Source organism: Ochotona curzoniae, unplaced genomic scaffold (genome assembly GCF_017591425.1).
Source record: "Ochotona curzoniae isolate NIBS_2020 unplaced genomic scaffold, NIBS_Ocur_1.0 scaffold_1852, whole genome shotgun sequence".
NCBI classification, from domain to species: Eukaryota; Metazoa; Chordata; class Mammalia; order Lagomorpha; family Ochotonidae; genus Ochotona; species Ochotona curzoniae.
Genome location: NW_024467087.1, coordinates 37,105,460 through 37,249,638, shown reverse-complemented (window position 1 = coordinate 37,249,638; position 144,179 = coordinate 37,105,460). Strand labels below are relative to the sequence as shown.

Sequence of the window (144,179 nt, the reverse complement as noted above, 5' to 3'; positions counted from 1 at the left end):
ATAGCCAGAGCTATGCCAGTCCAAAGCTGGGAGTATGGAGCTTCTTCCAGATCTTCTACATGGTTACAGGGTCCCAAGGGTTTGGGCCATCCCCTGACTCTTCCCCAGGAGATAAGCAGGGAGTTTGATTGGAAGTGGAGCAGTCAAGACTTGAACCAGCATCCACATGGGATAGAAGCACCTCATGCTGACTACTATGCCACAGTGCCAGCCCTCCAAATAAAGTAATCTTAAAAGAAAAGCTTTTTTGATGCCATAGGAAAGGCTCTGTAAAGCAAAAACTTTCTGGGGAATAAAATAAGAGTAGGGCCAGTGAAGTCAGAAGCTTGAAAACTGAATATTAAAACATATAAAGACATCTTCTATATTACAACTAATAACCATTAACAGATAAATATTGTAAAACTAAAATTCTCAATTCACTTGCACTTTAGCTGATCTCACCAGTTTAAATTGCAGGATGATCTTTGTGGGGCTTCATTGTTGTTGCTTGTTCTGTCTTGTTTGGATTGAGACAAAATTTTGTCTGAAATCTTAACTGTGAGTGTCTAAAACAAGCAGGCACTCACAACATGCATTTAAAAGAGAGAAAACAAATGTAAATCAGTCAAGGTTCCAGACGCTCAAATTCCAACGTACATGGCCCAGGGGGCACCCAGAAAATGATGGAGAGCCTTTCAGACTTTAAGTGAAGGGATAGTAAGGAAGGCTGCTGTATCAGTGAGCAGCCTTGCTCTTCGACCCAGGAGGAAGCAATCAGTTGTTAACACCCTCCAGGACACCTTCTGTATGCAAAGCACAGAGTGAGTTCACCAGCAGCCCTGGAATTAGAATTGTTATTCAGACCGAAGAACATATTGGTTTCCAGCATCCCATTATATCTCTCATCTTACTAATTTCTCTGCCAAACCCCACCCTGCGCTACTTTCTTTCTTTCAGAATGAAGAAATTACCACAACTTTCTTTGAACAGTCAGTGATTTGGGTCCCGGCAGAAAAGCCTATTGAAAACCGAGACTTTCTTAAAAACTCCAAAATTCTAGAGATCTGTGATAATGTGACCATGTATTGGATCAACCCCACTCTAATAGCAGGTATGTCATCCTCATCCTTATCTCCCGTCTCCTTCCAAAAATGATAACAGATTAATATTCCCAACATTCAGAGACTACATTTCCAGGAAAACAAATGATCAGCTTCTATCTTCTTGGAGGAGGCTGTATATGCTGACTGCCAGTCAGAAGTGAATTTTTCACAGCCAAGTTATAAATCAGATAAATTAATGTTGACAGGCTTTTAAATATCCCAGCAAAGGTAGCATCACCCTAATGTGACTAGTGATAGTGAAAAGCTAATCTGTCTTTCTTTGCACATCTGTATTCCGGATGGATCTCAGACTGTTGCTCAAACGGCTGTGGATCCAACCCAAGAATAGAGGGCAGATGAGCTCAAACAACGCTCTGTTGTCTTAAGGAAGATTCTCCATGTCAAATCGTGCCATTCTTCCAGAACATAGGGCAGAACAGATTTCTCTGTGGCAGTTTCAGGAATTGCGCCCCCCCCTAAAAAAAGGGGTGGCGTGGGGCAATGGAGAACTAGATATCCAGAGTAGAAGATTCCAGCCCTCAACTAACAGTCAGTCCATGGACACGGCACAGCATCTAGATAACACCGAGAGAGCCACTCTCATTCTGGACAATGTAGCTTACTATACGACCCAGAAGAATTTCCCACCCATGCAAACACCTGTTGGTAAATGTAATGTTGTACCCTGAAGTGGCTGCTACAACAGAAACGAAACATTAGTGCAAATACTGATGTAAATTGAGTTTAATAGTATGATTCCAAGTTAACTACTCAGTTCTGATCATTGCTGAGGGGAAACTGGGTGAAGAGTATCATGGAAAATTTGTGCTGTCCTTGTAACTACTCCAATACATCTAAATGATTTCGAAATAAAGTCTTTTTTAAAAATTCCGAGAAGAGAACGGAAAAGGAAAGAGGACAGGGGCTACCAAATCAGACAAACAGAAAACGTTTACTGAGCATTCATCACTGGTAAAATCAATGTGGGGGACACAGAAGTCCCTTGCCTTCAGTTTTTAATTTACTATTCAAATAAAACACAGCAACAGATATGTGAGGTCAAACAAGCCAAGAGGTCTGTTTGCAGAATTTCTGGAAAAAGACTTTTAAAATACCAGCTGAAGGAGCTTACAAAAGTGGTTCATTCCTAAATGATGCAAGTTAGAAGATAAGATAAAAAGCTCTGTCTGTATCCCAATATTTCCTTCAGAAATGTTGCAAGGCAGTTGCATCACAACCTTGTATTTGCTATCTTAGTTTCCGAGTTACAAGACCTTGAGGAGGATGGTGAGGATCTTCACTTTCCTACCAACGAGAAAAAAGGGATTGAACAAAATGAGCAGTGGGTGATCCCACAAGTGAAAGTGGAGAAGACCCGTCATGCCAGACAAGCGAGTGAAGAAGAACTTCCAATAAATGACTACGTGAGTTATGTTTATGTTAGCTCCTGAGATAAGAGAAGCCACGCCCTCACGTAACTTCCAACCCCTGAGATCACAATTCTTGGGAGGAGAATGTTTATGGTTTTACACAAAGTGGGTAAAATACATGGAACCTCCAGAAGGCTCATTCAAAATCTGTCTTGATTTCTATCTGTTACATCTTCATGATCAGGCCAGGGAATTGAAAATCTCTTCAGCACCCAGTTCATAGAGTCTTGTAGTTCCTCCCTGTTTGATGTGGCCTCTTCCTAGTGAACCTTCCGCCCTCCAACACTGGTTTCTTCTTATTTCAGACTGAAAATGGAATTGAGTTTGACCCCATGCTGGATGAAAGAGGTTATTGTTGCATTTACTGCCGTCGAGGCAACCGCTACTGCCGCCGCGTCTGTGAGCCTTTGCTAGGTTACTACCCATATCCATACTGCTACCAAGGAGGACGGGTCATCTGTCGGGTTATCATGCCTTGTAACTGGTGGGTGGCCCGCATGCTGGGGAGGGTCTAAAATGAAGTTTGAGCTCAAATGCTTCAACTTTTGGCAGCCAACATATCATAAATGCATGCTATTCAATAAATTTCTGCCCTATGGGGCATTTGACTCCTAATAACCAGTACTCTAAAATTACTTGTAAGTAATTCCTCTCTTCATGTTCTAATAAACTTCTACATCATCACCAATGGCCTGATTGATGCTGAACACACAGGGTTAATGTTTGCTGAGAACACTCCCAACAAATGAAATGGAGCAAACCTGTCCCAGTTGGATGACAAGGGCAGAAGTTTGAGAGTAGGAAAGTGAAAGCATAACGATTTTCAAATCTCATAATTTGCTATACAGAGAAACTAAAAATAAGTCCTAATGATAAAATGTTCTCATAACTGATGCATAAAAAGCATATCATTTTGTACAGAGCTCCTATGCTTAATTGTCTGAAATACATATTCTGAACTTGCTTAAGAATCTAACAGGACAGGAGGTAAGTCACAGCAGGCTTCCCCTAAAACATTCCAAGTGCACAAACTCAACAAAAGAGGATGCTAACTTAGCAAAAAGGGTCCCAGGCTCTCCTCCTGTGAATAGTAACCCAACTTCGGACAGGTTTCACATTTTATAACCTTCCAGTTGACTTTTCTTTAAATCGCTGTCTGGTTAAATTATGTACTCAGGTATAAAACAGGGTAATTAATAGTCAAGGAGCAGGTATCACAGGAAATGACTCTTCAGAGGTATCAAATGAGATTTTCCTTTCTAAACTATAGGGAACTCTCAGTATGCTACTTTCTCAAAGGAAGTTTATAGCCAAATTTCTAATCACCTCAGACCTTGCTTAGGAGAAGGGAAGAGGAGGGGAACTAAGCAGAGGAAGAAGAAAAACACCTTAATGTCCCAGCCAGCTTTAGTTTAAAACTGTACGCTCTACTAATCTGTCACCTCTTCCACTTTCATTTGAAAGTACCATTCTTTATGTATTGCTCAACTTTGAAGTTACTGTGTCATAAAAATATCTGTGTAGAACTTTCTGTCAGGAAAGTATTTTCAAATAAAATCTTGACCAACATGCCTACAGGCCAGGAGTCATTTCTCCACACATAAGAGTTGAGGAAACACCCAAGTCTGAGTTGAACTTAACCAGTCATTCATGAATAATTAGCATACATACCACACTTGGGTTATCAATTTTCACAGAATGAGAGCACAAAAAAATATATCTAAAAATGCACATCAGTAAAAATATGTTTTATTGATAACTTGGAAAATATCTGATCATTTGGAGGGTATTCTGCTTATCACAGCAGGCATTAATGTGCAGTTCAATGGAAAATTATAAAGGCTATGGAATTATTTTGAGATTGTATGGACTGCTATATTGTCTATCATTTAAAAAAACAAATGATTCATTTTTAATAGTTTTTTAAAATGTCAGTAACTAGCTTCTTGTAGCACTCAAATTCATGTAGTATTTAGTATCTTTTACATACTGTGTTCTGTGCAGGGATGCTAATGAATGAGAAGCTATTTCCAAAGAAAAGATAAAACTTCCAAAATATATAATCCCAAATATAGGCCCTTATACACATCTAACTATACTTGTACATGCTATATCCATTTGCTTGAACCACTCCCCTCCCCACACTCAAATACACATACATAGATTTAGCTAATTCCCTACCACATTTGCCAGCTCAGAGTTCCTAATCATGTTTTTCTAATTCAGGAAACATTTTTTTTTTGGTACAAGCTACATACCTCAATCTCCAATTCTTTTATGGAGACAGTGTGATTTTATTTGTAATAAGGCAGACCTTGAGTTCAAAGGTTATGCTTAAAGGCTCATTCAAGCCGTCTCATGCCTAGAGGAGACAGTAACAGAAACCAACAAACTGCAACACACTTACTTGTCACTTCAATTTGGACCCCAGATAGATTATAAAGGAGGAAAGTGTCTCTCTCCTGTCACAGTTTTTTTTTGCCCTGTGTTTCGATTCTGTGTGAAGATTCTTTATAGCATTCTTTGTACACTGTGAGCTCAACCCCCCAGGCTGTTACATCTCTTCCATCTGCTCTCTCCATCAATAAGGAGCTACACCAAAGTAACCATGATTTCCCAAACCAGAGAACTTGAAGTGATTTTAGTATATCTCTGTCATCTACTTTATTCTCTCCAAATCCAACTCTTCCTTTGAGTAATTCTTCAGCTGTGTTTATGGCCTGAGCCACAGGTTTGCTCTTAGCTCAGCTGCTCTTTGTTAAAGCTACCGAGCTGTAAACTGAAGCTAGCATAAATGCAATTTCACAAAGTTTATTTTTTGCTTATAGGTTTCATTATTGCCATTTCCTTTCCTGAGAGTCTCTAATAGCTACTTATTACATTAAGAACCCAGACTTACTTGCATTTAAAGAATTCTTACTGAGAATTACCTTAAACTTTCACTTCACACCCCTTTTCTCCTCTCACTGCCTTAACCAACCCTGGATTTTTGTTCAGTACCTTAGCTTCCAGCTTCACTAGTCTAGTCATTCCATGTCCTTCGAAGAGTTATCTTTCACTAATTTGAACAGATTTTTAATCCTGTTTTCTTCTCATTTAAATATAAATTTTAAATCCTCTTCACCTCATCTTACGCCTGTGTAACTTAATATCTTGATCAGTGCACATATCCTTTATGTATGATTTTAACATGCAAGTTATTAATTTCTTATTCTCTACTCATAGTCTCTCCTATTTTGCTTTGTATAGAAGCAAACAGTTGCTAAGGAACATGGGTGGTCTTTAAAGTTTTTCATAAATCATTTGTTTTCGCACTTTGTTTATAGTTATGTGAAATGCAGAGAGAGAAAAAAACCAGAAATATTTTCAATGTGCTGACTCACAGCAAGCAGGGTTAGACCAGGCTGAAGCTAGAAGCTTGGAATTCTATATAAGTCTTACACATGGGTGACAGAATCCCAGGTGCTTGAGCCATCACCTTCAACCTCCCACAGAGCACATAAGCAGGACGCTGGAATGGGAAACAAAGTTGGGACCCAGACATTCTGATATGGGAAGTAAGGACACTAAGTGGCATCTTATGTGTTACACAAATATTTACTTCTAAATCTCTTCTTGATTGAAGTTAGTGAGAAAGAAAAGGGGATTGAAGAAGAAGAAAAGAAGAAACTAGAAGAGTACAGCTACAGAGCCCTTCAGACAATTATCACAAAAAAAAAATTGTTCTTGAGAGGAAAATTTATCTTATTTAGATTCCTTTTCGTATTCCTCATCTTTTGACAATTTCTACAAGAATGAAGAACTCTTCTTAAGATAAGAATGATAAAAATCATCAATGATTGGACCCGGCGGCATGGCCCAGCGACTTAAGTCCTAGCCTTGAATGCCCAGGATCCCATATGGGCACCGGTTCTAATGCCAGCAGTTCCACTTCCCATCCAGCTCCCTGCTTGTGGCCTGGGAAAGCAGTCGAGGACGGCCCAAAGCTTTGGGACCCTGCATCAGTGTGGGATACCCGGCAGAAGTTCCTGGATCCTGGCTTTGGATCGGCATAGCATGGGCTGTTGTGCTCACTTGGGGAGTGAATCATCGGGCAGAAGATATTCCTCTCTGTCTCTCCTCCTCTCTGTATATCTGACGTTCCAATAAATAAATCTTTCAAAAAAATCATCAATGATTGTCCACAGCTTGTGGTGTACTTCCATTATATAATGTAGGCTGTTTGCATTTTCATCTCAATTTCCAATGTTTCTAAGTAGAAAAAAGAACAAAGGTAAAAGGTACATTTGCTGCGGAATCACAAGAACTATCATATTATCTTCCATATTCTTTGGGGATCTAAATTCCAAACAAATAATGCTAGGTGAGGCAAAGCCATCCATTGCTCCCACTCAGCATAAGAACACTCTGCATTAGTGTGCTCAGAGCCTTCCTGCACACCTAAAATGGCTCTTTGGCAGGACTGGGGGCAAAGGAAATCTATTTTGAGTCTTTATATATAAAGTTCATTGTCTGGCTGAGTCCAAAACTGTCATTTTGGCTCCTAATGCCTAATGCTGAAAGCTTACTGAGATAAATATGGACCTTCTCATTCAGGCTGTCAGGAAATGCATGGCTCTATTTTATTTATACCCTTAAAAATGATTTCATTTTGGCTTTCCTTTTCTGAAGGAGTTTCATTCGGGGGCTTAATTTTGCTGACAGCATGCTGTTCCTTAACAAGAAAGAAAAGTGGTTCCACATTAAAAATCAGGTATGAATGTACACATGAAAAATATTGTCTCTGGCATTCCAAAGGCCTGCTCCTAAGTCTCCCTGAGTATGTTAAATCAATTTGCACAAAAGCTACTTATCCAATAACTGCCTTGACAATTTATATCAATATTCAATTCTGGCATTTGTAGTCCAGTGAGTGAATAGTCACTTATCTACCTGCTGCTTTGACTCTATTTGCTTGTCTTTCTGTCTTTCTTTTATTCACATTCAGTCTTATTGTCCTTGCTAAAATGGCTCATAAACACAGAGGCATATTGAACCCAGGGATCAAGCTATAATAAATTTGTCAACCCAAACAAACAAGCAAACAGCAACAATGACAAAACACCCATCAAATACTTCAATACTTCAGAAAGGATCACTATCTGACAACGGTATTAACATATTGTTCGTACAAATCCTTCCCTGTTGATGCTATCATTTGTCCTGCTGACTTCTCCACTCATGATTGTATTTCTAGTATTACTTGCACTGATATTGGCTACTCAAATCCAATTCAGGCTCATACCCATATCATCACCAGTGAACCAAGAGTAAGACACCTACTAACGGCAGAGATTTGGATCAGCTTTCACCACAGCTGAGCTGCTGAAGTAGAGTAAAAAAAGCAGTGGTGTGACTCTCTAGAAACAGTACACAGGGACTTGAGCTGCTTTGCTTTAATAAGGATTCACATGGCATGCCTACTCACAAATTCACTGTATCCACAGATACCTTCTCTTCAAGGTAGAAAAGTGTCTCTCAAACAGCACTATTGCTCTAGTCTGTGTAGTTGGTGAACCACTATGTTATAAATGCCTTTTTTTCCCCAATAATAGCTTTTGCTGTTTTGGTTATGCTAAATCATATCGTGTTGAAATCAAAAAGGTTTGTGGTTGACCTTTTCCTCCAAATTACTTTTCTCTTTGAGAGTTTGTTCCTACCAGGGTCTGTCAATCTAGAGTAACTGTTAGATTAATACAATCAATAAGATAAGAAGAACCTAGCATTCTGGTAGACAGTGTGTTAAGGCAAACAAGACATAAGTTATATTATTTGCTGTCTAGTCATTCACATCTTGGTTGACATGATATCTTCTATACCCTCTAAAAAATTAAAGTATAAAACAGAATGTTTTCAGAGTCAATAGAACAATAGTTTACTGAACTTTTTAGGAAAATCCAACAGTGATGATTTTTCTTGGAATCAGCCAGGCAGTAATGCATAGATATCTGCAAAGACATGATTTCATAAACATATCTGTCTTACTTTAGTTTTAGGAACAAGTTCATTTGTATATAACAAAATCCCAAAATACGTAATTTAAACAAAGTAGAAGTAAGTAGTCTAGGTTGGCCAATCAACTCACCCTCATACCATCCATTCCAGCATTCTCAGTATGTGGTTTTTATCCTGAAGGTCATCTCATGATCTACAGTAGCTCTAGTTTAACCACCACATCCAGACAGCACAGAAGATGTACCCTGTCCTTCAGATAGAGTCCCACTTACATGTCATAGGCCTGAATCAGTCACATGGTCAAATCCAGACTGAGAGGAGATTAGCAATAGTCCTAGTTCTGGATACATTACCACCACAAATGAAATAAAAACTCTGTCTATAAGAAGGTCAGATGGCATATGGGACAAGGTAATTGGCAACTTTGTAGTCTAGAAACTTGTTAGAGGATCCAGCTCTCCTGTTAAAAGCCACCCTCACAGGGCTGGCACTGTTGCCCAGTGGGTTAAGCAACTACCTATAGCACCAGCATCCCATAAAGGCACTGGTGTGAGTCCTGACTGCTCTACTTCTGATCTAGCTCTCTGCTAATGTACCTGGGAAAGCATAAGAAGAATGCCCAAGTAGCAAATTTCTGGCTCCTGCCTCTGGGCTTCTCCAGTTCTGACAGTCCCAGCCATTTAAGAGAGTGAATCAGCAGATGCAATCTCTCTCTCTCTCAATCCCCCCTCCCTTTCTCTCAAGCAAAAAAAAATAATTCTTTAAAAATAAAGTCACGCTGTATACCATAAATGTACATAATTTCTTTTTCTGGTTGTAAACAAAATGTGTATAATTTCTATGTGTCAGTTAAGTGTATAAACAAATGAAAAGCTACCCCTTTTGTACTAAGTTGTTATCTTTCCAAAATTAAGGCCAATGCAAATCTACTACTGAAAAAGTAATAACAAATTAATAAACTAAGACCTCTATTAATACTATGAGCAATCAGTTTATTGTAATAATTATTTTCTCTGAAAAATGAGAGTTTAAGGAAAGAGAATTAAAAATACCCTGGTAAGAACTGCATGAATTCAAGGCAGTCATGGTCAAAGAAAAGCTGAGGAGAGAGAAGGCGTGAAAAGCAATTTTTCCTTACTTCATGATTTTGTTGCATACTGACCTCTTACAGCTTGGCTGATGAATTGATATGGACATTTTATAGACTGTAGATTATATTCAAAGCAATATCTCACAAGCCAGACAATTCCACTTACTACTCTCCTTCTACAAGGCTTTCATTTGTTTTTCAATTTTACCAGAAAAGGGAGAATATGGTACTAAGATACTTAGAATCACTTAGAAAAAGAAAACTTTTTTTTTTCAAATAATCACAGCTCTTGTTCTTGAGTGCAAACAGAGCACCGTTTTTAAGAAAAATCTGGAGACAGACTTTTCTTTCTCCAATTCCCAAATACTCTTTGGAGTCAGATCTTTATAAAATTATTCATTAACGAGCCCTTTTTGGCAGATTTAAATGGACTAGAGAAATCCCATATTCTACATTACAGGAAATCAAAATGTGTTCAGCAGAGCAAATTTTACTATACATCATACACAGGACAGATATGAGACTAAAGCCAGAAAAAAGCAAGTTCCATTTTACCATCACCCAGGGAAATTCCCCCTTTCTTTCAAGTAGCCAGTAATCCACTTATTTTTCTAAATCTTCATTTTTTCCCACCATTAGTAGATTCAGTCCACCATGCCAAGGAACACAGCCTTGGAAATGTAAATACTGTAACAAATTTATAGACCAATCCTAAGACTATAAACCTTTATATTCAGAAAAATTTTGACGACTATTTAAATCACCGAGGCGGGGGGGGGGGGAAGTAAAGAAAAAGTGTAAGCGTTTGAAACTTGTTCACAGTCTTCAGCTCAGCCAACACAAACTGATTCCCTACAGCACATTCATTGTGTACACTCAATAAACCATAACCAACATCCCCGAGTGTTCCGACCCAGGTTTACATTTAGATATCTTGAGAATGATGCCCACTTCAAGGACAGAGAAAATGCTTCACAGAAAGTCTACTTGGTTTGATACTCAGTCCGTGTTTTTTAGAATCTGTTTTCCCAGCGTCTACATTTTATTAATGAGCTAACCCTTCTCTTCAAGTTTATGAAAAGTGGTACAGAAAACACTGAGAAATATTTTCATATTCATGGTATTACTGCTGTGGTCTCAGATATTTTGAGCAGTAGGAGAAAGGCAAGGGAAAACTGATGTATGTTTTATTCTCCAAAGATCCCAAATCCTTGTCCTTCCAGCTTCTTTTCGGATTCCAATCAAGTGATCTGCTGGAGCTGAGAAAGAAACTATCTCATACCTGCAGAAAATTGAAGCTTATCTTTCATCAGGTATTCAAGCATTTCCCTCCAGGTGTCGAATTCTACATGCCAAAGCACACTGTTTTCAAAATAAAGCAATTCAACATCACACAATTTTTCCGATAACATTTTTTCCTGCTTTTCACACCCCATTCCAAAATGCTCAATTGGAGTGCAGATTACTCTGGAAAGAAAGACCCTGTTTCATTTCATAGAGTGCTATGTCCAGGGGACCACATTTTTCAGATAAAAAGGTTGAGCTGGGTTTCCTTCACCATCTTTGAAAAATGAGCGATCCCACCCTGCAGATCACATCCCTACCCCTAACGGAAGAGACAAGTGGCTCTTGTCTCTCGTTCTCCAACTAAGAGGATAAGATTTCCATACTCAAAGAAAGGACCATCTCACACTTGTTCGTTGTAAGCTTAAGATCAATAGACTGACTGTGCTCTCTGCTGGTAAAATCAAGAGCTACAGCCAGCATCAAAAATGAACTCAACAAAGGTCTTACAGAAATAGAAATTAAAAATGTGTTTACTCTGCCCAGAAACAGGATCCTGTGTTGTCTGATTCTAGAAATTACAATGTAAGAATGCTCATTAGCATCAAAACAGAAGCATACGAAAGCAGTAGAGCTTCAGGCCCAAACTGAATATTACTCATTCAATGTTATTACCAGGGTTACAGGCTGTGCTTACTGTGTTCTGGCCAAACCATAGGTAAATATACCTTGGTCCAGGGGGTTGTAAGCTTTAGTCTCCATCAGAAGCTCCTGGTAAGCCTGCTAAAAACAGTCTCAATTCCAAGGTCCAGAAATTCTGATTCTGCACATTTGGGATTAAGCTCAGGAGTTAGCATTTTATCAATTCTTCTCTCCCCTGTTGATTCTATTGCAAGTGGTCCAAGGAATACAAGTTGCATGATATTGATAACATTTTATAAAACATCATGATACTATGATCAGAGCAATTATTATTATTTCAGCAACAACATGAATAAAACTCTGCTGTCCCTTGTGGGACTGGAGGAGATCCTCTTGTGGCTATTGATGTACTTGTTCTCCTAACAGCCCACTCCACTTGTCTTACCGACTTCTGTTCAGTGTTTGGGTAAAAGGAGAGCACCTGAAATGAATAACAAAGGCTAACATTTATTTTGTGCACACCATTTGCCCAGTACTTTTCTTATATTAACTAATTTGATCATTACAGCACTCTTGAGGATAAGGTAGGAACTATTGCTATTCTCATTTTGTGAATGAAAAATGGAGACATTGCCAAGGTCACAAACCCTGGTAAGTGGCAAAACCAGGCTATGAAGGCTGGTCCTCTGGCTCCAGAACACACTTAGCCAATAGCTACTATCTGTACTTCAAAGAGAATACATTTGTTCCTTTTTTCCCCTCAGTGATTATATAGTTTTTACTTCATTCACCAATGCATAAAATTATTGGGATAAGGGAAAATAATTTAAAAGTTATAGCCCTTTACCAGTGGCTTACTTACTCAAGTTGTTTCCCTAAAGAGTGTGAGATCACAGTAAGACCCACTGTAATGCTTTTATAATGACTGCTGTGTTCCCAGCTAATTCATTGCCTTGCTTTAGAAATTAGAAACTGAGACATTTAAGCAACTTTTCCAGATTCAACAATGCAGCCATGGCAGCTGAATAATAAGATCTCTGCTCATCCTCAAAGCTGTGCCAGCGCCCCCGTCTCTATGTCTCCACCCACTCCCTTTACATATTGGCCTGCTCTGAGTAGAATAATATCTGCAGCCTGTTAGTGACCATGTTTAGAGGACAGAAAAGAACAGAGTGTAATGACAATTTGGCCTAGCTTTTGGAAACCATGCTGGTACCCAGGAGACAATAAACATAATTGAAGACATCAGCCTAGACAAGGGAGGTGTTTTCTTAAAAGTTGACATAATAAATCTCTCTGAATTTTATCTGGCATTTAGGTATATCAGGTCTTCAACTACAGACATTTAAGTTTGTCCCTGTCTTTCTAAACGTCCCTTAGAACATCACTGTTTTCTTCACTCATGAAATACTTCTAAAGCATCTCAGACACAATAGTATTTTTCTCATACCTTGTAACAATACATAAGCCCAGAGCATCATGTACAAGACTTTTAGGTGCACCTGTGAAAAAAGAACACCTGTAGCTTGCTAAAATATGAGAGGCAAACATTGTGGCATGGTGAGCAAAGCAGGTAGCTACAGTACCAGCATCCCATGCAAGCGCCAGTCCAAGACCTGGCTGTTCCACTCTTGATTCAGCTCCCTGTTTATATGCCTAGAAAGTTAGCAGATGGTAGCCCAAGTGCTTGGATTCCCTCCTAACCATGTGAGAGATCTGGCTTCAGCTTGACCTTTTGTGGATGGACCATTTGGGAAAAACTGGGAGAGTAAACCAATGGATGAAAGCTCCTCTAACTTTCCTTTTCTATGCAATTCTGCCTTTCAAATAAATAAATACATAAATAAGTGTTTAAAAAACTGTTATGAGGTAAACAGTCTTACACCAAGGTACATAGTAAGCTGAGGGAATGAGGCACCACTTTTTCTGAACTATTAATTTAGCAACAATTAAGATTCTCTTTGTTGGCAAGGTTATATTTTAAAAAGGCACTTGGATATACTACTAAGAGTAACTAATGCAATTATCTTGAGAAATTTAGCAGTACCAATCAAAATTAAAATTCCATATTTGCAATAGAAGTGAAAAATAATTCAAGAGCATGTATGATAGTCAAGACCAAAATAAACAAATGGAACTATATCAAACTAAGAAGCTTCTGCACAGCAAAGGAAACAGTCAACAAAGTAAAAAAGCAACCAACAGAGTGGGAGAAAATCTTTGCACACTACACACAGATAGGGAGTTAATATCCAGAATTTACAAAGAACACCAGAAAAATGGTAACAACAAAAAACAAGCAAACCAGTTAAGAAGTAGGTGAAGGAAATGTCCATCAGTTGCATTGGGAATCCATCCTTCATCTGGAAGTAGGGATGCATGTTCCAATATGCCCCCACAACTGTATATGATAGACCCCAGTACTCCACCAGTATACATTTCCATAATTGAGAAGCCATGAAATAAGGTCAACAACTGGTATGAGTCAGAACAACCACAACAACAACATCTGTAACAAATTACAACACCATAAAAAAACATGCCATTCAGTAACCAACACATGAGTGACAAAAAGGAAACACAAAAGTCTCTTGGGAAAAATGATGCCACCGTGTAATCCATGAACCAGTGATGAATTCAAGAGAAAAGTAATTACTTGGAATAAACAAAACTGAAATAAAAAGCATCAAAACACATAGGATACATTCAAAACAAGCAAACAACCAACGAAAAAACAGTATGGATTGGGTTGTTGAAGTTGTACTTTCCATGTTGGTTTCCTTATATGAGAACATACGGTATTTGTTCTTTTGTGATGGACTCATTTCACTGAGCATAATGGTCTCTAGTTGGAACCACCTGGTTGTAAATGGTATAATTTCATTCTGCTTAATAGCTGAATAATATTTCATGGAGTAGGTGCATCATAGTTTCTTTAACCACTCTTCTTTGGATGCACATCTGGATTGTTTCCATGTCTTTGCTATTGTAGATTGTGCTGCTGCAAATATAGGATTACAGATACCTTTTTCATATGCAGATTTCACTTCTATTGGGTGTATTCCTAGGAGCGGGATAGCTGGGTCATATGGCAGGTTTATTTACAATTCTCCAAGCACTCTCTATACTGATTTCCACAGTGGTTGTACTAGCCTACACTCCTACCAGCAGTGAAGGAGGGTGCCTTTCTCCTCACATCCAGTGCCAGCAGGTGTTGTTAGCTGAGTTCAGAATGTAGGCCAGTCTCACTGGAGTTAGGTTGCACCTCAACATGGTTTTCATTTGTATCTCTTTTATGGCTAGGGAGCCTAAGCATATTTTCATATGTCTGTTAGTCATTTGAATCTGTTATTTTGAAAAATGTCTGTTCATTTCCTTTTGCCCATTTTGTTACAGGGTTGTTTTTTGTTGCTGTCCCTGGGTTTCTGAAGCTCTTTGTAAATCCTGGATATTAGTCCCCTATCACTTGTGTAGTATGCAAAATGTTTCTCCCATTCTGTTGGTTGCTTCTTCACTTCGTTAATTATTTCCTTTGTTGTACAGAAGCTTTTTAATTTGATGTAGTCCCATTTGTTCATTTTGGCCTTGGTTGCCTTTGCTTTGGGCGTCTTTTCTAAGAAACCTTTCCCTGTTCCTATATCTTGGAATGTGTTTCCTGTGTTTTCCTTTAGTAGTCTGATGGTTTCTGGGTGTAGATTTAGGTCCTTGATCCATTTAGAGCTAATGCTCAAGCTCCCTGGCAATGAGGGAAAATCAAATAAAATGACACTGAGGTTCCACTTTAATAAGAATGGCCCACATGCAAAAAGCTACCAACAATACCTGATGGCAAGGATGTGAGGAAAAAGGAAACCTACTTTACTGGTAGCAGGATTGAGGGCTGCTGCAGACATTATGGAAGTATGGAGAATATTTAGGCAACTCAAAATTCACATACCACATGACCAAACAATCACACTCCTGGAAATATATCCAAAAGATCTGATGCATACATATGAGAAAGCAACCTGCACCACTGTATTCATTGCAGTATAATCAATAATCCAAAAACATGAAAACAGCTTAGATGCCCATTGTAAGAGGACTGTATACAGAAACTGTGATACATCTTCTCTATGGAATAATACTCAGTTATTTAAAAAGAATGAAATTCTATCATTTCCATCCAAAGGGATCCAACTGGAGAACATCATGTTAAGTGAAATAATCCAATCTCAAAAAGACAGATATCATATATTCACTATAATATAAGACAACTTCCCACAAAATTACAAAACAGAAAACCAAAGGATAATAAATACACACATGCAACTCCACAAATGAAGGATGTAATGGAGACCAGAGTACCAGGAATCAAGGAAAATCAAAAGAATGCATCTCTACTAAGAATTGGAGGTAGACTTTCAATGAAACTTCTAATTATACCTAGACAATGAAATATTTGAATCCCTACTAGTGTCTGTGCCAATAACGGCATGACCCACATAAAGAGCACCATTTCTCTTTCATCTCTGGTTTTAAGTAGTTATTCTCATGTGATGCTTGTTGTTAATATGACTGAGGATTTCTTTTGCTCATCTTCTTAGGGAATGGCTACTTCTTGCTTCAATTTGCAGTTTTTGGATTCTGATCTGACTATTTCTGTTGTAAATTTTGTCTTTTTGCACTTTCTATTTATTTGTGTATTGTTCAGTAAGTCATTGTGATTCATTAATAGATCATTCATATGAAACATTTTGATTGTTTTGTAAGCACCTGGTGTTATAAATGTCCCTTTCAACACTGTTTTTGTACATCGCGTGGGCATAGATATTCTTTTTATAGTAATTTCTTCAGAGCCACATGAGTCATGCAGTAGCATCAATTTCTACAAAAGGGGATTTTTTAATTTTATTTTTCATCATTTTAGTGATGTATTGGTAATTCTGTAACATGCTACTTAACTTTATATTGATGTAAATTTTCTAGTTTTCTCCCTGTTGCAGACTGTGTTTTCTGGCTCTGTATTTAAGAGAATGTATAACAGAAGTGTAGCAGAGACTGACACGTCCAGATGTGCAGACATAGTGCAGTATGCATCTTTGCATGCAGATCAAGGATGGACTCTCGATGAAACTGTTGAATACATCCTGATGGTATGGTGTTGGACTCTCTGACATTGTCTATGCCAATAGTGTCAGGAAACACTTTAATAGCTGAATGATGGACTTATGATTGTTCATGAAGGACTACTCATTGTAACAGTAGAGGGGATATCAATGGGGGGTGACGGGAAATCCCAGAGCCTATGGAACTATATCATATACTGCTACTACTACTAATAATAATAATAATTCTTGAAATAAGTCAAACAAAAGTCAAGTTAGAATTCTAAATATCACAAAAAAAGTCCTAAAACTGGAGTCAAAGAAATTTTCTAATGAAGAGAAGACTATGTTTTGCATTGATGGGGATAGGAAAAATGGAGGGAAAAAACTAAATGATCTAGCAATACAACATGACTAGATAAAGTCTGTTTCCTCGCTAAGCTGCAACACCACAGAGATTTGCATGACCTGGTATGGAAAAAATCTTCTAGGGACATTATTAACTGGGAAGAAAAACAATCTGGGAAATAGCTTGTATTATAAAATAGTAGCTAACCAGGTGGGATTTCTGAATTGGCAGAGTGAGAACCTTTGTAAATCCACTCCTCCATAAAAGCAATGAAAAAAAAAAACACAAAATTATAAAAATAAACTTTTTCAAGAATCTAGAATTTAAGTAAATGCCTGAAGCAATTTGAGGAGCAATTATTCAAGAAAAACTGTTGAACCTCCCAGTAAAAACATTGTAAGACATTTTTAACTTGGTCTACTGCCTTGTCCCTCTCAATAGTCACCTTGAAAATCAGCAAACTAAGAACCAGTAGCTACTTAAAAAAAAGCTATAAATAAAATAAATAATTTCAAATAACACTGCAACAGAAACAGCAGCCATGTAGCCACTAAAGAGAAGAAACTGGATTTGGAGCTGCTTAAAAAGTCCCATGTACAGAACACTTTTCATTATTTAATCTGTGTCATAGCTCCGGTTTACACTGCATTTTTATTATTTGATTAGACTCAGTATGCTCCATGAGAAAAAGTTCTTTCCACAGTGTGTTTGTCAAAAACAATCAACTGCAACAGTTTAACATCACAGCAACCTAGTTATTAGCTCAGTTTGGCCAAACAAGAGCCTAGCCAAAAGCTTAAAAGATTTACACAAAGAGTTGTCTACAGTAAGCCTTAAGGAACACTGACTTTTGCATGTGCAGGGTGCTGTATGTACCCAGGAAAGACTTGAGAGAATACTAGTCTCTCTTCTCTGGCTAACATTAAGGGTCTGGGCAAGCAGGGTAAAAGTTAAAGCATAGAAATGACAGTACAAGTGAATTTCTGATAACTTTTTCCTTATTTTTTTGAAAGTAAAATTGCATAAAGGATAATTATAAAATTGTGTTCATGAAATAATAATAAATAAATATGCAATTTCTATGACAATGCTATTGCAAAGGAAGGGGATGGAATGAAGCCATACTGAAGCAAATAGCCTGCATATAGAAATTAACTTAGCATTAATATTAACCAAGTTGCTTTATGATGGTAACTGTAATACAATAAATAAGGTAACTACTAAGAAAGTAAGTCAAAAGTCTACACTGCAAAACAAAACTAAAAAGCAATTAGAAAATATCTACCTATCACAAAAGAAGTTAGTAATGGCTGACTAGAAATATGAAAAAAAAAAGATACAGACATACAGGAAGCATAAAACAAAATTGCAGAAGCCAGTCCTTCCTCATCAATAATCACGGCAAATGTACGTAGAGTAAACTCTTCAAATTAAAAAAAAATAGCAGGAAGTATAAAAACAAGCATGGCTAAACTGTATTGTCAACAAGAGAAACACTTTATAAAGACTCAAATAAGTTGCAAGTCAAAGCATAGAGAAAGTCTTCAAATAGTACATGCAAAAGGACATACAAGGGGTAATCAAAAGAAGTCTGAGACACTGATATTAATGATGAACAAAATAAACTTGAAGATGAAAATTCTCATTAGAGTCAGAGGATATTTTATAATGGCAAAAGATTAACTCAGCAGAAATATATAGCTTTTAACAAGTACATACTTAACAAAGGAAGAATACATGAGGTTAAAACTAACATAATTAAAGGGAGAAATGGGAGCAGCAACAATATTTGCATACTTAATATCCCATATTTAGTTAAGGACGGAAAAAACTAGGTGGAAGATCATCAATGTTATAGAAAACACAAATGATGCTCTTTACCAAACTAATTCAACAAAAATCTACACAATACCCTACCCAACAGCAGTAAAATACATATTTTAAGTATACGTGGAAACTTCTCTACAGTAGACTTATGCTAGGCTTTCAAATAGGTATTAATCAATTTAAAAAGAGTGAAATCATATGAAGTTTGCTCTGTGACCAAAATTGTGTTAAATTGAAAACAAATGAGAGAAAACAGGGAAATCTATACATATGTAGAGATGAAACTGCAATATATTTCTAAAAACCACATGGGTTAAAGAAATTCAAAAAGGGGCCCGGCGCGGTGGTTCAGTGGTTAAGGTCCTCGCCTTGCATGCCCGGGATCCCATATGGGCACTGGTTCTAATCCTGGCAGCCCCGCTTCCCTTCCAGCTCCCTGCCTGTGGCCCAGGAAAGCAGTCAAGGACGGCCCAAAGCTTTGGGACCCTGCACCCGCGTGGGAGACCCGGAAGAGGCTCCTGGCTTCGGATCGGCATAGTATCGGCCGTTGCGCTCACTTGGGGAGTGAATCATCGGACGGAAGATCCTCCTCTCTGTCTCTCCTCTCTGTATATCTGCCTTTCCAATAAAAAATAATAAAAATAAATCTTAAAAAAAAAAGAAATTCAAAAAGGGAAATTAGTATTTTGGTTTAAATTAAAATATAAAGACATGAATGAAAATTATAGCTAAATTATGACTTAAAGGGAAGCTTGTACTTTAACTATCTATAGTAAAATGAAGAAATATTTTAAATCGATAATCTCAACCATCAAAAAACTATAACAAAAGAACATAAGGCAAGCAGAAGGATATAACAAAGATTAATTAGAGTTAATGGCCTCAGAGGATAGAAAAATGATAAAATCAATAAAAACAAAGTTGGCTTTTTTATCAGCAGAATTAGGAACTTTAACAAGATTGACCAGAAAAAAGAAGGCTCAAAGCATTAAAATCATGAATGAAAAGATACACATCACTACCAAGTTAGAAACATGAAAGCATTATAATGGAGTATTATGGAAAATTTTATGACACCAAATTAGATAATCTATATGAGATGAATAAATTCCCAGAACAATACAAACTACCAAAACCAAAAAAAAAAAAAAAAAGAAAAGAAAGAAAGAAAAATCTGTATAGGTTGTTAACAAGACATTGAACTGGAAATCAATAAACTATACATAGAAAAACTCAAGTTCAAAAGGATTTACTAGTTAATGACATCAAGTATTTGAAGAAGAACTAATAACAATTTTTTAAGAACTAAAAAAAATTTTTGAATGAGAAGGAACATTTCACATTCAATGAGGTCAATATTACTCTAATAGCAAAATAGACAATACAAGACAACTACAGAACAATATCCCTGGATTATTGACACAAAAAAACCCCAACAAAATACCTATAAACCGAATCTAGTAAAAATAAGGATCCATATACTATGACCAGTGGGATTTATCTCAAAAAAATCAAATTTATTCAAAATATGAAAATCAATGTAATGATGTACCTAAAATCATCAATGGAAATATTGCAAAAAGATTAAAACACATACTTTTGTAAGTAGAAATCTAAAATTTTTCTGACATAATGTAATTCTTTCATGATAAAACAATATGCAACAAGCTAAGAATGGAAGTAAATTTTCTCAACCGGATCAAATATCAGTTTTGAAAAACCTACAGATGACATCATACTTAATTATAAAGACAGAGCTTTCCTCTAAGATCAGGGACAAGGCAAAAATTATGTGTTCTCACTATTCTTATGCAACATTATATTACAGGTTCTATTCAGGGGACTTGGGTAATAAAAAGAAATAAAAGTTACCTATCGGAATATAGCACGATTTCACTTATTAAAAAAACCTTGAAGAACAAATGAAACAAAATAAAACACTAGGAGAAATGTATCAAGGTCACAGAATACAAGATAGATGGCCAAAAATCAGTTGTATTTCTGTACATAAGCAATGGATGACCCAAAAATCAAATTAAGAATGCAGTTTCATTTATAGTAGCATCAAAATACAAAAATACTTAAGAGTAATTTTGACAAAGATCAATAGTTGCACACTAACAATTGCAAAACTTTGTTTCAGGAACATAATTAAGATATAAATAAATGGAGAGGCAATCCTGTGCTCGCTTCTGCAGCACATATACTAAATAAATGGAGACTCAGTCCATTTATTGAGTTGAAAGGTTCTCAATATTGTCAAGATCATAATTCTGTCTAAATTGATGCATACATTGAACACAGTCTCCCAACAAAATTCCTGTGTAATTTAAAAAAAAAAAATTGTCAAGGAAATCGCAAAGTTCATATGGAAAGGTAAGGGATTCAGAATAACTTAGAACAATCCTAAAACAACAACAAAAAAAGCTGAAGAATCTTCATTTATTTCCAAATTATGAAAACTACCACAAATGTACAGTTGTCAAGGTAATGTAGTACTGGCCTAAGAACATATATTATGATCAATTAAGAAAACTGAATAAATGAAGTAAGAGCTCAGAAATACATTGTAATCCTCGAAGTCAATTACGCTTTACAGTATTTGTAAGTGAAGAGATAAAGGGAAAAGTATCTCCTATCTGCTAGTTCACTCCACAATCCTTCGACAGCAGATCTTGGCCATACTGAAGTCAGGAAGGAGCTAGGCATTGACTTCAATCCAAGTTTCCCATATGGATGGCAAGAATTCAATATTTAAACCACAACCCCTTGCCTCCTAGAGTCTGCATTGGCGAAGTTAGAATAAAAAGTCAGAGCAAGGAATCAAACCCAGGAACTGAAATATGGGACATGGGTATGGGTTATCAAGCACTAGGCCAGATAACCACCCATAAATTAGTTTTTGACAAAAGTACAAAAACAACTCATTAGGAAAAAGAATATTCAACAAACGATGCTAGAACAGCTGATATCACATACATTGTTACAGACTGAAATGTAAGAGCTTAAAACAATGGAACTTGTAGAAGAAAGCAGGAAGACACCTATCAGGTTTAGATTAGGTAGATTTCTTAGCTACAACACCAAAAGCTTATCAAGGAAAAATAATTGATAAACCAAACTTTATAAAAACTGCACTTCAAAAAGACATTATTAAGATAAGAAAAAGAAAAGCAACAGACTGGAAGAAAATATTTCTAAATATAAAGTAAAGGACTTGTATCCAAAATACATAGATACAGAGAAAATCAATTACCCATTTTTTTAAATGAACAAAAGCAATGAGCAGACATTTCAGGAAAAAGATAAATGGATGGCTAATAAACATATTTTAGAATGTTCAGCATCCTCAGTCATTAAGGAAATGCAAAGTAAAGCCACAATGAGACATATCTTGTCCGACTAGAATGGATATAGTAAGTATGACCACAAAGATGTTGCTGAGAATGCACAGAAATGGGAAAGCTCAGTCGTTGCAAACAGCTTGGCAATTCTTCAAAATGTTCATTCTCTATGACACATTTCCATTTTTAGGTATGTATTCATATTATCACAACAAGCATTCCCCAAAGGCACAAGTGTTAAAGGTTGCTCCCCAATATCATATGTGCTTTGTAAGTAGAGACCACATAGACAGAGACCCTAAGAAGCAGTGCCCTCTTGCTGTGCTTCTTGGTTCCCTGTCGTTGCCATCTTCCACCCTTACTAAACAGCCAAATCAATGAAGCCTACCCCTTCTCCAACTGTGAACCTCCAAAATCATGAGCCAAAATAAATGCCCTTCCTTCATGAATAACTTGTCTTGGGGATTTAGCTATAGCAACAAAAGTTTACTACTACAAGAAAAAACATAACATGCCCACAGAGAGCTTGAAACATCCATGTAGAATCATCCATAGTTAAAAAACTGTAAACAGTCTAAATATCTATCAACAGGTATAAGCAAATGTGGGTTATCCATATAAAGGAGCATCAATCAGAAATAAAACGATACAACATGCTACATGTTTCATGGATGAATCTCAGAAACATATTGTGAAGTAAAGTAATCCAAACACAAAAGATCACATGTTGTATGATGCCATTTATATGAAATGTTGAGAAAAGAGATTGAAAATAGATTAATGGTTGTCTAGATTTGGGGTAGTAATAGGAATTAACAAGGTGGAGAGATCATATTACAGGAGTAGTCGGGGTAAAAAGTTTCTAAAACTGAATTATAGTGACGATTGCACCACTCGGTATTGTTACTAAAAATATTTCAATTGTACACTTGAAATGGGTTGATTTTATAAGTAAAATTTCAAATTACAGTTTGCATTTATATAATATTTAGTTTGTACCAGTGTTTAAAATGCTTAGCTTAGAGCAACTCAGTCTTCATAACAGCCCGTTGAAATAGATCCTATTATTTATGTCCCTTGCACCTCAATTGTTGAAATGTCAATGGAGTAGTCACAGGATGTGGTTAAGAACTTGCATTATTTTTAATAGATTGTTTACTCAATACTATGCCAATTAATACCATAACATTGTATATTGTTGCTGATGTTATGTTGGGGCTTTTGAATGATCGGGTTTTTACTCTGTTGGCTCTACCTTCAGACCAGAGAAGGTCTCCCCAAAAAGCCGTTGAACTTATCTGGACAATAAGATGCTGGACTCTATGCTTGGTATATGCTTGCCATGAAGGAATCTCAATTGAACTTGAACTGTGGTCACGCAACAAGGCGGAGGAATCCACCATGGGGGGGAGGATTTTTGGAGGGGTAGTGGGAATCCCAGTGCCTATAAAACTGTGTCACATAATACAATGTTATTAAAAAAAAAAACTGAGGAACAATGAGTTAGGAATAAGTAGCTGTAGAGCACACATTCAGCACGTTAAAATGGATCTGAACCCAGTCAGTCCGGCAGTGCAATCTGTGACATCAGCCACGCTCCTATTGGTAGGAAAAACAAAAAGAATATACAAACGTGCTTGCAAATGGCAACGTGTGGAAGAAAGGCACTTTAATCAGTGGGCCCCTCTGTGGAGGGCGAAATGCCCATGGGCAGGAGAAGGCGCTATCTACATACTTCTCTATTCCTTCTCATTTTGTAGATATGAAACATTCATTTTAAAAGCAAGACATTTGCTATGTATGTTTTTAGATTACACATTTTTAAAATTTTCCCTGAACTATTTTTTATATGGTCAGAAGTCTTCAGGGTATATTTTGGGGCCAAACTCTCAAATAATCACCATGACATGTGTTTTGCTACATTTCATCCTGCCAATGTCAATGGCATAAGACCTGGCCTACACCAAGAAGGGCTGGGAGGGGGAGTGGAGAAAGACTTCATGAAAGAAAGCTCTGTTACTTGCCCAGCTTGTGGTCAGATTCAAGGCTGCAGTGAGCTTATACTGGCCCACTGGAGCACTGAAATCTCGGGATCCCCTGGGGACAGAGGGTCGTTGAGTGGGCAGTGCTGCTTTAGAAACCCCTGCTATCCTGCAGGGGGATAGAAACGTGCACGTGCGTGTGTGTGTGTGTGTACACGCACACAGCAACCCATTCAGTGAACACATGAATTTGAATGTGTTCCTTCAAGGGGAGAGTGATTCTGACGCCAGCATATTCGTGTCTTTGTAGTAGAAGTTTGCTTTTGCTGTTTTCTTTTTATTTTACTTATTATTTAAAAATATGTAAAAAAGAATGTTTCAAAAACAAGTATATGCTTCAGGACATCTTTGCTAATGCAGGAAATACAATCTTGAGGAAACATTAAATTGTGCAACAAGATGCTTAAAAGAAAATTGAAGTGGTTAATGTTTACACTGCAAGCCAGTCTTTGTAATCAATAACATTATGGATGCCAGGGAATAGTAATGATGTTTTTTTTAATATATAAGCTCACCCTTACTTTTCTAAAAAATATGAATGGTATACTTGGATTTCTATAGCAAGTATACAGATTTACATACTGTATACTAATCCCTTCAAGGATATAATGTGAAAAAATCAGATACTCTTTCATGAATGTTTTCTTTTTAAAGATTTCAATTTAACAGATTAAAAGATACTTCAAGAAGATATGTTTTTTTCTGTTGCTTTCTGCCAAGGATTAATATATCATCCCCTTCACTAGAAAGATACAGCAAAAATCCAATGAAGGAAGTGCGGGCTTCAGGGTCAAACTTAAGCTTTAATCCCAGATCTGCCACATAACAGCTATCTGATCCTGGGAGCAACATTTGACCTAATCATTCAGCTTTTTTGTTGTTCCTGCTTTTGTTTTTCTAGAAAAGAGGAAAGGCACTGCTTTCTACCACAAAGTGGCTGATTAAAGCAATGCTCAACCTGCTTACTAGTTTTCTAACTTCCCAGTGTAGGAGAAAAAAATGAGTATGAAAAAAGGACTTTGTGCAGGAGTCAGGGTTGTGGCTCAACAGCCTAAGCCTCTGGCTGCAGCACTGGCAACCCATATGGGTGCAAGTTCTAGTCCCAGGTGCTCTACTTCTGATCCAGTTCCCTGTTTCTGGCTTGGGAAAGCAGCAGAGGATAGCCCAAGTGCTTGGGATCCTGCACCCAAGTGGAAAACCTGGAAGATGTTTCTCGCTTCAATCAGCTCAGCTCCAGCCTTGTGGCCATTTGGGGAATGAACCAGCAGATGAAAGATCTCTATCTCTCCTCCCTGTAAATCTGTCTTTCAAATAAATAAATCTTTTTTTTTTAATGTCAGTGTGAGTTACCCTTCTTAGTATTCCTGTTAGAGAAGTGCATGACCTTTCTGAATACAATGCAGGTGTGTGTCTGCCATCACTTACTTCAGAATCTCTTATGCCACACTATAGTAGGTTGCCTAGTTTACACAGTATAGCTACTTGATCTTTTCCATAATGAGTAGTTGTATCATCTACTATGTGCATTGTATATACCTATGACTGTCCCTCAATTTTTTTTTTTGAAAATGGAATTTAAAGGTTTAGGGGCAAACGTTTGGTTTAGCACTTAGAATTCCACAAGGGGGTCCTGGTACAGTAGACTAGTGACTAAAGTCCTCACTTTGCTTGCACTGGGATCCCATATGGTGCCAGTTCATACCCCTGTTGCTCCATTTCCCATCCAGCTCCCTCTTGTGGCCTGGGAAAGCAGTAGAGGATGGCCCAAAGCCTTGGGACCCTGCACCAGCATGGGAGACTGAAAGAAGCTTAGCTCTGGCTATTGCAATCACTTGGGAAGTGAATCAGTGGACAAAAGATCTTTTTCTCTGTATCTCCTTCTCTCTGTAAATCTGCCTTTCCAATAAAAAATAAATAACTTAAAAAAAAAAAGCCACATGTGACACCCGCATCCCATATCACGGTGCCTGAGGCTGAATTCCAGAGCTGTTCCTGGTCCTAATTCCTACTGATGTTTACCCTGGGAAGCAACAGATGATAACTTAAGCATTTGAGTTCCTGCCATGCATCTGAGAGTTCCCAGCTCCTGGCTTCATCCTGACTCATCCCAGCATACTTCAAGCATTTGTGGAGGAAACCAGCAGATGGAACAGATCTCTCTCTCTCTCTCTCTCTCTCTGCCCCCCAGCTTTTTTTTTTTTTTAATTAAAGATTTGTTTATTGGAAAGTCAGATATACAGGGAGGAGGAGAAACAGAGAGGAAAAATCCTCCGTCCAACGATCCACTCCCCAAGTGAGCGCAACAGCCCATGCCATGACGATCTGAAGCTGGAAACCAGGAACTTCTTTCTAGGTATCCCACACGAGTGCAGTTTCCCAAAGCCCTGGTCCATCCTCGACTGCCCTCCCAGGCCACAAGCAGGGAGCTGGATGGGAAGTGGAGCTGCTGGGGGATTAGAACCGACGCCCATATGGGATCCCTGGCGCGTTCAAGGTGAGGACCTCAGCCGCCAGGCCACACCGCCACTCCCAACCCCCCCAGCTTTTGAATAATAAATATTTTGAAATAAAAGATGGTTACTGCAAAAAATTTGAAATTCATGCAGTGTTCTTTTCTCTTAACACACATTTTCCACAAGTGTTTCAAGACCCTTTGTATTTGTGAGCTGTCTCTAGCCAGGAAAGAGACCTGTCATTTTGATTGACTTTGAGAATGTTGCTACTAGATTTGTATTTTCCCAGAAAAGATAGTAAGAAACATCTGTTGGAATTGAGAAAAGCCTTTCCAAGGCACCACTTAAAAGTTATTGTTGTTTGTAATAAAAACTTTGAGATTGTGGTAATGAGAATAGTACTGTATCAAGTATGACAATCTTACCCCCAAGAATGCATGTTCACCTGATAAATGTGTGTTGCACATCAATGGCAGCACATTCTCAGGGAGGGTGATCCATTTTTTCCCCCAACTCCGACGGACCCTGTTACCCCTGGTGAAGGAATCTACTCATCCAAACATCACATGAATGTCTACGGTCCATACACACAGTCTCACAGGAAGAATAATTTAAATATTTTAAATGTTCAGAATGCTAAGGGTTTAGGTGTTGGAGGGGGAAGGAAATACAAGCAAGTTGCTATGATCCTACACAGCAGAGCTGCACCACCTCTGCATCTAGTTCCTAGACAACAAGGTCCGAATAGCCTAAGAACTGAAAGCCAAATAGAAGCCCTTGGGGCAGCCACATTTTGAAAGAGGGGCGGAAACTAGAAAACAGTAAGAGGGGAAAAAAATAAGGCTGGATATTACAAAATTAAAAAATAGGTGAAAAACCATTTTCAGCATCAAATGCAACCAAGAGTTCTGGAGAGAGAAGCAGCAGAAAGTGATTTGACCAGGAGGAAGTTAGCAGTGGTTGCTGAGGTTAAGTGGTTTCTGACTGGGCAGGTGATTATTATTACATAAACAGTAGCTTCAATGGAATAAGATGTTTTAGATCAAAATCTTCTTTCAAACAGAAGGTGGAGAGCTGTAATAATTACTCACCATTCATTCATATAGCCCATTGGCTAATAGTGTACTTTTACAAGTGACTAACTCTACCAGGTTCCATGAGGTAATAGCATCAAATAGAAAAGCCAAAATTAAATCATAATGCTCCTCTCTCACAAGCAATCTTGATGAAGGGTTTTTTTCTTTTGCTTTTGGGGTGGGACAAAGTTTTAAAATGATGATTTAAAAATTAAAATCTCCTTTCCCTGTAGCTGTTTCCTTCTATATCCTCTTCTGATCTATCATTATATTTTTGTTTTTCTTTTGTAATTAGTAAAGTGTAATTTACCTCATAAAGTGTTGACCTAGAAGGACAGCAAACTTTAAAAAACAATCAAATCTCAAAGTATCTTATTATGATGAGGAAAATGGCATTTTTATTGTGCCCTACCTTTTTCCCTCTAAAAATACATACAAAAGCCCATAAAAACCAGTCCAAAGGAACCACAGTTCCCTCAGGTACACACACACAAATATCTTACATTACCGTGCATGTCATGATTTAACAGGTTTGTTGGACCACGTTACTGGCAATGTATCACTGTGGATTTTGACAAGAGGTTAAAAACCTCACGTCTGAAAGAGTCATGTGTGGGTGCTGAGGAAAAACAGAGATGGTATTTATAAGTTGTGTTAGCTATTCATCTCTGCCAACAACATAAACCCAACAATCCACATGGAGTAGGCCATAGAAACATTTTTTAGTAAATATACACCTACAGGTTTCTCAGAATGGACTTCAAAGGTGCCTGCAGTGAGCAACGCGGAGCCTAGAAATTAGGCAAACTCCTGGGAACAGATGGTACATGGAGGAGGATGCACAGGCCTTTAACCTAGCTGCGGTAAGACACCAGCATCCCACATTGGAGTACCTAGGGTCAGAATCCCTGCCACTCACATGAGACACCCGGATGGGGCTCGCAATTGCTCCTTCCCACCAGGCCCAGGCCTGGCCATTGCAGGCAACTGACAAGTAAAGCAGCATATGGGAACTCTCTCTGCTTCTCAAATAATTTTGTTTTACATTTTTTTAAACACAGGGCAATTTTAAACTTAAACACGGACATATTGTGGAATAAAATACAGAATTCTCCAGATTTTTTTGTGAAACAAAACTTTGAGGTCCATACCACAGAGTCTTCCTCTCCAGACAAGCATGTGGCTAGAAGGCTTCAGGCCTGCTTCATCTGCAATGGGAACTGCTTAAGCTCCACTTGCTTGAGTAGATACTTCTCTGTGTAGACACGTGCACTTTTCACGTCACTGTTATAATCAGGTGAAACTACAGTTCTCATCACTTTCAAGAAGTAAGGTCTGGGGCTTGCATTGCCTCAAAGGCAATTAATCTACCACCTGCAAGGACATTATCTCCTTTCAGAGGTGTAGGTTCAACTCCCAGCTGCAATGCTTCCATTCCAGCTCCCTGCTAATGGACCAGGGAAAGCAGTGGAAGATGGCCTAAATACTTGGGTCCCTGCCACCCAAGTGGGAAATCTGCCTGGAGTTCTAGATTCCTGGCTTACACATGACCCAGTCCCTGTTGTGGCCATTTGCGGGATGAAGCAGCAGATGAAAGACCTCTCCCCCAACCTGACACATCCATCCTTTCTCTTCTAAAATGTTAAAAACTCAGCCTTAAAAAAACTTAAGATCTTTGGGCTCAACATTGTGGTACAGAGGGTAAATACATCATCTGCGACTCTGGCATACTATATGAGTGCCTTTGGAGTCTAGATTGTCCTATTTTTGATCCAGCTCCCTCCTAATGTGCCTGGAGAAGCAGCAGAAGATGACCCAAGTGCTTGGGCCCCTGCACTCACATTGAAGGCATGGATGAAACTCCTAGCTTCTGGCTCCTGGCTTTGGCCTGGTCCAACCTTTGTTTTGCAGCCATTTGGTTAGTGAACCAGTGAATAGGGGATCTCTTAACTCTGTTTTTCAAATAATATATATTTAAAAAACACAAGCATGGAACATACTACTGTTTTTTAAAAGACAGAATTAAGGTCAGCTGTAAGGGACTTTTGTACCTAGCTATCCAAAACAAGCTCACCATAAAAACAAACAAATCTTTCCCAGCTGTAAGCAGCTGCCTAGGTTGCCCTGTACCTAAGCAAGTGGTACAGTGCTGGGAGAAAAGCAGCCAATAGCTGGTGGGCATTCTGAGCCTAGTTAATGCCAAATTTTTGTAAACTAGTATGCCAGCATAGTTGCTTATTCTTTACCATTCAATCTACAAGAGCTTGACCTTTGTAGGAAGAGACCTTAAAATTCTGACTTTTGGTCCTAAGGCAGACCACTCTCACAGGTGTATAGCCAGGTTAGAAGCAGGTAGGCCAGGGGCCCCGCCCCAGGGGTCTAGGCAGTTGCTCCCACAGAGTACCACAGTGCTAGGCCAGAGCTGTGAGGCCAGCAGTGTAAGGCCAGGGTCCTGAGTGGGTGAGGTGTCACACTGATGGCCTTTAGCAGGCTAGAGACCTGACTGCTCCTAAGCAAGAGTGGCAGGACAGAGACCTGTTGCCATGTCCAATGGTGTGCAATCACACCAATCTTGAACTAGGCAGACTGGGGGCCTAATGGATCCTATACAGGTGGTACCCAGGTTAAGATTAGACAGAACAAGGGCGTTGTTGGTCCTGGGTAGGCTGCTCCTGTAGTATGCTATCACATCAGTCATGGAGCAGCCAGACCACGGGCCTCATGAGCTCTTGGTACAACACCAAGCTAGGTCAAGGTTTCTGAGACCAGGGTCCCAGTGTAGGGGGAGCACAGCAAGGAGAGGGGTACCCCAATGAAGACCTTTGGCAGGTCAGGAGCTCCATGTCAGGTTCTAGGTAGGCCATACCCATGGTATGCCACCACACTACACCAGCGCTGGGGTAGGGGTAGGGGAGCACTTGATGGCCTTTAGCAGCCTAGAGGCATGACAGCAGAGTCCAGGGCAGACTGCACCCACATCACAACACTGTGCCTGTATGGGAGCCAGAGGCCAGGAGCCTGATAAATTCTAGACTGTCACACCCACAGTGTGCCACCATGCAAAGTCAGGAGCCTGAAGCAGTGACCTTAGTGGGGGGCGGGGTACCCACTGATGACCTTTAGCAGGCTATGTGCCTGACAGGTCATAGTATCCATAGGACACATTCATGGCCTGATGTCTAGTTTGTCTCAGACTTAACAGAAACTCCTAGAGACCAGAGCCCAAGGTTGTATGTCTTGGCATTGGAATACACAGTGCATGTTGTGCTGCCTTCTATGCTAACTTCTAGGCAGGGGAGAGGATCATGCCCAGTTACACATGAAGGATGAATCATCCTGCTCCTATAAACTATTCAAGAACCTCAGATGCTACTTCAAACGACAAAGTCTAGAGACTTCATAGAGTGGCAATGATGATGCAGGGGATACAGCCATTGGCACCAGCTGGAATTTCTCCAGCTCCTGAGATGGACCCATTAGATAGATGAGTTTGACAGAAATATTTGAACCTGAGACATGGAAGGCCTACACTGCTAATCAGCCAGCAGGAAGCAGCCTCATTCTTCTGCAACCCCTAAGAATAAGAGGTAATGGTCTCTGAGTAGGAAATAAATTGGGTCAGGCAGGTAGCTAGCTTGGAGTCACATATTGGAAGTCATGCCTCCCCAACTCTATGAAATACTGCCTGCCTATCTGTTCTACTGATGGTGTTCTACTGATGGAAGTACAGAGAGACCCGAAGCCAAAGAAACCATTTCACCTTTTAAAATTTCAATAATTACTAACTTCTGTATTATGACTCAAATGTAGGTGACATTCTTCCCTATAGAAGGTTATAAGATAATCAAGTTTATATTCAGATTGAGGTTATGCATAAGGTATTTGTTTTGAGTACAGAATGTAATCCTTTCATTTAAAGAGCTTTTTAAACAGGGCCATTATCATTATTTTAGTGGCTCAAGGCTTCAATCTTATGTTTTCAATCTTAAAACCATACTCCAAGTAGAAAAGAGGCTTAGTTTCTTTGTGGAAAACAACCATTCCAGTACATTTTCTAAAGGTTAAACACAATTTTTTAAGACTGAAACAGTATTTATTGTGGGAAAGATGTATTTTATTAATCAAAGACACAAACCAAAACTATGATCGTTAACAATAGGCAAAGAAATATCAGTGAAAGTTAATGAAGATAAGTTCCATTAAATTCCTAAGGAAAATACAATTCCGACACCATTAAAGTTATAATTAGAACCTTTCAAACAACAGGGCAAATATAAACAGTATAAATGACTGAAATAATTGTGTGCTGAAACACGATGTATCATAGAACAGTGGTGATGTTTTTTAGTCTTGGGTGTTTAAACCATTACCACCACCTGGCAACTCTGACAATGGATGCCATGAGACTCTGCCCATCGGAACAGAGACTAATAAAGTATACAATCAAATCAGACAACCTTGGCTGGGAAGGGGTCACAATTCAGACAGGTCAACCATCTAGCACACTATAATCCATAGCAAATTCAGAGGGATCAAGTTCCATCTCATTAGTATTTAAAACAGCCATCTCACAACACCTGTCAAAGGCCCCATATTGAGAAAAATAAGTCAAAAGAAGCACAGTATTTCATTTAGATTTTACTAGCTCTTCCAGTGTTTCGGAGGAATAGAGGGTTTCAATGACCTAACAAAAAATGACACTAAAAGGCAGATTTAGACGATTGATTAGGTCTCTTGATGTAGTCTTTCAATCTACTGGTATGTAGTATTCGTCAGCGTTCCATTCAGGCATTTTTGTAGTTCACAGGGGGTAACCTAAGTGTCCTGAAATTTTAAAAGAAAAGTTAATTTGCTTGTCACCTAAATTCTGAGAATATTTTGATCTACCCTCCCAGTCTGCCCTTGACAAGTACCGGCACTTGCTTACTGCTTTGTCTACTTCACCTTTATCACTGTCCTAATTTACACTGGATGAGATGCTCTCTTGGTGAAAAGCTATTTCTAGTGGACTGCATACACTCATATGGCCTAATTTTGGAGGCAAGTTTTGATTCAATAGCTTCGACATCTGAATAGTAAAAACTGTTGGTGTCTGAATGCCTCCTAGAGCACACCTCTCATTTTAATGGAGCCACTCTAGATATAAATACGCCAGTGGATAAAACCTCACTGATAAACTTAGTCTATGTATCACACTAACAGAGCTAAGGATGAATATGAACGCACCTTAAAGTTGGAGAGGAGCAAGGCTCGCAGATATGTTGGTTACACTATCTCATACTGGTTATTTGTGATGGCACGAGAGAGGCAGTAGGCTAGAAAGATTCCTACCAGCTGGAAACAAAACACAAACAAAATTAAAACATTTTCTAGCTTACAAATACAACTACAAGAGGGAGAATACATCTCTTAAGGAACAACAAGGACTTACCTGGAAGCAAGCAACTCCAAATGAAATTCCTGCGACGACTCCCATTTCTGACTCAGTAATGGTCATTACCTTTATGAAGCATCCCTAATTTTGAGCATAAAAAACATTAGGTACAGTACAATCTGTGCTTTTCTTCTTGTAACAAATGCTTGGCGATTTAGCTACGATTTTACACAGTCATTTTAAGGGAATCTATTCAGTTTCACGTGCTCTAAAAGAGAACACACTGTTATCACCATTGTTTGGCTATGTACTTATATTTATCCAAATTTAATTTAAATCTTGCCTTAAAACTTCATTAAGTAAAAATCATATACTGAGTCAACTCTGTCCTCTAAAAGCCTTACTTCATTGTTGACTTTAGCTTCATCTCTCTGTGGAGAACAGTCTTCAACTCTACAACAACTCTTCGGAAATCCTTTTTCTAAGTAGTAATTTGTATCTTTCCAATCCTTATAATTTGTGACACCGCAGCAATGTAACTGAAAAATTCAAGAGAAATACTTAAAGTTCCTATTACAACTTTGTAGTCAAATATCTGAAAAGCCACCGCTTGGAGAAGGTACCACCTGGAACTACTTACCGTACTTTGAATCTTATCTACTGCATCACTTCTATAATCTCCGGTAGAGTTGTATTGCTTCAATGCTTTCTCATAATTGTTCTTAAAGCTGTTCTTAATCTATGGGAAATAAATACAATGTCAGTAACCAAATATTCTTTTCTAGGTATGAATGAGAAAATTTTGCATCTAATCAATGATGGTAGCTTTAGCGGGGTAATATGTACAGTAACATGTTAAGTCTCAGGGTTCAACTTCGTATTCTAAGGAACAATTGAGAGAACCTGACAACACACTTCTGTGGGTACATGTAACCATGTACTGCTGTAATGCTATGCTCCCTACCCTTATCTTTCTCTTCTGTACAAATCTGATGAACATGGGATTTTTAAGCTATAAAATGTTACTTTGGGAGACCTGCACTGGCACTTTATAAACATTCTCATTGAGGAGCCATTCCTACTCACTGAATCACTTTCCAACAGCCATTGGCTTGCCTGACTTCTAATTCAATATTACTCTTTTGATTTGTATTATATTTACCCAATTTCTTTTAAAAAAAAAACGGGATGGTCTCAGCAGAAACGTTTGCATTGCCAATTTTGTGTTTTAGATGTAAATTGTACTAGTTCCACTCTAATTGGTAGTTAGATACAGAAAAATAAGTTGAAATACATGCAACTTAAGTAGAAATAGATGTAATGATACGAACCTTTCATTTTCTCTTGTAACTGTCAGCCTACAATTTTCTAAAATTTCTTTTATATTAAAAAAGAGCCAGCTTTTTCTTATAAGAAAGCTATTATTGTCAGCAATAGGCCCACAAAAAGCTTTTAACACAATTTTTAAATGATTTTAAGTTGTCTACTTCTGCCACCTAAATCAATCCATTTTTACTGCTTAGAAGACAAATTTTATCACAGCAAGGTTCTCTATTGCAGGCCTACCTCATGTCTGAAAACAAATCCTACGATGGCAGCGACCAGTTCGACCAAAAAAATGAGAGTCAGAAACATTGCATACTGTGGAATAAAAAGAAAGCCCTAGTCAGCATAAAGAAGATCCAGCACAGCTGCAACAGAAGACAGAGCAAAGGGGGCGGGGGAGTCCGCTTAGTCGATTCGGTGTGTTTGTATTGAAAAGGGCAGGGAAAGCCAGAGCAAAATGTCTATTTTGAAAATGGAAATTGGCAGCTTGGCTGTTACTTGGAAAGTTTCATAAGGAACAGGAAATACTATAAAGGGCCGCGGGCAGTTCCAAGGAACAAAGCCTACTAAATAGGAAAACAGGGACTCACCAGTTTCAGCATCCATGCAGAAGCTCGGCAAGTAGCAAAACAGCCGAAGGTGCCCAAAAGAATAATGACAGTGCCCGTGCCAATGAGCACAAAGGGGATATTGGTGGCCTTCTCATTTAAAAGGGAAAAATAATTCTCCAGGCTCACCTTACCCCAAATGCCAACGGCAAGAAGGATAACACCAGTAATCTAGGTGGAAAATCAGAGAACACAAAAAGTTATACAAGGTAGAGCCAGCCAGCATCTTCAAATCACAAAGACACAATAGATGCGGGAATTGAATAAGCAGTCTGGCCGCCACACACAGCAGTGGGATATGGCAGACAGAGGGGAGGGTAGAGGGGGAGGGAGAAGGGAGGGCATTCGCACACAATGGTAAGCCGTGGACATTTTCATGAAAAATTCTTAACTTATCTGAGTATTCATGCGTCAGAGAGAACACAAGGTCTGGGGACAAAACTTTCATAACTGGTTTACTCCCGCCGTAGGAAGAAAAGTTTCATGGAAGCGGGGGAAGGGAAGCTTTTCTGTGAGTTCCAGAAACGTCTCCCACTCCCATCCTAATACCCTCCCCCACCCCCCCATTCAGGGATGAGCGCAGGATACAAAGGGATAGTACACAAAAGCAAACCTATGGCTAGATTGGCACAGGACGGTCATACAATACTTACCTGCGAAATACTCCACTCTTAGGAAGCAATGAAAAGAAAAAACGCTACTTTGCAAGTGAGCCCCCACAAAAGGCGCCGCGCAAGCCTTGCTTCTCCAAAGGTCTAAGGACTTTAAGTCCTGGGATTTTAAGTCCCTTCCTTGCCTCCTGCTTAGAACTCGGACACCTGGCACGTCAGGGTCCATGCTCAATCTGGTGGCTGCTTTTGTCCCGCTCAAGCTCTGAACCCAGGTCCCTCAAGGGCGGCTACTCCCATCCCACCCCATTCCTGCCTGAGCTCCCTCCGGTTACAGTCACACCCCTCCCCGCCGCAACCCGGGATCCCTGCGTTCCTGGGAGCCGCAGTCTCTTACCCAGAAAATGAACGTGTAGATCAGGAGCACGCTCTTGAAACAAGTAATGACGGGTTTAGTCTGCAGTCTCCGAGATGGGGACGCCATGACTTTGCCCGGGACCCTGCACCCACCGGAGTTGAGTGTACGAGACTTGCGGTTGCCGAGTCTCGCCGGAACCTGCCGAACACTTACGAGCGTCTACAAGAAGAGCCGGAAACACTGTACAATTTTCTAAAGGGTAAAGTCCCGGAGGCAGTCCGGAAAGTGGTGACTACTTCCGAGCGCCCCCTGCCGAAGGTTACTGAAAACTATATACAAAGGTTCTAGTGTCGGAAATTTCATAGGTCTTCAAGTGGAGCTTTTCTTCATGCTTGTGTCTTCCAGAGAATCTTTCCCGCCCCCCTCCCTCCCCCTCCCCTATTTCTTCATCACATTATTTTATCACCAGCAGCGCCAGCAGCGCCCTGACTTTCGGCCTCGTTGGCCCCTGGTACCCTGGAAGGAAGAAAAATGAAGAGCTTAGAAGTGAACAAATGATAAGACACCGGGGGTGAGAGGGGTACATATACCCACAAGAACTAACCTTTCAAACAGAAACAAAAAAGCACATCGCAAAGCAATACGGAGTCACATGAGATTAGATCAAGACAAAGGACACATGGAATTTACCTGAGTGGTGGAATTAGGCTGATTTCTTTGCCCTCAACTGAGGGGTGTCATTCACTGACACAAACTTATTTTCACAAGGGGTCATTTACTGTATTGCCATTGCAAAAGTCCTACTTCAGTAGAGGAGAGGCAAGTGTCCAAACTTTTCTGCCTGAAATCTTGCTTTAAACATATACCACAGAACCAAAACATGGGAAAGTTCCATTGACGTGGTCATACAGAGCTTCCCTGTGCTTCAAATATTGATCTAGGACTACTTCTTGTAACATCCTGCCAGACGTTTAGGGTCCAAAGCAAAAACTACTGTAGAATGAATTAGTGCACTGGTAGGCTCTACACAACTTTGCTCCTAAAACTGGAAAGTGCTAACACAAAAATACATGAAAGAGAACAGATAAATGATACATCTATACACACGATATAAACCTACAAAAACTTTTAGACAAAATCAACAGAATATGTAGCACACAGTCAACTTGTAAATACAGCACATATGCCAATCCAGGAGGTGGGGGATTGCTCTAAATTCATTTCCCTCTACTAAATGACCCTATGAAAGATCCTGGTAGCAACACAAATGGCAAATAATGACTTGTTATCTTAAATAAGTTCTTTTTAAAGCTTAGTTTACACCAGTATGTGAGAAGGGATTTTCATTATGCATCAACATCAAAGAAATGTTTCTGGGGCTAAAGACAAACCAAAACAGTTAAAGCAAAAGTCCCATCTTATTTGCAAGAATGTGTTGACTTTCCTCTCCCTTCCTGTGCCACACACAACATTGCTTTGTTTGAACAACAGTCAGTGCCAAATAAAACCAAAAATTGACATGGAAATTAATATGCCTATGCCCGCAACACCTTGCACCACTGCCACCTAGCCTGTTTAACCACTCCCATCCTCACCCCTACCCTCTTACCCCCAACACCACTGCCATGCCACCAAACCCAGAGATCAGTTTAATTCAAACCTAGACCTAGGTCTCAGTTCAAGCCCAGAATAAAGGGGTATCAAATCCCATGTAAAGCAGTTGAAGTGCTTCCCAAGCCAAAAGACAAACTTGTTCCTTAAAATATTAATAATCACTACTGTAGTAGTAGCTATGTATCAACTGCTGTCACTAAGGGCTTGATACATGTTAGCTCATGGACATATCACAAAGGTCCTAATGTGAGGTGGATACTACTACTGGTCTCATTTCACAGATGAAAAAGTTCAGAGTGGCTAAATAGCTTGCTTAGGACCAAGCTTGCCCTACTTTCCTTTCCTGAAGTAGAAATAGCCCATTCTGAGAGGAAACATGGCTATTGTACAAACAGCTGTCTCAGCTCAGAATAATCTGAGCAAAGACTACTATTGCGCAGATTTTTGCCACCAACAAGGGCTCTTTGCAGCTTGCTCTTAGGTTTTTGACTGAGTTTAATTTTTGCATTGACTCTAAAAGCCCAATCACCTAGGAAATACCCCTGCCTGTCCCAGAGTGATAAGGTAGAAAGTTCAATACTGGTTTACTCCTAATTGTGTATTTACCATTTTTAAAATCAGGCTTACTCTTGTATTTCCTCTTTGTGATCACAAAAGCATATTTAACATTGAAAATATAGGAGATGACTTTAAGTATTCCGGCTGCTATTTAACATTTACTAGGGATTGTGTCCTTTCCTAATTTCCTGTATCCTTTGTCATTGGGTTTAAATTTCTTTGGCAGACATTGGGCAAAGGAAATGACATAAACAAGAGCACATTGTTAAGTCACGTCAGACCTCCCCTGGGCCAACACTGCCCCCCTCAAGCAGCCATCCCCCATATCATCTTCACATATGAGGGCATATGTCAAACAATTCATGGAAGATGCTGAGTAGAGATTGTAATTTCAAGTGAGGTTGGAGAGCGGAGCGGGTATAGGAAACAGCCCTGGCTTCTTAGGGAAATAATCATACTGGTCGGTGTGGAGCAGAAAAGTCATATTGGAAAAGCAGATAGGAAATATGAGGGTACCCTGCAAACCATCCATGGCAGATGGAATGAAAAGATAAAGTTTATTTTGGTACCAAAACCATTCATCTATCATGACATACCATTTTCCATCAACTATGAATAGTTTTCAAAAGTTTTGGTCATGATAGATGAATGGTTTTGGTACCAAAATAAACTTTATCTTTTCATTCCATCTGCCATGGATGGTTTGCAGGGTACCCTCATATTTCCTATCTGCTTTTCCAATATGACTTTTCTGCTCCACACCGACCAGTATGATTATTTCCCTAAGAAGCCAGGGCTGTTTCCTATACCCGCTCCGCTCTCCAACCTCACTTGAAATTACAATCTCAACATCCAGTGCAACCCTAGATGAGGGCATCCCCAACCTTCCACTCCATTTCAACATCAGTGTTATGTCTAAACACATTCACATTAACCCAAACCTTAAGCCAATACCTATCCACCTGCTTTGCAGTTATACTTACCTATGCTACATCATGCTGACTAACAGAAACTGTGGAAGAGCTAGTTTGGCAGGGCTCCTGTGCTGCCTTTTATACTCTCCCCAGCACCCTAGAACATAATGTTAAATTGATGAGCTCATTTGGTGCTCAGTCAATCCCTGTCAAGCTCACCGCTCTGAGGTCATAATTGATACCCAAGGGCCACTGCAACAGCAGTTTTCATGATTGGCTTAACTAAAAACCTAAATTTCTAAGCTATTCCAGTTTTACACTGTCTTTAAATAGACAAATGAGGGCCTAGTGCAGTAGCTTAGTGGCTAAAGTCCTTGCCTTACATGTGCCAGAATCCCATATGGGTGTCAGTTCTAATCCTGATGGCCCACTTTCCATCCAGCTTCTTGCTTGTGGCCTGGAAAACAGTTAAGAATGGCCCAAAGCCTTGGGACTCTGCAACCACGTGGGAGACCCAGAAGAGGCTCTGGGCTCCTGGCTTCAGATCAGCTCAGTTCCAGCCGTTGTAGCCACTTGGGGAGTGAATCAATGGATGGAAGATCTTCCTCTCTGTCTCTCCTCCTCTCTGTATATCTGACTTTGCAATAAAAAATAAATAGAAAAATGAAGTTGATCTGCTAGTTAGTGGCAATGAGGGCTTAGGCAAGATACTCCCCCTGACATGGGACAAGCTCTGTTTAGGGTACTAGAGATGCAAAGAACACTCTAACACAGGGTTCTTGCCCTGTGGACTCCCAGAGTTTAGAAGGGTTCAGAGACCAGAATAATGACAATAATTGGGTAAATCAAATGTGCTGTGAAAAGAGAGCAAGGTAAGGAAAATCATCTCTGTCTGGAGTAGCTTGGTAGAAGGTACCAAAGATAGGGATGGACAGAGTTTTGAAACACAAAAGAAGAATGATGAAACAGAGCAGAGAAACTTGACCTAAGCAACAGACATGGAAGAAACATAATTACAAAGAATGGAGAATGGACAGACTAGGACTGAATATTTAAACCTGGCTGAAGAGATAAGTAAAGAGGGATTGTGACAGGTATACTTATCATTCTATAGATCTTAGAATGTACTTCACTCAAAAAAGGAGACAGTAAAGCAAAATATTAACACTAAACAAGCATAGGTAGATATGATACATTCTATGATAATCCCCCCCTTTCAGTGTCACTCTCAGAAAAACATACAGAGTATTATATAAGGTGTTCACCTTGAAAAGGATATTGTAGATCATTTGGCCTTACTCTATTAAAATTCATTTGCTATCACTCCCTTCAACCATCTCTGGCAGGTGCCATGCCCTCTGTCTAAGACCTGGACAGACCCGCCTCTTCCAGGGGCGTCCCTATTCTCAGTTCCTGCTAGAATCCTAGGTGTCACATGGCTGTATTTAACTATCTTGACTTAGGTTGCTGTATGGGTTTGTTATTGTGTTCTCCTAAACTCCATAATAAACACAAAGCCTTTAGACACTAAAACCTAAGCTCTCTATGTCCCAGCAAGCACATAGATTGATGCAGGGTAGAGTAATATGGTATAAAGACACCAAGGCTTGGAAAAATTTAAAGAATATCAGTATGTAAAGTGTAAAGGCTAGCATAGAAATACATAATGAAGGCTGAGAACATAGTGTGGTTGGCTTGTGACAGGTGTGGGATGTCATTGGATGGAATTTAGACTGTATTATAGAATAATAAGGAATCAGAGTGCCAGGCTGAAACAAATCTAAGCAGCCCAATGTGACTCTTTTGCTGTCCGTACCTATTTCTCTCTTGATATCAACCCCCTACTCTCTCTCACTTCCTCTCTCTCTCACCCAAATATAAACATTCACATTCACACACATATATACACAGACACAAAATGCTATTTAATCTATTCACCACTTCTTTACCACATTTTAAAGAATAATCTGCTATATCTGCTACTTTTGCCTCACTCCGTTCACCTTCATTTCCTATCCCTCCCCACAGCCATCTTGCCCAGCTAGCCACTCCCAGCTCTGACCTCACAGTCAGCCAGCTCTGGCAGGTGTCATGGCCTCAGCCTGAAACCTAGCCAAACCCACCTCTCCCAACAGTGTCCCTACATTGACTCTGTGTTAGAGTCCTAATATTCGGATCATGGCCTTTTTAAATATCCAGCCTTAGCTTACTGACTTGGTTGGTGCTTATGTTCCTTTTCCCTCCCTTATTTACATCAACATGTCTTTGGGAGCTCAACACTAACACCCATGTGTCACAGCAAGCACATAGGGCACTGCAGGGTACAGTAACCTGGTGTAAAGGCACCAAGGCTTGGAGAAATAAAAAGAAGTTCAGTATGGAAATTGTAGAGGCTAGGGTGGGAATACTTAATGAAGGCTGAGGACGAAGAGTGGTTGGCTTGTGGGATGTGACTGAATGGAATTTAGACTGTAATTTACAATAATATGGACCCAGTGCAATAGACTGGAAGAAATCACAACATCCTTGGGTGATAGATACTGTTGCTTTATATACCTATTTTCCTCTAGTTATTTCTCTCTCTCTCTCTCTCTCTCTCTCTCTCTCTCTTTCTTTCATTAGCTTATTATAATGCATAATCCCATAAAGACAGTCACATAAAAATATATACTGACGCAGACTGGCATGTAATATATTCATTTCTTGAACATATATTTTACATTAGTCTACTGTTTCTGATCCTTTGGCCCTACTTTATTCACCTTCATTTCCTATCCCTCCTCACAGCCATCTTGCCCAACTAGCCACACCCAGCTCTGACCTCACAGTCAGCCAGCTCTGGCAGGTGTCATGCTCTCTGCCTGAGGACTGGCCAAGCCTGTCTCTCCCAAGGGATTCCTCTCTCCCCATCACTCCTGCTAGAATCCTAGGTGTAACATCATAGCTGTTTTTAACTATTCTGACCTAGGTTGCTGTATAGGTTTGTTACTGTACTCTCATGTGCTCCACTATAAACGTAAAGCATTTGGGAAATAAATGCTAAGCTCTGTATGTCCCAGCAAGCACATAGGGCAATCCAGGATACATTAACCTGGTATAAAAGCACCGAAGTGTGGATAAATAGAAACAAGCTCAGTGTGTCCAGAGTGTGGAGGCAAGGGCTGGATATTTACTGCAGGTGGAGACATAAAGGCGAATGCTTCTTTCATGTACGGGATATCAGTGTATGGAATTCAGGGTGAACTTCAGGTCACATAGTGGCTAAGGGAGAAGACTGTTGGACTCCAATCACCCATGAGGGATCTTTATCTCTCTTTACCTATTTTGGCTGTCTATCTCCTCTCCTCTCTCTCTCTCTCTGTGTCTCTCTCACATGCTCCCGAATCACACACACTTACAAACATGAAATAACATTTAATATAGTCACTGTTTTGTTAACAACACAGTTTTGAATACACTTCTTCTGTATCTGATCTTTTTTCCCTACTCTATTCACCTTTATTTCCTATCCCTCCCCACAGCCATCTTGCCCAGCTAGCCACTCCCAGCTCTGACCTCACAGTCAGCCAGCTCTGGCAGGTGTCATGGCCTCTGCCTGAGACATGGCCAAACACAGTTCTCCCAGCAGTGTCCATACACTGACTCTGTGCTAGAGTCCTAAGATTCAGATCATGGCACTTTTTACATAACCAGCCTTAGCTTACTGCCTTGTTAAGTACTTATGTTCCCTTTCTCTCTCTTATTAACATTAACATGTCTTTAAGAGCTAGACACTAAGATCCATTTGTCACAGCAAGTATGTATGGCAATGCAGGATACTGTAACCTTATGTAAAGGCACAAAGACTTGGAGAAATTGAAAGAAGCTCAGTTTATAGAGTGTGAGGCTAGTATGGGAAGACTTAATAAAAGCTGAGGCCATTGTGTGGTTGCTTTGTTATAAGTCTGGGATGTCACTGGATGGAATTAGGCTCTTCTTAAGATAATGTAGCGCTACTGGACCAGACTGGTAGTAATCTCATCATCCCTGGGTGATACTGTTGGTTTACGTATCTATTTTCCTCTAGTTATTCCTCTCCCTGTTTCTCCTCCCCCTTTCCTTCTTTAGCTTATCATAACTCATATTCCCATAAACCCATACACACACACACACAGTGGCTTGTAATATATTCATTTCTTTAACAAATTTATTCACATTAATCTACTCTATCTAATCCTTTGGCCCTACTCTATTCACCTTCATTTCCTATACCTCCCCACAGCCATCTTGCCCAGCCAGACACTCCCAGCTCTAACTTCACAGTCAGCTAGCTCAAGCAGCTGTCATTGTCTCCACCTCAGACCTGGTCAAACCCTCCTCTCCAAGGGGTGGTCGTTGTCTCAGTTCCTCCGAGAATCCTTGGTGACACATCATGGCTGCTTTTAAATATTCTGATATAGGTTGCTGTATGGGTTTGTTATTTTGTGTTCCTAAACTCCACTATAAACATAAATCTTTTGGGAACTAAAAACTAAGTTCCTTATGCCCCAGCAAGCACATAGGGTGATGCAGGGAACCATAATCTGGTGTAAAGGCACAAATGCTTGGAGAAATAGAAAGATCAGTGTGTCCAGAGTGTGGAGGCAAGGGCTGAATATTTACTGTAAGCTGAGGACATAAAGGCGAATGCTTCTATTATATATAGGATATAAGTGTATAGAACTCAGAGCAATCCTCAGGTCACATAGTGGCCAATGCAGGAGGCTGTTGGGCTCTGATTACCCATGAGGGATCTATATATCTTTCTGTTTATTTCTATCTCTTTTCTCTCTCTCTCTTTCTCTCTAAGTCTTTATCTAACTGCCTCTTCCTCACATACAGATACAAAGTCACATTTAATATAGCCACTATTTCATTAACACATGAGTTTAGAATAATTTACTGTATCTGACCCTTTTTCCCTACTCTATTCACCTTCATTTCCTATACTTTCCAAGCAGCCATCTTGCCCAGCTAGCCACTCCCAGCCCTGACCTCACAATCAGCCATCTCTGGCCAGTGTCATAGCCTCTGCCTTAGACCTGGCCTTATCTCCCTCTCCGCGCATGTCCCCCTTCTACGTTCCTCCTAAACTCCTAGGTCTCTCAGCATGGCTTTTTTTTTTTTTTTTTTTTTTTTGCCTTTCAATGTTTGTTGTGCCCCTTTGTAGTTGCATTCCCCTTAATCAACTATGATCATAGAGCATTTTCAAGCAGCAAACGTAGCTCCATCACACCTAGCATCATATATTTTTTTCTTAGCCTTGAAAGCCTATTGGTTTTCTTTTAGAAAATGGCCAATCAAGGTTCCCAAATACATGTACTTGTAACTTAGAAAGCTTCTATTTTTTTTGTTGTTGTTGTTCACTAAGTTTCAAGTATGAAGCGCAAAATGTGGAACATAAAATCTTCAACATATACAGCCCTAATAGCAGGAATTTTTTTCCTGTTCACTACTACTTTATGGCCCATCCTGACACTGCAGTTTCTAGTTAAGCCATTGAAACCGTGTTTCTGAGGTCATTGCTTCTGCTTATCACAGTTTGAAACACAGAGTAGATACTCAATACCTTTTTGTGAACGGTGAATTAGAAATGGTGCTGATGCAGTTCTGCTACTGAACTTTGTTTTCTGTGATGGCTAAGCAAATGTTACCAGTTTACTTGCACACACAGGGCTAAAGTCTTTGTACAACTTCTACAAACATTTTCTGCTCCTAACTACTCATGTTTCAAGAGATAGAAATGTCAAGTGTAAACAGAGGAAAGATGAAACAGCTGGCTTGGTAAACACTCTGGTAGGATAATCCCATTTCCCTACACTAAAAAGACGAATGCGTGCTTAGTGAAGTCAAATGTGGACCCCCTCCCCCTCTAGAGACAACAGGGCTGTGCCTCCTCAGCCGCCCACCAAAGTCTCTCTAGGCACTCTTTCTTCCCATTCCTAGGGCCAGGGCTCAGTCTTGACTCTCCCGATAGGAAGCACAGGGCTCTTTAGGTGAACAACAGAACTTTACCAACAACTGAAACCCAGAGATATCGGATCATCATTGTGAGGGTTTCAAACTATGGCAAAGCTAGCAGGAGTTGGGAAACACTAAAGAAACACACACGGACTCTCTAGGGAACAGCAGAGTCAGCTACAGTCTTCCCTTCACCTTGGAGCTCAATTGGTTCCTTCTCATTCAGACCCGATGTCATCCTGAGTCACTAAAAGAAACACTCCTCAGTGTGGCACATCTCTGGAGGCTAACTTTAGCCAGCATCTGTTAGTCATCACTAGACTCACAGGCTTAAGGCCAGTACCATTCACACTTCTCTCTGTCCTGCAGCAGACGGACGCAGTTCCTCCAGTCTCTCTACTCTTCCCCCTCCCCCTCACAAAACCCCTCTCTGAGGGAGGAAGAGCTATAGCTTTGGGGATGATATAGCTTTAAGGAAACTTTTGGCAGATGCAGGCGTCCTAACATCTGGGCAGTGTTAACAGAATCCCAGAGGCTGGGACAGCTCAGGAACTACTCGTAAGAATGTTAAAGTAGAAGTGATATTTTTTTTCTCTGACTGATGAGAGGAGCAGAGGAAGAAAAAAAAAGAGGAAGAGAAAGAAAAAAGAACTCACGGAAACATAAAAACGGTAAGAGCTGTAATTACCTCCTTCATGCTATAGCACCCCATTTGCTGGATACGGAGGGGATAAGACACCTGGGATTTTGGCAACATCTCTGGAGGTAGGATGGGGAGAAATTCTTTGTTGAAATGGAATGATATGCTGCTTGTCTGTGCCGTAACCTGGCTGCAGAGGGTACAGTTTGAGAGCAGAGGGAACTCCAACTCCAGCAATTCCAGTTTCCAGGTTGAGAGGAGGGAAGAGGTGGCTGGTAGGAGGTCACCGACCCTCGGTGTCACATCAGAAAAGGGCAGACCCCTGCACAGGACACCACAGCAACTGGAGCAGGGCCAGAGGCAGGAGGGGCCAGCCTTTAGTGCCATAGCTCTTCATTTGCCTACATATCCCTATAAACCCCTTTTTCCTTTCTTTTGTTGCCTCTTTCTGTTTTTTTCTATTTCATTCCTTCTACAGTGTCATATTCTCTTTTCTTTCTAGCATCCTTGCAACATCTTTCCACTTTCCTTGACTCCCTCACTTCCTTTTACTTCACTACTCTGCTTGCTTGCTCTCTACATAGAATCTGGAGCCAAGTAACAATGAATTGCAGGATAAATTTTTGCCTTTCTTGAACTTTACATGTCCCTTAGGGATTGGCCAGAATTTGTCACCTTTGTGTTCCTCCATTTCTGGGACAACGATCTATTCCAAGTATGGTATTTAGTTGAAAACACATACATAAATAAGTGATGGCTGAAACACCCTGGGGCAGGTCTATGCCAATAGGCATCAAGTTGTAGCACTGTACTTACTTTGTGAATTATTCGCCCACTGAGAACCGCAGAACTCTCATAGAGTGGGGACAGGGAAGGAAGTGAGATGGGAACCAGGGCCTGTTCACTCTCTCCTCATGGACCTCAGTGGGCACTCCCTAACCTCACTGACTTCCTGCTGGCTCAGCAGGGTAAAACTAGAAAGTTAGACTAAACCTGAATACCACAAGCCACCACCACAGCACTAAGTCTCAAATCTGAAAGCTAAGAATAGACTAGAGTTTACTGTCTGGGACACTAGGGAAAGGAAATATCCAGTCCTTTCCATTGTAAAGTTGGTGGTAACAATGTCCAGTATATGGTGATAGCTAGATACATTGTTTCCCTGTGGGCCAAGCAATGATCGATTGTGTAAGATATATATTTCTATTATTCACATTTCATACATGAAGAAATTGAGACTCAAAGAAATTATGGAATTTAACCAAGGTCTGGTAGCTAATGGGTGACAAAATTGGAATCACATCCAGAGCTATGTAACTTTAGAGATTAAGCTTTCAGACCATATGCTCTAATACTTCTCCTTATAAGTGCTTAGGGAATATAATTGATTGGACAAAGCCATGCATTGGCATCTTTTGATTTCCAGGTTCTCTCTTAAGTCTATGTGACTTTATATTGGTATTTTCCTAGTTCGGGTACCCCATTGTCCCTGTCTGTAACTTGAACTATTAGACATTCGCATCTGATTCCCAGTTGAAACAGCTGAAGATTGCTTCATGTCTTCTTTCTTTTTCCTTGGTGGAAAAGACACTACTGTAGAAAATGTTTCTAGGGGCAGTTTGAGATATAACATTATCAAACCTTTCTTCTCCCTCCTCACAGATCCAATAAGTGTGCTCCATATCACTTTTGGAAGGTCACTCATGGTTGACTTCTGAAAGTCACCTTCTTGGTACTGCCCTGGTCCCCAGCACAAGCCTATCTTCCCTTCTCCCCCAACTCCACTTTTCAAGGATGACTGGTCAATTAACACAGAGAGGAGCTCTCTGTCTGCTGCTCTTCCTAACTCCAGCAGTGATGCCAACATGGCATGCAGGTAAGTTCCAGCATTTGCTGTCCTTCCTTCTAGAGAGGGCAATCCTAGATCAAGACTTAGAGGGTGGAAGGTTTAGACCACAAGGAGAGATGTTATTGTAGATACAATCATTAATGGACAACTTGGGTGGCTAAACATTGCAAGAGGCTACTGAGAAAAGCTTTTGAGTCCCTCCTACCTAGAGCTATCTGAAAATATGTTACACTAGCACAAATGTGCAGAAGTTAGTTTTGAGGCTCCTATGTGCTTTTGCATCTAGCTTTCGAAAACAAATTTTTTAAAATATTAACTACTTCATGAGTCAATCATTATTAATGCTAAGTTTTTTCTGAGTTATATACTCTTGTGAAGACTCCAAAAATAGGACTTAAACCACATATCTTAATTGAAAAAAAGGAAGGAGAACAGGCCAGGCAATCTATTCTAAGAAGTCAAGAATCAATGAAACCTCCCTTTCTCTCTCCTCTCCATTTCAGATCTTGTTTATAACAGGAAATTCTCATAATCCCTTTTTGCCAAGGCTGTTAATGCTAATACAGATGACATTCACTTTATAAGGAATTCCCTAGTTTCTTTGGGTTTGCTTCTCACTTCAGAAGAAATGGAGGTTTCTGGATTCCTGAACATTTCACCCTTCACCCCTGGAGATAGGGAGCCGAAAAGAACAGACGCAATGAGAGGAGGTGAGAGGAGGCAGAATGAGGGAAGGATAATGAACTGACGTAAAGAGGTTTCTTTGATGAGACCCAGCTGGCATTCCAACTGCTAAGAATATTCTGTGGCCTGTAGTGTCTGCCTTCCCAGGGGCTTCAGGGAGTGGGGAAATGAGACAGAGCCGACCAATGGGGTTAGGAAAATATCCAGGGATGAGTAAATAACAAAGTGCTCACATCACAGCCGCAGTCACTTCAGCTAAAATTTTCCACATGCCCTTAGCTCTTGGTAGAGGCCTTTGGCAGTAGTGGTGTTTGTCTGTAACAGCTGCATCAAGTATGCAAACTTATCCCCTCTTTGGCTTAATCTGGCTTTGTAGGGGGTGAGGCACAAGGGCAGACATTGAGATGAAGGAATTCAAGTCAAACCTTTGGCAGAGTAAAAATTGCTTGGGGTCAATGAAGCCCCAAGTCTCCAAGAGACAAATATGCAGCTGTCCTACCCAACCCCTGACTAACTGCAGTGTGAGGATGGAAGCCTAAAATCCAGCCAAAGACCACAGGGCTAAAGGAGTAGGGATTAGATGGCTCAAAGCCCAATCTGAGCACCTGTGCAAAACCTCCTGGCATGCAAAAGCCTTTGCCTTTCCCCAGGTGGAAGCCTGGGCTTTTGGGAGTCCTGAAGACAGGACTGTTTTGTAAAGCTTAGGTTCGCTTGAAGCTCTCAAAGGGCTGTTTGCAAAACTTGCCCTCCCCATTTTCACATGCATCTCCTGGAACATCACTCTTTCTGATAAAGTCATATTGGGGAGGTCTCTGATAGTCCTGCAAATGCAGCCATTCTGGCTTCTTGTAGTCGGTAGGAAGCTATGTGGTGAGACTTGGAGTCCTATAATCCTCCTCTACATTGCTAACTCAGCCGCTGGGCTTGCCTCCACTTATTCATTCATCTGTTCATTGCACATATATTTACTAAGCACTCTTTATGCATTTAGGACTGTTTTGTTCACTTTTTTTTTAACTTTGTCATCAGTGGGTGTGGTACAAGGAAAAAAGCCAAGTGTGAATTCAGAGTGAAGGGATCTGGGAATAATCAGCAGGGGCTAGGAAAACTGAAGAATGTAAACAAAGCAGAGAGTGGGGTGAGAGTGTGTGTTAGCGTATCTGCACAGTTCAGGAAGTCAAATTTGGCATTCCTCAATGTAAACCAAGCATTAATATCTTCCATTATCGATTCCATTTCCATCTATACCTCAATGAAAGACCATGCTTAGAGGGTTTGTAGGCACTACAGAAGTTGGAGGAACCCATTGACCACCCACAGAGTAGCTAATTGGTCCAAAGGAGCTAAGACAAGCTACTCAAGCCCCTCCATACTAGAACTGAACAGAGACAAACTGATAAAACAATATAGTGAGTGCTCTCTCTCCTTGCTTCATTCTTAGGCTCCATCTAGTATCCCAACATGTGCAAAAAAATACTCCAAGGCAGGCTGGAGTGGGTGATGGAAAGGTTTATCATGTTGAGGTGGCCCAAGGCCATTCCCAGCTCAGAACAAACTTGGCACTGGTCTGGCTTCCTCCACTCTAGTGGAGACTGTAATTATGTCATTGAGTCTTCGTCTCAGTTTTCCCACATCCCCTGTAATTCTGGAATGACATAAAATGCATGGGGGCCTTCAATCCCCCCACCACACACACGCTACAAAAAAGCTGGATTTCAAGCGAGATTTTGGTTTTGATCTCTGCTGGACATCGTCAAAAATGCTCTTTAGCTTCAATCATTTGTAGGGTGTCTGGGTTCGGTATCTCAGGGTCTGATAGATCTGGACCAGGAGACCTCCGGCAACTCCCTCCATTGCTCTGGGGCTGCCTTTTCCTGTATACGCTGACTGCTACCAGGCTGGGCCAGGAAAGTACTTGTACTATGCTTAACAGAGTAGTAGCTAAGGGATGTTGGTAGTCATTGTTATAGGTGTTAAAGTTACTCAGCCCTGTTTCCCTGACACTCCTGTTTTCTCTTTCTGGCAAAAGGTTGTTCGCTGCCTGCTGAGCATTTCTTCACAAGCTAGACCTGTAACAAATGTGTGTGTGTTGGGGTTGCGGGGAGGTAATCCTCCAGGGAATCACACATGCCTGGCCTCCTGTTTCCAGGCGCTGTAAAGCTTTAAGGCTAATGCTGAATTGAACCAGCTGACAATAATCCCATGCCCCACCCCACCCCCCAAGAAATCTCCCACGTGGGCAAAGAAAAAGCAAGGGAGCTAAGGCCTAAGGAGGAATTCAGAGAAGGCCAAGAACTGAAATGGGAAAACAGAATAACATCAACAGAAAAGCAAAGACAGGAGAAAGAAAAATGAACTCTTCCCTCTGGAATGAAGGCAAACCATTGAGGACATGATTTCATAAGGCAAGCTTTCCATTTGATTCATGCTCTTGTTCACCAAGTTGGACTGGTTTCCTAACACCACCACCTCCTTCACCCCCCAGCCTGGGCTTGTGGGGAGTGGAGGAGCTTCATCATCTTGGCTTCTGCTCCACCCTTTGAGCACAGAAGCCCTGTGCCTCCTCCCTGGGAAAGAGAAGGGAAGCTTGTAGTCTGAGTGTTTACACAGGCCCAAGGGCTCAGGCACTCAATCCCAGCCCTCTCCTAGAAATGGAGAATTAGCTCCAGCCTCCAGCATGGCTTCCTGCCCTATTCCTGTGCATGCACCAACGTTCAGGAGCGCTGGAAGGAGGGCTCCCGGAAACTCTACTCCGGAAAGGATGAAGTTGTTTTCCACTTTGTTTCTATTCATGACTGATTTCCTGCAGTCTGGGGCTACATAGTGTTTAGTCTCCCAGACAGCTGCAGACCTACCTCCACCAGGGACTAGAGGTAGAGCAGGACTGTTCCATAGCTCAGCAGCTGTCTGCTACAGTTTCTGCTGATGAGAGGAATGGGAAATATATCCAAGGCACTCTACCCTCTCTTGAAGCCAAAACAAAGAGGTGAGGAAACTGTTCCTAATCCCCTTGCCTTTTGAGCCATCCTTCTCTGTTTTGGCATGCTACTCTGCAGCAATGGCAATTGGGCAGCAAAAGGACTGTGGACTACAGGCACCTGGAGTTCTGGCTTCTCTCTGAGAACCATGAACAGGCATGTCACGAGGGACAACACTCCTGGGCTGTGTTTGTTTGTTTGCTTCCTGCCATGTAGGACAACAGTCCATCCTCCAGGTTTAAATCATTAGTCTCTCACCAAGACTCATGTGTTGCATCAAGGAAATGAGTCAGTTATAATCTAGATTGGATGAATGGTCAAAAATTCAATTTTTGTTTTTGTTTTTGTTTCAGTAAAGTCATGTAGTGCTCCATGGAGCCCACTGATCATGATCTTGATCCCATGCACTGAAGTGCTTAGGGTTGCCCACAGTAATTCTGCTTTACACCACAGAGTTTCTTCCATTATACATATCCACCTGACTCCCCACCCTCCTGTGGAAGAGACAAAGGTGGATGAGGCTGGAAGGGAAAATATGGAGAGGCAGAGAAGGACTCACGTGCAAAACCAACACTCTATCTTGACACTGTCTTCTTTCACTCTAGGTTCAGGCTATTATCCAGATGAAAGCTACAATGAAGTATATGCTGAAGAGGTCCCATTGGCCCGTGCTCCAGACTATCGAGGTAAGCCTTGCTGATTTCCAGGCTCAGGAAGGCTTTCTGGTCCTTCCCTGAAGCATCTTCATATGGGCTTGGCTTCTATGTAACTGTGGCTTTTATTTCTAATCATGAACCTGGTAACTGATTTGCTATGTGACTTCAGACATCTCTAGCTTGAGGGTTGCCCAGCTATTCCTAATCCTCAAGTATCAACTGAATACCTACCCCATGTTTAATCTTGCACAAGGTAAGCCCATGGTTGGTACAAAGCCTAGGATAGGATGTTATCCCCCACAAAGAGCTTACATTCTGTTGCAAGCAAGGGGGAAATCAAATGAGCACCTGTAATGCAAGCCAGCATGAAACTATGTGGGAGCTGCTGGAAATTCAACAGGAGTTAAGACAAGTCGGGAAATGCATCATGAAAAATGACATGTAGGCTGGACCGAAAATGGTGGGAGGGACTGTGAGAACTGGAAAGGAGAGAGAAAGTTATTTGGCAAGGCAGATAGCCAAAGATAGGGAAATAAGAACTAATTTGGTTAAGGAAGGAACTAAAAAGGAACCAGCCCAACTGGAAGAGATGACATGGTGAGAGAGCAACAGGAAATTAAGTTGAAGATAAATTCATGTTGCAAAAGGCCCCATGTTCTAGGGACCTGTATCAGGAAAGGCAGGAGAATCGTGAAAAATGCTGTCAAGTGATTCCTGCATTAGGAGGAAACTTAGGCCAGGTGATATTGTTTTTTGCATGTTTTTTTAAAAAAAGATTTCTTTATTTAAAAGGCAGAGTGAATGAGTGAGTGAGTTAGAGAGAGAAATAGATATTTTCTTCTGTTGGTTCCCTCCCCAAATGGCCACCAAGGCCAGGGCTGAGTCAGGCCAGGAGCTTGGAGGCTGGGGCTCTATCTTGGTTTCCCATGTGGGTACAGAAGCCTAAGCACTCTGGCCACCATCTTTTTCTGATTTCCCAGGCACATCAGCAGGGAGCTGGATTCGAAGTAGAGCAGGCGGAAGGGGTTTTAACTGGTGCTTATAGGAAATGCTCTCATTGCAGGCAGTGGCTTAACCTGCTGTGCCACTATGCCAGCCCAAGCCAGGTACTCTCTAATGCCTCTGCCATTGACAATTCTCAGTTTATATACTTTGAAAGCCACAGAGAATAATTGAGCTGTTGTGCTAGGAGCCACAAGGAGCCATTATATTTTTGTTTCCCTCCAAAGGGGAGTGACATAATACACAGCAATTTTAGAACATTAACCTTTTATGAAAAGTAGAGACTCAAGAGGAGCAGAGCCTAAGTCAGGAGTCTCTAGAAACTGGGTACAATGATGTTAGCTAGAGATGACAGAGTAGTGGCAAAGCAGCAGAGCAAAGAATGAATCCAAAGCATGTTTCAGATGAGGAGATGGCATGAGTTGGTACAGATCAGATGTACCAAGAGGCTAACAAGGACATGACCATGTGAAGGCATCCAAGTGTAAGATCCCTCTCAAAAGAAGGCTCAGAAAGAAGACTAGCTCATTAAAGATGCCTTAAAGGCTACTGGAAGTGCAAAGTTAGAGTTATGAGTCACTAATCTAGATGTATGGACTACCCGAGGAAGCAAAGGACCAGACCCAGGTTAGAGCCTTAGGAGACATCTATAGATAAGAGCAGAAGAGACAGAAAGAGAGTGAGTTAGCGATCAACCCTGCTGGAGAAAATCACAGGAGTATTTATCCAATTACAGAAGCCACAGAAGAGCAGCTTTTTAAAAAAGAGATTTATTTATTTTTATGGCAAATCAGATACACAGACAGGAGGAGAGACAGAGAAGAAGATCTGCCATCCACTGATTCATTCCTGGAGCTGAGCCAATCCTAAGCCAGGAGCCCAGAGCCTCTTCCAGGTCTCCCACACAGTCGCAGTGTCCCAAGACTTTGGACTGTCCTCAACTGCTTTCCCAGGCCACAAGCAAGGAGCTGGATGGGAAGCAGGGCTGCCGGGATTAGCACCAACACTCATATGGGATCCCGGCGCAAGTAAGGCAAGGACTTTAGCTGCTAGGCTACTGTGCCGGGCCCCAGAGAACAGTTTTAAAGAAAGTATGGAAAGAGAATCAGCAATGGCAGGACTATTAAATATGACCTGGCCTAAGTTTCCTTCTAACACAGGAATCACTAGACATTATTCTTCAGAGTCTTTCTCAGGATGCTGCTCCTGAGAAGGGGACCTAGAACATCGAGCCTTTAAGGAAAGAGAAAAGATTAGAGATCAACTGTGCCAAGTACAACAAAGAGGTCAAATTGCAGGTAGAACAAACACTGTTTTATGAGAAAGTAGCAAATAAAGACCTTGAGAAAACACTTTCGACAGAGGAATGAGCAGAGCTTTGGGCTCCTCTGTGTTCCCTTGTAGCTGCCTCCACATAATCTCTTCTCCCCAACAAATGATCTACTCCCACTGGCTCTGTCCAGCCCCCACCACCTCCTCAACTCCCTCCAGTCTGTTTCCTTCCCTCAAATCTCCAAGCAGAAACAACTCCTCTTGAAGATCAGCTTTCTCCACATGGCCAAATCCCATGACCCTTTCTAGAGCCTCAGTCTCCGCTCTCGACAGCAACCTTGAGCAAAGCCGTTCCTTCTGAACCCCCCTTCCTCGGGCTCCATTTGTAGATAGCTAAAATGAACTCCTTTCCTCTCACCTGAGCAATGTTCTACCAGCTGACCTTCACACTTCTCATTAATGATTCTCTTAGTTGAACTTCAGAATATCTCAATGTGATCTCCAAACACCCCAAGTATCTTTAACAGCCCCCTTTTCCTCATTACTTCTTACCACTTACCAAGACCATTTCTTTATTAATACATGGGATTAAAACTTTCATCACCTCACGTGTACATAATGGCAGTTACCTTCTATGAGAATTCTCTGACTCATGGTTCTCCACCCTCCAAACCTAATGGCCTTCTGTGGCCATTTTAAACAAAATCTGCTGTCTAGCTTCCAGGCCTGACCTTTTCTGGCCAATTCTCCCTACATTAAATCTGTGCTATATTCAGGTTGCTCTAGTCTGTTCCTGGAAGGCATTAGCACACACTGAGCTTTCCCTCACCCACTCATTCTTTTAATAGGTATTGAGTATCTACCATGTACCTTTTTTGAAAGAGATATTTATCACCTAGAACATTCAGTATGTACTGCCTCTGTTTTCATTTTTATTCTCCTCAATGAAGCACTCACATATGTTTAACAAAAGGAGGCATGTAATGAGTAGATGGTGACTGCTAGCAGCTAGGGACCAGAGAGCAGACTGTAGGACAACTGTAAAATGGCAGAGTGCATAGTGAGAGGCAGAAGTGCTTTGAAGGGTCTGGCAGTCCTGTGGTTAATATCAACCTTCCTCGCTGTTCTTTATAAATAAGCATAAGGCCCTTTTAGGAAATACAAGCTGTATAGTAGCCTTTGGCCTTGGAGTTTATAGTTTCAAAAGTCTCTTTGTAATTTAAACTCAGGGCACTAAACACACTGACTCAAGTGTTACGATGAGCAGGGGGAAAGGAAAGGACAATCTGAGGAGTCAAGAATTTGTGATGTCATGATCAGAAACTCAGCGGCTGCAGTGCTTAGCAAGTTTCTGTAATTTGGATGTGGTGCCTCCATATGACAGTCAAGTGTCACACCCATATGCTAAAAACCCATCCTGGAAGCTACTGCACATAGTTGAGACGGATGAGACAGTCGCTCCAAGCCAGGCACTGCTTTTAGGGACTCTCACTTATAGGACTAGGTATTTCACACAGGCAATCCCATATAATCGGCACCGCAGCCCTATGGCACTGGTCTCATATCCTCCAATAGACAGATTAAGGAACTTCACTTAGGAAAGTTAAATTGAAACAGTCATGGAGCTTAGATGGCAGAGCAGGAATTTAAGCCTAACTCCAAAGCTTCACTCATTCTTTGTTTTCATTTCAGTGTCTCAAGCAAAGACAAAAAGGAAGAGCTAACCAGGAAAATGACTATCATTATTTTAGGGCAAACTGCCCATGTCATTTGGTTCCATTTGCACTAATCTTGCACTTTCTTTCTCTTATCATAAATCCCAACTTGGAATCAGACGCTCTTCTCTGAGTTGTCGCTTTGCTAGCCTTAGGCAAACCTGGCATCCCCTTCCAACCCTGTTGTCAACCCTGTCCTTTCTTCATATTCCCACGGAAGAGAGCCCTCCTAGCTGTCTAACCCTGGACACATACCTATGATGTGCCAGTCTCTGTGCTACACGGTCTTATAAACGTTTTTCATTTCAATAAACCACACAAGGCCACAAAGTGATAAGGAACACTCTCCGAAACAGATTGTTAACGGAAAGAGCAATAGTGGGAAGGGGTGGGTTTTTGGCCTAGTAGATACTCACAACACCATGTCAGAGTGCCTGGGTTCCATCTATTCAGCTCCGCTCCTGACTCCAGCTTCTTGCTAATGCAGACCTTGAGAGGCAGCAGTGAGGGCACAAATGGTTAGGTCCCTGCATTGAATTCTTAGCTCATAGCCTCAGCTCCAGCCAGGTGTCACTGTAGACATTTAGGGGGTGGGGTGAAATATGGGTACTGTTTGTCTCTCTGCTTCTCAAATAAGTGAACAAAAAGTTTCTTTAAAAAAAAATGGTGGAGACAGTGGTCATAATATGCTGCTCTGTATGTTTAAATAGAAGAAAATAAGAATCTATACCAGTATTTGCTTTATATACCTAAAGGAACTTTTAAAATTTTATTTATTTGAAAGAGCTACAGAGAGAGAGTCAGAGAGGGATCTTCCATGTGCTGGTTCACTCCTAAGATGACCACAATGGCTAGGGCTGAGCTGGACCAAAGCCAGGAGCTTCGCCTAGGTTTCCTATGTGGATTACAGAGGCCCAAACACTTGGGCCATCTTCTGCTGCTTTTCTCAGGCCATCAGCAGGGTGCTGAATGGGAAATGGAGCAGCCAGGACTCAAACTGGCACTCCTGTGGGATGCCAGAGTATACCAGACAGTGGCTTTACCCACAATGCGGCAACATACACTGTTTAGGGAGAACTAAGTGGGACTGAGGGTAGAAGAAGGCACATTTGTGTGTGTGTGTGTGTGTGTGTGTGTGTGTGTGTGTGTGTGTGTGTAACTTTGTATACTTTGAGGTTTGACCCTATCCAAAAAAGGCCAGTGTTTACTGCAAAATAGTAACCAGCACAGCTGCTGTGGCAAACTCTGTGATGAGAAAGAATGTGGGATTAGAGGAGACAAGGCTTCCATTCAGATCCCAGCTCTGGTCCTTGCATGCTGAGGAGCCCTGTGCAAGTTACTTCCTCATCTGCTAAATAGGAAAATACACCCACCTTTTGCACAAGGCTGCTGGGAGAACCATATGATAAGATGTATGTGAAAAGGAAAATAGATAGCATGGTGCAGGATACACAGTAGATTCTCAATAAAACCTAGCACATTTCCCATCAGACTTTTTTTTACCTTGCAGTAATTAACCACGTCCTTACTTTCAGTTTCTCCACAGTGTTCTATGGGTGGAGCTTTCAGCCAATTAGGAATCTTATTAACCGTACTGTCACCTCAATTGTATTTCTTCATCTCATCCACATCGAATGGCATGAAAAACTGTCACATGCCTCATTTACTTCCACACATTGTACCCATTTTCCTGGTTCTACCAGTTTGGCAGCCCTACCCCAAAAAGAAAATGAGGTCTGTCTGGAATTACTAGCTCTTGGGGCTGATTAAAGAGCACCACTTCTCCAAATAAGCCTCACGTTTCAATATTCTATAATGTGATACTGTCAGTGCTGGCAGTGTTACCGGACTCCGGTTTTTAGAAGCCACCTTCTTCTAACATGAAAAGCGGGGTTTGTGGTTTTTGCATTTCTCTAGCCTTCCAACGCTTTGTCTCTGCCAGCTTTCCTCTGGGCCAGCAAAGTTGAAGCTATTTACAATAGCTGTGCCCTCCCTGATGGTCTCGGCATTTATCCCAAGCTTGATATTTCCCTTTACTATTCCTGCTAGTTCTGTCCAATGTGCATTTTCCATGCCTGGATGTGGGCGGGGGGGGGTCAGAAATGGAGCAGGAGTGACTGTTGCGCTCCTAGCCTGCCGTGCTAGCGTTTTGTGATACACGCTGTAGCCTTATCATCAACAACTCTGTGCTCAGCAGATTTTCTGTCATTCGGAGATGCTGACTCCAGATGGCAGCTGTGTGTCACTGTCGCAGGCTTTGTGACAGTGCAAACTCTGCTGGAAGCCCTGAGCACAGTGTCGGTTGAAGAGCTTTCTCACTGTCTGTGTTCCCCAGCTGGGCTCAAGCAGGGGATCTCACCTTTCTTTGTCCCTTCAGTTCCTGATGTGCTTCTTCCCCGCAAAGTCCCCTCTCCCCTTTTCTGTCCTTTAGCATCTGGGAACTGAATTAGCTCATGCAAGACTTCAGCCTTTCCAACGCTAGCCGAACAGATTAGTGCCGTGCTGTGCATGCAGCCTTAGGCAGGTGGTCCGCCACTCATTTATTTCTGTCCCTTTAAAATATGAGCCCACCACGCCATTTATTTTGTGTAGCTAATGAGGCATGTTCACGACACCTTTAGGATTTAACAGTCTGGTAACCTGTTGTGCTCAATACTGAACTGGAATTGAACTTTCATTTCCATGCAGCCTTCTTTAATGTCACATTCTTTTCCCTTCTCTAATTTATGTTTTTATGTTACATTTAAAAAATTATCTTCATGGGGCCAGCATGGTGGCAAAGCTAGGCAATCCTGTATCCTATGAGCAGTGGCATCCCATATGAATGAAATTTCTAGTCCCAGCTGCTCCACTTTTGATCCTTTTCTATGCTAATGCCTGGGAAAGCAGCAGAGGGTGGTCCAAGTGCTTGGGCAACCCCGCAGCCACAGGGCAAACTAAGAAGAAGCTCTTGGCTTCAAACCAGTCCAACTCTGGGTGTTGCAGCCATTTAGAATGAATCGATGGATGGAGGATCTGTGTATGTGTGTGTGTGTGTGTCTCACTCACTTTGCCTCTGTAACTCTTTCAAATAAAATATAATCTTTTCAAAAATTTTAAATTTCCATCCAGGAAAATTCACTCTTATTTTGGTGTACATGAATCTGAACAAATGTGTAGGGTGAAGTAACTGGCACCACAGCACAAAACAATTTCATCATCTCCCAAATTTACCCAGGGTTGCCTTGCTATACCTTTGAACTCTGGCAACCTCTGATCTGCATTCTATCCCTGTATATTTTCACAAGTTTTATTTATTTGGAAGGGAGGGATAAAGGGAAAGAGGCATTCCTCTCTGCTAACTGACTCCTTCCTCAAATGCCTGTATCAGTCAGAACTGCATCAGGCAGAAGACAGGAGCAGGAAATCCAGTCCATGTCTCCTACTTGAGTGGCATGCACCCAAGCATTCAAGCCATCACCTGCTGCCTCCCAGGGCACACACCATCAGAAATTTGGAACCAGAAGTGGAGCTAGGAGTCAACTCCAGGCACTCCAATATGGGTTGCACGCATCCTAAATGACATTTTAACTACTGTGCCAAATGCCTGCCTTATCCGTCCCTGTATTTTTGTCATATAAATGGAGTCCTACACGATGTAGACTTTTGAGTCTTTCACTTCAAACAGTTCATTTGAGCATCATCTGTGAATCAGCACTTCATTATTTTGTGTGACTAAACCACAGTTAGTTTAACCATTCACCCATAGAAAGACTTTTGAATTGTTGCTACCTTCTGGCAATAGTGAATAGAAAAGACTTGAAACATTTGTGTATAGGATTTTGTGTGGACACAGATTTCCATTTCACTTGGGTCAATAACAATGTTGGATTGCAGAGTTGCAGGAGTAATATACTTTTCTTTATAAGAGGATACAGTGCTACCTTTATAAGAAACTTCCAAAATATTGTCCAAAGTGACTGCATTTCTTCTAGCAATGTAAGAGAGATCCAGTTTCTATATTTACCAAAACTTGGCATTGTCAGAGTTTTGTTTCTTTTCCTTTATAAGGACTTTTTTAAGTTTAGACATTCTAAAGGGTTTATCACATTTCTCTAATGGCTAATGGCACAGAATATCTTATCATGTGCTTATTTGCCATCAGTATATCATCTTTGGTGATATGTCTGTTCTTATCATTTGCGTATGTTTTAACTGGATTGCTGGCTTTTCTTTAATCCTGCATTTGAGAGTCCTTTATGTCTTTAGATACTGGTTCTTTGTTGCATGAGTGGTTTGAAAATATTTTCCCAGAATTTGCGATGTGTGATCTCTTAATAATATCTTTCATAGAGTAACATTTTTTAATCTTGATCAGGTCCAATTTACCGATTCCTACAAATTGTGTTTTTGTTGTCATGTCTGAGACTTCTTTTCCTAGCACTAGATCCCAGAGGTTTTCCCCTGTGCTTTTGATAAAAGTTCTACAAATTTCTTTACATTTAAAATTGTGATCCATTTTAAGTTTATTTTTTATCAGGTTTGAATCTTATGTCAATCTTTAAATTTTTTTGCATATGAATGGCCAATTGCTACAATAACATCTTTTAAAAAGCTATAGTTTACATCTGTATCATTTCAGCATGTTTATGTGGGTGATTTCTGGATTATTCTGTTCCCTTGATCTGTGTGCCTGTGCTTTCAACAACACCACACTCACTGTCTTAATTATTTCTTACTTATTCTATTGCTACAGTCCCCCAATGGTGTTATACATTAAATATCCAAGATGGAGAAGCTACTTGCTACTCACCAAGGGGAGGAAATTATCACAGCAGCCTGGGCACACGTTGTGAGATCTCCTGTGACCGGGGTTTTCGACTGATCGGACGTAGGTCGGTGCAGTGCTTGCCAAGTCGTCGTTGGTCTGGAACCGCCTACTGTAGGCGTAAGTGTGTGTATGTGCGTGTGTGTTCTGAAATGTGGATGTGAAAGAAGCCACCCAGTCATATACTGAGAGTATGCATATGGAGGTGTTACCAGATTTTCCCAAATACAAATTGGGAATTTTCCACAAGCCCCAGGAGGTTGTTTACTTTTCCTAATACAGAACTACTATCCAAGCAGCCACCAGCCCTTCTGACTCAGGAAGCCTAGGAGTACATGCAGTTGGCTAAGATTTAGGCCTGAGGTTTGATGTGAATGTATTCACATGTGTATGGACTTCTGCGGCTTGCAAGGGTGTGTGGTATCTCACTCCACATGTGGCCAACTGCTGTAATTCCTGGCCTTCAGCCATACAAGGCCTTACCGGAAAGGCCATGAAACATCTGTCTTTCACTTTCTTTCTCCAAGTCAATAATTGCTGAGGCTAGAATGTGGAGATCCTAATACATGTGCTTTCCAAACCATGTCCTCCTTTAGCTTCTAGATCCTGCCCTCTTATTCCAGTTCCACAGCTCACACATGATTTCTAAGGCACACAGATTCTCCTTTGGTCAGCCACCACCACACTTGGCCCTTCACATATTGGTCTCACCTGAATAGTCACCCAGACAGAGGGCAGGCCCACTTTGCCATGTGAGGGAGTCTCAACTAATGACTGTCTGTGCCAGTACCAAAATTATACTCCAAGGAGAGCTCTGAGGATGCTGAAAGACATCTAGCAATTCAGGAACAAGAAATGAAAACTATCAGCTGCTGAGACCTTAAATGAATCTTGGAATTAATTGACATTGTCTCTTAACCTGAACAATTCTATAAGGTTTCACAGATGAGAACACTGAGACTCGGAGCTGCTAAGATGTGGACCTAGGATGTGAGCTTGAATCTGATTCTGAAGTCTACACATTTGGACAAGTGATTCACTTCTTTCAGATCCCCTCACTCCAGAAAACACTGATGCACTTTATAGTACCAAAATAAAGAGAAAACTAGGGGAAAAGGCACTTACGTACACAAATGTGAAGGCAGTTTGGGAACAGTTTCTTTATTTTTTGCTGTCTCTGATTTGGCTCTGCCCATACTAGATGGCCAGGCATTACCTCAAAGTAGTCCCACAGCCCATTGAGCTTGTCACTTGGTTCTCTCTTAGAGATGAGATGCCATGCATTGCCATTCATCTCTAGTGGCACCTACACCTGCACGAATGGGGTGCTTCTGGACTCGCGCTGTGACTATAGCTGTTCCAGTGGCTACCATCTAGAAGGAGACCGTAGCCGAATCTGCATGGAAGATGGGCAATGGAGTGGAGGCCAGCCTGTATGTGTAGGTAAATGCTAGTTGCTCCTCGTTATCAGTGTGCTAAGAGCCACAACAGCAATAGGTCCCCCCCACACACACACACACAATTGTGGAATTCTTACCATGGAAGTCATTCCTGTTTGCTAGGAGGGTGGCACCCTGGACAGATACCTAAGGAAATGATCCTTTCCCCATGAATCGGTTTCCTTCCCCAGTTTCCTTGAGCACCTTTAATTAGTAACCTAACCTGTGGTGTGTGTACAGCTTGGATGGGTTCCCTCCAGGGAAGGCAGGAAATCAATGAGTCAGTGCTTGATTTTTGACCTTGGCAGACATAGATCCTCCCAAGATTCGCTGTCCCCATTCACGTGAGAAGATGGCAGAGCCAGAGAAACTGACTGCTCGAGTATACTGGGACCCACCCTTGGTGAAAGATTCTGCTGATGGTACCATCACCAGGTGTGCTGTGGTAACACAGGCCCCCCTACGCTTCGCAGAAGCATCCCCACTTTTTCAAGCTGCTCACGCAGAAACAGCACAGGTGGAGGCTCCAGGCATGATGTGCCTCCCATCACAATTCTAAGGGTTTCTTTGCTCAGTGGCGCTTTCACCCTGTCCTATGCAGGGTGACACTTCGGGGTCCTGAACCTGGCTCTCACTTTCCTGAAGGAGAGCATGTGATTCGTTACACTGCCTATGACCAAGCCTACAATCGGGCCAGCTGCAAGTTCATTGTGAAAGTACAAGGTCAGAAAAAATTCTTCACTTCCCAAATTGTTCACTCTCTCTACTCTACCCCGACCTTCTAGAAGTCCTTCTACAACCCTTTGCTCTCTATGCCTGAAACAGATACTTCATTTATCCCTGGAGAGGGAAAATGGAAGTTCAGCCAGCAAGTTCATCCTGAAAGTCTACATTGTAGGTGCATGTAAATGTTTTGGAAACCGTGATTCCCCAGTGAAACTTTCTCATTCTCCCAAATCTGTAAATAACTCACAAAGATGCTCTGCTTCTTCTCTGGACTTGCGAAATGACTAAATCAAAGCAACCTTCCTTATCAGAATTTACCTCTCCTGACACTTATGGTGTTGGCTGTCTGATTCTTACCCAGTACCTTCTGATGTGCTATTTTGTCTTGCTTTCTCATCCTAAAAAAGAAACCATTCTCATTTTCGAATCTTTAGTAAATATAAAAGCATGGTATTGCCTATTACCCCATTTGAATAAGCAATGCCCAGATTATCTGTAAAGTCTGCAAACAGATGGCCATATTTTCTTTCACATACTGGACATCTTGCGGTGACAATATGTGCATTCATCTGTGCTTCCAGACTTTGTGAACCTTTGAATTTCAGATTTAATTCATTCATAAGTGAATATTCTAGCTCCATTCTTGGCTACTAGAATAGAGGAGCTAGTGTTGTGGTGTAGTACGTAATGCCACTGCCTCTGACGCCGGTATCTCATATGGGTGCTGGTTTAAGTCCACGTGGCTTCACTTTCCCTCTAGTTCCCTGCTAATGTGCCTAGTAAAGCAGCAGAGGAAGGCCCAAGTCCTTGGGCCCTGTACCCATGTAGGAGACCAAGAAGAAACTCTTGGCCTGGCCCAGCTCTGGTCATTGCAGCCATTTGGGGAGTGTACCTATTTATGGAATATTATCTCATCCTCTCTCTCTCTCTTCCTCCCTTCTTCTCTCTTTCAAATCTCTCTCTGTAAATTTTCCTTTCAAATAAATCATTTTTAAAAGCCATCAACTCCAATCATCTGGCCTTTTGGTCTGGAAAGACTAGTGAGGGCCTCTTTTAACTTTTCCTTTTTAAAATTGATATGATAACCCCTCTCAAATTCCTCCCTGACAGTGAGACGCTGCCCAACTCTGAAACCACCACAGCATGGCTACCTCAGCTGCACCTCTGCGGGGAACAACTATGGGGCCACCTGTGAATACCACTGTGATGGTGGTTACGAGCGCCAGGGCACGCCTTCCCGAGTCTGCCAGTCTAGCCGCCAGTGGTCGGGATCACCACCTATCTGTACTCGTGAGTGCAGGCAGGGAGTGCGACGAGTAGATATATACCAATGGGTAGAGTACTTTGCAGGGTTCCTTTCCAGGAGCATTGGTCTATCCAATGACAATATGTTCACATAAAACTGGAGGGTTCTGAGATGTGTTTTAAGGGCCAAGGTTCTCCACCCCCCTCCGCCACCCTGACCTCATCATACAACTATCCCAAGAACAAGGGTTCAAACTCTCCAAGTGTTTTTTTCAGAATATCCCTCCCAGGGAAAGGAAACACTACAAGAAAGGTTAATGTGAAAGAATGGAACTCCTCACCCACAATTGAGAAGAGCAGAGGGGCAACCCTCCTCTGACTGGCTACCTACTTCTGCCCTAGCCATGAAAATTAACGTCAATGTCAACTCAGCTGCTGGCCTGCTAGATCAGTTCTATGAGAAACGGCGACTCCTCATCATCTCAGCTCCTGACCCCTCCAATCGATACTATAAAATGCAAATTGCCATGTTACAGGTGAGACCACTCCCTAATAAGGGCTAACTCCTCTACCCCATAACCTATTCCAAATCAAAGTTACTTAAAACTTAAAAAAAAAGTTGTTGCTATGGCACAAACCCTACTTTCTGCAGTTTTTGTGGTTAACATTTGATCAGTTTAGCATGCATTTGGCACATTGGGGGCTTTTTGATAATTTTTACATCTAAAAATTTTGTATTTATTTAAGTGGCAGAGAAAGACACAAGGAGCTCCTAAACACTGATTCACTCCCCCAAATGCCTGCAATGGCCAGGACTGGGCCAAGATGGAACCTGAACCAGAAACTTCTGCGTGGGTAGGGGTGGGCAGAATTCAAACATTTGAACCACTACTCCTACCCTCAGGGTGTACATTGACAGAAGGCTAGGGTTAGGAGCCAGAGCAGGGCATTGAACTCAGTCACTCACGTCCTAATTAATTTTTTAAGAAAAGATTTTATTTATTTGAAGCAAAATGATAGGGATGGAAAATAGAAACAGAGACAGAGAGAGAAAATATCTTATATCCAATGATAAGTTTCCCAAGAGCTTACAACAGAGCAGAACCAGCCTAAAGCTAAGAGTCTAGAATTCCAGCCCTTTCTCCCACACCAATGGCAAGGGCCCAAGCATGTGAGCCATTGTTTTCTGCCTTTCCAGGCACACTAACAGGAAGCTGGATAAAAAGCACAGTAGCTGGGACTCAAACCAGCACCACACTATGGAATGCAGGTATCCCAAGCAATGGCTTACACTGCTGTGTCACAATGTCAGCTTCTTATAATTGGTCTCTTAGCCACTAGACCAATGTTCATCCCTTTGTCTATTGTTAATCACTGTTACATTTTGACAGAAATGGCAATGACAGCACTGGAATGGTGGAGGTGGCTTGCAGGGAGTTGGATTAAAGGATGGGAAAGAGTGTGGCAAAGAACTCTGGAGAGATTTTGAAGACAGATATGATCAAATGCTAGGAATTAAGCACACTTTCAAGGAATAAAAATACTAACATTTATATATTTAGTGCTTTTCACATACTCATCAAATTCTCACAGCAACCCTTATGGTAGATAGTACTAAGATACTTAGTGAATAGATAACCAGACTGAGGCACAGAGAGATCAAGTGATTTGCTGAAAGTTACTAGCTAGTATGTAGTAGTGCTGGGATTAAACCCAGACAGTGTTGTTCCAGGACCTATGCAAAAGAGAAGGAAAAGTATTATGATACCTCAAAGTAAAATGAGGAGTTGCATGACAATTGGTAGCATGCATAGAAACCTTATGAAAGCCACTAGTGGGAGAGAAAGACAGGACAGGACATGAGAGGTAGCACTGCGGGGACTTAATAGAGTGTACAGATGGGGTTGCTAAAGAAAATTCAAGGTATGCTGATGCAAATAGAAACATCTCCAAGCAGCCTCAAAAGTCTGGCTAAGGGCCTGGTGCTATATGCGTTGGGATTCCTTATGGATGCCGGTCCGTGTCCCGGCTGCTCCACTTCCCATCCAGTTCCCTGCTTGTAGTTTTGGAAAGCAGTAAAGCAGTAAAGGATGGCTCCAAGCCTTGGGACCCCACACCCATGTGGGTGACCTGGAAGAATTTCCTTGCTCCTGGCTTCAGGTTGGTGCAGCTCCGGCCCTTGTGGTCACATGGGGAGTGAATCAGTGGAAAAGAACTTTTGCTCTCTATCTCCTCTCTCTAAATCTTTCTGATAAACATATAAATAAGTAAATGTTTTAAAAAAGGAAAAGTCTGGCTACCTAGGAAAGGGAAGATGCTAATTAGGTTTCCTTTTTTTAATGAAAGTTTACTGTAAGTTTCATCTTTTTAAAGTTTATTTACTTGAGAGGCAGAAAGAGGCAAAGAGATTTCCAAAATGCCCACAATAGCTGAGGCTACTCCAAGCAGACCAGCAGCACAACCCATGGCTCCCATGCACGTGGGAGCATCCCAAATACTGGAGCCACCACTACTGCCTCCCAGGGTTCGCATTAGTCAGAAGCTGGGAACCACAGACAGAGCCAAAAATCCAATGCAAGCTCTCTGATGTGGGACTCTGGAGTTAACCGCTATACAAACACCTACTTCAGGAGCTTTGGAAGGTTGAATCTGAGAAGTTTCCAAAGCAATATTTCAAAGCCCATAATGGAAACAGTTTTACTAAAGGGATGAATCTGCATGTCTAGACCATAAAAGGATCTCGGTCTTCCAGGGATCCAGAAAAGACAGAGAAAGGTGAACAGCTGAGGTACTTTCTAGCAAGGGTACCAGGATTACAGAGAAGGAGCCCAAACATGAAACAAGCACAGGGCATCAGGGAGTGTTCAATGCTTCCTTAAACCTCACACTATGACTGGCAACCTTTCAGGACAAGGCAGGACAAAGAGCCAACTAGGAGTTCTAGGGTGTGCTGCCAGGATGAGTATGGAAAAGGGGTCTGGGCACTATTTTGGGCAAATCTTGGAAACTGACAGAAAATCCTGGCAATGTAACCTGGTGGTAAGAGCACATATATCAGCAGGTGGAGTCAGCTCTCAATTTAATTCTGAGCTCAGCAGTTTATTGTCATATAAATCTGAGCAAGTTACTTTTCTCTTCTTTTGAATGGCACCATTTAGCTGGTTGGGTATTTCTAGAAATGTGTACTCAATAAACAAGTGTCACGGGATGGGTGTTTAGCAAAATGGTCAAGATGCAGGTAAAGACACCTGTGTCCTACATCTGAGTACCTGGGTTCAATACTTGCTTTTGGCTCCTAACTCCAGCTTCTTGCTAATGAAAATCCTGGGAAGCAATGGTGATAGTTCAAACAGTTGGGCTTCTGTCACCCACGTGGGAGACCTGGATTAAGTTCTCAGCTCCTGGCTTGTTCCCAGCATTTGAGGAGAGAATTCATGAATGGACGTTCTCTGTTTCTCAAATATTTTTTACAAATCAATAGCAATTATATTACAATGGCCATTTGTTAAGATCAAGGTAGTTCCAGGGCCCGGCGCGGTGGCGCAAGTGGTTAAAGGTCCTCGCCCTGCACGCCCGGGATCCCATATGGGCGCCGGTTCTAATCCCGGCAGCCCCGCTTCCCTTCCAGCTCCCTGCCTGTGGCCCGGGAAAGCAGTCGAGGACAGCCCAAAGCTTTGGGACCCTGCACCTGCGTGGGAGACCCGGAAGAGGCTCCTGGCTTCGGATCGGCATAGCATCGGCCCGTTGCGCTCACTTGGGGAGTGAATCATCGGACGGAAGATCTTCCTCTCTGTCTCTCCTCTCTGTATATCCGCCTTTCCAATGCAAAAATAATAAAAAAAAAATAAATCTTTAAAAAAAGATCAAGGTAGTTCCAGATCTATGGAAAGCTAAAAAATGATTATGTTCCCAGAATTAAATAATTTCACTTTTCTTTTTCACCCTACATCATGGGGCCAGTTTCATCCGCTTCAGTAGAATGCGGGCACCCCAGCAATGGCAGAGGGAAAGGATTGCTGTGGACCCCACAGTGTTGTAGGGGAACTGCCTCCTTTTCCCTTCATGTCTTATGTGGTGCCGGTGATATCATCCAAATAACCTAAAATTAGACTGTAAAGATCTGTTTCATAGAATGTTCTCTTTCCCTTCCAGCAATCTACCTGCGGGCTGGACCTGAGGCATGTGACCATCATCGAACTGGTGGGGCAGCCACCTCAGGAAGTGGGGCGCATCCGGGAGCTGCAGCTATCAGCCAATATCATCGAGGAGCTAAGGTCCAGGCTGGGAGGCTGCAGGGCAAGGCTAGGCAAACACTCTAGGCTGAGTATTGGTGATAGGGTGATATTCTTGGGGCACTTGTGTTTGAGCTTTTATGGATGCATTAGATAAAACCAGAGTTTTTTTTTTTTTTAACTCGGGGAAGATTGGAATCAAATGGAAGGTTAAAATACAGATTCCCAGACCCCACTCCAAGCCATCTCGGGTATATATTTTTATAAATGTCCTTTAGGTGATTCTGAGGCACAACTATTGCTGAGGGAAACCCAAAATTCAATTCAGATAAGGGATGCTGTTGCCTTTATGGCTTCATCCTTTTACCTTGCATCTCTAAGAGAGCAAAAAGTATCTTTTAGGCACTGATATATGACTTAAACACTAAGCCCTGAGAAAAGGCTATATAGGTGACAGGATGCAGCTAACTCTTCCCATTATCTTTCTCTCATCACCCTTTTACTGCTTCCACAAATAATTAGCCAGGTGATAGTTCTCAACCTCTGGGCCACCACGTATGATGCACATGTGCTTCACAGTGCCTGTGATGGGTGTCTCTGGAGTCACTCCACACAGCCTACAGGAGCCTACAATGGCACAGCCTAGAAACATTATAGGTAATGGAGGTGATGAAGACAGGAGGTGGGTAGGAAAGGCATTAGCCCACTGATGCATCTGGGAGAGGTCACAAGGTCACAGAGCACAGTGGGGTAGATGCCTAGTCAAGCGCTCACATCTTCCTTGATGCTTTCTCTAGGCAATTTCAGCACCTTACACGTTCCTACTTCAACATGGTATTGATTGACAAGCAAGGTATTGACCGGGAACGCTACATGGAACCTGTCACCCCTGAGGAAATCTTCACATTCATTGATGACTACCTGCTGAGCAACCAGGAGCTGACCCAGCGTCGGGAGCAAAGGGACGTATGCGAGTGACTTTGAAGAAGGGCACAGTGGAGCTCAAGGGAAAAACTTCCCGGTTAGCTAAGATAGGGGCCCAATAAAAGGAGGAAGTGACTAGTTTTCACTGTTCCAGGAACAGGACTCTGAGGTGGCCAAGGTTCATTAATCCTGCTGCATTTCCAGGAATCCTTTTCAGGGCTGTTCAATAGTTTCCCTAAGTAAGTCTCTGCTTCAGGTAGCGCTAGAGGAGCATAAAAAGCTAGGTAGGGACTAAAAGCAGGCCCTGAACAGTGGTTTGGGGTAGAAGACATTACTTTTTTTAAAAAAAAACTTGGATCTTTTCCCACCTCTCCACAGCCTTTGACATGAGTAAATTCTAAATTCATTCACTAACCAGCTGTGTTTAAATGGTTCCTCTACGCTAAGGAGACAGCAGAGGGCAGCACCATCTCAACAGACAAGCAAGACACTTTAGGCACACATAACTGGATTTTCCTTGCAACATTAACTATATCAGACCTGGGGGAGAGGCAGCTGCCAAACATTCTTGAACTTGCTTGTCATTTCCTTTTCTAAGGCACTGGGCTAAAAATGTTCCATGAATCCCGGATTCAGGATGTTCTCTGCTGGCCCTTCCGGCTGCTCATGGGCAAGACCAACTTGTTATTGAGGTTTCTGATTCCCATAGCAAAAGGCATAGGCTGTCCTTTGCTTAGAGGGCTCCCCTACTCCCAGCCTGTGAGCTAAAAAATCTCATAAGCATCACTATAGTTAGTAGGGAAAGTCGGGAAAATAGACTCAGTGTTATGTACTGCCTACGTAAAATAGCTTCATTTCAGAAGATACATATTTGAGAAAGAGACACAGGAAATAACAGTTGTCAATCCCCAGTTCACCTCACAAATGACTGCAACACCTGAGGCTGGATCAGGCCAAAGCCATGTGTGGGGAACTTAATTTAGGTCTCCCATGTGGTTCATTGAACCCAGGCAAGGCACTCCAACAATGAAATACAGTTGCCTTAACCCTTAAGCTCAACCCCAGATAACTACTTTTAAGAAATGAGCACAGACCAGGGAAGAGCTACAACAGCATAAAGTCAAGCCCTATGTAATCAGGACTGAAAAGAAATTTGAGGTGGAATCTAGTCAAATAGAAAGCCTCCAGTCCCCTCACACACACATAAAAATGGAGCCAGCCACCCACCTCATACATACACAAACACCCCTACCCTGAATGCAGTCCACCCCTTGCCATCGAGAATCTATTTTATACAGTCATGTCACAGAATCCAGAGTCTTAATAAGACTCAGCAGCTTTTCATCTTTAGCATTAGGCAGGGAGTCATCAGTAGAAAATTAGAGGGGAGGAGCTCACATTGTGGCCCAGTGGATTAAGCTGCTGCCCATGACACCAGCATCCCCTAGCAGAGTGCTGCTTTGATTTCTGACTGTTCCCTTTCCAATCCAGCTCCCTGATAATGCACTTGGGAATGCAGTGAACATGTCCTGAGTTCTTGGGCTTCTGTACCCACATGGCAGACATGGATGAAGCTTCTGACTGATGGCTTCAGCCTGGACCAGCTCCATTTGGGGAGAGAATCAGAAGGTAGAAGCACACACACTTTCTCTACTTCTCTTTGTCACTTCTGCATGTCAAATAAACACATAACTTAAAAACTGGAAATGAGAAGAAGGCAGGCTGGTTATGGAGACAGAGCTAATAATACTGGAACGCTCACTATATACAAGGTTTTATTCTCTTTATACTATTGAAGTCTATTATTAACCCTTTACAGAAGAGAGAATTTCAGCTCCAAAAGCTTTGGTAATTTGCCTAAGATTGGACTGCTAGTAAGCGGCATGGCCAGGATTTTAATGCTGGCTCCAGAGTCTGTGTTCTCAGGCATGATGCCATGCTGCCTTTAATTCTTTCCCTACTTTCCATTGAAAGACAGCTAAAAGGAAAAGGAGTCAATCTTCCCTGATCCTACTCAGATGTGAGTCTTAGAGTGGTCCTAGAGGAAATGGGGAGATACAAGGCTCTCAACCCAAGGAATTTTGCTCTAGAAAGGGGAGTCATAAGGCAAAGTAGGTTACGCAGCTCATGTGGGCACCCATTTTATTCACGGCTGACTTCTAATCCAGTCCCTACTAAAGTGCCTGGGAGGATGGCTCAGGTCCTTGGGCTGCTGCAACCATGTGGGAGACCCAGAAAAAGCTCCTAGTTCTTGGCTTCAGACCAGTGCAGCTTTGGTCATTACAGCCAGTTAGGGAGTGAACCAGGATATACAAGATTTCTTTCACAACCCCCCTTCTCTGTGCAACTCTGCCTTTCAAAAAATAATTTTAAAAAAGAGAACATAAACTTTAAAAAGAAAAGCAGAGTGGCAGGATATAAGTCATTAGCCCAGAGCATATAGGGCAGCTATGACTCAGAGAGCAGCCATTTCCACTAGGATTTTCATGGGAGTTCCGTATTTACAATGTAAAAGCAGAAGTTAGGTTGTTGCTGGTTGGAATAGGCAATGAGGAAATACAGGAGCTACGAGAGACAGGAAGCAAGTTATAGGCAGAAGGCAAAATACAATGGGTTCCTGTCGGAAATCTCTAGTCAGACAATCTCTGTGCTTCCCCAGGTAAAAATTGCAGATTGCCCTGAGCATGATGAATGTCCTTCTTTGTCCTTATCATTGACATTTCCAGTGACAAGCCAGGACTTGCTAAGCATGTCAAAGGCCCAAATGGTAACTCCTGAACCGAGTTCCTACCTGGGCTTGACTCTTGCCTATCCTAAGGCATTTCAAAAGGTTTGTGGAAAATGAGATTGCACAATAAGTTCATTAAAAAAAAAAACTTTGAAATCCAGGCATAGTTTTATTCTCATACAATCATCTTGGAGTTTTTGGAGACTACTTATATAATGGGATTTCAAGGCTTTTTTGGCACCAGAATACACTAATTTTTAAATTTTGTTTTTCCATGAATGCTTTTTCTTGCTACTTGAGAGACAGGGAGAGAGTTCCCATTGCTGGTTTACTCCCTGAATGCCTGCAGCCAACTACTTGAGCCATCATCTACTACATGCCATGATCTGCATTAACAGGGAGCTGTTACCAAAGCTTGAAGCCAAGCATCAAACCAGGGAGCTCCAGCATTTGATGCAAGTGCCTTAGCCCCCAGGTTGAGTGCCCATCTCTCCATGAGCTTTGTGAAGTCTTCTTACAATTGCTCCTCTCACTTAAATCAACTGAAGTACTTTAGTTGTGAGTAATCAAGGGAAGTCATTATTACTTTCTTCAGGTGAAGTTTTGCTCTACTGTCTTTTGTAGTCGTGTAGATTATGAATCAAGAGATCCTAACTCCAGTAAGTAGGGGGAAAAAGACTGTAGCAAAACCAGGGCCACAGCTAGAGCCCAAAGGCTAGCCTGATCTCAACCCTGCCTCTCTCTGTTCTCACTTAGTTCCTACTCTCCTTGCCCTTTTTCTTCCCCCTTCCCTCCTTTTCCTTCTCCCTCTCATCTACTACCCCACCCTGCAATACAAACACGCAAGCTATAAAGTCACTGAGTTTGCTAGGTAATGTCCAAAGCATTCTGATTGTTGTGCTTTGTAAGTTATTTCCTTAGGACATTTTGGAAGAGATGAATCATTCCTTCCTTTGGGTATTCACTCATAACACACAAATTCTCACAGGAGATGACAAGCTGTGCCCGGCTCTGTAACAGTAAAGATTTTCTACTTCACAAGATGAATTGAGAAATTAGAGTACTACAAAAAGTCATACACACAAGACATTCAATATGTAGTACTATATATTATTTTTGCACAAGAGGTCAAGAATTAGTTGGCTCTCCCTAGAAACCAGGACTTTTTTTTTGCTGAGATGGGTTATTTTGCATTTGTGCCACTTTTCTTGTAAAACTAAATATTGAAAGTAGGCATGAAACAAAAAGTCACCATGTCCCAAAGACATTGAACTATTCAAAAAGAGTCACTTACAGCATGGGATATCTTCTTTCACCTCTCTCTAGCACAGGGGACTCTAAAACCTAGAGGAAGAGTTCACTTGTACATGACGAAAAGTGGCGCCACTCTTCAGTGGGTTCCTACGACTCTCCTTAGATACCACACACAACAGGCAAGGGATCAGAGCTCAGAAAAAAAAAGCACAATCTGGCAAAAGGCCAGTTCTCTTCAAAGTTGCACAGGAGGGTTAGAAAAGGCATTTTTCACTTTGGTTCTTATACCCTTCAGACCACATGAAAAAGCAACAGTAAGGACATCAGAGACAGAAGCATCTAGAGAACTACCAAATGCAAACATTTGACAAATAAGAAAGCTTTATTGAAGCACACATACATGCTAGGGGATGGGGAACAAAGGAGCGAGTTACAACCCAGGATCTCAAGTTACGCCCTCTGTTACATTATCAATCCATATCAAACAAATCATCCCTTCATTTAGTTTCTGCATGCACTGGAAACCCCTGGAACCATCCTCAATTCTGTGGCCTTTGTGAAAGTCAGCTAGCTGCACACTGTACATTGAAAATGATTTCTTCTCTGGTATAGGCTCCCTCAACATGCAACTTCCTATAGATATACTCTTCAGGACCAAAAGATCAGGCTGGGACAGTGAATACCAGAAAATGAAAGTCAGCTCTCCAGACCCTTCTTCAAAAAGCCTTTACACACTCTATGTGGTTGATCAGGTTTAGGAAACAATAGCAGAACTGCTAACAGAAACTACTTTATGCAGGGAGTGACCATGATGGAGATCATTCTCTGTCTACATTCTCTTGCAGCACTAACAGTCCCCAACCTGGAGGAACACTGCCAGTTTAGACAGTACTTCGCTTTTCAGGTAGATGCTGTGGTAGGTAGACCATGTTCAGTGAGTAAAACACCCAGACACAAACAGTAAGAAGGCTGTGGTACATCAGAGGAAAGATGTCTCTACCAACTATTGTACCAGTGTTAAAATGCTAAGAATTCGGCATAGTCTGTGAGACACTTTATCCTTATATCACTCAAGTCCTCTGGAAGCAGCTAGAAGCTCTCACTGGGTATGTTCACAAGTTGGTCAAAAGGCTACTGCCTTATTAAAGTGTGTGTGTGTGTGTGTGTGTTTTTTAAGCAGCTCCATTCTAACCCTCCCCTCCACCATGCTGCCCAAGGTCCAAAAAGGTTCTAGAACTGGGAAGAGCTGGGAAGTTTTATTATTTCAAAGAAATCCATTAGACTCAAGCAATGTGAACACTGCTTAAAATAGCAAAGGTTAAAAGCTGACTTCCAGAAATTTATCAGGATAGAAAATGAGCTAAGCCTATCTTGGAGAGGAAGGCAAAAATATACCCCTCTCCCTGTTTCCCATACACCCCTGCTTTTAGTAACATCACTCTGCTTTCCATAGCCTTGGCCTCAGATTAGACACACTCTGCCCTACAGACCTGTACTAATGCCAAGGACAGCCAGGACTTCCCAGGGACATATGAACAAGGAGAGCTAGTCAGAAGAAAAAGTTGCTTCTCAAGTTTTTAAAGTTATCTTCATAAAGATATAAACAAGTATTGAATGAAAACATTATATTGTGCACAAATAAAATAAAAAACTTCTAAAGAGACTCTTGAACCTGTTTTAAAAAGAGAAATATATCCATATCCCTCTAACTAGCACAGCAAGGTTCACAGAAACACATCTGTACACATATTTACAATGCACGCACACACACACACACGCACACATATATATATTAAATTATAATTTTGTCACAATTGGGTTCTTCACTTCCTTTGACTTGCCCTGGCCAGGGCTGCATCTATAGAGCAGGACAAGGACTCATAAACCCAGCTTCTGTTTGGCCATCGAGGAACGGAGCTGTAGAGTCCCTTCCGCCCATGACCCTGGGTACTGTCGCATCTTCTGCCACAGGCTCACTTCTTCCCCAGTCGAGTCCATCCAGTCCACCACTTCCCCATTACTGATCCCTGGGGAGAAATATCAGAGGAGGCTGAATGGGAGCTCCACCCCTTGGCCCACCAGGCAAGTCGGGTTACACAGCAAGGGCAGCCACCCCATAAGAGATAGTCTGGTGCAGAGATGGGCTGAGGGGGACAGCAGTGTAGAAAGTGCTTCCTGTTGATCCTGTACAGGTATGTCTTAGCTCCCTGAGACTCTATCGAGTGACCTCTGGTTGGTGAAATGGGGCTCCAGTTGGCACACATTCACCAGAGATTTCTGATGCTGAGACTGCAACAGGGCTCTCGCATCTGTCCGCTCAGGCCAGAGCTATGGCCCTTCTGTTATTGCAACTTGAGATAACAGAAGCACAATAAAACACAGCTACATACGTTTCCCCCAGCAGTAGACTCCAAGCCTGAAGTTGGCATTGGATGCGGCCTTGTTCAAGTTCCTTTGTGCATTCATTCATTCACTCAGCAAACATTTGTTGAGCATCTACTGTGTGCCAGGTACTCTTTAGGTTCTGCAGACACCATGGTGCACAAAGCAGAAAAGGGTCCCTACCTTTAGGCAGCCTACACTTAATCAGGAAGAACAGTAAAGACACAAGCAAACCACCAAGAGTGTGGGGAGTGTGTGATTCTTATTACAAAGTAAATAAATAGCGTGAGTGCTAGTGCCTGCATTAGGACCCAGTGAAGATGGAGTAGTTGGGGGACTGCTGGGAAGAGGGTGTTTGAGACAAGACCTGAAGAAGATAATAAGAGCCTGTGCTAGCAGCCAGCAGCAACAGTTAATTGCAAAGGTTCTGAAGTGGGGATGAACTTGGCAGACGCAGAGAGCAAGTCAGCATGGTGTGGTCAGAACCTAATGAGCAAGTGTAGGAGGGGTCCCGGACGGCTCAGAAAGGGAGGCAGCATTCAGGTAATACAGAGGGGCATGGGCCTGGCACAAACTTCAGACTGTTTTCCACATAGGAAAGGAAGAATCCACCGCACAGTTTTAAGCAGGGTGCCCAGACTCACCCACAGAAAAACATAGCTCTGGGAGCTTGGTACTTTATGTTTTGTGTGAGTTATTGATATACAAGAGGTAGTTAGGGTCATGAGAATACACAGACTGGATAGGGTAAGGAAGAGGGTCCAGGACTGAGCTGTGAGAGGGACCACCATCCAGGATGTGAACCCAGAGTAAGGAGCCCATACAGCAAACTGAGAAGGGGGCAACATAGAGACTTAAAACAGAATCAAAAAGTGTAGTATCACCAGGAGCTAAGTATTCCCAGAAAAGTAGTGTGATGTGCTATGTTAAAACAGTGCTACAAATCCTAGGAAGATGAAGACACTGCTGGGCATAACCAAGTGCTCTGCACAGTGGTGGGGTACAAGCTGGATCACAATGGGTAAATAACAAAAGGAGAGGTAAGGAAATGGAAGCAATTTGTCTAAAGAAGTGAGAGGGGAGAGCTACGGTTGAGGGAAGAGTTTTTGTTTTGTTCAGGATGAGTGGAAATAACAGGGCATATCTGTATTGACCTCTGTCAGGGAGAGAGGATCAAGCTAACCACGTGATGGAGGTCACCAGCCAGGGGAGGTCTGGTTCACACACTTAAGAGAGAGCTTGGCCTCTTTTAGCAAAGACAACCCTTCCGTTATAAGCAGACAGAAGATTTGGAAATTAAAGGCACACATAAATAAGCAGGTTGTAGGGCTTTAAGTGGGCAGATTATAGAATGCCTTGCGATCTAGGTCACATTTCCCTCTACACATAACATTGCCTAAGTTCAGCCTTCCCCTCAGCCTGGCACACAGTAGCCACTCACTAAGTGTTTGCTGGGTGTCAACTGAAAGAAGATGCCTATTGTCACAGAGGAGTTCTGTGAGCGAGGGGGCGCTGGGAGAAGGGAGGTGTTGGAACTGAGTCAAGAAGCCCTTGAGACAAATAAGGAGGTGGGGAGAGGCTCTCACCAGTGCCAACCCCAAGCCGGACCCCTCCCAGGAAGTCATTGCTGGCCAGGGGTTCCCGGTCCCACACAGTCAGTTCCAGGCACATGTGTTGTAGATCTTCCAGCCTCAGACCATTGTAGACAAATGTATGGTTGTAGTGGGGATTCAGGGTCTTCTTCACCACGGGGGTTTTACGCTTACTGGCCTTGGTCCTCAGGGGCAGGAGATATCTGGCAGAGGGTGGGGAAGAGTCAGCAGCAAACTCAAAGCTGCTCCCAACTGTCTTAAAATGCCCTCTCCCTGCCTGCAGGCCTAATTCAGCAAGGTGAGTCAGCACCCACAGCCTAAGGCACACACCCCCTTCTGCCTCGGCTGAGGCAGAGCGCCTACTATCTACTAGATAATGCACCTCATCCAATTCTTGTCACCTGGAGAGAAAATGAAGGCGTTAGTGAGGTCGCTGTCTGTGCCCCACCGAAAACTGGGTTTTAACTATGTCATTCTACTGCTACCCGGTTAAGGCTCTCTAAATAAAACCAATAGTAGCATGTACAGGCTTAACCGAACACGGTTTGTGAATGGGTGATCCATAATCTGGGGAGAGCAAGCAACATTTCAAAATTGCGGGGGAATAAAGTGCATGATTCTCAAATCTACAGTCAGGAGACACAGGGATTTACCCAGAAGTCAGAGCAGGGTGTTCGAGAAAGACCAGTGCACATCTGGTTAGCACCTTGCTTTATGTATAACAAAGCCCCAGCCATTCCAAATTGGGCTCAGACCAGTGCACAGGTGGTGGTGGAGGCAGTACCATGACAGAATTGCAGCAATCAAGCGAACCAAGCTGAGTGAGGGTTGTGGGGGGACACACCAGGGTATTATCCCCACGCAAGGGTTAAATCAGGATCCTCTCTTAGCTTTCCTGTCCTGGAACAGTTGGTTAGTTTGGCGCTGCTCCAGGGACTCACCCCTTGACAAAGCTGTCTGAAGTCCCTCCTGATTTGGCAGCCGTCAGGTTCTTGGCTTCTTTGATCCACACCTGGAGTTCTCCCCCTTCCCCACCTTTACCTGCAAAGGACGTCAGCCATAGCAAGTGAGCTGCTATACCTCTGGATTAGTCCTGAGCTCTAGCTCTACAGCACTCTCTTTCCTTGCTCCTGGAGACCACAGGCTCCATCAGAACTTGAGGCCAACTTGACTTGTATCATCAGTACCTAGCACAGTGCCTGACCATAAGCAATAGGTGCTCAGTTAATCATGACCACAGTAGCAATAAAGACTAAGTGAAAATAGGAGCAGGCTAAGTGCCAGATACTACTTTAAGCAGTGAATTCTCAAATCAACCCTACGGGATATGCACTGTTTTTGTCCTTATTTGATAGGTGAAAAAATACGGATGCTTAAAGCAAATAAAGTTGCTGATATTTTATTGGATGATTAAAAAAGAGAGAGAGAAAGAGACCTTTCCTCTTGAGTTCTTTCTCCTGTCCTCGCCTCACAGCACTCACCTAGAAGCCACAATTTCAACCCGCTCCTCCCTTTCTAATTATTTCTTTCTGCACCACTCCCTTCTCTTCAGTCTAAATGTATGCCTATCTCGCCTGTTTTTCCAAAAGGAAAACATTCTCTGAAAATAAACCTTTCTTTCCATCTTATCTCTTCTTCAGGTTCTTCTTGATGCGTCTCCTTTCTTCCACTATCAACTGCCCTGGAAAACATCCATACTCACCAGCTCTATTTCGTTGCCTCAACCACTCATTCCAATGAAACCGGGTTCCTGCCTCAACTAAAGCACTGAAAATGCAATGCAATCGCTATGTGCGAGTCTGCCCAGCCTTCACCCTCCTGCCTCCCTGGCTCCCTGCTCCCTTATTCCTGAAGCTCTCCTGTAATTTCTCTCCCCTGCCATCATTCTACTTCACTGTCATTTCTTTTCTCTTTACATGTGTCACTGTTGCTCTTTCCCATGGTTCTATAACTTCTCTAGTCATCCCACACACCCTTCTTTATGGATCCCATTGATGCCTGAAGTCATTAGACCAGGCTAAAAGTCTATTTTTGAAGAGCTCTACCTTTATGTGGCCAAAGAACCAAGTTAAACTTCTTAGTACTGCACCCAGGCCCCTGTCAATTGATCCCTGACCTAAGCTCCAAGTGCAGCCCCCTGCCATGTATGTGCAAAACTGCAAACCACTGAAACAAGGGGTCAGTCCCTCATGCTCCCACATCCCCCAGGCCTGCTAAAGTGTCAGCATGTGTGATCCTTTCTTCTGGAAAGACTCCTCTCTCCACATCCTTCTAGTGATACCCTCACATCCAGTTTGAACATGATTTCTTCTCCGAAGCTCTGCCAAAAAAATTGGGCAGAATTCATAACCCCACGTATCTACGTCCCTGTAGCACATGATTGCCTTTCTTGTTCAGTTCAGATGCTCAAAACAGAGCAAGTAACAAAGCTTCATCTCGTGCATCACCTACCCAGCTACACTCACTAGCACAGCCCTACCATGCTGAGTTACTCGTCTCTGGCCTGCCAGCCCCTACTCATTCTATTTGACTTGACCACCCCTTACAACTGTGATTTGCAGCACCCATATTTCTCTTCTGTCCTCATCATAACCTGCCATAGATGGACCCACACCCTGTCCATTCAATGGTCTTCAGAGAGAAAGGAGTGCCATCCCTAAGGTATTGCCTTCTAGTTGAAAAGTACAGGAAAGAATTCCTTGAAGCATAGACTCTTCCCTGGTCTAAGAAGCATCCCGATCTGGTCTCTCCACCAGTTGCTACCCCAGAGTCAGCAGCAGCCTCGCATAGACTCCATTGCAGAAGATCAAGAGCTAAAGCCAGGACCCCGAAGAAAACTCACTCTTTTTCCGGTCACCTCCAACAGGGAGTTTGGAGGCTGGGATGTATTTCAATGAAACCACCAACTCGCCTTTGTGTGATGGCAAGCCAGTCAGGGACTCAGCACTGACCTGAAACACAGGGAGACCCATCCTGTCAAGTGATGCTGCTCAGGCCCTGTTGTGGTCACTCCCTGAGTGCATTTTAAACAGTACCCCTGAGAACAGCTTCCCGGCAAAACAGGTTCCTACTCCTTGTGAATAAATACAATCCAGGGTCCTCAAACCATAGCTGCTGCATGCGTGCCAGGCAGTGTCTCCAGGAGGAGACTGGCAGAGAGAAAACCAAGGGTCCTCTGCAGTCCCTACTAGCCCGGTGCTCTGGGGTCGATGGATTCCAAACACACTCAAGGGTCTTCCAGCAAGGTTGCCACCCAACTCACAAAAGACTGACAGCCACCGTGCTGAAGGATCTTTCCATGAGCACTGTTAGTAATCGCCAGAAAGTGGAAGCAGCCTAAAAGCCAATCAACATCAGAAGGGTCATGTGAGTGATTTCAACGTCCTCGTAAGGCATGTGGCAGGCAGTCGTCAGCAAGAATGCAAGCGATCCCCACGTGTTGGCATGGAAAGATACCCAAGACATTCTGTTAATCAGACAAAGCAGTGTGCAGAGAAGACATCCCACTTAACCTAAAAATCTAGGCATATCTACGTGACTAAGTATGCATGTGAGTTGGTGTCAACATCACACCTATTCAGCACTCACTATGCTCCAAACACTGTGGTAAATGCTTGAGAAGACTCCTTCTGTTCAGTATCTGAGATACCCCCTCTGAGATAGGTACTATTATCACCATCTTACAAACTATGCAATAGAGAGATGAAGTAACTTGTCCAAGATCACACAATGACTAACTGAAAGATGACGACTCAAATGCAGACAGGACCTGATTTCACCATTGTGCTGCACTGCACAGAAAACCCTAGACGGATGCTAATTTGGTGCTTGTTTTCACTAGGGAACAGAGCTGACTAGGGAAAAAGGGCTTTCCCTTCTTCTTTTATTGTAACAGCAACCGTGGCTTTTAAAATGAGAATGGCATGTATCACGTGTATGGTTTCTAAAGAAAAACAATATTTTGTCTGGCTGACTTGTAACAATTTGAGGGCTAGGTGGACCTCTTACAGGGATTCGAAAATGCCATAATTCTCCATGTTAGTTCCTCACATTATGTCTGAGTAATTGTTGTCTTCACCACCAGAATCTAAGTGCTAGGAGGATAAGCCAAGTGCAGTTGCGTTCATCCTCGTCTGCTGAACATTTATCAAAGCATCTAGAACATAGCAGGTGCTCCACAAATATTAGCATAATGAGCACAAGAGTAGACGATGGGCATCTGGGGTGAGCAGTGTGTGCCCTGTCATCTTTCATGTTGAGAGGCAGAATTGCTTTTCCCTCTGTTGGGTCCTTCTGCTGTGACTCTGTTCTTAATGCTTTGGCAGCCAGTGCATGGCTGTAGCAGAAGTGCCCATTCACCCGCCTGTGTTCATTGGCCTGGGCCCTTACCACTGGACACACCTACATTAGCAATGCACAGTCCCCATAGTTCTGCGACAAGCACCACATACCCAGGTGACATAAGGTTTAGTATAGAGGAGAGATACAAAAGTAGCAAGAGGTGGATCCCAGAGGGTGAGAACCAAACGGGCCAATTGTATTTCTAAGGCAAAGAAAAAAAAAAGTCAAACGCTTTTAGCTAAAATAGATAATAAGTTGGAAATAGTATTTTGTCATTTATAAAAGTTCACACGATTTATTAACTTCTGGGTTGTGAACTTGAGCAGATTCGTAAAAGAAACAGTTTAGCTTTAGCTAGACATTAGCATATTTGTTTCAGTACCTCATTTGAATTCTGGCTGAAAAGGACCTGCAAAGCACAAATACCCCCAGTTTAACACAGCTGCCGATCAATGGGAGTCACGCTAGCTGGCCGCAGCTCTTGGGGTTTCCAGTGTTTTTGTTCTTTGAAGGCCAACAGCCAGCAAGGTACTAGATATACATTTCCTTTGATTCAGCAATTCCATTACTAGGAAGCTCTCCGAAAGTTCCATTCACAAAAGAAGGCCCAGATATACCACAGCAGCATTTTACAAGGAGATAAACATGGACGCAGTTAAAGGCCAATTAGTGAGGGAGTGGCAAATAAATGACAATAGAGGGACATGGCAGAATGCTATGAAAAGTGAAAACGTGCTAGATCTGTAAGTGATGACCTAAGAATACCCATGATAAACTGGAAAATTTAAATAATCAAGAAAAACAATAAGGTTCAGGTGAGCCTATTTGTGCAAAAAAAAAAAATGCTTATGTGTGCTCATGTGTTTGAAATCTACTTGTGCTGCTTCATATAAGACTTCTAAGCTATCCACGCAGTGTCAAAATGTCTAGTTCCAAGGAAAGGAACTTACTTCCCTTTGGGAAAAAAAAAACACTATATATTGGTTTCATTTTGAACCATATGCATGTATATCCTCTTATTCTTCAGTTCCAAAGTGGTGTATGTGGCAATCACCCACCCTGCCACTTCAGTTGCCCTACCTAGAAGCACCCACCGTACTGAGTTCTATCTTTCCAAAAGTATTCTATGTGTCACATTATCGTCTTAAACATTGAAAATGCTACTAGGAAACCACTTTAAAGAAAAACTTGACCATTGTACAGTTCGGATCATTAAGAAGCTGCTGACCGAGTTCTGTTGTAGCACTTTCAACGCAACCAGGCTTGTTGAATGTCTGCTCTGTGCCAGGCTCTGAGTGCCATTTTGTACATAATCCTGAGGAACACTGTTTTCTCCATCTCCTGCATGAAGAAACTGAGGTCCCCAGAGGTTTGGGGGTGACTTTCCTAAGTTATTTATGAGTTAGGTGACTCACCTACTGGGCAAGTGGCAGAGCCAGGATTTAATGCAGGCCTGCTTTCGGATCCCAGGCACGACTAGGCCACACTGCTGTACTCTCACCCGAGGCACCACCATGTTCAAAGTCAAATTTTCCCTGCCTGTGTAACCAGTAATACAGCCACGGAGCCCCATGAATTGCTTTACTTCCCACTGCCTCAGCAGCATGGTTAGCTTGGAAAAGCAGTATAGATTAGAATAGACCCCCGCGGATTACCTTGGAAAAGAGGTGCAAGTTAGCAAGTTATAAAACAGGTTGTGGAAGACTAGGAGGCAAAGCTCGTTGCACATATGAAAGAGTTTCTCAAAGCAAAACCAAGACTTCACACTTTTTCTGAAGACTTCACACTTTCACACTTTTCCCATTCATGCTTAAGTGTCTCTAGAGCTGATGTCAAACTCAGAAACACCAGCAGGGTGCGCTAGAACTCCACATAAAAATACACACAAAGACATTACCATCACTGAGCAGCAGAGGCCGCTGCAGATAATGCTACCTCTGATCACACTGCAGAAGTTGTGAAAAAGCTGACTACCTTTCCATGCAAAGGGAGGCAATGATTCAGTTTCTTATCAACCTTCCAGGAATCCATCTGGATCTCTGCCTCTCCCAGGAAAGTGTTTCTTCCGAAACGACCATGGTGCCAAACCGAGAACTGCAAGGTCCTCTGGGCCAGGAGAGATTCTGGGATCTCATACTGTGAAGGCAAAAGTGGAAGCCAAGGGTGATTAGTTAGGTGCATTTCACAGAAACGGTGATTCCAAACCCGAACAGCAAAACATTGTAGTTCCTAAGCCCTTGTGAGTTTCCTCACTCAAAACCTCAACTGAGCTCATCTGAAAGAAACCTACCATCAGAGGACCTGGAGATTGAGTTCATTTTTTCCTTAAATAAGTGAGAGTACAATGGTAAATCCCCAAAGTACCATCAAGGAGACTCCTTACGCCACATGACGTTTTAAGGAGAGATTTGTGGCCACGTCAATGTCCAGCTTCACAAGAATGTGGAAGAGTTCGCCTTCATTCTCTCCTCTGGGAGATCAGATGGGAGCAGATGCCCAGAGCAGTTCTCAAATGCAGATGCTGTCTGCTGAAAGCCATGTCTAGCGGCCGGGGCGCAGAGCGCAGGTGCAGCTCAGGGCCAAGACAGGGGAGCTCTCCTACTCTCGGGGGCTCCATACTCACCCTGAGGAATTCATCATAGAGCGGATTGATGGTGTCCCGCTTGATGCTGGTTTTCCTTTTTCCTTGGCGGGACTTGTCAGGCAGCAGGTAAGTCTTCACATACCTGGAAAAATCCAAGCGAGTGCATTTGTTGTCCTTTCCCCGGTGCATTCTTAAAAACTTACCAGGGTGAGATGCCATGTCCAAAGGGGGTCACATCAAGCCCTCTGAGACCTGCCCTACTTGCTCTTCCCCAATCCTGGGTCCCTTCTTCATACTTCCCTGTGCTCCCAGGAAATGTGAAGCTTGCTCCAGGGTGCCCCAACAGATACCAAAGTCTCGCCTCTCATCTCAGAGCCTCGATCAGGCTTCACAGGGACTCACGGGTTAGAGCGCTTCTTGGCGTCATCGGCGTAGGCCAGCTGCTGGCACTCCTTGACATGGATAAGCAGAGTCTGGGTGCGCTGCTCATACTTCAGGGAAAAAGCGATCTTGCCCGTCACGGAGACGTTGCCGAAGTCACCAGCTTCACTATAGATGCTCATCATACTGCCGATCGTACTCTGAAATGAAAGCACCCACACACCTCGGGGAAAAGCCTGCTTCGCTGCCTGCATCGCTCATCACATCTTCCCTGAGCAGAACGCCAGAGTCACTGAACATAACCGATGCCCTTGAATCTGCTATACTGGGCCAGCAAGGCCAGCAGTACTGCACCCAAAGCACAGGAGACAGTCCCGATTGCCCATAGTCCCAAATCAGCTCACGGTTCACCATGGCCCTTAGGTTCTCATTTCCCCCGCCCCTCATTACACACATTTTATTGTTCATTTTCACCTACACCAGGAGGTGGGCAAGCAGGAGAGTTAAGATGCAGCTAAGTCCATTTGTATTATGTTACATATCAGAGGGCTTCAAATAATTTGTGGGAAAATGAAGTCAAAACATAATGCAAATTTCCCATGAGCATTTTGTATACTACAATGTTAGCAAAAAAGGCTCAGTTACTGGCTGAAACAAGCTGCCTTCATTATCCATAGATTTCTTTCAGTCATCAATGTAAAGACCTATAAGATAAAGAGATTGGGCCATAGCTGGGAGTGGGGTGGGACGAAAACACCACCGGAAGTGCAAGGCACTTTGCTCACCAGCAGTCATCCGTTCTATAAGCCCGATGCTCCCTTCCCGTGTGTGAGCACATACACACACCCATTGCCCCTGCACCTGACTCGATTTCCCCTAAATATCCACCTGCGAACTTATGACAAAACTAGCCTCTGGCTCGTATCTGCCCCTTTAACTTTATGAGCTTAAACTGGTGTCATTGATCCTCACCAGAGCCCTTCCCAATGGCACAGAAATAGATGTCCCTCACTTACCTGGAAAGAGTGACTAGGATGTTGTCTCAGGTCCTAAATTCGCTCTAGAGGGGCTCTTCTTGGCTTCCTCTTGCCCCGACATGTCTCTAAGCACAGGACTTTGGTAACTTACCACGGATGAGCCACTTTGCATGCTACTCCTGGCCAGTTTCTGGCGGTGCAGCTTCACCAGGTGGTCAATGTCTTCCTCCTCTTCTTCCTCTTCCTGGAATGATGCAGATTCAGAATCAATTTTAACAATAAACAAAGATTCAAAGACTAATGGCTCTGCTTTAGTGGGCACCGTAACCATTGCGGAACTTGGAGGTGTCACATGCTATGTATACACATATCCCTTTTATCCATCTCTCCATTTCCAGCTTTCCCCCTTTTGTTCGTTCTCTTGGCTCAAAAGAATAAAATAGGGGTGGGAATTTGGTACAAGTGGTTCACATGCCACTTGAGATACCCACATCCCATGTCACTGTGCTGGGTCTGAGTTTTAGTTTCTCAGATTCCAATTCACTTTTCTGCTAATATACACCTTCAAAGGCAAAAAATGATGGCTCAAACACTTGAAACCCTGCCACCCACATGGGTAACCCAGAATGAGTTCCCAGTTCCAGCCTTGAGCCTGGCCCAGCCAAGGCTACTGCAGACATCTAGGGATTAAGCCAGCAGATTTTGATATCTCTCTCTCTCTCTCCATCCTTCTCTCTCTCTCTCCACTTTTCAAATAGGACATCCAACCTATCTGCACCTTTACATTTTCAACAAAAGAAATTGTTATTTGAGCCCTCACCCACACAACAGTTCATAACAAATGGAATTAATGTAGTGGGGAAAATTTGGCATGTTGACTAAGACAGGGCTTGGGAAACCTGCATCCCATAGCGGAGTGTCTGGCTTTGAGCCCCAGCTATGTGATTCCAGCTTCTCGTTAATGGTGCCCTGGAACACAGCAGGTAATGGTGGAAGTACTTGGCTTCCTGCCAACAAAGTGAGAGAGCCCGAGTTCCAGGCTCCTGGTTTCAGCCTAGCCCAGCGCAAGCTGTAGTGTGTATTTTGGGAAATAAATTGGCAGGTGGAAGATCTCTATCTCTGTTCCTTTCAAATAAATATAAGTAAATAAATAAAGATTTCTTAATGAAATTAAAAGAGGAATCTATTTTGGTGCAAAAGTTTGAAATCCATGCTTACAAGAGATGTTCAGAAAGTTTTTGGAAATTGCATATGAAAAATGGGATTTTAAATATTTTTGCTCTAAAACAAATATCTTTTTAAAAAGATTTATTTATTTTTATTTGAAAGGCAGATTTTACAGGGAGAGAATGACCACAATGGCCAGGGCTGAGCTAAGCTGAAGCTGGAAGCCAGGAGCTCCTTCCAGGTCTCCCACTTGGGTGCAGGGTCCCAAGGACTGGGGCAATCTTCCTCTGCTTTTATCAGGCATTAGCAGAGAGCTGGAACAGAAGTGGGGCAGCTGGGACTGGTATGGTGTACCATCATTCTGGTGCCCACAAGCCTCTTTTAATCCCACTTTCCAAGAACTGTTGAGGTACTTCTCACATATCAAGCAATATATTAGGAGACAAAAGGAAAAGCAAGCAATCTCCTCCCCCGCCCCCCCCCCCGTTTAAACAACTATAGAACTGAATTAGTCTGGGGGAGTTAAGATTAATGTTGCCTTTTTCTAAGAATTAAACAAGTTGCTTCAGAATATCAGTACTGAATTCACCTGTTGATAAGTCAGATTTCATATAGGTACCAAGGGAAATGCTATGAAGGGCACTTACCACATCCTCACTCAGGCCTGGCACAGATTGGCTTCTGTCCCCCAAGGAGCCACTTTCATGCTCCACATCTCCAGGGCGAAAATCAATCACAGACTTAGTGTATTCTGAGTGGAAGACCAAAAAACCCAAATCAAAGGAGAGCTCCCATCCTTTATACCAAGCTAACATCAAAGGTACTCATAACTTTTGTCCCAAATGGACATGAAGGGCAAGCAGCTACCTGAAGGCCTGAGGACTTTTCTGGTGTTCTTCTTGAATATCATTTCACCCTCATCAATAGATACCACATTTTGACCCCCAGGCTGAGTTTCCTAGGAAGCAATAAGGGGAAGGGAATGGAAAAGGCCAACTGGGTGGACAGTGGCATAGGAGAAAGGAATGAGTAAAGGAGGAGAGAGACTAGGGGGGATAAGGCTCAGACTTGTGCTAAACTATAAGAAACTTACCGGAAGGATTAAACACTCTGAAATATTAAAAAAAAATTTACTCTCTTAGGTTGCAATCAAACTCTTAGAAAACTATTTCCAAGTGAACCTGAACTGAAATTTTTTAACCTGAATTTTCTGACTTAAATTTTGCCTAAGAAAGAGAAAGGAGGGAGGGAAAGGAATGAAGGAAGGAGGCAGGCAGGCAAATAACCTGAAGCTTACCTTTTCCACTTGAGTTTTGGGGACACACATCTTCTTCCATTCTGGAAAAAGGCCAGATTTATCCAGTGAGTCCGTCCTGGAGGTAGATTCAGAAGTTGTAAGTAAGTTATACCCTCCCCTTCCCCTTCTACCCAGAGGCAAAAGCTCTATGGAAGAAGAGCCACCAGCTTTGGGTCATCGTGGGAACCAAATCCTGAAGGTACACTTCACTTCTCACTCCTTTGAAAACATGCAAAAGATCAAAAAGATCAAATAAGCAACATTTCTCAGACACATTCATGCCACAAAAAAAGGGCCAGGGGCGGGGCGGGGGGAAAACAGCACTAGCTGATACTGGGCTAGGCACAATCCTTCAGGGTACAGCAACCTGGGGGAATTTTTAAAATTTATTACAGATGTCCCATCCGTTGATTCATCTGCCTCCCCCTAAAATTTCCACAACAGTCAAGGCTGTGCCTGGCCAAAGTGAGAAACCAGGATCTCAGTTTGACTTTCTCATGTCAATGGCAGCAACCCACATACACAAACCATCACTGCTGCCTCCCAAGGTGCACATTAGCAGAAACCCAGAGTCAGCAGTTGATGCAGGGAATTGAATCCAGGCAATTTCATGTGGATATGGGTATCTTATTCACTGAACCACACACCTGCTCCATCCCGGGTAAATTATTTCAGGAAGCTCTCTCCAGAGCCAAATCCATAGAAGTGCTGCAGAAAAACTTCTAGTGAGATTAGAGAATAGATTTCATTTGGCTTCCTGAGGACAAAAAGCTGGAAAACTGAAGCAAAGGAATGTTGCATCCAGGGGCTGGAGACCAAAATGGGAACTCTGAGATGAAACAGAGATGAGAGAAATCAAGGACTCTCACCTGGAAGTGCTATCTGAGTCAGCTGTGTAGCTATCCAGGCTTTCGCTCTCAGCTTCCAGGGCACTCTTCCCACTTTTCAGCTTTGGTACTTCAAATGGCACACTGAAATAAAAGCCAAGAGCCAGTGCTTAAAGGAAGCTGGATCCCCTGCCTTTACGCTGGGCTACTTTTAGCCCAATCACAATGTGACCTCAAGTGATCTTTCTAAAATAAATCTGGGTACACTTTTATAACTCTCCAGGAGCTCCACATTGCTATTGAGGTGGAGTTCAAACCCATTTGCATGGCAAACAATCCTTAGGATTTGTCCCTGTTCACTTCTCCAACCCTATCTTCTACTCCACTCCTCCCCACATTTTCTATAACACAAAAATAAAGTTGTTTTGATCCCTTGAATATCCCCAACCTCCCCCTCTTTCCATGTTTTATTTGTGTGGGGTGTTCTTTTCATAATGGCTGCTCTTCTTCACCTGCCTCAGTCTACTTCAACTCTTTCACGATGTGTCAATCCCTCCCATTGCTCTGAGCACACTCTCATTCCGAGTCTAGATGAGTAACCTTCCTACGTGACTCCCAGAGCACCTGATTTCTTAGTACCAGTAATCACATATGTAACTATTAGACTATCTCTTTTATACAAATAATTTAATTTGTTCGGTAATTTAAATGATCTGTTTAATGTCTTTCTTCTCCATTAGATTAAATTATAAAATGCTAGTGACCACATGTCACGTTCACAGCTATGTTCCCAATGCCAAGAAGAGAGACTAGTGTGGAGTAAACATCCAAAGATTCGATGAGCAAATTCTTAATTTAATACCCTTAGTGTAAACCTAAAGTTGTGGTGCAGGGGGTTAGGTTGGCACCTGTGACCCCAGCATCCCACTTTTCATCCAGCTCCCTGCTAATATGCCTGGGAAAGCTGAAAAAAAAAATACTTGGACCTCTACTAACGATGGGGGTGGGAGATTTGGATGGCATTCCAGATTCCTGGGTATGGTCTGGCCCAGTCCCAGTCATTGCAGCATTTGGGGGTGAACCAGTGATCTCTGTGCATCTATCCTTCTCTGTAACATTTTCAAACAAATAAGTAAATATCTTAATGAGGCTTAAGCATATCTGTGGATTAGTAGCTTGTCTTAAAGATAGTATTCCGAGGACCAAAATCTTTTTCAGTTTAATGAAGGATGACTCTGAGCATTCAAAACAGCAGTCCTCATCTATAAAGGGAAGAACATAATTCCTGGGCCTCTTACCCCAAAGAATTAGTGAGAACAGCAGAGAAGAGGGGAAGAGTTCTTAAGTGTCTCAAGTAATATCCCTTGGCTCCCACGATATTACACGCCCATGGTTTTCCCCTCCAACCACACTGGCGGCCCCATCTCAGTCTCCTTTGTTTCTCGTTTCCCTTCTCCCAATCGGTACATCTTTGGACTCTGTCCAAGCTTCTCTCTTGGGCTGCCTCACTTCTCTATATAGAATAATCTCTAAATGATCTCAGCTAGTCTCATGGCTTTAAATATCCTCTGTAAACTAATAACTCAACTTTATCTCTTATTCAAACTCCACAACTTTGTTTCCCAATGGTTTACTCAATATTTCCAGTTGGACATCTTAAATATAGAAAGCCTAAGATCTAAATTCTAATTTTTCCCCAAAACTGGTGTTTCCTTCAGCCTTGGCAAGTTTCAGAAATTTCTCAGGACAGCCATCTCAAGAACTACCCTTGGCTCCTCTTCCTCTCCCACCCTGACCTCCCTCCTCTCCTCCATGCCTTTTTCTCTATTTTCCAAATTACATCTGTCCATAAATCCTCCTGGCAATACAGTTTCATGTATATCTACCATCTGATTAATTCCCATTCCCTGCATTGCCATTACTCCAACCCAGATCGCCATCATCTAACAGCAACTCTTGTTCCTTCTTTCCTTGTTTCTAAAATAGTCTCATAACAGCAAAAAGGAGCTTTCAAAATATCAGCCAGACATGGGAGCTAGCAATTTCATTTCCAGGTATATATAGCCAGCACATGTTTACATTAAGATTTTTATATGAATGTTCACAGCAGCATTATTCATAATAGCCACAAAGTATAAGCAACTCAAATATCTATCAATGAATGACTAGACAAACAAAGCGTAGTATGTATGTGTATATACATAGAATGGGATATTATCTGTCCGGATGGGGGAATGAAGCTCTGATTTGCACCACAACATGCATGAATCTTGAAAACAGCATTCTAAATGGGGGGGGGGGGCGGGAAGCCAGTCACAAATGCCACATTTTATCTGACTCCATTGCTATGGCATGTCCTGAATAACAGATATACCAAAGAAGAAAGAAGGTTTTGGGGGTGGGGAAATTGGAACTGATTGCTTAATGGGTTTAAGGTTTCTTTTGAGGGTGAAAATGTTTTAAATTTACAGTGATGGATGTACAACCTTCTGAGAGCACTAAAAGTCCCCAAACTGTACAGTTTAATTTTTTGAAATGATGATTTTGTATTATGTGACTTTTACCTCATTTCTTTTAAAAGAGGAAAAATAAGATAATGTTGTTCAGAGTCATCCCTCCCACTCAGGGTACAAAACAGTCCTTACAGTGCCAACAAAGTCTTGCATGCTCTCACACCATCTTTGTGCTGCTCTAATTCCATGCAGGCCCCACCCCCTTGGTCACTCAGTTCAGTTACTCCTAAGTACCAAGCACACACTCTATGTAAATCAGCTGCTTCCTCTGCTCACAATGATCTTCCCCTGGATACCCTTAGGGCTTGTTCTCTTATTTGCTTCATGTCTTTGCTCAAATGTCACCTTATTATTAAGAACTGGCCTGGCTATCCTAAAGAAAACACTATATGTACACACATGCATTCCTGGCACTCCCTATCCCTTTAGCCTACTTAATTTTTTCCATACCACTTGTCAACATCTGATAGGACATGTTCACTTAATTATTTTCTCTGTTCCCCATTCCCCAAATCTAAGTTCCACAAGCAAGTAATCTTTGTGTATTCATCAATGTATCCCAGAACTGAAAACAGTGCCCGACACAAAGTTGGCACTCACAGATATTCTTCAAACAAACCAACAAGTTAATAAATGAACAAAGGAAGAGGTAACCAAAATCTATAGTGTCCTAGCCAGTAGAGAGCAAACTTTCCAAGTGTCACATGATGTATGAAATAGTTCTGTGAAAACAGACAGAAGGGGTGGAAGCCTAGAGTATTTAAGAAGTGAAACAGTAAGTGTTCCCTTGAGAGATGTATTAGCTTTATAACGTAAGGCACAGCAAACAGTTTAATTTCGATATGCATTTTTTAAACTTCATATTCATTCTATTTTCCTCTTTGATACAAAGAAAAGTAAACCACAAGTGGAACCATTTTTCTAAAGACGTGATTTTACAATGGCTCATGAAGAGTGTTTTATGCTTGTATCTTTTCCTAAAGATTAATATGTCCTGATCCAGAGATGATACAAACAACCCTTGGGCAAAAAAAGCAATTATTTGACATCTGTGCAATAAAAAAGAGACTAAGATACGGGAGTCCTGGGCTCTGACTATCTGTATGATCTCAGGTAAATCACTTACCCTGCTTTCTTTCCTGTGAAAATAAAGGGGTTGAATTAGATTATCTCTGAGGCTCCATAATTTTATGGAAAGGATCATTTATGGGCACCTAATCTGTTTCCATGTTTAGGATAAATAAGAGTCCTCCGTGACCAATGAGACAAGTGGTCACAGACTGCCAGAAGCAGTGGGCTTTAGAAAATACATTCTGACTCACAATGTCAGATGTGTTAATCAGGTTCAGCAAATAAAATCCATTCTTATCCACAAAGGACAAAAAGGGGGCCTCATCACCTGGAACAGATGAGTCACGCACACAGAGCCGTGTGCACAAAATCACAGTTTATATATATATAATGAAACACTATACAGATAGCAAAACTAAAGAGTACATCCTTGGTGCTAACACAGCAATATAGTCACGTTGTAGTTTCCCCAAATTTGTTTCTCTCATATTTTGAGCAGTAACTGATACCAATCACCACAATTAAGTTAATGAGCCCATCATTCCCCAGAGTTTCTTTATGCCCCTCTAAAAATCCCTACATCTTAGGCTAGGACAGTGACATAATACACTAATCCTCTGCCTACGCTGCCAGCATCCCTTATGGACCCTGGTTCAAGTCAGGATCCCAATCTAGCTCCCTGCTATAGCTTCAGAAAGCAGCAGAGAGGATGGCCAGAAACCTTAGGACTCTGCACCCACATGGGAGACCTGGAAGAGGATTCTGGCTCCTGGCTTCTGATCAGCTCAATGCTGGCCTTTGTGGCCACTTGGGGAGTGAACCAGCAGATGGAAAATCTCTCTCCCCATCTCTCTCTCTATATATAGAACTCTGACTTTCAAGTTAAATAAATAATTTACAACAAAAATCCTGTACATTTCTCTCTAGCCCATCCCCAGGCCAGTGCTGTTCATTTTCTTAAATTTTATATAAATAGAATAACACTCTTTTTAAATTAGTTTCTTTCACTCAGAGTGATTATTTCAAGATTCTTGGATGTTGTGACATGTATCCACAATTCATTATTCCCCGTTGCTGAATGGTTTTCCATTGTATAAACAAACCAGAGTCCCTTCCTCTGTTGGTAGACATTTGGCTTCCTTTCAGTTTTAGGCTGTTAAAAACAAAGATGCAGTGGGCAACCAGTCTGACTGTATAGACATATACTTGCACACCTCTAGAAATAGCATGGCTGAATCATAAGGTACATTTGCACTGCACATTTCAAGATACTACTGAATTGGTTATTTTAAAGTGGCTACATCACTGTATATCACTAGCAGCAATGTTTGAGAAATCTTGTTTTAAATCCCCACCAACACTTGATAAAGTCAATTGTTTTCATTTTAGCAATTCTAATGGGCATGTAGTAGTATATTATTGTGAGTTTTTACTTTGCACTTACATAATGATAAGTGACACTAAATATCTTTTCATGTGCTTGTTTGACATCTGCATATTGTCTTCAGTGAAATGTCCATTAAAGCCTTCTGCCCATTCTCTATGGGGTTATCCAAATCAATCATTGAGACTTTTTAAGTCTTATCAAGTTTTTATTTAAAGGAGAGAATGACAGGGAAGAGAGAAAGAGAGAGAGAGAGAGACGCTTTCCCCTACATACTCATAACAACCAGGATTGGACCAAGCTGAAGTCAGGAACCAGAAGACTGGGTCATCCATCTGAGTGGCATGAATCCTAGTATTTGAGCCATCATCTGCTGACTCCCAGGGGGTACATTAGCAAGAAATTGGATTGGAAGTGGAGTGTCTGGATCCCAGACATTCTGATATGGAATGCAGGTGTCATAAGTGGTGGTTTAATCTGCTGTGTCATAATGTCTCACCAATTAATGTTTCTTTTTAAAATAGCATACCCAGGAAAGTCATTTAAAAAATATGTGCTCATCTATTTATTTGGTGAGGAATAATCTCCGCTATGCCGGTTTACTCCTCAAATGTCTGCAACAGCTAGGGCTCAGCCAGGCTGAAGTCAGGAACCAGGAACTCAGTTTGTATCTCCATGTTGATGACAGGGATCTAAATACTTGTGCCATTCACTGCTGCCTCTCAGAGTGCATATTAATATAAAGCTGGAATTAGGAGTAGAGCCAGGACTTGAACCGAGACACTCCAATATTGGGTATCTTCACCTCTGTGCAAAATAACCACTCCAATATCACTACATTTTCACTTAACACATATATAGCGTCATCCATGTTTAAACATAAAATTTAAAATTTGAGGAATCCATCTCATGTGAATACTACCTTGGTGGTCCAAATGTCAAGATTATTAATGATTAACGATAATTGTCAAAGGTAGAAGCAATGACATTAATAGAGGATTTTATATAGTTCTGTATTGTTTTCAACAATCACATGAAACATGATAAGATTATTTTCCGGGGCCAGCATTGCAGCATAATAGATAAGCCAAACACCTGTATTGCTATCATCCATATGAGTGCTGGTTTGAGTCCTGGCTGCTCTACTTCTGATCTAGCTCCTATCATAGTGCTTGAGAAAGCAGTGAAAATGGCCCGAGTTCTTGGGTCCCAGCACCTACGTGGGAGATTCAGAAAAAGTTCATGGCCTCAAGTACCAGACCAGCTACAGCTTTTGTTGCCTCTGGGGAGTGAACCAACAGATAAAAGATTGTCTGCCTGTTTGTCTGTCTGTCTCTCTCCTCTAGCCCACATCTCTGACTTTCAAATAAATAATTAAATTTAAAAAAAAAAATCATTTCCCTTTGGTTAAGGGAAAATTATGGGGGAAACTACACACACACACACACACACACACACACACACACACACACACACACAATGCAAAATATTCACCAGCAGTAACTGATGAGGCAAGGAATAAATCCTCAAATCATAAAGTTCAGAAATCCATGCTAAGAAAACAGAAGATTTGCCTTAGCATACATCATTCACGATTTCTTCAAACAAGGCAATGTATCAATTGAGTGGGCAATCCTGGAGTAAGCTAAAAAAAAACAAAACACCCAAGATTTGTAACTCCAGGTGTCACTGCAGAACCCCAAGAAACACAAAGATTTCCAGGGCATATGTCATCTTCTAGGACATGGATATGAGTGTAAGGATTCACCCAGAGTTGACACAACGATGCACTTGGATCACAATGATACAGGAAAGTCTTATGGCAAATAAGGAAAGAACTAATGAGGTTAATAAAGACTGCGTTGAGCCTTGCTAAGTTACTAAACTTCAAGAAAAAGAAAATTTTCAGGCAAATTCTCTCTCTCTCTTAAACACACACACACACACACACACACACACACACACACACACACACACACTCAAAATTACCTATCATGGAGAAAACAAGAGTCAAGTTGGCCTCAGACTTATTCACAGTTACATTCAGTGACAGAACACAATGAAGCAATGTCTAAAACATTCTGAAAGAAAACGTGACCCAGAAATATAATATCTAGCCAAGACACTGTTCAAGTATAAAGGTACTTGGCAGAAGTTCATAGAATGAAAGAATGTGAAACATATTTCAAGTTCTTCTTGAAAGAACTTGTCAGTGGTGAAAATCACACAAAAGAAATAAATCAAAGCGAAGGATTCAGGAGTAGTAAAGCAATGGTACAAGCTCTGGCTGTAAATGTATAATTCTTTCAAACATGAAACTAAAGCTACACAGATAAAAAAAAGGTGATGGTTGCATAACAGAATATAAATGTGATGAACCTTTATAAAAATTTGAGTAACAAATATTAGGAATAGGAAGAAAGGACTGAAGTAAAGTATAAAAAGCTACCCACTTCCTTTTTCACAGCACAATGCTCCAATAATGCTTAATAATGAAACAGAGTTTAAAAATGACAAACTGCCGCAACCATTACAGCATATTACAGCATAGAGGGTTAATCTTCCACTTAGGACACCAGTACCCCATATCAAAGTGCCTGAGATAGATATGCTTCCGATCCAGCTTCCTGCTAATGCACACCCTGGGGGCAGAAGCTGGTGGCCACCCATAAAGGATACCCACATGGAGTTCCTGGCTCCTAACTTCAGCCTGGCTCAGTTCAGCCAAGATGTTGCAGGCATTTAGGAAATGAGCCAGCAGATGGAAAATTATATTTGTGCATACACATGTGAGTATGTTTGGGTATGTTTTTCTGCATTTCAATTAAAAATAAACTTTTAAAAATAATCAGTTTAAGAAATAATAATGGTAATAAATGACTAACCACTAACTCTACTCTCAGGTGCTAACAGAAATAAAAATATGTATCTGTACAAAACTTATGACAAATATTCATAATAGCATTAACCTTAATAGATAAAAGGTAGAAATAAGTCAAATATTCACGAACAGATGAATATCACATACACACACAGCAGAATATTATTTGACAAGAACAAGGAATGTAGTGGCTGGTATAGAACAGCAAATCAAGTCACAGTCTGAGATGCTGGCATCCCATGTTAGTGTGCTGTTTGGAATCCCCAACTGCTCCAATTCTGATTCAGCCCCCTAACGTGCCTGGGAAGGTAGTGGATGATATTCTAAGTGCTTGGGTCACTGCCTCCCATGTGGGAGATAGAGTCACAGGGGAGCACATGTTGCATGTCTGGTTTTTATGTGAAATAATTTAGGAAAAATATAAGAGTACTTCAACTTAATTCCACAAAATAATGGAATAAAAAGATAAGCTTATTTTGGTGCAAGAAGTTCAGAATGCATTTTCATAAACTTTTTGATAATAGTTAAGTAGATGAGTGATTGCTTAGGGCTGTGAAAAGGTATGGGGGCTGTAAAAAAATGATTGCCAAAGGGCATAGGGCTTCTTTTTAAGGTGATGAAAATGTTCTAAAATCAAGAGAGGTGATAATCATACAACTGTGAATACAATAAAATTCATTACACTTTACATCATAAATGGTTGAATTCTATAATGCATGAATTGCATCTCAATAATGCTGACACCAGAAAAAGCCCTAAAAATAACTACTCAACAGTTTTCTTAAGATTTTTATTATGTTTACAGGGATGTTAAATAGCTAATATCTTTTACAGTAAAGAAACATTTCTCTGAAGATTATCAATTCGTCTACTTTTGAGTGCTTCCTCAAATTCTAATAAAATGTAACAGAATAATTTTATTGTATTATGATCAAATTTTAAAAGTTTTCAGTCTATTCACTCAGTCATTTCTCTACTTATACACACATCAGATATATGAAATGATTTTCATATCATGTGAGACCTTGGATAGCAGGAAATTGAGTAATTTTTTGCTTTTTTCCCCCTTTGTTCCTATATTGGTCAAAGTTTTAATAATGAGTATGCGGCATTTTGATTCATCTTAAATTACTCTTATTAAAAAAACAAAGTATATTTTAAAATGTTAACATTGTTACAGCCTACATATGGGCAGTGGTGTTTGGAATGATGTTTTTCCTCTTTATTTACTCTTTTTTGTACTTTTCACTTTTTTCTTTAATACGCATCTATCATTTTAAAAACAGAAGACTTAAAATAATAAGAAGAAAATTAAAAGGATGCGGCAGCATCTGCTTGAAACAGTTGGCTCTTACCTGCGCTCCTTGTGCTGCTCCTGAATGATCTTTCTCCCAGGCCAGACGTTGCCCATTTGAGGCTGATGAATGAGGGGTTGCTCCACCGTCTCTCTTTTATTCACTTCAACACAAACAAAAGCATGTCAGGGTGGTGGTGATGAAGCCAGCGACTGGAAACAATTGTCCAAACTTGTCCCAGGACACACTACACATGTGCATACAATCCTTCACACCCCTTCCACCTCGAACCACTGAGCCCATACAGTTACGGCATCCCCAGACAGTATCCACTAGGATTCTACTCCAAAGGCTCCAGCACCATGGATAATTCCTGCCAGGAAGCATCTTTAGACGAGGTCAGTACCTGCAGGTTTGCGGCGCAGAGACATCCTGATTATCTCACTGCCTGTGCGGTAAGCAAAACGATTCACTTTCTGGTCATAAAACCAGTCTCCAGTTGCTTTCTTCAGCTCTCTAGGGGAGATAAAAGAAAACAGTAGATGGATAAAGAATGGCTCTTATCATCTATCAACAGAGGCCAAGAGAAGAAATTCTCATCACAGCCCAGGGTATCATGCCCTATCTCTTCAGCCATAAGTGACACTTACATTTCCTTGGCGCACACCTTGCACCTCCAGGTTCCATTGCTCTCATGGACACGGCAGTCCCGACACACCAGATGATTACAACCCCGACAAGTATTGGTCTTGGGAATAAAACGTCCCAGGCTCTCCTGGCAACGAGCACAGGTCCTATCACTGTAGTGTTGGCTGCCTCTCTTGGCTCCCTTCCTTTTTATTTCCAGCAACTCATTCTTCAGTCGCCTGCCAAGATCCAAAAGAGAAGCACATCTAGATTCAAGATCTGCACAGGTTGTCTGGATAGGGCTTGAGGAGTAAACACAGTAAAGCCATTCAGTTCTATTAAGGCAACAAACTCTGGGCCCCAACTTGACCCAATAAAGAATTGTTAGTGTTGTGTATATAATTTCTGAGAGTCAGATGGGTGGCATAAAGCAAAATCCAAACATCACTGGGATCCCCCCCCCCCACATGCTTTTTCTGAGACTCTTACCTAATCCTTTTCTCATCTGCTTTTCGGAGCTCCTCGTCTCGTTGTAGAACATCAAGGATCAAATCCCTTTCCATCTCCGACAGAAAAGACAGATCAAGCATCTCCGACATGATTTCTGGTTTTTTTTTCTTCAAAATAACCAGACAAGGATAGTACTGAGTTGCCTTCAATGAGAGAAGAACTAATTTCACAAAAATGGCTTGCACCAGACCAGAGTCACAGTCCTAAAAATCTTTCAGGGGACAACAGGCTAAAGAGACAAACAACAAGTATGGATGTATTTACCACTCCTACTTCACCTGACTCATGCCCTGAAAATTAGAAGGTCTTTCTTTTAAAAGAAGAAAAAGCTGTTCATTACTCTAGAAGAGAATTGGGTCTTTCAGCATAACCATATTATTCAGGAAAGAGTATAGAATTACTGACTCAAATTTCCCCTTCACAAAATGCATCCTCAATCATACAATATTTAGTTCTTAAAGTTTGTTCAACTCCCAAGTCTCTTAACCCAAATAATGAGATATTTGATTTCTGAAAGAGAGGAAAAAAGCACAAAAGGACTGTTGGCAATTTATACCCATTTTTCTTCATGACCAGTTTCCATGTTCCCAGGATTCAGCAAGTTTCCTGCTATACTTCAAACACTTACGCCACCCACTACATCAAACAGTAATCCTACTACATCAAATACATCCTTACTACATCAAATAGTAAATCCTATTTCCTCCACTTTACTAAACTAAGAGAAAGTAAAGAAAGTAAGCTCTTACTGTACTATCACTACCTGAAGGTCTGTCCCATTTCATAAACATCTGTCATGCCCCACTAGGACAGGCATTGTGCAAAGTATTTTGAAAACAGAGCTCATTAAGATACAGTTCCTGGGGCCGAGTGTGGTAGTCTAGTGGCTAAAATCCTTGCCTTGCAAATGCTAGGATCACATATGGATGCTGGTTCTAACCCTGGTGGCCCCTGCTTCCCATCCAGCTCCCTACTTGTGCCCTGGGAAAGCAGTCGAGGATGGCCCAAAGCCTTAGGACCCTGCACCCGCGTGGGAGACCCAGAGGAGGCTCCGGTCTCCTGGCTTTGGATTGGCTGTTTTGGCCATTGTGGCCATTTGGGGAGTGAATCAACAGATGGAAAATCTTCCTCTCTGTCTCTCCTTCTCTTTGTATTTCTGACTTTTCAATAAAAAAATAAAATAAATTTTAAAAATATATAGTTCCTGACACAATAAATTTAGCTACCACCTGCAATCCTGGCATCCCATATGAGTGCAAATTTTGAGTCTAGCTGCTCCACTTATGATTCAACACCCTGCTAATGTGCCTGGGAAAGCAGCAAAAGATTGCCTAAGTACTTGGAGGCCTAGATAGAGTTCCAGGCTACTGGCTTTGAACTGAACCAGTATCAGATATCACCTTGCTTTTCAAATAACTCTAAAACAAAGAGAGAAAATAGAGATTTGGTAGTCATTGAAGTCAAAGGGACCAGCTTAGGCAACATGAAAAAGAAAATGAGGATTGTACTTACTTTCCTTGTTCTTACCTTAAAACTAAAATCCTCTTTCACTTTATTTCTATTTTATTAATTACCAGAAAGACGTCTAAGAGCATAAAGAGTATAGCAAAGCTATACAGGTTCTTGAAACTTGAATGTTTTCCTATTTCCTTGGCTTTACTAAACTAAGAGAAAGTAGAGAAAGCAAGCATCTTTCAAAGGTCCTTGGATCATCTTCAGGAAAGCTTTTTAGTTCTTATCCACAAGGAAAACATATCAGAGTTCTGCAAAAGTTCATGAAAAATGCATATTACTGAAAACAATGCATGGATCTCATTTTTTTTCATAAAATGAACTTGTATATTAATTGCATTTTACATGAACTTTCTGAAGTACTCTCATATACTCTCTATGGACACAGGACTTTTTCAACATGTTTCTGCATCTCTGAACTAATAGATTATCTAGCACATACTATCACATATGCTCCCAATATTGGTGATCATCATAAATATCTATACCACAGCAATTTCACATATCAAGAATTTACTGCATTCTGGTAAGTGCCCTACAAATATGAGATAATTAACTTAATTTTTCCCAAACTGAGGGTGAGTAACAATTACTATCATCATTGTATTGATGAGGATAAGAAAAAACAACAAGTACACTAAGTTTCTGGGATTGTAATCTAAGCAATCTGATTCCAGAGCTGATGTCACACTGACTCCATTCCGGCAGAGTCATGACCAGGACAGCCATAAAACATTGAACAATCAGGGGCCAGCCCTATGGTGCAGCATGTTAAACATCTACTTGCAGCACTAGCAATCCATATGGGCATGAGTTTGAGTTCTAGATGCTCCATTTCCAATCAAGCTCCCTGCTAATGTACTTGGGAAACTAGCAGAAGATGATGCCCCAAGTACTTACTTCAGCCCCTGCACCCAAGTGGAACACCCAAAAGAAGCTCCTGGCTTTGGACTGGCCCAGTTCTGGCCTTCGTAGCTATTTGGGACTGAAACAACAGGTGAACAATGTTTCTGTCTCTCCTTCTCCCTGTAACTCTGTTATGTCTTTTCTCCCTGTTCATCCTGAACTCCAGATGGCTCAATACTTGAACCCCTCTAACTTCCATACCCATGTTTTATCTCAGCCATAACTACTCTTTGTGTGTGTGTGTGTGTGTGTGTGTGTGTATGTGTATCCCAAACCAGCCACATCTGCTCTCACATCCAAGTACTACATGGTTCCTAGCCTATAACTTCAGCTGAACTCTTGTTACCTATAAATCTTGTTACTTACATGTGTCCAGTTCCCTTACCTAGTGCTTTCATGTTTCATTTTCTTCTTTCAAATTTATTAATTTTTATGTATTTGAAAGGCATATGACAGCAAGTAGGGGAGAGAGGGAGGGAGAAAGAAAGACTTCCATAAGCTGACTAACTCCTTTAAAAATGCTCAAAAGCCACAAATAAGAATCTAGAACTCCATCCAGGCCTCTCACTTCGGTGGCAGGGACCCAAGTAGTTGAGCCTTAATCTGATGCTTTCCAATTTGCATATTAGCAGCAAGCAGAAGTAGAACTCAATCCCAGGCACTCCAGTATGAGACATGGGAGTTACAAAGGGTAGCTTAATCCACAAAACCACAACATCCATCCCAAGATTTGAAGTCTTCCTTTATCTCACATTCTCACTTCCTTTCTCTCTAGCCCCTTCAGCAGACATCATACTTGTAAAAACAATTTTTAAGTACATAAACAATAAATGTTATCAGTTCTCTGCTTCCTCTCTCCCATCACACAACAATCTGATTTCTTTCAGTACAGCTATATCCCACCCACACCCTCACCTTCCACCGCAGGCTGCTGCTGTTTCCAACACTAAGCATATTACAGCTAGCCCACTGAGATACGATCTTACAGAACAGTAGTGGCGAGAAGAAAACACAATAACAAAAATTAAAAAGCATGGAGCAAAAGCAAAATGTAGAAAAAATTGAGACAAAGAGAAAACAAAGGGTAAGCTAGTAGAAATAAGTTCATTTAGTATAAATATATATATATGAATATAAAACATATATTCAAGCATAAGTCACTCTTTAAAATGCACATTAAATGACTGGATAAAATAAAAGAATCCAGCCATGTTCCATTCATAAGGGACACATATATAAAGCATAAATTCAAGGAAAAAACAACTGCCAAAAATATGGGAAAAATACACCAGGAATTTCCAAAAGAAAGTCTAGCCAGTTGTTTCAATACATAAAAGCAAAATAATGAGATAATAAAGGCATTATAAAAGAGAAAGCCATCAGAGATAATAAACCTGCTTTTACTAATAAAACACTCCCTGTACAAAACATTAAGTATAACTAGAGGGAGAACTTGAAAAATCAACCTTCAAAATGGGACATTAATATTTCTCTAAATTACTGTTGTAATTATTAATCGTACAAGCAGGTAAAATGCTAGTAAATATATAGTTGTGTGTAACAGCAAAACGACTTTGATTTAATGGATGTATGAAGACTCCTATTCCAAATGAAGAATCTCATTATTTTTAAACACATATGGGGTCTTCTAGGTTGTAATACAAGTTTCAGGTTTATTTGCAAATGATTTTTTAAAATCCTTCCTATACAGACCATTCACTCTCTCTCCCTTGGTCTCTCTTTCCCTTTCTCTTGGTCTATAACTCTTTCAAATAAAGCTTAAAAATAATTGGTCTGACCTCAGTGGCAGCATAATGGACTTGTGAAATTTCACAAAAGACACCCATTGTAAAACTGGAGGGGAGGGAACTTGGGGAGGGGGAAGGGAGACCCCAGTGCCTATTAAACTGTGTCACAAAATGAAATAATAATAATAACAATAATAATAATTTTAAAACAATTAGTCTGTACCCCATAAATATGCACAATTACTAAATGCTAATTTGAAATATTTTTAAGTTCAAGGAGATGGAAATGCTAACTAACCTGATTTGATCATGACCCCATCAATACAGCTAAGATTATCCACTGTGTCCTGTAAGCATGTACAAATAAAATAGTATGCCATTGTGGGTGTTCTCAAAATGGAAGCTGATATGAATTAGGAAAACAACAAGTAATATCCCTGCCCTGGGGAGCAGGTACAAAGATTTTGCCTTGTTACCTCTGTTGAGTACACCAGCATCCCTCTCTGCCAAATGTGCCATTCTGCACATAAATGTGAATAATACTTGTACTCAAACTAGAAATTTCCTCTAGATGTGATCTCCTTGAGCACAGGTATTGCATCTGGACCTCATACCTCCTGGAGCTTAGCACAATGTCTGACACACAATATGAGACCATTAAAAGCTTTGTGAGTGTTGTCACCTAGAAATCTATTTTTGTGTTTAAACTTAGACCCACACTGGGACTGGCATTGTGGTGGAGTGCTTAAAGCCTCTGCCTGCAACCCCAGCATCCCATATAGACACACCATTTTGAAGCCCAGATCTTCTACTTCTAACCTGGTTCCATGTTAATGGCCTGGGAAGGCAGCAGAATATGACTCAACTGTCACCCACATGGGAGACCCAGATGAACCTCCTGGATCATGGTTGTGACCTGGCCCAGCCCTGGTTCAACCCTGGCCATTTCATCTTAAGTAGAACTAGTGGAAATGAACCAGTGGGTGGAAGACCTGTCTCTCTAACTCTGGCTTTCAAGTAAAATGAATATAAACATTTAAACCCAGAGAAACAGAAGAGTGGTAACAGAACTGAGAGAAAAATATTTTTATGAGTCAGTAGGTGTGATGTGTTTAACTGTGGACTGTGGAAACAAATTACTTGAATTTGAATCTCAACTTCATCTTTACTAAATGCGTGACCTTGAGCAAGTTACTAAACTTCTCAGTGTTTCAATTTCCTCATTTGTAAGTGAAGGTAATAATTGCACCTACCTTTGTAGCTTATTAAGGTCAAATGAGTCTTTTAAATATGTAAAGGATTTAAAATAATGCAAACAGAGATAATACTCTCCAAGTGTTAGCTATTTTAACTTTGCCACTTTGAATATGTATGTTCATGCTTTCAGAAATGGGGTCTCCGGAAATGAAATTCATTTTCTTTTATGAAATACAGATGAATTGTAAGTTAAACTGTGTCTAGACATCATTTAAAAATTGAAGTGCAGAACTATATTAACAACCTGATATACGACAGAAGAATTTTTACAAAACTGATCCATGTTTATAGAGTTAAAAGCCACAACAGGTATTGAATTATTCCTCTAAGTTACAGGTGGTAATTATGTGATGGCTTTGTGTAAAAATTCTAATGATTTATTGGCCACATCTCACTAAGGGGATATGATTAAAATGATGCGATAAAAGTATTTCTCTGCTTGGGCTAGAGACAGCAGACAATGTTGGCAAAACTTACACATCACAGAATAGGAAAAAGTAATCCGAAGTTACTCAACAGATACATTAGTCTAACCAAAAAATCCTGAATCAAACTGCTGTTAAGCAAATGGGTACTGTGTTTTATAAAGAGAACGATCAGTAATTTGATAGCTACACTGCTGCATGAAGAATTCTGTATATTTTTCAACACAGGTATTTAGAATTGATTTACCTATGACAAACAAATAATGTGGTGCTGTCTACATTTCTGAAAAATGAGAGCTGAAACTGGGCTACAAATTATCATTGGCTCTAATGATTGGAGATACTAAGAATGTCTGCAGACAATATGTAGGATAAGAAAGAATAAATTTCTACACCACCGGAAACAACAACAACATAAACCAGATAAAATATATGAAATAGTGTTTCAAACATACTGAACAGCAGGGAGTAAGGGACTATGGCCTGTAAGAGATGAAAAGCAAATGAGATGAGCCCTTTGATTTTCCTAGCTTCACTGTTTTGGAGTCACCAGTTCAAAGTATAAAAAGGAGAATGCAGGCAAAGCCTGGTGAGTTGAGGGGACATAGTGGTGGGTCTAAGCAAACTCAGGTGTCTGGAATTCAGAAGGTAGGACCTGGGAGAGCCTCCAAAGGCCTAAGGAAGTTTGCCATCAGGTATTCAGTAAAGGACAGATGAGTGCATGGTATGCTTGTAAGGAAACTACTGTAGGCGAAAGAATCACCTGAAGAATGGAAAAGAACAGTGCCTGACACACACGGTCAGGAATAGTGCCTATCCCCATCAGCCAAACTGGAAAACGTCATGATTCAGATGTTGTTAAACTATAATTCTCAGAAGGGTCTTATCTCGGTGGTGGAAAATAATTAGTCCTTGACTGCTCATTGCTCTAGTCCTAACAAATCTAAACAGCAAATCTGGAAAGGATCTATCTATGTCCAAGTAACTTGTATGCATCTCATGATAGAGCTCAAGAATATTTACAGTAATATAAAACTGTGCAATGCCCAACATGGCAAAGTTCACAATGTCTGGTACACCCCCTCCTAAAAGTTGCCAGGCACCCAAAAGAGCAGGAATATATATGATCCATAATAAAGGAAAAAATTAGTTAAAGTGACTTGAGAACTGACATGAATATTAGAACTATCAGTCACTGAAAGTTATTTTAACTCCATTCCATATGCTTAAAAAGTTAGTGGAGACATGTGGATCAAAACTAGTATAGCCATTATGGAAGACAATATGGAGATAACCTCAGAAATCTGAAAATGGATCTACTGAAAATGGCCCAGCCATTCCACTTCCGGGAATTCATACAAACACTTGAAATCAGTGTGTCAAAGTTATTTGCACCTCTCTGTTTATAGTAGCTCAGCTCATAATAGCTACGATGATGACTGGATAAAGAAATTGTGGTATATATACACAATAAAATATTAATCAGCAATAAAAGAATGAAATTCTTTTGCAGGAAAATGGGTGAAACTGGAGACCATTATGTTTTGTAAAATAACCCAGTTTTGAAAAGGTGAATGTCACTTTTCCCTGATTTGTGATAACTAGTACACAGGAGTACAAAAATGTAAATATATGGTAGCAAAATTGACATCTTGAGATTTGATTATTATTTATTGTCTTTGTCTATACTCCTTAAGAACAGTTTTTTCTACTTATTGCCTGCTGAATTATTTATTTAGTGAAGGATTAACCTTGTAGTTATCAAGAAAATTCAAAGAATGTCACCACAAAAATCGGAAAAAAAAAGTTATGAGAGTCAGTAGGAGTGAGTAAGGGAGGGAGAATAGAGTGAGAAGTATCATTATACTCTTAAAACTGTATATATGAACTGCATGAAATTTGCTCCCCTTACATAAATTTAAAAAGTAAAACAAGACTCACATAAAAACTAGAGATAAAACTACAATGTCTGATATGGAAAATACATTGGATAAAATCAACAATAGATAAGACATTAGAATAAAAATGATTAGTGAACTTGTAAACACCGCAAAAGAAACTATTCAAAATGAATTCAACAAAGAAAAAATAATGAAAACAGAGAAATAAGAATTGATGAGCTACAGGATAATCATAATCTTTCAGGCCTAGAGTGGGAAGGCGGAGAGTCACTCATCAAATAAAGTGGAGGACTGAAAAAAATGTTTAAAGAAATAATTGCCTAAATGTGACAAATACAATAAACTCACAGACCCAAGAAGCTCAATGACCGTCAAATACAAGAAGTACAAAGAAAACCACACCATATGGCACATTATAGTCAATTGCTTAAAACCAGAAATAATGAGAAAATGTTAAAAGCAAATAGAGAAGGGTACAAGAACATGTAACATGGAGATGAACAAGGCTAATGATATCATTTGCATCATTTGACACAATACAAACGTTAAGATAGTGTACAATATCTCTAAAATACTGAAAGGGAAAAAAAAGAAATACTGTCAACCTAGAATTCTACATCCACAGAAACAACATTCAGAAATAGATGTTAAAATCATTTTTCAGACATGTAAATTTTAAAAAATTAATCACCATCAGATCAACTCTAAAAATTGCTACAGGAAGTACTTCTAGCAGAAGGAAAATGACACCATATAGAAATATGGGTTAATGAAAAACAATGAAGAGAATATGGAATAGTAACTATATGGTAAATATACTTTTTATTATCTAAATATCTTTTTAAAATAATTATTTCAAGGAAAATAGCAATAGTACATATTGATGTATTTGCATAAAGACAAACACATCAATAAAACAGAATACACAATATAAGAATAAATTCTTATGCTTATAATCAAATGTGTTATTTTTTACAAAGATTCAGCGGAGATCAGCGGGAAAACATCTTTTCAACAGTGATGAAGGAAAAACTAGATATTATGAAAATGAAAAGATCTCTTACAGCATACCTCATCAACATTTAAAACCAAGGGAAATGATTTCAGAAACAACCAAAAAGCCACATAATGGGAGATAATATTGGCAAATAGTATATTTAATACGGACTTATAGCTGAAAGAAATAGAGGGTAACAGAAAATGATATTTTTGAATATTTATTTATTTTTATTGGAACAGCAGAATTACACAGAGACAAACAGAGAGACAGAGAGGAAACCTTCCATCTCCTGGTTCACTCTCCAAATTGCTAGAAGGGTCAGAGCTGAGCCGATCTGAAGCCAGGAGCTTCTTTCAGGTCTCCCACAGTGCAGGGTACCAGGACTTTCGGCCATCCTCGACTGCTTTCCCAGGCTACAAGTAGGGAGCTGGATGGGAAGTAGAGCAGCCAGAACTTGAACTGGCATCCATACGGAATGCTGATGCTGCAGGCTAACGATTAGCCTGCTTGAGCTGGCCCCAAAATCAAACTTTGTTTAAAAATATATTAATAAACACATCACCAAAGAACTTGTTCAAACAGCAAATAAATACATTAATGGAAGCTCAACAGCATTAATCACTAGGGAAATACAGAATAAAACCACAACGAGATATCACTCTGCATTTATTAGAATGGTTAAAATTAACAAAGTGTCAAATGTTGGCCATGCATTGAAACAAATGGAGCTCTTTCTCTCTGTAACTTTATCATTCAAAGAAAAAAAATTCTTTTAAATTGTACACTTGAAATATGTATTTTTATTGTGTAACAATTACAACTCAATAATACTGGTTTGTAAAATTTTTAAGATTAAATGTAAGTAAACTTTCTACTTGTAATCATAAATTTGACAACTGCAGAATACTTATAAAAATATTTGAGTGAAAGTTCAGAGGCTTTAACCCAATTGACACATGTCAAGAGTGTATTATAATATTCTTCATGATACAGTTCCACAGGCTCAGGGATGTCCCCTTCCACTTCAAGGCTGTTTTAAAACAGAAAATGAGCAATACAGAGCCAGTTTAAAATGTTTCCTCTATTATACGACTTTGTTGCCTATAAGATGTGTTTCACCTTCTAACTCTTATAAATGAAGAATTCCAGAGAACCTTGAGCAATTGTTAAAAATACAGAAGTAAAAATATATGCCCAGAGCAGGGAAAAGGGAATGGCAACAAAATTTTTGCCAATTGAATCTTGGAACTATAGTGAGCATGGTTATTTAATAAATGCATCTAATAATACACATCCTTAATTTTCAGGCTGATATGTTGTGAGATATTAGTCACCAAAATCAAGTATAAAAACTCACAAGTTTGAATCAAATCTGAAGCATCTGTATCAAAAACTGCAATTTTATTTAAATGAAACAAACTTAACATCAGTACTCTTATCAAAATGAGAGTAAAGGTTACTGCAATATCAACATTTCATTTCTTACCCTAATGTTTTGTGCATTTTAAAATATAATACAGTGGAAATTGTATAACTGATAAATAAATATACACATTATAAGATAATTACAATTTTCGGTGATAAGTGTAAGTGATCAAAAAAGTTAGGAATTCCTTTGCTTAGAGGAGAGTTAAAGGAGACTGTTCTGACCAAGTGCTACTATATGTTTTCATGATTCTGCTAGCATAAAGATGACATGTTAATTATGAAATAAGAAAAAATATTTGAGTGAATTTGATGATTGTAATGTAGTTCCCCTGAGATGCAAGTAGTGCACCAAATGAATAAGGATTTGTGCTGATATAAGGCACATTGTAAAGTAGTCTCTAGTATCTAATTGTGATTTAGACAATAACAATATCTACAGCAGACCAATGTAAAGTACTGATATAAAATATTAATTTATTAATTAATTTTAACTAATTCATTAACGTGAATGTGTTTCCAAAACACATGAAACAGCTGTAAAAGTTTGCAGCCACCCAAATGGTGGAGTGGGTGGGTGATTTCAGCTATTTGAAAACCAGAAGGTAAAACAATTAGTTTTAAAACCTGAAAATACACACTCAAGCCCAAGTCATGTGGTGAATTTGCAGAATTGAAAGAATAAATGGTGCTTACTTCAGCAGCATGTAATCTAAATTTGGAGCAATACAGAGATTAGCACGGCCTTTGCACAAGGATGACATGCAACTTTGTGCACCATTCCATATTTTTTCAATAAAATTTTATTTTATTTGGGATTCCCCCCAAAACTCCCACCCCCCGACAGATTTTGCCCATGTTGCTACAATAGTATAGTCCTTCATAAGGAGTCACAATTCCATCAGTCTTTTAAGTGTGTCCAAGACAGTCCGGCATCCCATTGTCTACACATTTCCGACAGTTTCTTTGGGAGTCCATCTTGTGTTTGGAAGCAGGAATGCATGTTGCATTGTATGGGGAAATCAATGTGGAGTGGGAGTTTGGGGAGGAGGGAAGAGAAATCTCAGAGCCTATGGAAATGCATTGTAAAATAGTAAAATAAATCAATTTAATAAAAATTTAAAAATTGTAATGTTCACAGCCTGGAATAAAATGAAATACTGATGAATAAATGACAAAACTAGTCCAGAGAAAAAAAGAAAAGAAAAATGAACCTCCACAAGGAAAAGGAAGCTTTGCATGAGGCAGGGCTTCCTGAAACCCCCTAGTCTGGATCCAGCCACCTACACACAAAGGCTCGAGTCGATAGCATCTTACTGCTAACATCAGAGGGAACATGCAATATTGCTTACAGTCAATAAATTGTTTGCACCGTAACACGGTGTTGGTTATTGAATCAATTTTCCTTTTCAATTATTGGGTGCTGTCTCTCCTAGAAAACTACAAATATGTTTATTAAAATCTTATCTGTCTTAGATATGTAGTGCAGGCTACTCAAACAATCTCAATGTAGTTCCCAATTGCAGAGCTGCCAAGTCTGCCTTCTCCAAAGTTGCACAGTTCCCTTTGGATACAAATCCCTATACTCATATTCATTCCCCTCACATGCACACAGCCCCATCGGGCTCCCGAATTAAGTCATAAAATTTGGCCCCAGAGATTGAGATCTCTCTCTCTCTCTCTCTCTCTCTCTCTCTCTCTCTCTCCCTCTCTCTCTTTCTCTCTCTCATCCTGGTAGTGGTAATCTCTACCTGTCTGTATGGGTTGGGGCCTTCATTATCCTACCTCTTTCCCTGGCCTAGAGTTACAAGTTTTGCACTATTTACAGAAAACTCAGTAGCTTTATGGGTCTACAATATGTTAACTGTTGTCCTAGCCATTTCAGGATAAACTATAAAGTAGTCCATGCCAGCAAAGAGCTAACACTCTAGTGAAGGAGATACTTGAATCATTCATCATAAAAAAAACATGGCAAGCAAAGAAATCTATGCAAGGGATATTACGAGACCACCAAGGAGGACCACCTAATCCAGTTTAAAGAAAGGGAATCAAGGAAGAGAATATTCAGTAGTAGGACATGAACTGATTACAAAGCCACGTGTATCAGTTAAGAGAAATAACACTTTCCAGGCAGAGTACATAGCATTCACAAAAGCAGGAGACATCATGAAACTTGCTATATGATCAAGCAAGGCCAGGATGCTGAGAGGGTAGCTAAGGGAGAATGTGCAACAGGCACATAGAGATTAGATCAGATAGCGCAGGCAGGAGGTTGCTATGTTCTGCTCAGAAACATGGCCAGTTAGCCTGTCACAACAGGAATCACTGCAAAGCCTAAGGTAAGGTAAGGGCTTGTTAGAGTACTCTGTCAGTTAAGCATAATACAAATTTGAGAAGGCTCTGGCATAAATCCAGGGCAAAAATGACAGATAAAAGGACAGGCCAGGAGAGATACAGAGCACAGTGAAGACACATTAGGGTAAAATATGCAGAACTGTGAATGTTCCACTCGTATAACACAGATAAGGCCTCTCCCACTAGGACATGGAGTTCTGATGGGCCCGATTCCTAGTTAAAGACAAACTAGCGCAGAACAGCATTTAAAACTGGATCTGGGGTCAGGATTCCTGGGTTCAAATCACTGCTTCACTACATTTTTAGCTGTATGAAGTTTGGGCAAATTTTTAAAACTCATTGAATCTGTTTCTCCATCTACAAAAATGGTGACTATTAATCAGAGTTCCTGCATAAGTCCTTTGAGGATTCAAGTATGCAGCACAAGTAAAAGGCAGAGCATAGAGCCTGGCCTAGAGGAAGAACTCAATATTGGTAGATGTTTAATTTTCATGACTATTAACCATACGCTTTGGAAAAATATAAGAGCATATGGCTGTTTTGACATCTCTCTATGAAATTTGAGAAATCTAATCAGTATTCTTGCCCAGATGGAAAATTGCGGCACCTCTCCACATGGAGGTAGGCTGACAAGCATAAATATTAAGTCAACGTTAGTAATTAGATATGATCAGTTTAAAAGATATTTATTTATACACTGTTCCAGACAGGATTTAAAGTGGCTTACAAAGATACATAAAACATAACAGAATAGCACAATTCTTTTAAAAAATAGGATCAAAAGGATGAAAACAAGAATGGGGACAAAGTGCAGGAGTCAGCCTCAAAGCTCCTGAACCAAAGGGCAGATGGGGTTTCCTGGTGTTGAGCTGGGGTCTTGACCCCCTCCACCCTGCCCCCAACAGCTCATCAGTGACACATGTCTGTGCTCACTGGGTTTATTCCTAAAATTCTTATGTTGGCAAAACTGTTTTAATATTTCTTAGCAAAAATAAATTTGAAATTACTCTCAGCTACTCAAGATTCTGATACGCGTTTTTGCACCTTTTGATGCCCTAAAATATTCTCCAAAATTGGTTTGACCAAAGTGGGGCTTCTGCCAATTTAGGTCCTTTTAAAATATTCTCCAATTAATGAAAGTGAAGATCAAGATGAGGATAATGAAAGTAAAGATGATGCCAATAGCTAACACTTCTATCATACTGTGAACTCAGCACTTTTCTAAGTACTTTACATATTAGGAGTCATTTGATCCTCACAATCACACTATAAGGAAGTATCGTATTATGCCTGTTTTATAAAGCAGGAAGGTACGGCAGCGACTGAGCAAATAAACTGCCCCAGATCACATACGCTCTGACAGTCCAATTTTGGGACCTAGGCAGCCTAGCTCTAATCTCTAAGCTTGTTCATTACGCAAACACTGACTTGTCACATACTAGAAACTGTGCCCCATATGGAAATATTTTGAAAAAGGTGTATCTCAACCTCAGGAATTTCAAGTGAAGGTAGATTGCCCCAGCTAGTAATAACAGGTCAATGTTTGAAAGTCATTAGTCTGGCTTACTTTCCCTTCCTCAACCTTACCCTCTCCACTCCGGAAAGGATCCCTCTTCCTCATCTAGGTCCCCCCCCCCCCCCCACTTCCAAAGGATGGCAGGAGTGGCAAAGGGTAACCAGGAGTAACTTGTCTCACACAATCATTATGGAGGCAACTTCTTCTAGGTGGAAAAAACAATATATGCTTTTCTAAAATGAGTTCCAGAAACGAGTTGGATATATTAATGTACACAAAGATAGTTCAAAAACTTCATGGAAAATATCAATTATGAGAAAATTGCGTACAGATTTCAAAAACTTTTATATTTAAATAAATATATTTTTCTTCTATTAGTTTTTTTAAATGCTTACTTAATAATATTTATTTATTTGAGAGGCAAAGTGACACACAGAGAAAGGCAGACACAGATTTTCTACATGCTGGTTCATTCCCCAGATGCATGCAACAGGTGGGGCTGGACCAAACCAAAAATAAGAGCTCCCTCTAGGTCTCCCACGTGGATGGCAAGAACCCAATCACTTGAGACACCATCCACTACTTCTCAGGCACATCAACAGGAAATTAGATTGGAAGTGGAGTATCTAGGACTTGAACCACACTCTAACATGAGATGCAAGCATCCAAAACACTAGTTTAACCCACCGAACCATAATGCCAATTCCTACATACTTTTTTAAAGATTTATTTATTTTCATTGGTAAAACAGTTACACAGAGAGAAGTAAAGACACAGAGAAGAATCTTCCATCTGCTGGTTCACTTCCCAAATGGCTTCAATGGCCAGAGCTGAGCTGATCTGAAGACAGCAGCCAGAAGCTTCTTTCAGGTCTTCCACGTGGGTTCAGGAACCCAAGAAATTGGGCCTACCTCCAATGCCTTCCCAGACCCTAAGCAGGGAACTGGGTCATAAGTGGAGTTGCTGGGACTTGAACCCTACCTATATGGAATGCAGGCACTGCAGGCAGAAGCTTAACTCGCTACGCCACCAAGTTGCCTCCTATTCATGAACTTTTTAAAGGCCCCTCACACATTTTTTTGTACAGAACTGTTTGGGATACACGAAAATATGGTCTCATTATTATCATGATTTTAAATATTCTTCGTTGCCTGATAACAATTCCAAGAACCTCAGAGTCATCAGACTCAAAGGCAGAATTCCAGAAATAAAATATAGAATTATAAAATATAAGTCACAGAATTGAAACATAGTGTTAAAACCAGATAAAAAAATAAATAAAGGAAATACATGGGTTAGCTTTCTAGCTTTCCAACTCTAAATGTGAATCTTCCACTCGCAATAGCCATACTGGCTATAAGAGTCCCATGATGTTGATGGGTGAAGGATGGCCAGTTTACCCTCTTCTTTGTGAATGTCACTTTATCCAACAGACCAAAAGCTCTAAAAGATCTAACATCCACAAGTAAAGCTTAAAAATGACTAGTAAAAATGCTGATCATCCACATCCATAAAGCATGTTTAAAAGTCTCCTAAGAGCCAATCCATTATCTTTCAATAAGCCTCATTACCACACAGAACACCATTACCTTTCCTAAGTCAACAAGCTTTAACGAACCATCAGCCCCCACATGGAAGACCTCTTCTGCTGTGGTCTCAGATGGTGGAGATTCCTAACTGAACTCCAGCTAATAGCCATCTCTTTCCTGCAGCCCACGTCACCTCAAATTCACCTACGCAGTCTCCACAACTGAGAAATCACGATGATCATGACTAATTTGACCCATGTTCACACATAACTGTGATCTCATGCAGTTAGTTTCTTTTAATTTAAGAGAGGCTGTGATCTAGCAATGGGCACAGAAGCATTAAACTCAGTCTAATAACCTGATAAATTGAGCTGTATATGTGGCAGAAAAAATTAAAATGTTGTTTAAGGTCTACAAGACATTAAGTGCTAATTTGCTCCAAATAAAATATTAATAAATATATATCATCATATATATGAAAGGTAGTATAAATTGGAAACTGATATCAATTTAAATTATTAACTTACTACAAACCTTCTTTCTCTCCTGGTTAACTGCTTAACCATACTTACTTTACACATTATATCAGATCTCTAGAGCAAAATCAGTGCATGCATCATCAACATCTGGTATACAGCTAGAAGCAGTGTCCTAATATTTTTTAAATGAATATAAAACATTAAAGCCACTGAAATATTCAAATTAGATCTGCATATATTTATGTTCAATTAATGACGTAGTAAATTAAAGTACAAATAAGTTATAAGGAGAAAGAAGTATGAAATAGTATAACTCACTCAGTGTAACTTAGCATAAAGCATAATAGTCTGTGCCAGCATTGTGACAGCAGGTTGAGCCGCTGCCTGAGTTACTGCCATTCCAAATGGCCACAAGCTTGGGTCCAGCTGCTCCACTTCCAGTCCAGCTCCCTGTGGGTGCACTTGAGAGAACAGCAAGACACAGCCCAAGTACTTGAGCTCCTGTCATCCATGTGGGAATCTTGGATCAAGTTCCTGCTTCTGGCTTTAGCCTGACCCAATCCCAGCCCATTGTGGCCATTTTTGGAGACAACCAGCAGAAGGAAGATCTCTCTCCTCTATTTCTCTTTCTGTCTCTCCCTTTCTGTGTGAGTGTCTGTTAAATAAAATAAATCTTAAAAAAAAAAAAAACACGCTCATAGTATCTAAAACCGACTTTCCTAGCACCATATATGTAAATTCAATCTGGGTCTCCCATCCAAGTACTAACCAGGACCGACCCAGATTAGCTTCTGAGATCAGACGACATTGGGCGTGTTCAGGGTGGTATAGCCGTAGACATAAATTCAATCTTGGAAGTAATATTGGTTCCAAACAAAACTATGTAAAAAGACCAGTATATCAATGAGGATTCCCTTTCATTTTACAAAAACATATCATCTTCTTCACTAGATTGTCTGATGTGTGAGAGAAGAGGATCTTTGTTTTGTTCATCTCTGAAACTTCAATGCCTAGAACACTGCCTGGCCTGTAATATGTACACAACAAATATTTGCTGAATAAATGGGCTGCATGAAGAATACTATGTATCATATTTAGTCACACCCAAGGACTTATCACCTAGCACTTCACCTTTGATATTCACTACTTCTTTCTGGCTACAACCTCCTGTCTGTCTAACCTGTTCACTCAATGACCTCCCCAGCTACATACCTCGTCTCAGACTTCATGAGAGGAAAGTGGGCTTCCAGTAGACCCTTCTGCTCTCACCTTGTCATTTGCCTTCTGCATGCATTGTCTTCCTAGGCACTTGGACTCCATTATTTCAACTATACTCGTGTCAATATCCTCAATAACATGTAGTCTTATTGCAAATACATGATTTAAAACATAACCCTTCTAAACCCAACTATTGTGCTTTATGCCCACACGAGGACTCCTGAAATCTACTGGAAAAAATCACAGTCTGGTAGATTATTATCCATATGAATTCTTGGTCACCAAGCTCAGCACAACATTGCCCAGCACTACAACTATGTTATCCTAGTCCTCACCTGCTCTCCTGGTTCTCTATAGCAGTTCTTTAAATACACCTCAAACATCCAACCCAAACCTTATCCTATGCAGCCTCTGCCTTGAGTGTCTGGCCTTCCCTCTTACACCAGAGTAACATAAATCCCATAAGAAAAGTTGCTGCTGCTGAATCTATAAACACATTTTCATCCATACTTATTCAGGATAACTCTCTACCTCATTCTGGTTCCTCTCCCATCGGCATAAGGACTTTGCCCTGTAAGGCCTGTGCTCTTTCAGTTATTTCCTTCTTCCTATCAACCTTTAAAGACACTTAAGTGCTTCCTGAATTAAAAATAAATAAATTCCTTGGATTCCAACTCCTCCTCTGATACTATTCTTTCTCTGCTCTTTAGAGCCAAACTTACCTAAGGAATCAACCCCACTTCCTCATCTCCTCAATCATTTCTCACCTTATCAGAGTGTAGGCTTTCTTCGCCACACTCCCCTGAAATTACTGTAAGGTCTCCAAGAACCTCTTAAATCCAACGGAGAGTTAATTTTTGCTCTTTATCCTTCCAGACCTCTCTTGAGTCTTTAGCTCCACTGATTGCTTGTTGAGGGAGTCATTCCACTGTGAAAAATGTGTTCTACAGATAATTAAGCAAATTTTAAAATATATATCATAAATATGTTGAATGCTGAAACAGCAAAAAAATTAAAGAACATTTAGCAACTAGAAATGGATTAGTTAATGATCCATACATATAATGGATCAGTGAGTTAAAGAGGTAGTTCTAGGTATATTGACACTAAAAGCTTTTCAAAACATAGCAAATAAAAAAGATACACAGAGAAACAGATGTATTATGATTCGCTTTATATGATTTACTTGTAAGTATAGACATATTGGATGGATAGATAAATGGATGGAAATATACAAGCATGTAAAATGTCTTAGAAATAAATATAAATCTAAAATTGCTACTTCTGGAGAACCAGATAAGCACAGAAGACTTCTTGTTAATTTTATTGTGATAAATAAGAAACCATAGTTAGATACCTGAATACAACAATATTTCAAAACTAAATAAGAAAAAGGTTCAAAGGAGATCAAATAGGAATGGCCATAGGGACTGGTGACAAACATTTCAAGCTCTCCCCAGCAAAAGGAAGGCAGGAGAAAAAGGCATTTAAAGGTTTCAAACATGGAAAGAGAGACACACTCAAACCAAAGTGAGGTAAGCATCCAGTAGAGACCATGAAAAGATCATTCTTAAAGGAGGAAAATTAAATAACCAATAGGTATCAAAGAAACTTTCACACTTAGTGGAAATAAGGATTGCTTTTTAACATTTGATTGTTAGAAAAACAACATTCACTTTTTAGCAAATACTTTATTTATTTGAAAGTCAGAGTTACAGAGAAACAGACCAAAATAAGCATGCACACACAGAGAAAGAGAGGGAGGGAAAGAAGGAGCGAGAGAGAGAAAAAGTGAGAAAGTGAGAGTTCTTCCATCTGCTGGTTTAATTCCCAAAGGGTCACCATAGTTGGAGCTGAGTCTGAAGCCAGGAGCCAGGTGCTTTCTCCCAGCCTCCCATGTTGGTGCTCAAGCACCTGGACTTCTTGCACTGCCTTCCCAGGTGTATTAGCTGGATCAGAAGTAGAACATCCAGGACTTGAACTACTGCCCATACAAGATGCCAGTGCTACAGTGCTGGCCCCAACATTCACTTTTTTTTAAAGGAAGATATAAGAGGTACTCCCATGCCTTTTGGTAGAGTTCAAACTGGCAAAACCTGTTAGAAAGCAATGTGACAATTTGATTCCTAGAAAGTTGAACCTTAAGGGCTGGTGTGATACAGCAGGTTAAGCCACCACTGTGACATCAGCACTCCATGTTGCAGTGCTGGTTTGAGTCTTGCCTGCTCTGCATTTTTTTTTTTCCAGAATCTGACTATTGCACCTGGAAAGCAAGAAAAGATGGCCCTAGTGCTTGGGTTGTTACCACCTACGCAGCAGACACAGATGGAGCTCCTGCCCAGCCCAGCCCAGCCTGGGGTTATTGTAGCCATTTGTGAGATGAATCAGCAGGTGAAAGATCTTTCCCTCTCTCTCTCTCCCCCACTCTTCCTCCTTCCCTGACTCCCTCAAACTCTTCCTCCTACGCTCTTTCCCTCCCTTTCAAATAAATGAAACTTCTTTTAAAAAAAGAAAGAAAGAAAGAAACAGCATGAATATCATGAAATTTCTCAATCTCTTAAAACAAACATGAATTCATGTTTAAAGGTAGGGTTTAGTCACAGATATAGAAACCACACCAAGTCCTAATTTTCACTACTTTTCCAGCAGCACTATCCAACATGATACTCTATCATATTTCTCTCACTGCTCCCTCCAAAAATCTCTCAAACTAGAAATTCACTCTCTTTACATACCTGAACTGACAGACGCTTTTGGAAAGAATAGATATTGAGTTCTGTGATTCAAGGCAGACACAAATTCAACTTATCCAATCCTCTTACTATTGTTTGGTTCACTTTTCTCCAGCTTTATGGAAGTATAATTGACAGTACTTGAAAAGGTTTGAGTAAAGGGAATTGAAAGATAATATGAAGTCATGCATCATTTTTTTTCATGCATCATTTTTTAAAAAACACATTTTCCCCAATACCTTTTTTTATATAACTTTTCTTCTTTTTTTTAGATTTATTTATTTTTATTGAAAAGTGGATATACAGAGAGGAGTTGAGACAGAGAGGAAGATCTTCCATCCGATGGTTCACACCCCAAATGACCGCAACAGCTGGAGCTGAGCCAATCTGAGCCTGGCTTCAGATTAAAGCTAGGAGCTCTTCTGGGTCTCCCACGTGGGTGCAGGGTCCTAAAGCTTTGGGCCATCCTCGACTGCTTTCCCAGGCCACAGGCAGGGAGCTGCATGGGAAGCAGGGCCGCCGGGGTTAGAACCAGCGACCACTACGCTATCACGCCAGGGCCACCACAATATTTTTGTAGATTCCATCCTATTATGAATTTCAAGTTTTTGTACTAAGTTAGCTTCCAATTCTACTTTTCATGAACTTTTAATAGTGCCCTTGTACAGGTTTCTGGTATGCAATCATGCATACATATACATATGTATATCAAAAAAGGCAATACGATCATAAACAAAACTCCACTTTCTATTCCTTTAAATGCCATTTCAGTCCTTTACTTGAGGCAGGAGGAACCTGCCTCAAAATTCTGTCCCTCCATAGTTCTTTCCATCTCCATGGCATCACCAAATCCTTCTCTCTTTACCGTTTATCTCCTGCCCTTTCTCTACAGCCAGTCTGTCCCAGCTCCCCTTTCGTTCTGGCAACACTACCCTCCTGTTTCTGAAGAAAACTTGCACCATCAAGCTTTATGCCATCTACCCATACATGGGCTCATCCCTCTTTTATACTTAAAATAGTATGGGCCTGGCTCAATGCCTACATTCTTGCCTTACAAGCGAAAGGATCCCATATGGGCACCACTTTGTGTCCCAGCTGCCCCAATTCCCGTCCAGCTCCCTGCTTGTGGCCTGGGAGAGCAGTAAAGGATGGCCCAAAGCCTTGGGACCCTGTACTCATGTGGAAGACCTGCAAGAAGCTCCTGGCTTCAGATTGGCTCAGCTCTGGCCATTGCGGCCACTTGGGGAGCGAACCTGCAGATGGAAATTCTTTCTTTCTGTCTCTCCGTCTCCCAGTTAATTTGATCTGCCTTTTCAATAAAAATAAATCTTTTTTTGAAAATAAAATAAATTTTAAAAGGCAATTAACGGTCTATTATGTGCCCTGATGCCTATAAGAAATCTCTCTTTCTCACCATGAACCAGCTCCTTCAATATGTGTACTATACTCCAAAAAGGCCCTCTCAGTTTTCACTTCCCAACCATTTATGATCTGCCTCCTCTCCTCCTGAACTGATGTCATCATTGACTTCCTAATTGCCAAATCTAATGAGTGTGTGTTTTAAAATGTTTTATAGCATGTTTATCTGATTACAAAAGAGGTGCACATCATAAACAAATTTATGACATACGACAGACTAGAGAGAAAAAAATAAACTTGCACTATATAACAGGAAATGGGTAGATATCTGTAATGAACATACATTCTTACAAATAAATGAATAACCCAAAAGAAAAATGTACAAAGATTATGAAAGAACAAGTCTCAGGAAAAACAAAAAAAAATAGTTAAAACACAAGAAAAGATGCTCAGCCTTACTATTGACCAGAAAAAATGTGAATTTACATCAGTTGAATAGTACTTTTATAACCTATCAGATTGGCAAAAAAATGAAGATTGTCCTCTGCAAGATCATGAGGAAAAATTCTGAATGGTGATAATATAAATTCCTTTGTAAGAAGACCTAATCAGGTTAATCAATTTATAGATCACCTCACCAACATCTTTGTTTTTATGGGGGAATATTTAAAATCTATTTTTGAGTAGTTTTAAAATACACAATACATTACTAACTGTGGTCCAATGCAGTGCAGTGGATTGGTCCTTGACACAGAAAATTTTCCTAGAAGATACTATGTCACAAAAATACGTGTATATTTACAAGGAGACACTTTCGCATGGTACACGGATGTTTACTGCATGGGGCACAATGTAAGAGTTTCCAATTCAGGTCAGCAGGGCTTCCTGATGAACTGAATGTGGGGAGAAATCAAGGGTGACCCTTAGCTTTTGGTTTGAGCAACTGAATGGAGAAATGGTGTCATTTTACTGAGTCACAGAAGGTTGAGGAAAAAGCTGAGGCATGCAAGAGCAATCAGGTACTCCTATTTAGGCCACATTATATTTAACGTGTCTATTTGATAGACAAGTAGAAGAATCAAATAAGTCACTGAACATGTCAGGCTGCAGCTTAGAAAAAGCCGAAAGTCAAAATACATCTACATGAGAGTGATGAGCATATAGGTAGATGCAACTTAATGCCATGGGGCTGAGCAAGAGCAAGAAGCTCTAGAAAGCTTCCAGATAGGGGAAAGAACACACTGGCCCCTTGATCACTCCAGTGTTCATGGGTGGGAGAGACCAATTTAGAAGAGGCTAAATCATTTTTTAAAATACAAACTCAAGTTTTTAAAAAAGTGAATATATATTAAAAGGAGACATTCACATATTTGCCACCTAAACAAAGCACCAACTCCTTCCAGACCTGTCATTAAATGGACTCAGGCCTTTTATTTACTTCTTTCTAAACATTTCAAAATGTCATATACCGATTTTCTAATACTGCACAATCCTAATATCAGTTATATAGCTCCATAACGTTCACAAGCCAATAACCACCCTGCACCTAAAACACTAAGGCTGACATGAGGCCAGATGCCTAACTGGTGGAATCTTTTATGTTTTGTTCACTTCCCTGTGGGACAGCAACTTTCTCCAGCCTCTGACTGAGCTTGCCAACTGCCCAAGAAATCTGATATTTCACACCCTCTCCTCCCAGTGTAACTCCCTTCCTATACTGAGGAGCATAGCATCTTTGCAGTTCCCCTTCTAAACTTCAGAAGTTTCCATATACAGACTCACACTTTAAAAAAGAGAATGGGGGCGGGTAGAGGTAAGCACTTTCAACTGGGCCAAGGTTATTGTCAGAAATTCAATCTTAAAGCCAAATTCAGCAGAAGGAAATCTTTGCAAGAACTAGCCTGGGGCAACCTTACACTTATGGGGCTACAAAGTGGGTAGACTTATTTTCACCTCCAGGAGAGCACAAAAGAATGTCAGTTCTTACTTTGGAACTGTCATTAATTCGTGTATTTAACTGATGGTAATATGTTTCTACAATGTGCCAGACTCAGGTCTGGGCCCTGGAGTCTACTGTTGAATTCAAGAGACAGCAGTCCCTATCAACATAGAGTTTATATTACATTTGATGTGATGGGAAGAGGGGTGGCCCAGGGTAGGGAAGATAGACAAAAAGCTAGGAAAATCTATTAAGGTAGATGAGAGGCTGAAAGTTTAAATAACACGGCAAAAAAAAAGTCTGCACATACAAGTGACATTTAGGTCCAAAATCCTAGCCACAAGATTTTTAAGAGTTCAGGGGATCTTCACACACATGTGCATACACACACACAGACACACAAACACATAAACTTAAATTTACCTATATAAACAAATAAAAACATTTAAACTGGTAAAACATTTTAAAATGAAATGAACAAATTTCACATATTTCAAATACAGACTAAGGGACATAGTGATGCTTTCCTGCCCCACCCTCCCTCCTGCCCATGTTTCCCACCCACTCTCCCCCTTCCTTCCTTTTTCATTTTTTATTTTTATAACAGCATATTTTCAGTTTGCTTCATAATTATAGGGTTAAAACTCCATTAGGTAAGGGATTTAACAAATGGCAAGTAAGAAAAAATCCTACTGTTCCTTAAGAGTGTAGACAAAGGCAGTAAAAAAATAATCAAATCTCAAAATGTCAATCTCACTCATATAGATTATGTGGTTTTATACACAGATCAACGTAAACATTTATTTTTCTTGGACCAGCTTATTTCACAAAGCATAATGGTTTCCAGTTGCATCCATTTTTTTGCAAAAACAATATTCCATTCTCTATGACTGAGTAGTGTTCGTGTGTGTGTGTGTGCACACGCGTGCACATGCACGTGTGACATTTATTTTATCCACTCATCCATTGATGGACATCTCGGTTGATTTCATATCTTAGCTATTTTGAAATGAGCTGCAATGAACATGGATGTACAAATAACTCTCATATGCTGATTTCATTTAATATGAGTAAATTTTTACAAGTGGGACAGCTAGTAGATCTATTTTCAGATTTCTACAATATCTCCATACCACGCTCCATGAGGGTTGTGCTAGTTTACATTCTATATAGTTTACATTACTAGTTTACGTGGGTTAGGGTACCTTTTCCCCTACATTCTCACCAAAATGTATTGCTTTTTGATCTTCAAATGATAGCCATTTAAACCCTGATGGCTTACCATCACCAGAGCTCAGTGTCTGAAAGGCATGATTTCCCCCATTTCCAGCAGAAATGTCTGTTGATCTTTTGTGTTTAAGACAAAGGGAACTCCAAGATTCATAGTTTGCCCTAGCAGAGGATACAACCTTCCAGGTGGCAAAAACAGTTACAAGTGGTAGTAAGGGCTTTACTGAGGTCTAATAGAAGCGCTTTAGGACACAGGCTAACTATTAGTTCCAATTGGGGGAGTAAATGTGTGTAAGGCTTTCCCAAAGGAGGTAATGTTACAGCTAAATTTTGACAGATGAAAAGGAATTAATGATTGTAGAGGGGGGATAGGTGACAAGCTTGTTTTCCTAGAGAAAATAAAAAAAGAGCAGCTGGGGTAGTTTGAGCAAAGTCTCAGAGGTGGGATCAGGGTGGACATTCTCTCCCCACCTCACCCCGCCTACAATATCTCATTCATCCCATGACAGGTACACCATCACCCTCAGGCTCTCTGCTTGGCTGTTCGGAAATCCTTATCACTCACCACGTACTCATTTCTCTCTGAACCAGTAGGAGAGGCGCCTGGCGCACATCCCTACATTCCAGGGTTACTCTCCTCTAACTTCAGGACAATTAGCTCTGAGCTGACAGCCCAGGAGGGTTTGTTCATCATTCGGGCACACTGGAGAAGGGACGGCTGTGCTGATAGTGGCAATGTGGCAGCTGGCCCCACGTTGGAAATGAAGCGGGTAAGACATCAGTGAGGAAAGTGGTCCTTAGTATTTGCAGTGTATCTGAAGTGAAATCAAGGACCCAGATATACCTCAGCTTGGGAGGGAAGTTTCTTAACAAGGTAGTCTTTGCCCACAATTGATTTAGTATTCCTAACTTCCAACATTACAGACATGGTACGACAGGATAAGAACCCAAGCTCTGCCTGACTCTGTCAGTTGGATATTTAGAAGGCGGCACTAACCTCGGAGTCTCCTTTTCCTCCCAACATGGTTATAACCATAGTGTGCATTGCAGTCATCACGAGGATTGTATAAGACAGGATGAAAGAACTCCCCACAGTGCCTAACTCAGTGCTTTCTAACAACCATACCACTAGCCACCGTTAAACGGAAAGTCTAGAGAGCATCAGGCAGGATGGTACACCGACACACACACCAATTACTCCAGAACCCAGAATGGCCTCTAAGCTCCATTTCACTGGTCTGACCCAGGGTGAAGCACTTGAAATTGTGTGACCAAAAATGTTCATCTGCTATCAAAATACACAAGTCTTGCAAGTCAAGTTCATGGGCTTTTTCTCCTGGGGTTTCTTGCTGATGATTAAAAAAAAAAAAAAAAAAAAAAAAAACTAAACAGAAAGCCAGAACACCATCAGGGCCACAATTCTGCTTAAACTGCTGACAGTAGTGGGTAAACATTTTAGGTCATTAACTTGTTGATATTAATGGATTTATGAGAGGTGGGAGCCAGGAGGTAAAAGAGCAGAAAAAAAGCCAGTTAAAAGCAGGAGGTCCTAAATGTACCGAACACTAATTTCTGCCTCACAGGTCCACCACGTCTGGGATTGGACCTGCCAAAAGAACTCTTCTGGAATGCTAAGGTCTCTGGCCCTGAAGAGGCAGAGGCTTGGGGAAAGTTGGTTGCTTCATGAAAAAAAAAAACATGATTTTTTTTCTCAAGCCACCAGAATTCTAATCAAATGATTTCAAGTCCCCGAACCCAATCTGATCTAATATTGAGGGCTAGAGGAACACCTTTCTTTGCATGTCTCTTTAAGAACCATCACAGGAGACACAGGTGTTCTGTATGCCTTCTGAGGGTTCTGGAGACCCTGCTTCAGGGCAAACCTCACCTTGCCTGCTTGAAGGGAGACAAATACATTTGATCTTAGCCAAAAGGCCAAGAAGCAATGAAAGGAGACCAAAAAAAGTAGCTCAGTTCCAGAGTGTCAAGTTCCCGGCCCTAAGCGCAAAAGAAGCCCACTGTGGCAGTGCTAGGGGGCCAACTGACCTCACGGTGGCGGGAAGGGTCGGGTCAAGGCCAAGGCAGCCAGCGAGAGGTCCGGGGTCAGGAGACAGTGCAGGACAGAGATCCCGAGTGACAGCAGAATGCTGAGAGAAGAACCCACGGAAAGGTACTTCCCAGCCTGGATCCTACCCCCACCCCCTCCCCTAAGGGAGAAACCCGGGCTCCCGGCTGGCGGGAAGAGCCTGGGCACTCTGCAAGAGGGGTGCAAAGGAGGGAGTAGCGCCCAGACGGCCACAGTCAGCGTTAGCCACGCGTGGGTCAGAAGTTGCCAGTGAAAAACGAAAAGTGCTAAGGAGGAACCGCCCCAAGCAGACGGCGTCCCGGCGTGGGGGTGCGGTTCAGAGAGGCAAGCAGGGGACACGGGTCAGGCAGTCAGCCACGAAGCACCAAAGACGTGGGGAGCAAAGAAGAGGTGGGGAACAGCGCGGGTCCCCGACGTGGGGTGGGGGCGCTTCAGCAGCGAAGAGGGGTTGGGGGGTCTAAAGGAGTCCCAGAGCGACAGCGCGGGAGCGGGCAGCCGCTAGCTGTAGCCCTACCTGTCACCAGCAACAGGTGCCACGAGAAGACTACACGTCCCGGGACCGGAGTCAGGGAAGGGTCTCCGACTCCTAGAAGACCTGAAGTCCTCTGAACGGCCGGCCCTCCTCACCCTCCCAGCAGGCGGAAAAAGCTGCAACTTTCCCTGGAGCTGGGAGGAGCTGGGCTCTTAAAGGGGCCGCACTGCGCTGGCGCTCCTTAGTCCGGTCGTTCAACTCAAAGAAAACCTCTGGCAGTCAAAACCTTAAGGTACTTAAGGGATGACCTCTCAGGTTAGAAAAGGGAACTTGGGGACTGAAGATAGGGGTCCAAGAGTAGGTGTGCTCCCCCCTCCTCTTTCCACGTCCTTTATTACCATCTGTAGTGGCTTTCTGGAGATGGTAAAATCACCTCCTCCTGTTCAACTGAGCCAAAAGTTGTCAAACTGTCAGATGCTTCTAAGAAGATAGAGTCTGAATATGCAAATGAGGAAGGTAACATATGATACCTTTCTGATTCCTTGACTTTTGGCTTTCTATGGCAGACAGTTTGCCCACAACAAAAATGTTTTAGCAGAGAACACAGAGTAAACTCACACATGCGCATTTCAAGAACACAACCAACTAAAATACCAACTCACTGGTAATCAAAGAAGAGCAAACTACAACAGTAAGCAAAGAGAGTTTCTTTTTCTTTCTTTTTTTTTTTCCAATGAAAATTGTTGCAAAGTGACCACCAAAGAAGTACTCTCATGATTGCTGGTAGAAGCGTCTGTTGCATCGCTCCTCGGCCTTTTGGCTAAGATCAAGTGTACGAATGTATGTTGCTCAAAAACGTTTTTGAAAGCGTTTGAATAAGCTATATCAATAGATTGTAGAATGTTAATATCTGTTCAGTAATTGCAGCAGCCCCCTCCCCAACCTTGTTTCTTCAAATCTACCATTCTCAAGTCTCTCCCATCTGGCATCAGAAATTAAACATGGTCTGTACTATCTTAAAAATAATGTATCCTGTCAGGGCTGGGGTTGTGACGCAGTGGGTAAAGCTGCAGCCGGTGACGCCAGCATCTCATTTGGAGACCAATTTGAGTTCCAGCTGCTCCACTTCCAATGCAGCCCCCTCCTAATGAAAAAGCACTAGAAAATGGCCTAAGTATCTGATCCCCTGCAAACAATGTGACAGACCTAGAAGAAATTTCTGGTTCTTGGCTTTGGCTAGACCCAACATGGGCCAATGTGACCATTTAGGGAGTTAATCAGTGAATAAAAGCACTCTTCCCCCTCGCTCTGTAACTCTTACTTTCAAATCAATAAATAAATATTCTTCCTTAGAGAAACGTGTATCTTGTGTACACATGAGGGCGGGCAAATTCACTAAAAATGCACCTTATAGGTACATTTGCAATTTTCACGCATTTCTCATACATTCTGTAACCCTCAGCAACCTGGCTTCTTTCCACCCACTGTGCTCACCAAAATACTCAACCATCCTCTGTGTCAGTAAAACCCTCAAATAAATAAATAGATAAATAAATAAATAAATAAGGTATTGTCAGTCCCTTCCATCCTGACCTCTCCTTTACATTTAACAGTGTTAACAATTTCCTCCTCTTTGAAAATCTTCCAGTGGCATCTTTCACATTGTTCTCTTGCTTTTCCTCCCACTCTTTTGCCCTCTCCTAAGTCTCTTTCATTGGTTTACTCCTTTTTGGTATCTGATGTCTAAAAGGTGGACATTTTCAAACCTGGGATATATACACTCCTCCCTCAATGACTTCTTTCACTCACTTGGTTTTACCATCTATATGGCCACAAGTGTAACTTGAAAATTCTACCCAGACCACTTAATTGAGTTCTGTTTTCTTGATATTTTTACTTGAATGCCTTTCAAATGCAATATATCCAAAGCTGCATCTTCCCCAGGATTTCCTAGTTCAGTAAAGGACAACATGCCACTCAAGGCAGAAATCTAATCTGAAACAGTACCTAGCATATATAGGTCTTCAGTAACATTTGTATTAATCAATTAATGAATGGATATATACTTAAGAAAAAGAGATACACAATGGTTTTATTTTTTTTTGTTGGTCAGCTATGTTAACTCTAGTATTATTAAAATACCAAGAGAAATGGTTCAATGATTAAGCAAACTATAGCCTAATCATCAATATTATAGTGATAAAATATAACATAATAATATATAATTAACTATATAATGTGTGTTATATATTATGTATAACATCAATATTCTATTAATCAATATATATTGGCTCAATATATACTGAATATTATACAGCCTACTGATATTTACATATAGCTTATAATTACAAGGGAATGCTTTGCTGTAGTGATTGAAAGTAGGATAGATATAACCTGATAACAATAATAGGGGAAATTGGGATATGCATGGAAACAATAAAGAAACAAGTCTGTAGGTGGTGGAACTAAGTGAATTTCATTTTTCTTCTACATTTCTGGATTTTTCAGCTTTCCTATAATGAGTATATATAGCTTTGATAATATAAAAATATTATTGAGGGCCTCGCTTGAATGTGCTGGGATCCCATATGGGCACCGGTTCTAATCCCAGAGGCCCTGCTTCCTGTCCAGCTCCCGGCTTGTGGCCTGAGAAAGAAGTGGAAGATGGCCCAAAACCTTGGGACCCTACACCCATATGGAAGACCTAGAGGTGGTTTCTGGCTCCTGGCTTCTGATTGGTGCAGCTTCGGCCATTGTGGCCACCTGGGGAGTGAATCAGCGGACAGAAGATCTTCCTCTGTCTATCTCCCCCTCTCTGTATTTCTGATTTTCCAATAAAATAAATAGATCTTTAAAAAAATTACTGAAAATCTTTAAAGGGCAAAAGTTCATTCCAACTTAGCACTCAAAATAGTAAAAGTAAAGGTTCTAGGATCTGAGACCTGGAAAATCCAGAATTTTCTTCTATCCTGTAATCTCTCATATCCCATTTCTATCCTAAAATGTGAAGAAGACATTTCACAGAGAAATCCCCTTTATTGTTTTGAGCTTTTCCAAGTCAGCCCCGCCCTCAGGACCCCCAATCAGTTCTGGATTTTGAATGTGTTTTAGCCTTGCCAAACTTGACCTATGAAAACTCACATCAAGCTCTACTCTCATTCTTTACAGATAATGCTGGGCAGGAGCTGGAAGGGCTTCTGGCCAGAAATAACATCAGGAAATGTTTACTCCAACCCTCTTCTCCCTGGAGCAAGATGTTAAATTTTCGCTTATTTCCATGCATACAGTTTCTCCCTCTCCCAAGCCTACCTCACTGAAGAGGACATGAGGGTTTGACTGCTCATCCCTAAGACAGTCTCACTTGCCAGCTACAAAAAGGGAGACAGATCAACATAAATAACGAAACACACCACACAAGCCAATGGCTGGATAACACAAGCTTTGAAAACACTGTCCATTTCTGTTTGATCCTCCTTGTCTGCCACAATGTTCAGTGTGCAAATTCTTTCATCAAAGATTTGTTTGTTTTTATTGGAAAGGCAAAGTTACAGAGACAGAAGGAGAGACAGAGGAAGAGAGATCCTCCATCTCCTGGTTCACTCCCCAAATGGGTGCAATGGCCAGAACTGGGCTGGTCCAAAGACAGGAGCCTGGAGCATCTTCCATGTTTCCTATGTGGGTGCAGAGACCTAAGAACTTGGCCCATTTTATATTGCTTTCCCAGACACATTAGCAAGGAGCTGGATCAGAAGTGGAGCAGCAGGGACTCAAACCAGCACCGATATGAGATGCCGGCAAAGAGCATGAGGATGCTAAGCCTATTATGCCACAGTGCCTGCCCCATACTCAAATTCTTACACAAAATATTAGGAAAAGTCTAATTCAAGCCACATCCTATACATAAATGCAAACAAGAATTTATGGATTATCATCCTATGTATAGTAAGTAATCTCCGGTCTAATGAATAACTAGATTCAATGAGTTGTTCAACTTTGCCAGTAGAAGAAATTCTGACTAGCAAAAACTTAAAAAGAGGGGGATTTTCTTCAGTACCAGAGACAGAATACCTCAGTGTTGGGCAATTCCTTTTAAAACAAATTATGAGGTATTTAAAATGGCTAATAATATTTATTCTAATGTAACAACCAGGACATTTCAATTACCCAGTTTTATAAAACATTACCAAAACAATTGAAGTGAAGCCACCTGTGTAGTCTTTCATCACACAATTTGTACCATCTCAGGTTTTTCTTGATTGTTTCCATGTATATCTATATAAATTTAATAAATAAATGTCTATTTCTAAATAGTATGTAGTGCCTTACATAAATATTATCGCTCGATGTTCTTTCTGAAGTTTGCTTTCTTCACTCAGCATTGTCTTTATGGTAGTTAGTTTTGTTGATAAATACAACTCTATTTCATCTATTTTCACTTTTACGGAACATTCTAGGATGTAAAGATATTGCAAATCTATTCATCTATTCTCCTATTGATCAGGTACTTTCTGATTGCCAAAGTTTTCATTCTAATTTCCAAGACACCCCCTTTCATAACATGTTGAATAATAGTTTACTAAGAAAGTAAACTGAATGCACTTAGTATCTACAGTGAGCGTAGCATAAAAAAAGCAGACTGAGTCTTCCATTCTGTTTAAACTTTCCCCTTTTTATTAGGATAGCAATGATATGAAATTAGTATTACCCTCATGACTTCATCTTAACTAATTACATCTGTAATGACTATTTTAACTTAGGACACATTCTGCTGTACTGGGGACTTCAACAAAGGAATTTTGGTGTACTCAGTTCAATTCATAATATATGTATAATAATATATGTATAAGAGATAGAACTTCAGAGGCCTTGTAAATCATACGTTGAAGAATTTGGGCTTTGTCTATAGCTAATTATGTACATTCACAGAGTCCTATTCTGACATTTTTGGTGACATCACTCAAATCTGTGCTCATCTTTTTATGGCTGAATAATATTCCATTGAATGTATATATCACATTTTCTTTTTAAAAAATTTACTTATTTTTATTGGAAAGGCAGATCAGATTTATGGAAAGAAGGATAGAAAGATCTTCCATCCTCTGATTTACTCCCCAAATGTCAACAGCAGCTGGAACTGAGCTGATCTAAGACAGGGACCAGGAGCCAGGAACTCCTTCCAGATCTTCTACATGGGTACAGGGTCCCAAGACTTTGGACCATCCTCTACTGCTTTCACAGGTCATAAGCAGGGAGTTGGATGGAAAGTGAAGTAACCAGGACATGAACCGGTGCTGGTATGGGATGCTGGCACTAGAAAGGGGAGAATTTAGCCCTGGAGACATCATACCAGGCTTACATTTTCTTTAACCTTTCAGAAGTTAATACATCTTGCTGTTTCCACATTTTGATTATTATGAGTAATGCCATCATAAGCATTCATGTATGAGGTTTGTGTGATCATTTGTCTTTAAAATGCTTGTGTATACACCTAGGCATAGAATTCCTGGGTCATACAGTAACTTTATTTTAATCCTTTCAGAAACTGCCAAAATGTTTTTTTCAAAGTGGTTGCCCCATTTTGCATTCCTAGCAGCAATGCATGTGGGTTTCAATTTCTCTACATCCTTGAGAACACTTTTTATTATCAGCCTTTTTATCATTTAGAGAGCAAAAAGTGTTAATCTCATCGCACTTTTGATTCAGATGGTCCTAACCATTAATAAGGTTGAGCATCTTTGAAAAATTGATTCTATTTATTTTTCTCTGAAAGGCAGGCTTATAAAGAGGAGAGACAGAGAGAGAGAGGAATCTTACACCCAGTGGTTCACTGCCCCTGCAAATGGCCACAGTGACTGGACCTGAGCTGATCCAAAGCCAGGAACCAGAGGCTTCTTCCAAAGAGTCTCCCATGTGGGTGCATGGTCCCCAGTATTTTAACCATCCTCCATTGCTTTCCCAGGCCATAGCAGGTAACTGGATCAGAAATGGACCAGCCAGGACATGTATTGCAGCTCATATGGGATCCTGGTGCCACAGACTAAGAATTAACATGCTATGCCACTGTGTTAACACTTTTTACGCACTTTTTAGCCATTTGTATAAAAGGTGCTTCACAAAGTTCATGAAAATGTATATTATGGGAAAATAACTAAGCATGTATTTTTTTTAATTATGCCAAAATAACTACCTGCTAATTCTACCTTTTAAGAAACATTTGTTTATTTGTATTTGAAAGAGTTATAGACAGAGACAGAGGATGTGAGAGAGATAGGGAGATCTTCCATCTCCTGGTTCATTCCCCAGATGGCTACAATGGTCAGGGCTGGGCCTGGCTGAAGTCAGGAACCAGGAACTTCATTCAAGTCTACCATATGGGTGACAAGGACCCAAAACTTTAGCCATCTTCTGCTGCTTAGCTCAACCATTAGCAGACAGCCCAATTGGAAATGGAACAACCAGGACACAAGCCATTGCCCATATGGAATGCTGGCATCACAGCAGTGGTTTTATTTACTGTGCTACAACACCAGCACCAGTGGCCAGGGCTTAAGCTTGCACTCCACTATGGGATTCTCCTGTTATAAACAGTGGCTTGACTCACTGTATAACAACATCAACTCCCGTGCCGAAAACTTATTTTATGATTTATATTATTTATGTAAAGTGAATGTATTTCATAGCACAAATCTAGAAGCAAAGTGGTACTTCCCATAGTATCTTTCTTCCTGCCCATATTCCCCACCCACCCTCCTACTTAATCCATTTAGCTAAATTTTTAGAGTGGCATACATTCATTCCACTTAGCAATCACAGGATTGACCCTCAATTAGGTAATGATATCAAAACATAGCAAGTAGAAAATAAAAATAAACCCCATATTCCTTAATATGTAAGGTTGTAAACAATAATCATTCAATCCCAAAATGTCAATCTCACTCATCTATATTACATTTTGTTTTTGGCTCTCTATGTGAAGAATTATTATCAAAGGTTTATTACAGGGCCAGTGATGTGGTTTAAGCACCCTCCTAAAACACTGGCATCCCAAACCAGAGCTACAGTTTGGGCCCCAGATACTCCATTTTTAATCCAGCTCCTGGCTAACCTGCCTGGGAAAACAGAAGATGACCCAAGTGCTTGGGTCCCTGCCCCCACCCAGGAGAGCCAATGGTAGTTCCTGGCTCCAGCCTGGCCTACCACTAACTGTGGCAGCCAATTAGAGAAACGAAATAGTAATGGAAGATCTCTTACTCTTCTTATCTCCCTTTCTCTGGCACTTTTTCATTCATTTTACTGAAAGCATCTTTTAGGGAAAGAAATCCAATATTTGCCAAGATACAAAAGAAAAAAGCCAAAGCTCTTTTTGGCAAAATAAAATGATCACTTTTTTTTAAGATTTATTTATTTATTTATTTATTGGAAAGGCAGATATACAGAGAGAAGAGACAGAGAGGAAGATCTTCCGTCCGATGATTCACTCCCCAAGTGAGCCGCAATGGTCGATGCTATGCCGATCCGAAGCCAGAAACCTCTTCCAGGTCTCCCACGCGGGTGCAGGGTCCCAAAGCTTTGGGCCGTCCTCGACTGCTTTCCCGGGCCACAAGCAGGGAGCTGGAAGGGAAGCGGGGCCGCCGGGATTAGAACTGGCGCCCATATGGGATCCCGGGGGTGCAAGGCAAGGACCTTAACCACTGCGCCACCACACTGGGCCCAATGAAATTATCACTTTTTATCTTTATTTGCCTTTAAATTCTTTTCATGATAAAGTTCCATAAGCTCAAGGAATTCTTCTACTCCCTCTCCCCAACTCCTCTCCCTCTACTGATTTCCCATGCATCTTGACAATAGTATAGCAATATTTGCCACTGTTACCCACTTGTGTCCTGTTAAAGTCTCCTTAGTTTCTGGCACATCATTGTTTCCCAGTTCTTCTTTCTTAACCTTCTCAGACCTCACTATTTCTGCCCACACCTTAACATTACTAACATTTACTCACACCTGTTAATGTACTCTTGAGGTACTATAAAACCAACATTAGACAAAAAAAGTATTTTGTACATATAGAGCTTACATTCTAAGTCAGAGAAAATAAACAATAGCACTTATAAGAGCAAATATACACAGCACTTACTAATGTTCTAAGTACTATTCTAATGTACTAATCTAAGATACACAAGCACATGTGCGTGTGTGCACAGATACACTCACATTCAGTTCTTATAAAATTCCTGTGATATGGGTGAGTGTTCACTACAGTGGTTGAAACACCACTTAGTACACCCAAATCTCATATCCAGAGTGCCTTGTTGCAGTCTTAGCTCCTGTTCAGATCCTGTCTCCCTGCTAATGGCAGATGGTATTCAGGGCTCCTGGCTTTGACCTGACCCAGCCCAGGCTACCATAGGCATTTTGGAAGTGAATCGACAAGATGAGAAATCTCCTTTATCTGTCTCTCACTCTCTCTCTCTCTCTCTGCCTTTCTAAAAATTAGAAATATTTTAAAACTCCAATTCTTCTAAAGAATTCTGTGGTGTAGAAATTGGTATTACACCTCTATTTTACAGATATGGAAATGGAAGTACAATGAGTTATAATACATAATTCAAAATGTAATCAAGACAATATGATTTCAGAGTCCACATTCTTTTTTAAAGATTTATTTTTATTGGAAAGGTGGACCTACAGAGAGAAGGATAGAAAGATCTTCTATGTACTGGTTCCCTCCCCAAGTGGCTGCAAACAGCTGGAGTTGAGCCAGTCTGGAGTTGGGAAACTCTTTCAAGTCTCACACACAGGTGTGAAGTCCCAAGGCTTTTGGGCATCCTCCACTGCTTTCCCAGGCAAGGAGTTGGATGGGAAGTGGAGCAACCAGGACATGAATCGGTGCCCATACGAGATCTCAGCACTTGAAGGGGGAGGATTAGCCAATCGAGCCATGGTACCTGGTCCCAGAGTTCACATTCTTAACTAATGCGCTATAGTGTTACTCAGCAGTAAGTAACCATAATATGTATTTGTGTATATACACATACATATGCAATAACTTCAAAAGACTCATAGGAAATGGCATTAAATGATTAGTTTATTTTTGGTGCAAGTAATTATAAAATCAATTCTTAAAGCAGATTATGAACAAACTTGGGGCTAGCAACATGACATAATATGTTAACTTGTATAATATACATATATCATACTATATAATATATAACATAAGATGTTGCCGGTTTGGTGCCAGCTGTTCCACTTCTGATCTGGCTCCTTGCTAATATGCCTGGGAAAGCAGTGGAAGACGGCCCAACTCACTGGGCTGTGGCACCCATGTAGGGAGCCTAGAAGAAGCTTCAGGCTCCTAGCTTCAGATTGGCCCAGCTGTGGCCATTGTGGACATTTGGGGAGTGACCCAAGGGATGGAAGAGCTCTCTCTCTTTTTTCTGTCTGTAAATCTGTATTTCAAATTAAATAAATAAATATTTAAAAGGAAAAAAGAAATTATATGGATTTCAAAATCATACCAAAATAATCTTATCTCGTCATTACACTTTTCCTGAACTTTTTGAAACAGTTTTCTATGTTTGTGTATATACTAGTGTACATAGTATATTCTTAATATTCTTTTACACATATATGCAGCAATATATCAGTATATTACTATATTTTTATTATGTATATTGCTAAATGTATGTGTAAAAAACATTAAATGCAATTTTTTCTGCTTTTTTCCCCACCTTTTGACTGAGCCCTAAAATTGAGGACATCAATAAGAGTAATATTACATTCCTTTTTTGTTTTTATTTGTATTTTAAATTTTGAACTTTATGGTAATTCTGTAGTCTGGGATTCCCCCCACCCCCCAACTCTACATTCCAAAGCGATGCTGGACAGATTTCCACACAACTTGCTATGTGTTAGCAAAACTAGAATGTCTTCTTTTTAAAGATTGACTGACTTGAAATACAGAGCATTACAGTGAGGGATAAGGAAGAGAGAGAGCTAGGCTGGCCACAACAGCCAGAGCTAAAACAGGCTAAAGGCTGGGAGCCAGAAACTTCAGCTGGGTCTCCCAAACAGTTGAGCTGCCTTCCCAGGCACATTAACAGGAAGATGAATCGGAAGAACAGCTAGAATTCGAACTGTCCCTTTGATATGGGATGCTGAGATTAACATGCAAGGGCTTAACAAGCTGCACCAAAAGGTTGGTCCTCAAAACTGGTATTTCAGGCCCAAAGCAGTAGCCTAGTGGCTAAAGTCCTCACCTTGCACGCACCAGGATCCCATATGGGCACCGGTTCTAATCCCTGATGCCCCGCTTCCCAGCCAAATCCCTGCTTATGACCTGGGAAAGTAGTCAAGGATGGCTCAAAGCCTTGGGACCCTGAACCCGTGTGGGAGACCTTGAAGAAGCTCTTGGCTCCTGACTTTGAATTGGCTCAACTCCAGCTGTTGCAGCCGCTTGGGGAGTGAACTATTGGACGGAAACTCTTTCTCTCTGTCTCTCCTCCTCTCTGTATATCTGACTTTCCAAGAAAAACACTGGTATTTCAATTATTGTCCCCACTATTCAACTACAGCTTATTTAAAATAACTTCAGAGATTAACTAGCGAAACAAAGAAGATATTTTGAAACAAAATCACAGCATTAAAAAACACTGTGGCCCCTCTGCTCAAACCAACCAAGCAAACAAACAAACAAAAAAAGACCCCAATTAAACCTTTAAATGGAGGGTCATTAGCATCTTACCCCAGGAAGGGGAGCTTGCTGCACTACGAAAATGTCTTAGGCCTCTTTGTGCTGCCACTGAAGCAAGATGGAGCTCATGACACAGTCTAACATATGTCCTCTGGTGTTAGAAAGATAAATACCTGTACTTGACATTCACCTGAAGAATTCTGCAGGCTCAGGGTTGGTCAAATTTGCTCACAGTGACAGGGCAAAGAAAGGAATCTAGAATTTCAATGGACTAGTGTTTTCTAGGGGCCAGCTAGTTTTCACAGAGTGTAGCTGTCAACTCCATCCAATAGAAGAAAGATTCATGAAAACAAAGTTGTATAGGCAAGGGCCATGAGGTGAGAAACCCGGTAGCTTGTAGGTTCTTGCAAGGAAAAGGTCCCCCTCTAGAGGGATGGGAAGGAAAGGAGTCTTGAACCACAAAACAGCACAGAAAAAGCAGTACTGGGGCATTTACCCAGCACAGGATAATGACATTCAGATTATACCAGTACCAATTAAGCTTCCTACCATCTTTTACAGATTTCCCTCTCCCTTTTCATTCCAGCAGCTCTGGGAAAGTCAGAGGCAGAAAGACAAGCAGGGAAACAAAGAGAATAAGAGAACAGATCACGTCTTTTTTTTTATTATTAGAAAATTGTGGGAACTCCAGGAAAACTTCATTATAGGTTGGGGCTTGGAGGAATTTTCAAGTGGACATGAAATCAATTGATTTTGAATGGTTTAACATTTTTCTTTTTAATTCTTTATTTTTCATGAGTTCCCTGAGTTCTTTAGGCTCAGGGATTTCTGTTTCCACTCTCCTCTATCCATTCCCCACTCGTTCCCTTTATTGTAACAACAATATAGTCCTTCAACCACAGTCACGAGTCGATCATTCTTCTATTTAAGTGTATCCTGATGCTGTAGGCATAGACAACAGTGTAAAATCGAGGAATCTATTGTTAAGATATATTTTACAGTTTCACTGAGATCCCATCTTTTATTCAGAAGTAGGGATGCATACTGCAATTTATCTCTGCTTCATAGTATACTTGCCTCCATTATACAATTACTCTAGAAAAATATGTAAATTTACATACTTACATATATGTATAGATCTTGTGTTTTGCATGAAGGTTGCCTTATATCAGAAAGAACATATGAACATAAGAACAGTCCTTTAAACTGAAATTTTTAAAGTCTCAAAATTTAACTATCATAAACATCTGAAGTAACCAAAAGCTAAACTGTTATGTAAATAATATAATATGGGATGGTATTGAAATACCAAAAAAAATCAAACAATATAAAAGAATAGTCAGAAATAGTGGTGATGTTTTATGTTAGTCAAGGAAAGCAGAGACGGTGCACAAATGAATCGAAGAAGCAAACCAGGGGGGATAGTGATGGCCAGCCTTTGCTCTATAGCACCTTTTATGTATTCCAGACACAGCACTCACTGGACCAGCTTCTCAATGTCTTTTCAGGGGGTTGTGTCTACCATTAAAATATGGGCCCCTGAATAACAGGCCCATGTCTTAGTCCCTGTATCCATAAGGCCTGACATATGGAACAGGTTTTCTCTAAGCTCAAACCCTTTTCTTTCCTACACCTCATCTCTTCTTTCCCTCAGCCCCCTACTTTTGCTTTGACTTTCCAATCATTCCTGAAGACTCAATTTAAGTTATCGCTACAAAGTATTTGGAATCCAGGCACCTGGCTGACTTGTTCATCTAGGGCTGGTTTTCAGCCAGGGACAAGGTTATCACCTTCAGGAAACATCCAGAAATGGTGGCAGACATTTTTGGTTGTTACAACAGAATGGAGCAGTGCAACCAACATCTAATGGATAAAGGCCAGAATGCTGTGAAACATTCTGTAGTGCACAGGAGAGCCCTGCACAACAAGACCAACCAAGCCTAAAATGCAAATAGTTTTGAGGCTATGAAACTCCTCCCCAGGGCAAGCAAAGCCCTTCAACTATGCTGTACTTTCAAGCCATATTTCTCTTCCGCTACACAACAAAGCTGTCTGTGAAATTCAGTCCTGCCTTCTGGAGTCTAAGATAATGTTGAGGAGGAAAAAAAAAGAGTCATAAAGATAAAGTTCCTGTGGGTTGAGGTTTCATTTGGTCTTGTTGGCTGAGTCAAGTACATCTGAATGCATGCTAAAACCCATATTTGGAAAAAGACTTACTTAAAGGAAATGACCCAAAGAACTTTAACTAAATTCAGAAAACAATTTGGTGCCCTTATTATTGTCACTTGCTTTAAAGATTTATTTTTAAAGATTTAATTATAAGAAAGGCAGAGTCACAAGCAGAGACAGGGAGAGAGATTTTATCTGCTAGTTCACTCCACAAATGACTGCATCAACAAAGGCTAGGCTAGGCCAAAGCCAGGAAACAGGAACTTCATCTGGGTGTCCTATGTGGCTATCAGGAATTTGAGTACTTGGGCCATCATCTGCTGCTCCCAGGTGCATTCACAGAAAGTTGTATCAGAAATGGAGGAAGGACTCAATTCTAAGAACTTTGAATGGGATTCAGGCATCCAAGAGGCAGTTTAATCTGCAGCATCCATAAGACCCATCCCAGAGCCAGCTGTTTTGACTCAAGCCAAACACACTAGACAAACTCTGGTGCAAGTGGAAAAGGAAATAATCATTTGGGGCTATTTCCACATGTCAAACAACGCAAAAAATGTTTAATATGCATTATCTCTTTATATTAGGCACTGTTATTATCTCCTCAAAGAAACCTGTGGCTCAGAAAAATTAGTTAACATATTAATTCTAAATGAAGAGATAAGGACTTCAACCTAATGCCTGTTACACCATGCTAGGATGATTCAGTGTTCAAAGCACAGCATATTGAAGCTCCCAAACAAGAAGATATCTTCTAATATTTTGGATTTTTTGTTTGCTTCTGTCTACTTTAATATCACCAGTTTCATCATCGAGGACCTTGAGGTCACACCTCCATCTACTTTGCTATTGTCATGCTGTTTGGATAATACAGTTCATCATGTCTTCAGACTTACAAGAAGCTATCTGCAGATCTCTTCATTTAATTTAATCCCTGCTTCCTTCTCATCAAGTTCTTTTTGTGATTCTGCTTGCACTCCTACTTGACAATCTTCAGAGTGTTCTACCTTTGTAGCCAAAGGTATGTGAGAATGAAGCTTGACAAAAATAAACTGCAATTTGATGTGCAGGAAATTACTAGGAAGCTTCAGTAAATTTGTTGAGTCCTTGCACTCATTTTGAGCAAACAAACAAGTTTATTGAGAGGCCACCCTTTGCAGCTACCTTTCTATTTGAAGCTCAGTAAACTTACGCCTATCTCACCTCAGCATGAACTCAAAAGGTACAGAAAGATTCTCAGAAGAAAAGCATTGGTCTGGGAGAGTTAAAGCAAAATCTAGTCTTTTGAGAAATGTGAAGATTGTGTTCTTCTGTGCTTCAATTCTTATGATTGGTCTGTGAGTAACGCTCCACATTGATATCTCTTTCTTTAGGTCTTGAAAATGCAGACTCAGATCATTTTAGGGCTAGACAAGGGGTTTGAGAAATAGTAACACAAAAAAGAAGACCAAAAATTATGATTCTAAATTCCATCCTCCTATTGCTACTGCCAACTGTCCAGAAGAAGGAACTGGAAACAAGTTATGTTCAATTCGCTCGGGTAGGAAATTCATGTTTTAATCAATTACCCTGAACTTGTGACGGAGACAGTAAGATGGGACCCCCCCTCCCAAATGACTGTGCCTTGACACCAAGCCAGCTAGTGCAGAGCAGCCTCTGCTCTGTGTACATCTTTATCTGTGTACATTCCAGGTTTCTAGGGTCTATTTTCCCAGCAGGGTTCATGAATTTGGTGACATAAGGATTGAATATTTGGGGTTAGTCTATCGCTGCGCAGGGGGAAGCAAATACAAGTGGCATGATGTTCTATATATATAATAGTATATAATAGTGTTGTTTCCTCTTCAGGAATCAAATAACAAGGATTTGGGGCTCTTTGAAATCTGAGGGAAAACAAAATGACCTTGGCAAAAAGCAAATAAGCTACAGTTTCAAAGACTGAAATTATTACCCACAATAAGATTAGGTGCTGCCTTGTGAGAACACATTTGTGTTGCACAGTCAATTTGGGATTAACCTTTTCAAGGCTGCAATTGGTTCTTAATTTGTCTCTCTGGGCTGCCTGAGTCTCCAGAGGTTTCCCTGACTTCCAAAGGAGCACTGTGCAGGGCAGCCAGCTGTGCAACTGCAGTTTATTTACCCATGCTCCTGGCATAGATTCCTCTGGCTGGGAGAACCGGAGCAGGCAGCCCCTCCCAGAGAGCACACAAGCCCAGCCCAGCACAGCAGGACTTCATGTGGGTGGGGTTCATCCAGTGCATCCATTATGATAGTTCAGAAAGAAGTTAAACCATGAAATCCGCCCCAAGTCAGCTTACTCCTCCGCTCAACTTCTCTTTCCTTCATTTGTCTCTGCCTTGCACACCCTAGAACAGATAAAGACAGTTATGGAAATTCCAAAAACTCAAGAATCCAGGCCTTGCACTGACTCAAGAATGGTGGAGTTTTCCAGAAAGTATACAATATCCACGTGCATAATTTAAAGAGCTACTCATCAAAATGTTAACAGTGGCTATTTCAGTAGTGTGCTATTGAAGAATTTTATGTTTCTCTTTGTGGTTTCCTAAATTTTCTGACATGACCATGCATTACCTGACCAGATGTTTTAAACTTTTCATTAGGAAGGTAATCTTCCCAGATGAGTTATTTTTTTCTTATTTCCCTGGTGCTCTATCTACAAACATTGTAGAACATCCCAGAAAGTGCACGGAAAAACACCTAAAGTGGGGAGTTTTCCACGTCCAGCATTATCATTCTTTAAAATCCTACAGATAAGGCTACGGATGAAGATATGAACAGACCTTATCAGCAGAGCTTCGACAGGAAAATAATTTACCACAGATGGATTAGATGAAGAGCCTTTATGAAAAGACTATTTATAGGGAGTGGTCAGAGCAACAGGAAGAAACGAGGGATAGTGAGGTTTGAGTGAAAAACCATTTCTACCCCTAAAGCCAGCCAGTTAAGGGAAGAAATAGAGTTGTCAGAGCCCAGTGAGAGCTGGAACTATGGAGAATGAGCTACACAGTGAGTGGTGTAACTATGCAGAATGTGACTACTGCCTTGGATGCAGTGCCACTGCAGGGAGAGGGTGGGGAATAGCCTAACCTTCAACACTCTAATCTCACACCATTCCTACCCCATCACCAAACCCAACTACAAGACAACAGGCAAGGAAATCAAGGACATTCCTCCTATGAACTGGAAAGGGTTTACGAAAAGTAGAAAATTGATGAGTAGTATACTATGCTTGATCAGAAAAACCGCTTCATGGATGTGTGAAAGAGAAGCCAAAAGGTATGCAAATTCAACATATGTAACTGGATGAGTTGGAGATAAGTACAAAGGAACTTCAAATATTCATGGAAATTGAATTTTAAGATAAACTTATTTTGCTGTGCTTTTTGAAATTTATAGTTTTGTTCATTATATACATTTACACAGACTTTTTGAGGACCTCTTTTATAAGTCTCTAAATTCATCACAGCCATTAAACACACACATCACCTCCAAAAACTTCCTCCTGTCTTGTTTATTTACCATTTTTTTATAAGAACACGAAGCATAAATTCTACTATTAGCACATTTTTAAGGATACAGCCCAGTATTGCTAATGAGACTAGTTCTCTGAGGCTTACTCATCTAGCACAACTGGGACCTTGAGTCCTCTAACACCTTCCCATTCCCTCTTTCCTGTAGCCCCTGACAACCACCATTCTACTCTCAACTTTCATGAGTTTGACTAAAGATTCTTCCTGAGTAGTATCATGTAGTATATCCTTTTCTAGATCTGGATTAATTCACTTGATATGTTGGCCTCCAATCTCATCCATGTATTTTAAGTGGCAAGATTTTCTTCTCTTTTAAAGCTGAAAAACTATGCCATTTTCCGTGTATACCATGTTATCTTTAGTCATTTGTCCATTGTCAGGTGTTTTCCTTTTTCAATTAATGCAAATAATGCTGCAATAAACTTGGGAGGACCAAATATCACTTCCAACCCTGATTTCAGTTGCTTTGACCAAATACTCAGAACTTGGAGTTTTGTTTTTAATTTTAAAAATTACTTAATTTGAGGTAGATTAAAATTAAATAAATCTTTCTTTAAATTAAAAAAATTAAAATCAGAGAGAGGAAGGCAGACAGGCAAAGACAGAATGAGATCTCCCAACTGCTAGTGTATTCTTCAAATGCCATAGCAAGAGGGATAGGGAGACCAAATTCAGGAAACAAGGTATGCTTTAGCAGGAAGTTGGAGTTAGGAGTGGAGCCAGGGTTTAAATATAGGAAACCTGGTATAGCATGCAAACATCTTGAGCAGAGACTTAAACAATACGCCAACATCCACAATGGTTTTTTGTTTTGTTTTGCTTTGTTTAATTTATTATTATTATTATCATCATTTTATGATACAGTTCCATAGGCCCTGGGATTTCCCTTACCCCCTCTCTAATCCCTTCCCCCCTCACTGAGTTCCCCAATATTATTACTATAATATAGTTATTCATAAACAGTCATATGTGCATCATTGCAGGCATGGACAATGGCAGAGAGTCCAGCACCCTGTTTTCAAAATATAGTAAACCATTTCACTGGGAGTCCATCTTTGGTCTGGAAGTAGGGATGCATACTGCATTGTATCCTCACATCTGAATGTGATAGTCTCCATTACACAGTTACTATGCATCCCATTAAATGAAAAGCCACAAAACAAAATCAACAACAGGAAGGAAAAAGAAATTAACAATACCATGGAGTTAAATAATGATTAATGTGTCACTGAAGAAATGAAAAAGAAAATCAAGAACCTTCTTGAAGAAAGTGATATTACTGCATGGTCTATGAATCATCGAAGAATTTAATGAGAAGGAGTTTTGAAGAAATGAAACAAAAGAAAAAAATCCATGAGATACAGTTTCCTCTGGTCATTGTTGGTGAGATATGTCTTCTGTAGGCAACAAATAGATGGGTTTTATTTTTTAATCCAGTCTATTAGTCTATGTTTGATTGATGAGTTTAAGCCATCAACATTCAGGATTACGTTGAATGGGTGGTAATTTGGTCCTATCATTTTAGGAATGGGTTGTTCATTGATTTAGTATTCTGTTGTTGTTTTACTAGGATGTTCTTCACATTCACCTTTGTTTTTGGTTGGCGCTATTCCTCTTCTCTGTCAAGAGAACATCTTTAAGTATCCTTTGTAGGGCAAGTTTGG

General features: G+C 40.9%; 4 protein-coding genes and 1 non-coding gene across 5 annotated transcripts in view; 3 read left to right on the top strand and 2 right to left on the bottom strand.

Moving 5' to 3' along the window:
• The window catches only part of TNMD (tenomodulin), a 17,206-nt gene extending 14,007 nt beyond the window's left edge, over positions 1-3,199 (top strand). The window contains exons 5-7 of the mRNA XM_040999734.1: positions 940-1,093; positions 2,343-2,509; positions 2,821-3,199. Of these exons, the coding sequence (XP_040855668.1) occupies positions 940-1,093; positions 2,343-2,509; positions 2,821-3,030 (531 nt within the window). The 3' untranslated portion in view covers positions 3,031-3,199. The remainder of the gene's footprint in view (positions 1-939; positions 1,094-2,342; positions 2,510-2,820) is intronic.
• Positions 3,200-31,802: 28,603 nt separating this feature from the next.
• On the bottom strand, positions 31,803-36,226 carry TSPAN6 (tetraspanin 6). Its single transcript, XM_040999628.1, has 8 exons — positions 36,017-36,226; positions 34,994-35,182; positions 34,644-34,718; positions 33,718-33,816; positions 33,482-33,616; positions 33,135-33,218; positions 32,930-33,037; positions 31,803-32,527 (listed from the first exon to the last, which is right to left on the bottom strand). The coding sequence occupies exons 1-7, from the start codon at positions 36,101-36,103 to the stop codon at positions 32,969-32,971; spliced, it is 738 nt and encodes a 245-aa protein (XP_040855562.1). The 5' UTR covers positions 36,104-36,226; the 3' UTR covers positions 31,803-32,527; positions 32,930-32,968.
• Positions 36,227-47,340: 11,114 nt separating this feature from the next.
• SRPX2 (sushi repeat containing protein X-linked 2) lies at positions 47,341-69,449 on the top strand. Its single transcript, XM_040999779.1, has 10 exons — positions 47,341-47,558; positions 51,799-51,879; positions 60,574-60,765; positions 61,912-62,088; positions 62,393-62,519; positions 62,686-62,807; positions 63,921-64,100; positions 64,458-64,591; positions 68,208-68,329; positions 69,085-69,449. The coding sequence occupies exons 1-10, from the start codon at positions 47,477-47,479 to the stop codon at positions 69,263-69,265; spliced, it is 1,398 nt and encodes a 465-aa protein (XP_040855713.1). The 5' UTR covers positions 47,341-47,476; the 3' UTR covers positions 69,266-69,449.
• A 4,113-nt stretch (positions 69,450-73,562) lies between these two features.
• On the bottom strand, positions 73,563-126,272 carry SYTL4 (synaptotagmin like 4). Its single transcript, XM_040999886.1, has 17 exons — positions 126,154-126,272; positions 99,002-99,165; positions 98,536-98,751; positions 98,292-98,401; positions 97,946-98,048; positions 88,784-88,885; positions 87,915-87,990; positions 87,485-87,575; positions 87,265-87,368; positions 85,602-85,694; positions 84,495-84,673; positions 84,132-84,234; positions 83,483-83,644; positions 80,010-80,118; positions 78,109-78,208; positions 77,162-77,370; positions 73,563-75,220 (listed from the first exon to the last, which is right to left on the bottom strand). Exons 2-17 carry the CDS (start codon positions 99,109-99,111, stop codon positions 75,072-75,074), a joined length of 2,016 nt encoding a protein of 671 aa, XP_040855820.1. The 5' UTR covers positions 99,112-99,165; positions 126,154-126,272; the 3' UTR covers positions 73,563-75,071.
• LOC121169576 lies at positions 109,885-109,988 on the top strand. Its single transcript, XR_005885876.1, has one exon. It is a non-coding gene; the product is annotated as a U6 spliceosomal RNA (small nuclear RNA).
• Positions 126,273-144,179: the final 17,907 nt, after the last annotated feature.

Excerpts from the sequence above, each read along its gene's own strand:
- SYTL4 (XM_040999886.1), bottom strand. The coding sequence starts at position 99,111 with ATGTCGGAGATGCTTGATCTGTCTTTTCTGTCGGAGATGGAAAGGGAT. Across the intron at positions 83,645-84,131 it reads TCTATGATGAATTCCTCAGG|TATGAGATCCCAGAATCTCT; the intron begins GTGAGTATGGAG and ends TTGCCTTCACAG. Across the intron at positions 75,221-77,161 it reads CCGGCTTGGGGTTGGCACTG|GGATCAGTAATGGGGAAGTG; the intron begins GTGAGAGCCTCT and ends ATTTCTCCCCAG.
- SRPX2 (XM_040999779.1), top strand. The coding sequence starts at position 47,477 with ATGACTGGTCAATTAACACAGAGAGGAGCTCTCTGTCTGCTGCTCTTC. Across the intron at positions 62,089-62,392 it reads AGGCCAGCCTGTATGTGTAG|ACATAGATCCTCCCAAGATT; the intron begins GTAAATGCTAGT and ends TGACCTTGGCAG. Across the intron at positions 62,808-63,920 it reads GTTCATTGTGAAAGTACAAG|TGAGACGCTGCCCAACTCTG; the intron begins GTCAGAAAAAAT and ends CCTCCCTGACAG.
- TSPAN6 (XM_040999628.1), bottom strand. The coding sequence starts at position 36,103 with ATGGCGTCCCCATCTCGGAGACTGCAGACTAAACCCGTCATTACTTGT. Across the intron at positions 33,617-33,717 it reads TAGATAAGATTCAAAGTACG|TTACATTGCTGCGGTGTCAC; the intron begins GTAAGTAGTTCC and ends TGAATTTTTCAG. Across the intron at positions 33,219-33,481 it reads AAGCTAAAGTCAACAATGAA|GGATGCTTCATAAAGGTAAT; the intron begins GTAAGGCTTTTA and ends GCTCAAAATTAG.